The sequence below is a fragment of the Ornithodoros turicata genome, chromosome 1 (genome assembly GCF_037126465.1).
Source record: "Ornithodoros turicata isolate Travis chromosome 1, ASM3712646v1, whole genome shotgun sequence".
Lineage (NCBI taxonomy): Eukaryota > Metazoa > Arthropoda > Arachnida > Ixodida > Argasidae > Ornithodoros > Ornithodoros turicata.
The window spans coordinates 160,239,493-160,372,852 of record NC_088201.1 but is presented as its reverse complement, the minus strand read 5'-3'; the positions used below and the strand labels follow the sequence as shown (position 1 = coordinate 160,372,852).

Genomic DNA, 133,360 nt, shown 5'->3' with positions numbered 1-133,360 from the left:
GTTCAAATGACTCAGAGAAAATAAAAATGAATAAGAACCACACATAGTCAAAATATCACAGATTGCACAAAACGACGCGGCTCGACGCCGCTGCTGCGAAACTATTTGCAAGCTTGAAACTCGTTACGAAACAAGTTTCGCTGGGATGAAGACCTGTTTGTTGCTCAGGACATATGATGACCATATTTCAGCGGCTCTACATCTCTTTGTGGGGGATGTTGATATGGCATTTGTCACCCGTTGTGCAGCGTTTCCTCCATGCTTCCCATCCTGGCCTCGAATCGGAATTCTTCTTCAAGGCATAACTGTGAAAAAGTAAACGACGACAAAGACGCATTACAAAGTGGATAGGAACAACATTAAGTGTAATAAAAGTCACTATCGACAACAGTGAAAGGGTACGAACTATAGCTTATACTAAAACGATGATAGGTGATGCAGCGAGGAGAGAAAAATGGTACATTGGTACCACAGCAGTACCAAGTATGTAGGAGGAGAGATCAAAGAGGTATCTTACTGAATGCGGCTGAGATCAACACGCCAGTCAGGCCGAGCTATCCGTGACGAACGAATAACTACAATCAACTCGTCTCGCATGCAAGGAGAACGACACGGCCACTTGTATTACCTTGCACATGCTCGACAGGTGAGTGTCAGCATTGCACGCATGTTCCGGGTAACACTTGTGCCGTGTACCGGCTAATATCTGTCAGTCTTCGGTATGAATCCCGCGCACTTTTCCTCCAGCCGGCACGTTGAACACCAGTGAAGTCTTCGTTGGTGACGTCCATACCCACTGCGGCCAGCTGAGACAGAGAATGGTTATTCAAACCACGGTCCTAACGAGCCCCTGAAAGACAGACATCCTGCGCCATACACAAACGTTGGCGCTCGTGAAGTCCACGTTTAGAGGCAATTCTAACAGAGCTACAAACCAGATACAGCTGATAACACATTAGCGTCTCTCGAATACCTTCACTACTTAACTTCTCAAGCATCACCACATAACTTTCGTTGACGTTCTGTCACGACCGCCATGACACTTGCCCATTCGCACTTGCACCTTCCAAATGCTCGTTAGAAGCGTAGTCGGGGAAGTAACAGGTAGCCACTACAATAGTAGCGAAAAAATATGGCGAATCGGCCACGTATTGCAATCTCTAAACAGCCTTAGTCGCTGGGCGAGAGTTGGTTTTCAGAATGGTGTTCGAGTCTGTTTGAGATGTTACAGGAAGCCGGCCCCTGTGACGGGCTTTCCATTTGATGCCAATACACTCTAGTCTTCGTGTGACTTTTGATTACACTGGCATATCTTGCGTAAATTGGCCACGACTCTTGGCCACGAATTGGCCACGAGCACCTCAACAAAGTGTACCCAACCATCGACAATACCCGACGATCCTGACCTCACTTGACTGACTACCTATTATTTGTATGTTTATGTTCTTATGATCTCCTATTTGTGTCCTTGCTTCGTATCGCTACCTTATTAAATGTGCGCGGGGTCTGCGAGCAGATCGAACGACTGGAACCTGTCAACTGGGCCAAATTGGCCCACGTCCATATCCCACTGCTGCAAGGAAGAGCGAGGAAGATAAATCATTATCCGGAAGACCCATTCAAAATGTAGAAACCTCACACGGGGCCAAAGCTTTCTCCAGCTGTGGCTCGCCTGAGCGAGCTGGCAGCGGCATTTCAATTTTTGCGTCACTTCAGGATACCACCTGGTGGTTTGGCAACGATACGGATGGGGGAGCAGCAGCTTTGAGCTTCAGCTTAACGACAAATCATTTCGCATTGCGCATGTTTACGCGCCGCTACGTCGTATTGAGCGATCGGACTTCTTCTGTCGATTAGACACCTTTCTTTCTGGGAACCAAAACATGATACCTGCGGGTCATTCTAATTGCATGGTAGGGGGGGGGGGGGGGTACAGAGAACTCGAACGCCTTGTAGACGCCATTGGCTTAACCGATATCTGGTCTCATGTTCATGACGACAGATACGAAATCACTTCGTTCAACTCCCGTCGCCATCACAGTCGCCTGTATCGTTTCTGTATGTTGTATCCCCAATTCTCCGGAGAGACTGTCAAAACTGGTCTCGGCGGCAAAGGGAGAGGACGCTGACGTCCACTACTATACTTACTACGCGTGCATTGAATGACAGCAGTCGGTACATCGACACACTCATTAAGTATGAACACAATGCACTCACAGCAAGAGAGTCATAATTACCGCGGAAATTGAATGTATACAGTACGCCGCAAGAAGTGACGGAACGGCTTAGGGGAAACACTACTCCTGGCTCGGCCATTCCTTGTATCCCCAATTCTCCGGAGGGACTGGCAAAACTGGTTTCCGTGGCAAAGGGAGAGGACGCTGACCTCCACTACTATCGTTACCGCGCGTGCATTGGAATGACAGCAGTCGGTCCACACACAGCGACACACGCATTAAATATGAACACAATGCACTCGCAGCAAGAGAGTCATAATTACCGCGGAAATTGAATGTATACAGTACGCCGAAAGAAGTGACGGAACGGCTTAGGGGAAACATTGCTAAGGCTCGGCCATTCCTTGTATCCCCAATTCTCCGGAGGGACTGACAAAACTAGTTTCGGCGGCAAAGGGAGAGGACGCTGACCTCCACTACTATACTTACTACGCGTGCATTGGAAAGGCAGCAGTCGGTCCGCACACGTCGACACACACGTTAAGTATGAACACAATGCACTCACAGCAAGAGAGTCATAATTACTGCGGAAATTGAATGTATACAGTACGCCGCAAGAAGTGATGGAACGGCTTAGGGGAAACATTGCTCCGGCTCGGCCATTCCTTGTATCCCCAATTCTCCGGAGGGACTGACAAAACTAGTTTCGGCGGCAAAGGGAGAGGACGCTGACCTCCACTACTATACTTACTACGCGTGCATTGGAAAGGCAGCAGTCGGTCCGCACACGTCGACACACACGTTAAGTATGAACACAATGCACTCACAGCAAGAGAGTCATAATTACTGCGGAAATTGAATGTATACAGTACGCCGCAAGAAGTGATGGAACGGCTTAGGGGAAACATTGCTCCGGCTCGGCCATTCCTTGTATCCCCAATTCTCCAGAGGGACTGGCAAAACTAGTTTCGGCGGCAAAGGGAGAGGACGCTGACCTCCACTACTATAGTTACTACGCGTGCACTGGAATGACGGCAGTCGGTCCGCACACGTCGACACATGCATTAAGTATGAACACAATGCACTCACAGCAAGAGAGTCATAATTACCGCGGAAATTGAATGTATACAGTACGCCGCAAGAAGTGATGGAACGGCTTAGGGGAAACATTGCTCCGGCTCGGCCATTCCTTGTGTGGCGGCCCGTGGAAGACGACGACGACGCGCCTCTGCTGCCACGCGCTACGGCGCTGGCACGGCAGTTCTAGCGGCACCGTCCTAGCGTGAGGCCACGACCATCTGCCCGCTGGGACATTCCATGACCGCCGGTCAGGACTCATGTAGAGGGACACCACCTCCTGTACACTTGTATCCCCAATTCTCCGGAGGGACTGGCAAAACTAGTTTCGGCGGCAAAGGGAGAGGACGCTGACCTCCACTACTATAGTTACTACGCGTGCACTGGAATGACGGCAGTCGGTCCGCACACAGCGACACACGCATTAAATATGAACACAATGCACTCACAGCAAGATAGTCATAATTAACATGGAAATTGAATGTATACAGTACGCCGCAAGAAGTGACGGAACGGCTTAGGGGAAGCACTGCTCCTGGCTCGGCCATTCCTAGTATCCCTGATTCTCCGCAGGGACTGGCAAAACTTGTTTTGGCACCAAAGGGAGAGGACGCTGACCTCCACTACTATCGTTACTGCGCGTGCATTGGAATGACAGCAGTCGGTCCGCACACAGCGACACACGCATTAAATATGAACACAATGCACTCACAGCAAGAGAGTCATAATTAACATGGAAATTGAGTGTATACAGTACGCCGCAAGAAGTGACGAAACGGCTTAGGAGAAGTACTGCTCCTGGCTCAGCCATTCCTAGTATCCCCAATTCTCCGCAGGGACTGGCAAAACTTGTTTTGGCGCCAAAGGGAGAGGACGCTGACCTCCACTACTATCGTTACTGCGCATGCATTGGAATGACAGCAGTCGGTCCGCACACAGCGACACACGCATGAACACAATGCACTCACAGCAAGAGAGTCATAATTAACATGGAAATTGAATGTATACAGTACGCCGCAAGAAGTGACGAAACGGCTTAGGGGAAGCACTGCTCCTGGCTCGGCCATTCCTAGTATCCCCAATTATCCGCAGGGACTGGCAAAACTTGTTTTGGCGCCAAAGGGAGAGGACGCTGACCTCCACTACTATAGTTACTGCGCGTGCATTGGAATGACAGCAGTCGGTCCGCACACAGCGACACACGCATTAAATATGAACACAATGCACTCACAGCAAGAGAGTCATAATTAACATGGAAATTGAATGTATACAGTACGCCGCAAGAAGTGACGGAACTGGCTTAGGGGAAGCACTGTTCCTGGCTCGGCCATTCCTAGTATCCCCAATTCTCCGCAGGGACTGGCAAAACTTGTTTTGGTGCCAAAGGGAGAGGACGCTGACCACCACTACTATCGTTACTGCGCGTGCATTGGAATGACAGCAGTCGGTCCGCACACAGCGACACACGCATTAAATATGAACACATTGCACTCAGAGCAAGAGAGTCATAATTAACATGTAAATTGAATGTATACAGTACGCCGCAAGAAGTGACGGAACGGCTTAGGGGAAGCACTGTTCCTGGCTCGGCCATTCCTAGTATCCCCAATTCTCCGCAGGGAGTGGCAAAACTTGTTTTGGCGCCAAAGCGAGAGGACGCTGACCTCCACTACTATCGTTACTGCGCGTGCATTGGAATGACAGCAGTCGGTCCGCACACAGCGACACACGCATTAAATATGAACACAATGCACTCACAGCAAGAGAGTCATAATTAACATGGAAATTGAATGTATACAGTACGCCGCAAGAAGTGACGGAACGGCTTAGGGGAAGCACTGTTCCTGGCTCGGCCATTCCTAGTATCCCCAATTCTCCGCAGGGAGTGGCAAAACTTGTTTTGGCGCCAAAGCGAGAGGACACTGACCTCCACTACTATCGTTACTGCGCGTGCATTGGAATGACAGCAGTCGGTCCGCACACAGCGACACACGCATTAAATATGAACACAATGCACTCACAGCAAGAGAGTCATAATTAACATGGAAATTGAATGTATACAGTACGCCGCAAGAAGTGACGAAACGGCTTAGGGGAAGCACTGCTCCTGGCTCGGCCATTCCTAGTATCCCCAATTCTCCGCAGGGAGTGGCAAAACTTGTTTTGGCGCCAAAGCGAGGGGACGCTGACCTCCACTACTATCGTTACTGCGCGTGCATTGGAATGACAGCAGTCGGTCCGCACACAGCGACACACGCATTAAATATGAACACAATGCACTCACAGCAAGAGAGTCATAATTAACATGTAAATTGAATGTATACAGTACGCCGCAAGAAGTGACGGAACGGCTTAGGGGAAGCACTGTTCCTGGCTCGGCCATTCCTAGTATCCCCAATTCTCCGCAGGGAGTGGCAAAACTTGTTTTGGCGCCAAAGCGAGAGGACACTGACCTCCACTACTATCGTTACTGCGCGTGCATTGGAATGACAGCAGTCGGTCCGCACACAGCGACACACGCATTAAATATGAACACAATGCACTCACAGCAAGAAAGTCATAATTAACATGGAAATTGAATGTATACAGTACGCCGCAAGAAGTGACGGAACGGCTCAGGGGAAGCACTGCTCCTGGCTCGGCCATTCCTAGTATCCCCAATTCTCCGCAGGGACTGGCAAAACTTGTTTTGGCGCCAAAGGGAGAGGACGCTGACCTCCACTACTATCGTTACTGCGCGTGCATTGGAATGACAAGAGTCGGTCCGCACACAGCGACACACGCATTAAATATGAACACAATGCACTCACAGCAAGAGAGTCATAATTAACATGGAAATTGAATGTATACAGTACGCCGCAAGAAGTGACGGAACGGCTTAGGGGAAGCACTGCTCCTGGCTCAGCCATTCCTACTATCCCCAATTCTCCGTAGGGACTGGCAAAACTTGTTTTGGCGCCAAAGGGAGAGGACACTGACATCCACTACTATCGTTACTGCGCGTGCATTGGAATGACAGCAGTCGGTCCGCACACAGCGACAAACGCATTAAATATGAACACAATGCACTCACAGCAAGAGAGTCATAATTAAGATGGAAATTGAATGTATACAGTACGCCGCAAGAAATGACGGAACGGCTTAGGGGAAACACTGCTCCTGGCTCGGCCATTCCTACTATCCCCAATTCTCCCCAGGGACTGGCAAAACTTGTTTTGGCGCCAAAGGGAGAGGACACTGACCTCCACTACTATCGTTACTGCGCGTGCATTGGAATGACAGCAGTCGGTCCGCACACAGCGACACACGCATTAAATATGAACACAATGCACTCACAGCAAGAGAGTCATAATTAACATGGAAATTAAATGTATACAGTACGCCGCGAGAAGTGACGGAACGGCTTAGGGGAAGCACTGCTCTTGGCTCGGCCATTCCTAGTATCCCCAATTCTCCGCAGGGACTGGCAAAACTTGTTTTGGCGCCAATTGAGAGGACGCTGACCTCCACTACTATCGTTACTGCGCGTGCATTGGAATGACAGCAGTCGGTTCGCACACAGCGACACATGCATTAAATATGAACACAATGCACTCACAGCAAGAGAGTCATAATTAACATGGAAATTGAATGTATACAGTACGCCGCAAGAAGTGACGGAACGGCTTAGGGGAAACACTGCTCCTGGCTCGGCCATTCCTAGTATCCCCAATTCTCCGGAGGGACTGGCAAAACTTGTTTTGGCGCCAAAGAGAGAGGACGCTGACCTCCACTACTATCGTTACTGCGCGTGCATTGGAATGACAGCAGTCGGTCCGCACACAGCGACACACGCATTAAATATGAACACAATGCACTCACAGTAAGAGAGTCATAATTAACATGGAAATTAAATGTATACAGTACGCCGCAAGAAGTGACGGAACGGCTTAGGGGAAGCACTGCTCCTGGCTCGGCCATTCCTAGTATCCCCAATTCTCCGGAGGGACTGGCAAAACTTGTTTTGGCGCCAAAGAGAGAGGACGCTGACCTCCACTACTATCGTTACTGCGCGTGCATTGGAATGACAGCAGTCGGTCCGCACACAGCGACACACGCATTAAATATGAACACAATGCACTCACAGCAAGAGAGTCATAATTAACATGGAAATTGAATGTATACAGTACGCCGCAAGAAGTGACGGAACGGCTTAGGGGAAACACTGCTCCTGGCTCGGCCATTCCTAGTATCCCCAATTCTCCGGAGGGACTGGCAAAACTTGTTTTGGCGCCAAAGAGAGAGGACGCTGACCTCCACTACTATCGTTACTGCGCGTGCATTGGAGTGACAGCAGTCGGTCCGCACACAGCGACACACGCATTAAATATGAACACAATGCACTCACAGCAAGAGAGTCATAATTAACATGGAAATTGAATGTATACAGTACGCCGCGAGAAGTGACGGAACGGCTTAGGGGAAGCACTGCTCCTGGCTCGGCCATTCCTAGTATCCCCAATTCTCCGGAGGGACTGGCAAAACTTGTTTTGGCGCCAAAGAGAGAGGACGCTGACCTCCACTACTATCGTTACTGCGCGTGCATTGGAATGACAGCAGTCGGTCCGCACACAGCGACACACGCATTAAATATGAACACAATGCACTCACAGCAAGAGAGTCATAATTAACATGGAAATTGAATGTATACAGTACGCCGCAAGAAGTGACGGAACGGCTTAGGGGAAACACTGCTCCTGGCTCGGCCATTCCTAGTATCCCCAATTCTCCGGAGGGACTGGCAAAACTTGTTTTGGCGCCAAAGGGAGAGGACGCTGACCTCCACTACTATCGTTACTGCGCGTGCATTGGAGTGACAGCAGTCGGTCCGCACACAGCAACACACGCATTAAATATGAACACAATGCACTCACAGCAAGAGAGTCATAATTAACATGGAAATTGAATGTATACAGTACGCCGCGAGAAGTGACGGAACGGCTTAGGGGAAGCACTGCTCCTGGCTCGGCCATTCCTAGTATCCCCAATTCTCCGGAGGGACTGGCAAAACTTGTTTTGGCGCCAAAGAGAGAGGACGCTGACCTCCAGTACTATCGTTACTGCGCGTGCATTGGAATGACAGCAGTCGGTCCGCACACAGCGACACACGCATTAAATATGAACACAATGCACTCACAGCAAGAGAGTCATAATTAACATGGAAATTGAATGTATACAGTACGCCGCAAGAAGTGACGGAACGGCTTAGGGGAAACACTGCTCCTGGCTCGGCCATTCCTAGTATCCCCAATTCTCCGGAGGGACTGGCAAAACTTGTTTTGGCGCCAAAGGGAGAGGACGCTGACCTCCACTACTATCGTTACTGCGCGTGCATTGGAGTGACAGCAGTCGGTCCGCACACAGCAACACACGCATTAAATATGAACACAATGCACTCACAGCAAGAGAGTCAAAATTACCTCGGATATTGAATATATACAGCACGCCGCAAGAAGTGACCACTGATCTCTATGTACGAGGGGGGACCCAAAAGAAACCGGAATTATTTTCTAAAAAAATTGTGTTTTTATTCTTGCATGCTTTAACTTCAAACACCTTCAAAGTGATCTCCCTTTGATGCAATGCACCTGTTCAGACGTTTTTTTCCACTGCTCAAAACAGTTTTGGAACTCGTCGACGTTGATGCTTTTTAGTGCTTGTGCCGTTTTCTGTTTCACTTCTTCGATATCGGCAAAATGTTTCCCTTTGAAGACTTTCTTCATCCAGAGGAACAGAAAAAGGTCACAGGGGGCGAGATCAGATGAGTAGGCTGGGTCGTGCACAGGGGTCATTCCATTTTTGGTCAAAAACTGCTGAACACTCAGCGTGGTGTGGGCAGGTGCGTTGTCATGGTGAAAGAACCAGTCACCTGAATGCCACAACTGGGGACGTTTCTTCCGTAGATCTTGGCGCAACCTTCTTAAAACTTCCAAATAAGAGCTTTGGTTGACCGTTTCACCCGGCGGAACAAATTCCAAGTGCACAAGCCCCTCACATCAAAGAAACAGATCACCATTGTCCTGACGTGCGACTTCACTGGTCGTGCTTTCTTGGGACGTGGTGAACTGGCTGTTTTCCATTGACTAGAATGCTGTTTCGTTTCGGGTTCGTAACTGTAGCACCAAGATTCGTCTCCTGTTATGATTTTAGAAAGAAAGTCCGAGTCCGTCTCCAACTGGTCCTTTAACGCACGGCACGCAGCCATGTTCAGCTCTCTCTGTTCGGACGTGAGCAGTCGAGGCCAAATTTCGCTGCAGCTCGTTTCACGTGCAAATCGTTCGATAAAATTCGCTGACATGAGCTCTACAACATCCCTGCCAACTCCACAAGCTCATCAATGGTCCGACTGCGGTCTTGCAAGAGGGCTTGACGAATTCTGTCGACATTTAATTCAGTGTGGCTGGTCGAAGTCCGTCTGGAACGAGGTTGATCGTCAATCGACATTTCGCTTCGTTTAAATCGAGAAATCAATTCCTACACTTGCGTTTTGCTCAAAGCAGCCTCCTTGTAAGCCGTCTGTCGCATAACTGCCGTTTCTGATGCGTTTTTGCCCAGCAGGAAACAAAATTTCACTGCCGCACGTTGTTCGTGCAAATCAGCCATCGCGAAATAGGCAAACGCATTGAAGGGGTCTACCAATAGAACTCACTGAAGCCGAACGCAGCGTTGCACAACGACGCCATCTTGTGCACTGATGCAAAACAGTTCGTAAAACTCTCACCTAGTGGTGGAAGCCTGTATTACAAGGGATCCGCCCTCATGAGGACAATTCCGGTTTCTTTTGGGTCCCCCCTCGTATAAAGGCTGGATCGCGTATGGGAGAGGGGCTCGTGGGAGAGAGGTACGCATTCGGGCCGCCATGTTGGTGGGCCCTAAAACGCTGTGTGTGCCCATTGGAAACAATGGGAGGCAACAGAGATTGTGAGTATTTATTGCGCTACAGGCGTTGATCATCGTTTGTCGTCACGCGATTTTGTAAGGTGCCAGTATACTGATGTATCCTAACAGTGTTTCGCAGGTGCCCTGCTTTTCGATTCTTAATAACGTTATGTTTTGCATTCCGAAACTAGACTGTCACAGCAGTGCAGCGCTGGGAATTGTACTACAGCACGTTTCCCAGACAATATTTCAATAAGAAACGATGTGAGGTTAACAACAACCATGTATATAATATCCTGTGCTGCGTTCTGGACAAAAATTTTTCCGTCACGAACGGTCCGGGAAAAGATATACTCGCATGACAGAAATATACCGTTCTGTAGACTCTCAGCCGTTGTTTCAGCCGTGTATGCGTTTAGTATGATTTATATCAAGCACCGCCTTAGAAAGAGTCTTTTAGTAAACAACAGCGGTGCTTTGCCTCGCAAATATGGACACACCGAAGCAGCCCAAATAATTACTTCACGCAATTAGATCACACTCGTTAGGACAGTTAATCAGGTAGTGATGTAAGCTTAATCAATTAAGTTACTTAGAAAGTGGTAACACCTCCTTGAGACACAGGACTTATGTCTTTTTGAAGTACAGCCCTTCCATGTTTGTTTGTTCCTTCCTTTATTTGTTCTGATTATTTGCAGGCGCGGTTGTGCCAAACTGAATGTCCTTCTCCAGCACTCACATGCTTTTGTTGAATACAACTGTAGCGTGAGAAAAGCTGCTTGGGGACGGGGTCCTGCTATCCAGTGCTGACTTTGTCATGCTTATTATGTGGAGCTTGTTCCAAAAAATGCAGCTCCACGTATGGTCTTCAAATTGCAACAGGACTATTTGGAGCTTGAAACAGTTGTGATTTTGTCATTTTGGCCCTCCTGTACCCAGTCTGTGAAACGCAAACAAAAAAAGTCTAACACGATATGCTTTTGTAATGAAGATCACTGATGATGAGTAAAGAATATACGAGTTCAAGTTTATTCAATATTTTATATCATTCATTATATTATTCAACATTTTATGTCAAGTTTATTCAAGTTCAAGATTTATTTCGTGCACTTATGCGTTTCACGATACAATGAACGTGCAGGGAGGTCACAAAAGACTACATTTACTGTTTTGTGACCTTGCTACAATGGCAATATATATTTTAGGAATGACAATGGTCAGGTACGCTCTCTCAATTTTAGGTTGGAATGAGCAATGAATAGCAACTTCCCTCCTGATATTTTCTCATATATGCTAAATTTTAAATTTAATGTGATCCAATATGTGATAATAATGATAATATATAAGAATATAATATGTGATCAATGAATGTGATCAACAATAGATGTAAACAACATGAGTAGCCAGAGAAGTGCATTCTCAATAAATAACTTTCTTCTTATCGCGTATATGTGCATGCCTATTAAATGAAACAATTATCACAGTTCCCTGACAAGTTTTAATTTCTGAGAGTGTACTGTAGAGGCTGCTTAGATCTACAACAGTTCATACAAGGTATTATATACTGTGAATGCCTTTAAAAATCTCATGTGACACATATGCCTTTACTTTCTGGAGGTGCTGTGGTAGTCAAGGTTTGTGGGCATTACGCAGGTTCTGCACCCATTTCTTGAGTATGTCGAGGCAGCTGTGAAGTAACCTGCATTGATGATGATTATTCCAATTTTTATGGTGCATCGACAACAAAGGAAATAATACATCAGAACATTGGTTTGGGTGCAACCAGTTAAAAATGAATATGTTGTTTAATAAATGCATTGGACAAATGTTAAAACATCAGTTTAAAACATGGTTTACAATCCCTGTATCTTCTAAAAATTAAAAATATTAAAAACTATTCTGTAAAGAATATGGGGAACTCTTCTAAAAAGAATTATAATCTCTAATTATTATATTGCTGGGTGAAGGAGCCTAAAGTGTAAGGTGTGATTCTGATGTGAACATGTAAGAAAATATGCAAAACTGAGAGAGGCTAACCACAGTGCGTGCACTGAGGTTGTTCCTTACTGTAAAGTAGAAACCAGTGGATGAGGAACGTGATACTTACCTGTACACCCAGCCGTATCACACTGCACAGATTATTCTCCGGGTAGCCCTCATGACGAAACCTGTATTGAGAGACCACTTTTGCCTTAAAAACTGCTACAAATAGCACGACACGCTACAGATTATTACTATCGTAACAAGCTGACGATACAGCTCAGACACAAAGGCGTTATTCAAGTCGCGCCACACCACCGTTACGTAGGATTCTTTGTCACAAACCAAACCAAGGCACAAAACAATACCAATACATGAAAAAAGGTGACAATCGTGGTCTCATTATGACGTAATACCGAACTTGTGCGCGAAGGTAATTCAAAGAAATGAATGTGGCACTTGCTTCCGCAGAGAATACCGTGTACCATGCTAGCAATGCATGCAAAAAAGCGCTCGAGTGCTTGCACATATATTGATGACAACACTACCTGTGCAGTGTAACATGTTCTTTCAAGCATATTATGCACTCAAACTGTATTTGCCTCCGGGTAAAATGCAAGTGTGCTCGATTGAACGTCGGAAGAGCGATCAAGCAACCTGCATCCAGTGCTCGTTTTGGGCAAAAAACACTTCATAATGGTCAACTAAATATACAGAATGGACGCCTATTTATTCCTTGATGAAGAGTGACTCATCTGTATAAATTTAGGCCCTGTAACCTTGCCAGTACGGTTGGTACGACCGTAATTGCAAGAAGTTGCCATGATCGCAGCGGCGACTGTTGTTGGTACAGTAAGATGGCGGCCGGTTTCTTCACGCTCGCGCTCCCTATCCGCGATCCAGCCTTTTACAATCGAGATCAGTGGAAGTGACGGAACGGCTTAGGGGAAACATTGATTGTGACTCGGCCATTCCTTGTATCCGCTATTCTCCAGGGGGACTGGCAAAACTGGTTTCGGCGGCAAACGGAGAGGGCGATGAACTTCACTGCTATCGTTACCGCGCGTACATTGGAATGCAGAGGTCGCCATTTCTGCCCAAAAGAACACACGATCACGATCATCTGATAAGGCGAGCGTGAGGCTGAAGCCGACCCACGCCCAAACAGCACAATGTACTGAAAGTCGAGTGCAATAGGGGTGGACAGGTGGGTGAAAGGCCTTGAACAAACTAGTGAAACTAAAGAACATTGATAAGACACATACCGGCCACCCCTATTGCACTCGACTTTCAGTACATTGTGCTGATTGGGCGCTCACGCTCAGGCTGATATGGTGCGTGATCGCTGTGCACCATGGGCGCGATACTGGATCGCACTCATCCTGTCGCCACTGTTGATCGCAATCAGAACGTCGAACGAATGAGTTGATCACGCACGTGTAATTTCGAGAACTGCTGTGAAAAAGGTGTAGTGGCCATGAAATTTATAATGCTTCGCTACGACAGGTCTGGCAACAGTGGGTTGTTTACTCTGTGTTCTCCTACTATGGCGGTTGGAGTTGGTTGTGGTAGTTTTCGTGTTCTTTGTGGAGGTCGTTTGGTGAAGTACAGGTCAATTGACCATCTGAGTTTAGTATGCACTGCAAGGTTTATGGTTCCGGGTCTGGAACGGATGGAAGCAACAGATGCGCCGTGCCCATCAGATCGAGTAGCGTGTCCTAGCGTCTCGCTGCAGCGTGCTGTTTGGTAAGTGCTGTCGGTGTATTTTGTCTTGTCTGCTTGTTTGGTTGATTGAGGTGCCTTTGAAGCGTGTATTTTGAGATTGTGTTTGACCCTTAAGTGGAATGCACGGATTAAATCAGAGAACAGTGTGCGTCGCGTTGTAACGGTCACATGTGGCGTTAGGCAAAGTCAACGTAACAAACGAAGTTGGTGCAATTTGTGGTAGTAAGTAAAGCAGCTGGCAGGATTCAACAACTCAAGAGGCAACAGATAGCGGGCAATGAAACCACAAGGCCACAACCCTCTGATTTCCGGTCAGATGTGCTGAGTCAATGGCTGTACGCGTCTTCTGAACCAGGCCCTGGCAAGTTTGTGTGTTGGCGATGTCAGAATGGTGTAATTGGTAATACACTTGACCAGAAATCAGAGAGGTATGGGTTCGGGTCTCGCTGCCGACACTTCGCTGACCCTTTACCAATTGCAGCTTTATGGGACATTGGTCTTTTAACTACACTATGATTGTGTGCTTCTTAATTTCTACGTTATTTTAGTATAATCGTCTGATTTTCAACTAGTCACAATATTACCATGGGTTTGGCGTATTATAGCTTGAGTTGCTTTTGCGCCAATAAAATTCACTCATCATCATCATTTATCGATTGCCTTACTTTCTATCTTGAGCTGCTTGCATGTTGGCGAGGGCTGTGTTTGTGTATACTCGTAATTCTTCTCTAGCCTCAGCCATCTGCGTAACTATCATGTCATTTGTAGTTCGCCCTTAATTTGATTAAGGCATTTCACAGTTCATTTTTTCTATTACTACAGATGCAGGACTTCTCTTGGCCTCACCGTAATACCTTCATCTTGGTCGACAAGTTGGTGGACACTTTTATGTTTTGTATTGTGCGGTGACTATGTAATTCTGATTGCAGTGCATGCAGTGTATTATAGGTAATCCAAATAAAGAATATGCTTGTTATTTTAACCGTTGTGTTTCTGTTGCCCTCGGTATAACACCCTTACTAAACGGTGTTGTCTTGCCTGGGGGTGTAGACATACACCAAAAAGGGAGTCAGTTAGGGTACCGCTAGATTACACCAAAAGAGGTGTTCAGAGAACACCCTTTCTGAGGGGAGTAGTTTTGCCAGACGACGTATATATACACCAAAAAGGGAGTCAGTTAGGGTATCGTCAAATTACACCCAAAAAGGAGTTATATTTTTTAGAGTGTACATGCCTGTACGCTTTTCTGTTTTATCCGTTTGAAGTCGTTGATCTGTGCCCTTGTACAGGTTCTTTTAGACTTCTGCAAGTGTGCGCTCTGCGTGAACACTGCCCGGTTTCACAAATGCTGGTAAACTTTGAACCGAGATCAAGGGTTGCTGAAATTTGAACTTAACACTCAATTATTTTTTTAACAAACGTTAGTTGGTGCCAATTACTGAAAAAGCCGTTCATCTCGGTTTAAATGTTAATTGACGTTGGTGAAACCGGGCCCATAGAGAAACAAAAAACAGTTTGTTGACGCTCGTTTGGACAAATTAAATCACGGTGAGAATACTGCTGATATTTATCCTCACCACACAACTGCTGTGTAACTGCAGAATGAACTGGAAACATATAATGTAACACGGAGCAATGTGTTTTTGATTTGTTTTTGTGCTGATAGAACTCGACGAAACCGCCGCCTTCGGTTCACCGTGCTTCGGTTATTCACACCGCTATTCATGGATTTGCTGCAATAGTGATAACGAGTGTGATGACCAACATGTCGCATAAGATCATGGAGCGAGGACAGCGGCATTGGAAGTCCACCGGAATGCACACATAACATGCAAACAGTCAATATATAACCATATATATTGACTGATATCCATTCAACATGATATCCATGTTGAAAACGAACTCTCAAAACTACGAACTACTGGATATCGACAGCACACGCCGGCTCAAAGTAGAAATGGTAGCAAAGTTTATTGTGCGTCGGAACAGACAGAAAAGTCGAAGTGTTCTGTCAACAAAGCAGACGACTCACTGGTCTCCAGCAACCACTCTACACATATACACACCTGCTTTCCCCCTGTTCAAGGCAAACAACAGAGCACAAAAGTGGCGTATAACTAATCTACGGTGTAGAAAATACCTGCACATGAACTTCGACATCTTTTAGCAAGAGCTAAACATTTTTAAGGTTAATTGAGCTATGATTAAGGTTAATTGAGGCACTCAATGGCTCAAGGGAAACGGCGTGCTAGTGTGGTGTAGCGGTTAGCATATCTGACCGGAGATCAGAAGACCCAGGTTCGATTCCTGGCGTCAGCACCTCTTTTTCCCTGAGTTGTTTGAAGGCTCACTGTCACACGCATGTGCTCCGCACATTTCCCTTACGACGCGTATAATGGGGTCAGAGATGTTCTGCAAGCTCGATTTAGGATGGCGCCGAAGGCAGCTCAAAGTAGGAGTCGTCCCCGCGGTCTTTAGAGCAACTGCTAGCGATAAAATGCCCAATTGCACGATGGCTACTGAGATATTGTGCATCAGAAAACATCTTCCCCAGAGCTGCCATTACCTGTTATTGACACTGGCATCCCAATTGCAAGGAATACGTGTTGCAATCAATTGCCGCGTGCAAGAGGCAGGGAAAAGTCCATTGGATACCGGGTTTGAAGAGCTATGTATCAATCCGTAATCGGTTGGTTACTGATAGCCAGGTACAACCAGCCTCTCGCTTATCATGTAGTCCTGCTCATACACAGTACTTTCGCAACGCGTGAGCAACACTTTTCAAGCGCCAGAAGAGCCAGACGTTCCTTGTCTGAGACGCTATCGAAAATAATGGTGCTCTTATGTTACAGGTAAAGTTTGTCGGCCTGTTGAGACACTGTCAAACAAACAAGTATGCCATGGATCTTGATAAGCAGGGTTATGAAGGCTCGCAGGTTTCAATCAACTTTGCTACGACTTATGTACTATTATGTTTTTGAAGCCTGAAGCCTGTGTAATTGACGGCTGAATATGTGGTAAAAAGCAATATTTCCGAAATTCATGATTTTTTTCTGCGTCCTCCTCCAAGTCTGCGCACCTCAAGATATTTTTCACACGTTCTATGCCTCATACACAGCAGCGCTAAACAGTTGCTATGATAAATTGCTATGAAAAAATGGCAGAGTTACGTAAAAAATTCCAAAAGGTTCCGAAATTTTACCGTTTTTTTGGGGGGCATAAACTCTTGATAAAAAGTGTCGATCAACCTTCAACGGTCTTGGCACGAAAGTATTATGCTTTGCTTTCCCCCAGAAGAGATTTGGTTGGAATTTGCGCAAAAGCTATTTTGTTAAAATAATTGATGCCCCCCTCCCTTGGATCCCCCACTGACCAAACCTAGAGGTGAAACTACAGGGTTTCCCGTCGTATTTAATCCTTATACCGCGGGGTTTTATCCTTATACCGTGGAATTTAATTATCATGCCGAAATTTTAATCATTGTTTCGCTGGATTTAATCCTACTGCCGTAACTTTTAATCCTACACCTTGGGATTTAATCATTCTTCTGTTGTATTTAGTCCTTGTGCTACCAATTTTAATCATTATGCCGTGGAATTTAACCCTGGACTCTCTTTTCACAACAATGCGACAGTGTGGGACTACCTGTGTGATTCATGACCTGCTTTGACTATCTCCTCGTTTACAGCTATACACTGACTTTTTGTGACTATCACTAGACTACCGCATGATTTATGACCTGATATGGCTATTTCTTTGTTTACCGCCATAGATTGAATTTTTGTGACTATGTCTACACTATGCACTACTATAGGATGGTATGGGACTACCTGCATGATTTGTGACCTGCTTTGACTACTTCCTCGTTCACAGCCGTAAGTTGACTTTTTGTGACTATGCCACCGCTATGCACCACTATGGGATGGTATGGGACTACCTGCGTGATTTATGACCTGTTTTGACTGTTTTCTCGTTTACAGGCGTGTATTGACTTTTTTGTGACTATGCCTCCTCAATGCACTACTATGGGATGCTATGGGACTACCTGTTTGATTTATGACCTGTTTTGACCATTTCCTCGTTCACAGCCATTCGTTGACTTTTTTGTGACTATGCCTACTCTATGCACTACTGTGGGATGGTATGGGACTACCTGCATGATTTATGACCTGTTTTGACTATTTCCTCGTTCACAGCCATAAGCGGACTTTTGTGACTATGCCTACTCTATGCACTACTATAGGATGGTATGGGACTACCTGCATGATTTATGGCGTGTTATGACTAGTTCCTTCTTTACGGCTATAATTTGACTTTTTATGTCTAGGAGTACTCTATGCACTACAATGGGTATTATGGGACTACCTGCATCATATATGCCACGTTATGAGTATTTCCTTGTTTACGCCAATTACATTGACTTTTAGTGACTATGACTACTAAATGCACTACTATGGGATGGTATGCGACTAGCTGGAAAGCAATTGCTCTGAAGCTGGAACATACAAACAAACACAACCCAGGCTTCAAGTTGCTTCGGAACAAGAACAATTGAAATATGACATTTATAATAGTCTTATAATATACCGTTGTTGTGCAAAGAATAGTCGTAGTCATAAAAATCAATTTGTAGCTACGAACCAGGAAATAGTCATAACAGGTCATAAACCATTCATTAAGGGAGTTGCCTCAGGACGAGAGCCGTCGATATCTCAAACAGAGACTGTTCTTCTTCTGGGCACCGTCCTCATCATTGGCATGGTATTTAAAGGGTTAGGTATGACGTGTTAAAGTGCCACTACGGGCTAAATCTCGTGCCTTCCTAATCCTACCATAGTTGTGCTACTGAGATATTCTTGTCTCACTTTACATTCTTGCAAAATATTTTGGCTCTACGTAATGCGAAAGCTAGAGTAAATTAATTTTTATTTTTGAGTACTGTGACGTCATGTTATGCTCCAACGGAGTGCCCGGCTTTCATCTGGCAACGTTGTTGCCCTTAGCGTTTTGCGGAGGCGCTGACATTTTGCACTCCGTTAGCGAAGCCCCACGTGACACACCCAACCGACCACTCCGACCTTGGGGGAAAACACAAGGAGGGAGAAGCCATCTCTCTCATTTTCCTCTCTTTCGATCAGCGTCACGTGACATCTCCACCACGTGATCCTCACGGTCGCCGGCGTCGTTGCTAGGAGTCGAGTGCCCTCTCCAGAACATGATATCATTGCAATCTGTGGGCTTATGATACTTCACCCGCTCCCTGCGTCATCGAAACTTGTGGAGGCTCAGCAGATCTTGAAAAATTGACAGAAATGCACAGCTTTCGTAAACAGGATTGAAATTTCGCGCATGGAATCCTTGAGGCACATTCGTTTTATGGACTACATAAAATAAACGCTGTTTGCCGAGTCCGGAGTGGCACTTTAAAGGTTCTTGCGAATTGTGAGGCCAGAGCCAGGGGGAAGAAAGGGTCCGTACAGGCTTTTACGGCCAGAGTGAATGGCCGCTTTGTTAGAGCACGGTACTTTGATAATCTCGCTGGTCACGAAACTCCGCCGGAGAACAATACGTGAGGTTTGCCTAGGGTGAACCGCCGCCGCGCGAAGGTGCGGGCGTCTCTACTGTACTTGGGGAGAGAACGACGCCTCATACGGCGCAGCGCCTCTGCTTCTGCCTGTATTTTGACTAGATGCTTCTTTCTGAAATTCACGTGCATCCTTGGACTGTGAATACATTTTGGCTGTATCTCTGCATGCCGCAGACGTGTTGTATCCCGGCGTGCCGCTCGGGATATGATAATTCTCGTGAAAAGTTGTCGTTTTTCGCGTTGCCGACGAATGCCATCGGGCGGGAGAAGTTCAGAAAACAGCTGAAGTGCTTTTTGTTAGATGTCGGTGCGCATGAGCTGCCCTGGAACATTGCTTTTGCTGATTGACATAATTGGTGATGTGAAGCGGAGTCCTCATTGCCACGGCCATTGATTGTGATCACCCGAGCGCGGATAAATATGCACTACCGCAATATGCATGCAACTCTGCACTGAAAATCTTCGAAATATAAAGTGAAAATCCTCAATATATGCTGTGTTTCTCATTGTTGCTGGTATGAAAGCAGCGCACCAATTTAAAAAATTATAATGTGGTGAACGCGAAGGCCTGTCACGTGTGAAAATGACGAAAAAGAAGTAACGTTAGCCATTTGTACACTGAGGAGACAGAAGCTCCCGATTTGACTTGAACACCCCTCGTACATTTACGTTTCAAACCCCGACCAATCAGACAGGCACCGTTCTTCGTACGCTCCTACTCCCCCCGACAACACGTATCGTTTTGGGGATGTCCCAAACAGAGCCCAACGTCACATGCTCGATTGAGGAATCCGTGGGGATGCCTTCAGAACTTATACTTGCTACGTCGAGCAACGAGGTCCGAAAAACGTCCCCAAGCATGTCAGAGACCTCTGTACGAGTGGAGGGGGAACTGATTCACGGCAATGAGAGGAGGAGGGCGAGACTGCTGACTGTGCGGTTCAATTTTAAACGGTCTTCTTGCGATCGCATGTGCTCCAGCGAGGCCTTGTCAATGTCGCTGCCAACGACGTTATGTCAATGAATTGTAAGTATACTTTTGATGTGTTATTCGGAATCGAGAGTGAAGCTTGCTGTTAGTTTGAAAGCATGCAAAGCGTTGTAATGCTCAAACGCGTTTTTCTTCGTTTAGCTTCGGTTTAGGAACATCGTGAGCTACTCCTCGATCAAAGTGTGTTCATCATGAGACGCTGCAAACGAACATCAAGGCGAACAATTCATCGTCATGTGAGCCAAGCTGTAGCGGGAACCTTTTGCGTGATCAACTGAGAGCATCATATGACTGTCGCAACGATGGTGACGCCGGCGGTGAAACGCGTTCGATGTTTGTGGGCCAGTCAAGCGAACCGCTTTCGATGTTGGTGAACACTCCGAGTGATCATGAGCCACGTCCCGTGTTGGTAGATCAAAGTCTTGGCGATCACGGGAGCAGTGATGTGGATGAGTTTCGTGACATTGACGGTGCGAACTTGACTGAATCACGGCCTTCCCACCTGGAGGAAGCACTTCCAAAACTGACTGCAATTTTCGTACCTGAAGCATCATGTGTGCTTCAATATGTGGCTACCTACACTTTTTACGTTTCACAAGTCAGTATTTTTTCACCTTTCATGTGTTGTACATGCAGATAAGTGCACAGTGCCTGGAACTTTGATACATTTGAGATGATCTCATTGTCTTATTGGAACCTGCCATCGCCTAACTACCATCATTTATTCGCACTCACACACTGTTGCGAGAAGAACGATACCTGGTCGCCGCATCTCATCAACATGCTCAGGCGAAGTCAGAGTCTTTTTCATTGGAGTTTTTCTTAGTGTTTGAATGCCAGGGTATTATGAAAGGTCGTATTTTCTGTTTGTTTTTACAGATTGTTTTGTGGGTACCTTGTAGTGTGTTGCAGTCTTTGGTACCATGATATTTTTATGGTCATTTTTCATTTTTATTCAACACGGATATCACAAAGTTCATGTGACATAGAGAAAGGAACACTCTCTAGCCAGTTCTTTCATAAGGTGATATGCCCAGCGATAAATTTTTAGGTAATTAGGTTATGTTTTAAGCTTTCTCTTTTGACTGTGCTGCATGTTTGATAAACATTTTGGAGCATCTCCCTTCCAGCAGTGCAATCTGTTATTGTAAGGCTGACAAGAGCAGAATTCAGGGACACCCCCTCTGAAACCCGGCTTGACCTGATAGCAGAGGACTACGCAAGGAAGCTAAGTTTACAGGGTGGTGCGTGAGTACGTGAGGAGGAACAGATCTGGGCAGGGAGAGGAGGACATATCTGAGGCGAACAATTCCCTTTTCGCGCCCCGACCTGATAACAACACCGATAACACGCCCGGGAGCATTCGCGTAAGATAAAGAATAAGACGTGATGTATAACTGTGGGAACGAGCATGAGACTTTCCAGATATCGGGAGATTGCCGGATGAAATTGGCAGGTTGGCGCCTGTGATAGCCTTCTGGACGACATATTCACTAAATGCGAGTTCTAAGAGTGCAGCAAGGACAGCAGCTACGGTCCGCAGATGATACACAGACTACGTAATTTTATGATGATACCGTCAGTATCAAATTGGTATCAAGAGTTATTACGAGCTAAAATAGAGGAAACTGACAAATTGGTGCCAGTGAGTGCTACTTGGGCGACGATTTGGCAAAATGTCTGAAGTATATAGATTGGGCTGGTTGGTGTAAATCCGCAAGCGACCAAAGAACAAACACGAAACAACAACAGAGCGACTTGTGTCTGATCTTGTCTCCTGTTTGTTCTTTGGTCGCTTGAAAATGAATGATTTGACCAAACGCTACTTCGCAGGCTCCTGCAAGGGAACCAGGTATGGGCCGCGGACTCATAGCTATTAAGCATGGATATACAGACTACGTAATTAAGTGATGACATCTTCGATATCACGTTTATATCCAGAGTTATTACTAAATGAAATGGAAGATACGGACAGTTTGGCGTCTGCGAGTGCTGTGGCGATGCGAGTGGCAATGATTTGATCAAACGCGACTACTTTGGACCACATATTTTGGAGCAGAACTAAATACCAGATTTGGAGATAACGCTAAACAAGTGCTACGCGCCCTCGAGTACATTATTTATTTCTCGCTTAAGATGAAGTAATGCTTAGATCAGGGCAATCAGGGTTCTCACACACGCGGGCCGCATGTGCATGGCTTGCAGTCAGCTATTCTGTGTCCCGAGGGCTCTTGACCACTAAATAGAATAAAGCTGCCCCTCCCCACACACACACACGCACGCGCGCACACCAATAATGAAGAATTCGGAATGAAACCAGGTTTTCAGGCATTGTTTTTACCCTTGCTCGGTGTATAGTGCTGCTCATATCGACGTTAGGAAGGACATTCACATTCGAGCAGTTTTTGTGACTCATGAACCTCAACTAGTAGTTAGAGCGATTAGCGATGTGGTCTGAACGTGCATTTTGATGAACTACACTGTAAGTTATATGATAATTGAGAAGTAATAGTGGAGACAAGTGCAGAGAATGACATCATCTTAATTATTACACCAAGTTTATGGGCTTACAGCATAGCAGCAGCCTCTCCGGATCACATGCGCGAAAAACTGTATACTGAGCACAGAGAGGCGCAGTGAAAAAAAAAAGTAGTTATGTTCGAGGGTCATTGTGTGAATATTTTTAATTATTTCTCTTTCCCTGATTTTCTTTTTCTTTTTCACGTTGAAAATGCAAGCAAAATCAGCAATACAGTGTGTAAACCGTCAATTTCAGTGCTCCTGAACGTTGGGATAATCGTTCGTGCAGAACTATGTACGAAGAACTTGCAACGCCTTTCAAATTTTCAATGTCTCATTTGGAAAAGAAGCTCATTTGTCTCTGCTGGTGTGTCAAGTGAAGTTTTTCATTGACGAATTGTATATGCGAATGCCTAATAACTATACCGCTGTTTACGCTAAGGTACTTTGCTATAATTGCGGTCCTTTCCAGGGTCATTACCCCCACCCCCTAGGGAGGTGTACACTCCCCCTGAATTTTTCCAACCACTCCCCTGTAATTCATGAGATTTCCCGATACACCTTGGCCACCAATGCATATACGCATAGATATGTATCCATATAGATATACCACCCTATGGTTCTCTCCACTCGAAATCACGCAGACATCTTATCACGCCGGGTACCGCATCTTGGCTTCTATGCGTATTGATGATAGTGCCAGCCGCAACAACAATGACAAAGAAGAAATTGTCGTTCCTCTTCGCTGCTGATACGAGTTGCGCAACGGACCAAACGCTGATACCTTCCGTTTGAATTCAGCGTGAGAGAACCGCGGCGATATGGCAAGGAAAAAAACTTGCCGATACGGGGCACAAAAGTGAACTTGCACAGCAAATCGCCGGCAGTCCGAACATTTACACGGCAACAGACACCTACGAGCACTGGTGCTAAAGTTTGAGGAAAAAAACCTCCTAGATGAAAATACATATCCGTTACAACAACAACAACAAATAAATCATGACTATGGCCTGGGGTGGTTCACCGCTTGAGAGCATATCCGTTACGAAGCCGTTTGAATTTCACTGTTCATGGTAATCAACCAATTTTTCTCGAAGTGCAGCACGCATAAACAAGTTCATGATTCGCTTACACCTCGACCTGCAAGAAATGACCCACAGTGACCCTAGAAGTCGGCCCAGGACGCACATTTCTCCAGGGCGTCAGTCGTGACGTTGCCCATATACGTGAGGCCGACAACGGCAAGCCCTTTCACCATCACCACCACAGTGTCCTTCTGAAACATCGCATCACTTGCCAACTTCTTTGAGAAAAGTAAAAAGTAACCTTTCTGCAACCCCGATGATAGCAGGGACAACCAAGGCATACACCACAAAGAGTCACTGGTGTATTTTGCATAGCGAAGCCATTATCAACGACTTATACTAGGCCCTTGTACTGGGATTTTAACAGTGGTGACCGCAAAATTTGGAGGAGGCGCCGGCAGAGCCCTCTAAAACGGGCAAAACCCTTTGTATCATGGTGTCAAAGGCATATTCGAGACGGCTTATGCTATTGCCCTTCCCACTGGGATTGTAACGCAGGCGACCGCAAAATCCGTAAAAGACCGCAGCAGAGCCCTTTAGAACGGGCAAAACCTCTTTAATCATGGTTCCAAACAGATATTATCAACGGCTTATGATGCTCTTCTACACGGATCGCAACAGAAGCGACCACCAAATGCGGGAAAGGCAGCAACAGAGTCCTTTAAAACGTACGAAACCCCTTGTATCATGGTACCAAAGGCATATTAATGACGGCTTATGCTATGCCTTTCTACCGGGATTGCGCAAGAGGAGACCGCATAATTTGGATACGGCGGCAGCAAGGCCTTTTAAAACGGGCGAAACTCCCTGTATCATGGAGCGAAAGAAAGAAAGTTATCAGTGTCTTGTGCAATCCTATTCTGGTGGAGTTATAACACAGGCGATCGCCAAATTCGGAAAACGTGGCAGCATAGCCCTTTTAAACGAGCAAAACCCCTTGTGTCATGCTGTCAAAGACATATTATCAACAACTTATACTATGTCATTCTACCGAGATCATAACACAGGCGACCGCAAATATCGGGAAAAGGATGCAGCATAGCCCTTCAGAACGGGCGAGACCCCTTGTATCATGCTGCCGATGACATGTCATCAATGGCTTGTGCAATGCCGTTCTACTGGGATTGTAACAGAGACTACCGCAAAATACGGAAAATGCAGCAGCAGAGCCCTTTAAAACGGTCGATACCCCTTGTATCATAGTTCCAAAGTCATATAAGTATACGCAACGGCTTATGCTATTGCCATTCTACTGGAATTATAACGGATGCGGCCGCAAACTCCATAAAAGGCTACATGTGAGAAGGATTTCAGACCCATCGTTCCCATCCTCATCGTCATCATAATAAAGGCTCGTTTTTCGAACCGCAACAATTTGGTGGAGGTGCGCTCGATTTCCTTCCTCCTAAGCCAGTAAATCTGGAACTCAGAAGCCGTCGCATTGTACTTATGGCTAATGCACCCCCATCCGCACCCGGCAACGGTTCTGCCTCGGGAGGACAAGCGACCGCGTCGACTAACCCCGCACCAGTACTGCGGCAACGTGACCCGCCCACATTCAACGGCATCGACGGCCAGGATGTTGATGATTGGCTCGACGAATTCGACCGCGTCTGCCGTCACAACAGGTGGGATGACAACAGCAAGCTCAATAACGTCGCCTTCTATCTGTCCGGAGTCGCCAAGACTTGGTTCCTGAACCATGAGGCAGAATTCCAAGCCTGGGAACGATTTTCGTCTCGGCTACGGGATTTATTTGGCAGGCCCGCCTTTCGGAAGTCAGATGCTGAGCAGAAGCTGTCCTCGCGAGCCCAACATCCCGATGAGTCGTACACGTCATACGTCGAAGAGATTCTCTCTTTGTGCAAGCGTCTCAATCCTGAGATGCCTGGCGATGAAAAAATTCGCTACATACTCAAGGGAATACGGGAGGATGCCTTCCAACTTATCATGGCAAAGGACATCACTACTGTTGCCGAAATTCTTGAATTATGTAAGAAACTACAGGACGCAAGAAACCGGCGCACGAAGGAAGCCCATCTCCAGTACGGCGCCTCTGAAATCGTGTCCCTCGATAATCTGCGTCTCTTGATCCAAGAGATAATGAGGGAAGAACTTTCCAGGCTTTCATCACCTACGGGTCAACTACTGAGTCAACCTACAGAGACAACTGCGCTTGTACAGTCGGTAGTACGGGAAGAACTCGCGAGCGCAATTGGACAGCGCACCACAGCCCAGCTTCAGTCCTCGTACGCTGACGTTGTTCGGTCAAATATCCACCCGAGTCCGGCGACAGCTGCAGTCTCAGAAGCCCGAGAGCAGTCCATGATGTACTCCCCGTCGATGCTTCCAGGTTCTCAACTTCCTCTCGGTATGTCCCTGGACCGGCCCCGTCGTCGCCCAACATGCTACTACTGCGGCATTACCGGTCATACAATAAGGTTCTGCAGGAAACGTCAACGGGAGGCTTTCTGGGGTGGCCGCCCACAATTTACGTCCTCGGCGCCCTACACTGATGCTTGTCCCTCAGACCGCCCATTTCGTTATGCCCGGTGATCGCTATTATTACTCTGCGCCTCCCACCGCAACATCTGGTGACAGACTCCGGAATGACGATTACGCCGGTTCGCGTCGCTCCCGGTCTCCAGCCGGTCGCCGCAGGTCACTGTCAAGTAGCCCCATACGCCTTACATCCCCTCCTCCCCAGCGGGGAAACATGTAGTTGCAGTTCCTGGGGGTCGTCCTGCATCGACTGCACCGTTTTCAAATGTCCCCCCACCGCACTCTCGAAACTGCATCGACGTTTCCATTGATGGCCATTCTTCATCAGCACTTATTGACACCGGCTCCTGTGTTTGTATTTTGTCTGCTAAGATGTGCAAGAAGCTGCGCAAAGTAACGTTCAAAGATGGATCCTTTCTCAAGTCGGCGTTTAACCACATTTCTCACACGACTGGTTCCTGCACCGCCCGTATAGCGGTATCCGATGTATGCTTCCCTGTGGAATTCCGAGTCCTCCCTGTTACCTCGCATGACATTATACTGGGCTGCGATTACCTTCAAGATCATCACGCCATTATCGATCACTCTCGCGGTGAGATCACTCTGCCTACTGGGCCGGTCTACGCCAGTGAGGCCGACTGCGGCGTCCTTAAACTGCACGTTGAGCACGATACCGTGCTTCCCCCCCGTACTACCATATTCATAGATGCCGTCTCCTCTGAAGCATCGTCTACTCCTGAGGTGATACTGTCTCCTCACCATACTCCGCTCGCACGCAAGGGTCTCGTTGCTCCGTTCTCCCTCTCACGAATTGACGGCGGAAAGACGTTTCTCCCTGTCAGCAACACTTTATGGGAGCCTGTCCTGTTGCCATGCGGATTTGTCGTTGCCACCTTGGAACCCGTGAAGCTCGGCGCCGTGCATGCTCTCGGAAATTCCGCCGAAGCCGCGTTCACTCTCCCTCATCCAGTGCACGACTCGGCCCTATGTCAAACTGTTTCTCCCTCGCTTGATGATCGGAGTAGAGGCATGCTTCTGTCCTTATTACGAAATTATGCACATTTATTTGACCTTGACAAATCACCTCTTGGGGTTGCACGCGACGTGGAACACTCAGTTGACACTGGCTCTGAAAGGCCTCTTCGACAGAGACCGTATCGTGTTTCCCCCGCCGAACGGCAACAAATTGATAAAGAGGTCGACCAAATGCTGTCCAGAGGAATAATCCGTCCTTCCTCGAAACCCTTGGTCCTCACCTGTCGTCCTGGTTCCTAAGAAGGATGGCTCTATACGTTTTTGCATTGATTACCGACGTCTCAACAAAATAACCCGGAAGGACGTGTACCCCATGCCCCGGATTGACGACGCTCTAGACTCCATGCAAGGCGCCAAGTATTTCTCCTCTCTTGACCTCCGTCCTGGGTACTGGCAGATCCCTATGGCTGAGCAGGATAAACCGAAGACCGCTTTTGTTACACCGGACGGGCTATTCGAGTTCAATGTGATGCCGTTCGGCCTCTGTAACGCTCCAGCTACATTCGAGCGGATGATGGACACTGTGCTTCGGGGGCTCCGCTGGCGTACGTGCCTATATTACTTGGACGACGTTGTCGTTTTCTCGGAAACATTTGAAGACCACCTACTTCGCCTTGAACCTGTATTCTCCGCATTCCAGTCTGCGGGTCTCCAACTCAACGGGGAAAAGTGCCATTTCGGCTTCGAGAAGATTAAAATACTGGGTCACGTTGTCTCTGCAAACGGTGTTTCTCCAGATCCTGATAAAATCAAAGCCGTCTCCGATATTCCGAAGCCAACCTGTGTCAAGGAGCTGCGCAGTTTCATTGGGTTGGCATCGTATTTCCGTCGATTCATCAAGGGGTTCGCCCATATCGCAGCCCCTCTCACGGCTCTCCTCTCCTGCGAATCCAACTTCCACTGGGACTCCCACTGCGAGCTTGCTTTTGAGCGGCTCAAAGCTTTGCTTACCGCCGCCCCTATTCTCAGGCATTTCGATCCTTCCCTTCCCGTTGAAGTGCATACCGACGCCACTGGGGCAGGACTGGGTGCAGTTTTAGCACAGCGCCACCCGGATGCGCCAATGGAGCAAGCAGTTGCCTTCGTCAGTCGCACATTGACTAAAGCAGAAAAAAACTACTCAGCCACCGAAAAAGAGTGTCTCGCCGTCATCTGGGCCATTGGCAAATTTCGCCCTTACCTATACGGTCGTCATTTCTCGGTCGTGACCGATCACCACGCTCTTTGCTGGCTTGCGTCCTTGAAAGATCCGTCTGGACGTCTTCGGCGCTGGGCACTAAGACTCCAGGAATTCGATTTCGCTGTGCATTATAAGTCTGGATGCAAGCACCAAGACTCTGATGGCCTTTCCCGATCTCCACTGCAAGACGAGACCTCCGCCCCGGTACTTTCTTATGAGGATGTCATGTGCCTTTCCGAGCTGGACCCAAGCACTTTCCCCTCAGAACAGCTTCACGACGAAGCCGCCCAGAAGCTCATTCGTCATCTTGACGGCACGGCACCTTCTACAGACAAGAAATTTATACGTAAAGCAAAACACTTCGTGTTACAAGAAGGCACGCTGTACAAACGCAATTACAGCCCCGACAGCTCTCGACTTCTCTTGGTCGTTCCGTCTGAATTGCGCAACGCGATCTTGCGCCATTCTCACGACGACCCTACAGCGGGACATCTTGGCTTTTTCAAGACCTACGAGAGGATCCATCGCAAGTTTTTTTGGCCGGGCATGTACAGGAACATCCATCGCTATGTGTCGTCATGCCAACTGTGCCAACAACGCAAGTCTACCGCCACATCCGTTGGTCGCCTACATCCTCTACCACCCCCACTCCATCCCTTCGAACGAGTCGGAGTTGACCTCTTCGGCCCCCTCCCCCTGTCCACTTCTGGAAACCGCTGGGTTGTAACGGCAATTGACTATTCTACCAGATACGTCGTTGCTTCCGCCCTGCCTTCCGCAACAGCTGCTGATATTGCCCAGTTTTTTATTCAACGTATCCTCCTCCAGCACAGCGCTCCCAGAGTCCTGTTGAGCGACAGAGGCTGCCAGTTTGTGGCTGAGATTGTCAAGGAGGTCCTCTCCAGCTGCTCTGTCACTCACCACTTTACGTCTCCTTACCATCCACAAACAAACGGACTCGTGGAACGTTTCAACCACACCTTCGCCGACATGCTGTCTTTCTATATCTCGTCTCGTCAAGACAACTGGGATGACCTCCTTCCCTACCTCATTTACGCGTACAACACTGCCACACAATCGACAACTCGCTTCAGCCCCTTCTTCCTACTTTACGGCCGTGATCCAGTCCATACTATTGATACCTTGTTCCGCTACGTGCCTGATATCTCCAACCCTGTACTTGCAAGCGCCACCTGCCGTGCAGAAGAATGCCGACAGATTGCCCGCTGCCGAACCTTCGACACGCAAGCGTCTGCCAAACAGCGTTACGACGCGTCCCACGCTAACGTTGTTTATCGTCCTGCGGACCTCGTTTGGCTTTGGGTGCCTCTGCGGAAGCCTGGCCTTTCGTCCAAATTCCTCTACCACTAGGTTGGCCCCTACAAGGTGCTCCGAGCGCTCAATGATGTAGCGTACCTCATCCAACCACTGGACAATCCCGTTGACCGGCGCCGTCGGTCCACTGAGTCTGCGCACGTCTCTCGCCTCAAACCATACATCCCACGACCTCTCGACACTTCTCGCCTGCCACAAGAAGATCGCCCGGAGGGCTCCTCTCCGGAGGGGGGGCAGTTGTGAGAAGGATTTCAGACCCATCGTTCCCATCCTCATCGTCATCATAATAAAGGCTCGTTTTTCGAACCGCAACATACAGCAGAGCCCTTTAAAACGGACAAAAACCCCTTTAATCATGGTGGCAGACATTTTACACACCTATAAAGACGCGACGGCTTATGTTATGCTCCTCTCCTGTGATTGCATCGAAAACCACCGCAAAATTTGGAAAAGGCGGCAGCAGGGCCCTTTACAATGACTCAAATGATATGTATCGTGGTGCCAAAAAGGTAGTATGAATGGCTTGTACTGGGATTGTAACAGAGGCTACCGCAACGTTCGGCAGCAGATCGAGCCCTTTAAAACATGCGAAGCCCCTTTAATCCTGGTGCCAGGCCGTACATGGAGAGGTCGCGTTTGAAGAAACTGCTTCCGAAACGACACTCCCTAAGCAAAAAGCGTCCTAAGCTGATTTTGCAGTATGTATATGAGAAAGTAAGATCACGGGGTTTGAACCCCGTATCTTGTTCCCCTGTTGCACCCTGAGAGGGCGCGTTTTAAAAATCGCTTCCAAAATGGCACTCGAAATGGCCAAATGGCCTATTTCATCAACTTCGGGGCTTAATATATTTTGATATAACAATAATATTAAAGATGTCCTAAGCTGATTTTGTAGTATATATATGTGAAAATAAGACCACGGGGTTTGAACCCCGTACCTTGTTCCCCTGTTGCTCCCTGAGAGGTCGCGTTTGACAAAATCGCTTCCAAAACGGCACTCGAAATGGCCAAGTGGCAAATTTCGTCAACTTCGGGGCTTAATATATTTTGATATAACAATAATATTAAAGATGTCCTAAGCTGATTTTGTAGTATATATATGTGAAAATAAGACCACGGGGTTTGAACCCCGTACCTTGTTCCCCTGTTGCTCCCTGAGAGGTCGCGTTTGACAAAATCGCTTCCAAAACGGCACTCGAAATGGCCAAGTGGCAAATTTCGTCAACTTCGGGGCTTAATATTATTTGATATAAAAATAATATTAAAGATGTCCTAAGCTAATTTCGTAATACGTATATGTGAAAGTAACATCACGGTGTTTAAACCCCGTAGGTTGTTCCCCTGTTGCACCCTGAGAGGTCGCGTTTGTCAAAATCGCTTCCAAAACGGCACTCGAAATGGCCAAGTGGCGAATTTCGTCAACTTCGGGGCTTAATATCATTTGATATAAAAATAATATTAAATATGTCCTAAGCTGATTCTGTAGTATGTATATGTGAAAGTAAGATGAGGGGGTTGAACCCCGTATCTTGTTCCCCTGTTGCACCCTGAGAGGTCGGGTTTGACAAAATGGCTTCCAAACCGGCACTCGAAATGGCCAAATGGCCAATTTCGTCAACTTCGGGGCTTAATATCATTTGATATAAAAATTATATTAAAGATGTCCTAATCTAATTTTGTAATATGTATATGTGAAAGTAAGATCACGGTGTTTAAACCCCGTACGTTGTTCCCCTGTTGCACCCTGAGAGGTCGCGTTTGATAAAATCGCTTCCAAAACGGCACTCGAAATGGCCAAGTGGCGAATTTCGTCAACTTCGGGGCTTAATATCATTTGATATAAAAATAATATTAAATATGTCCTAAGCTGATTCTGTAGTATGTATATGTGAAAGTAAGATGAGGGGGTTGAACCCCGTATCTTGTTCCCCTGTTGCACCCTGAGAGGTCGGGTTTGACAAAATGGCTTCCAAACCGGCACTCGAAATGGCCAAATGGCCAATTTCGTCAACTTCGGGGCTTAATATCATTTGATATAAAAATTATATTAAAGATGTCCTAATCTAATTTTGTAATATGTATATGTGAAAGTAAGATCACGGTGTTTAAACCCCGTACGTTGTTCCCCTGTTGCACCCTGAGAGGTCGCGTTTGATAAAATCGCTTCCAAAACGGCACTCGAAATGGCCAAGTGGCGAATTTCGTCAACTTCGGGGCTTAATATCATTTGATATAAAAATAATATTAAATATGTCCTAAGCTGATTCTGTAGTATGTATATGTGAAAGTAAGATGAGGGGGTTGAACCCCGTATCTTGTTCCCCTGTTGCACCCTGAGAGGTCGGGTTTGACAAAATGGCTTCCAAACCGGCACTCGAAATGGCCAAATGGCCAATTTCGTCAACTTCGGGGCTTAATATCATTTGATATAAAAATTATATTAAAGATGTCCTAATCTAATTTTGTAATATGTATATGTGAAAGTAAGATCACGGTGTTTAAACCCCGTACGTTGTTCCCCTGTTGCACCCTGAGAGGTCGCGTTTGATAAAATCGCTTCCAAAACGGCACTCGAAATGGCCAAGTGGCGAATTTCGTCAACTTCGGGGCTTAATATCATTTGATATAAAATTAATATTAAAGATGTCCTAAGCTGATTTTATAATATGTATATGTGAAAGTAAGATCACGGGGTTAGGACCCTGTATCTTCCCCTGTTGCTCCCTGAGAGGTCGCTTTTGACAAAATCGCTTCCAAAACGCTTCCAACATCAAGTTCGGGGCTTAATATCATTTTATATAACGATGATAATAAAGATATCCTAAGCTGATTATGTAATGTAATGTATATGTGTATGTTTATGTGAAAGTGAGATCACGGAGTTTGAACCCCGTACCTTGTTCTCCTGTTGCACCCTGAAAGTCCGCGTTTGACAAAATCACTTCCAAAACGGCACTCGAAATGGACACTTTTATCAAGTTGTATAGTTTAATATAAAAGCGATATAAAATACAAAATACTGGGACTTAGTCCGTCGAGCGCCTAGGAGGGGAACCCTGTCTGAGTCGCAATTTTGAAGGCCCTGGGTGCATCAGGATTAACACTCACACATCGTGCCGTGGTTGGTATGTGGCCTGGAGGACGTACTGAACGAAAATATGCGATGACATTTCCAGAATTTGACTGCCTTTGTCGAAAAATCGTAGTCTAAACATGGGCGATGTGCAAAAATCGACGGAATCCCCATAGGCGCAATGCATTAAAATTCATTTGGCCAGGGTGCACTAGGCTTATATTCTGCTGGTGCCTTTCATGTCTCCAGGAGTTCTTTACATGGTGTTCTTCTCTATTAGACGATGACATCTTAAAAATTCTATTCTGTTTTGCTCTTAATTGGCATAAACGCTGTCTCCTATTGAATTAACATCCTGTAAGGCAGCTTCCCGCATAGCGACCGAGTATAGTGACGGAATGCGCCGGCGGGGGGTGACCGCGAATTTTGGGATTGGTTGGGTAAGGTAAGTTGAGACTTGACTGAGAAAGTACTTGTACAACACGACAAGACAAAAGTACAACAACAGGAAGGCCACAACAAAGCTGATTCCATGACAGGCAAGCCTGAGCGATGCCATCGCTCAGGCTTGCCTATCATGGAATTTATCCACCAGCTAGCCTGCATTTACGCCATTCTGTCAACAAAGCTGATCTGTGATATACAGTTTATTACTGTGGATTGCTCTTGATGCTGTGATAATGTGATTTACTGTTATGCCAAGTGCTTCAATTCCACATGCAAATGATGGATGTAGAATTACACTTGCGAGTCTCAATAGTAAGAATAAACTAGTTGTTTTCTGAACTCTCTGCTTCAAATTTTCAATCGTCGTTGTGCAAGCGCATTTAGTACTGAGTGCGCATTTTTTTGTAACGGGGTCAAGCAACGCAGAAAAAGGGAGGGGGTAGGAGAGGAGGAGCAGCCTACGGGCACATCCCATTTGCGTACCACTCTCATCCCAAAGAAAGCCCCATGGGACCTGCCAGATACGTCCCAGAGGCATATCTGGGTGTGCCATTGTTACGTGACAGGGATCATTTTGGGCTGTATTTCAGATGTTTTAGAAATATCATCGTCTTCCCCAAGTGACGTCTTAGAGATGTTTCTCGGACCTGCTTGTGTTGTCGGGGACTTCTCATGTTTGTGACTTGTTTAATTTTTACTACCTACTCACGTGTAAAGGGAAATGTCGGGCGCTTGCTTAATCACATATTCGTCCAATAGGGCTACACAACTGGCCTACTTCATTTCTGCTACATTCGTCCGCGTTTCGCCTCCTGTGTGAACAGCAGACGCCACAGCGCGCGTGGGACGATTGCCGCGGCGCTCACAAGGACAACTGCATTTGAACGTGTTAGAAAAGACTCTACATAGACATACACTCTACATAGACACACGAGACATACATATAATACATAGCCTTTCTGCACTAGAAAAGAAAACGTAGCAGCAGCACATACACAGAAAGAAACATGGCAGCCATGACAGTCCATTAGGGGTTCAGTGATGACAAATGCAAAACCCCAAATGTAAGCTACATCGTAGCGCTGTCCTCTGCGTTGAGGTACAAAAGTATTTTTCGGCTGTCGTATTTGACTACAGGATATATTTTGAAACCGTTTATTTTTAACGATATATTTTTGATTGGCGGTTCTTGAGCGATTGTTTTCTGGGCGGGGATTTTTGCGCGGTTGATTCCTTGTCGTGGAATTTTACGCAGTTTATTGTGAAACAATGTTTTTGAAAGAGTTTTTCTTAATTATTTGTTAGTGTAACCCCTCCCCCTCCATTCAACGGATGCTACATTTGTGTGTGGGTTGGTTACCGGAATTGAAAACCGCACTTCGCGCTTCCTCGCCTGCCTGCTACGTACTCTCTCGGCGGTTTCATTTCAAATTTCAGAGCTGAACGCCGGGTCGGCGGCATTCTTCGTTGGGAGACAAGTGCGTTCGCCGTTCGCCGTCTTATCCGTGTATTGTGGTGATTTTGATCGCGCTGTGCTGTTTCTCGACACAAGCGTCGGTATACGGACAGCCACCCGGATTTCAAACTGAAGTGTTGTCGTGAATTCTGGCTCGATGAACACGTTCCAGCGCTGTCAGATTTGCATAGCGGTGACAAGAAAATAGGATTCTTGAAGTAGCATCATTTTATGTTTGACGTACAGCAGGCAAGGGCATGATGATCAAGAGATTGTGTGGCAGTATGTGACGGTGGTGACATTGGTGGGATAAAACAGTGAGCTCTACTTGGCAAATTTCCGAGTTCAGTTCCCAAAAAATTACATAATTAAACTTAGGTTTAATTAATAGTTAAAAACCTAGTAAGAACAAATACCGTTGACCGCATGATTCTATGTGACGTAGTTTTTAAAAATTAAAATTCAATGACACGTTTTCTGGGACACCCTGTAGACACAATTAATTGACGTAGATCAGCTGGGAACATGTGTAGCTTTCTCCTTCAATAAAGTGTCCACGTATAGGGGGTACCAATCGTATTACTGAAGCATAAACATAACAGTGCCAACGAAGGAATCACGGATTGTCAGTCGTCGGTATGACTGCTTTCGCACTACGAAATGTGAAAATCTTTGTGAAAATGAAAAAATGACCCCTGGTGGGATGAGGAAACGTGGCGTAGCGAATGCCAGCTGTCGGCGTGGAACGCGGGCGGTGAAGGGCGAAGATTATATCGGACTCTAAACCAGCCTAGACTAACGTTCGCCCGTGTCCGCACGCAATGAAGCGCAGTAGTGTGAAGCATCCTTAACAATTGATGTGAACACACAGTCTACCGCTGTGCCGTAAAACCGTGGTTATTGCATTTGAAGGGAAAATTTCCATCACAAAAATTGTATGTTAGGAAAGTTTTTACTTTTCAGCATGTAAACATGCTCAGGAAGCTATGTCATTCAGAGTTGTCCAACGGTTAAAGGCACAGTAGATAAAGGCAGAGCAATGCAAGCGACGGCGCAGTTTTGACACCATTTTGGATTCACGGCGTCTCAGTTATGCTTTCCCCTTGTTGGATGTCGACCGGGACTCTATTCTCTATCTACTAATCTCTAATCTATTCTCTAATCTCTACACACTCATCTCTATTTAGCCATAAAATGCGATTATACGCTTGCATTTATATTGCCTTATAGCTCATCTTTGGAAGCAACTGAACAAGAATTTGTTGATTGGTGGTTTATTGAAAGGTGGTTTGAACCAATCATAACTGTGCACCACGAAATGCACAACGAAAATGGCTTAGAGTGTTACGAAGCGCATACGACTGGTAAGGGGCAACAACCCTTTTCTTTCATGCCATCCTTATAGGGCTCTTCTTCTGTCGTGCAGTTCAGGTTCTTGTAGTTCTGCTCCCAGTCTGCCAAAGTATCATTTGCGAACTCTACTGGCGTCCACATCATGCACTCTGAAAATACATTCGCATGCATTCCTATATCAGTAAGGTCATACGAGCGACAAGCAAAGCGAAAGTAAAGAGAAATAACATAGTTGTGGTATTCCCTCAGGGTGTAATCAGTTTCTCTGAAACACGTTATCTATCACGAAGAGTTTTTGCACCATCACTGAGTCACACCATGAAAACGTTGACACTGGCACCAGTATAGGTATATCACGCTCGCTATCCAGCGACGAACTATAAATCATCTCTAAGGGACTAACACTCAATTCTGTTAACGAATACGGAATCCACAAGAACATATCAGACTTTGCGAAATGACTGCACCTCAGAGAATTCTTCGCTGACAGAAAAGAAGAAAACAACAGCAACCTCCGACTACCGTCAACTTGGACACTAAATCACGGCGGAGATCCCGCACTAGGCCTGTATAACAAACAGCGTTATACGCATTCGGCCTAAACCCAGCTTCCGGTTGTCTAGTGCCGGTCGAAACCCCACTTCCGGTTCTTCAGTTGCAGTCTAACCTCACTTCCAGCTGTCCACCTCCGGTCAATACTTTACTTACGGTTCGACGGTTTCAATCGTAGCCTGTAAGTTCAACTCATTAACCTATAAATTTCCTCAATTACTTTAAACTAGCCTGTAATTACAATTTAATCACCTGAGGTAATCTTGTATTTCATTTAATTTCCTTCGATTACGTGTACTTGCTTGAATTCCTTGCAGTTCCCTTGTAATTGATGTTAATTACCATGATTTATATTTTGTTATCTCTTGCAACCTGTGGTTACCATCGGTAATCTATAATTTTATTTAAAGGGACTCTGACCAGAAACTGTGGGAGCTCTTTCGTACTTGCAGTCGATAAAGCGCCCAACAATGAGTCTCCATGCGAAAATTCATGCATTAAAACCCCACGGTTTCTCTAAGCTCGAATTTTAAACATACGACTTCATCCGAGTGCAGCACGCCTAGCGTCAAACCGAGAAAACATACGTTTATATAGAATATCCACCCCGGCCCACCATCAAGATGACGTCAACACGAGGGCCACTACCAACACCCATAATTGGCTCAAACGCGCCACGTGGTCACGCAATACCTGTCAGTTTCCTTCATGAAATGGGACTTATATGTTAATGTTTTTGATACAGAGCCTCAAAAAGAAAAATATACCCTACATTTATCACCTGCAATAGGTTCTACGATTTTCTTTTCAATCTGTGCACGGCGTTCCATATGCTTCCATATCCGGTCAGCTGTAATGGATGTCGTATGACGACGAGCTTGCGAAATGCGAACTGCGAGCTTGTGTGACTCTCGGCTGATGCTGCTTTTTTCGGGTCATTGGGTTGGTGTTGGGGTTGTTCGCCATAATCTGAACATTTCACCTATCATTGCGGTGTACTGTTCTTGATCTGCTGCGAAGCAACGAATCGCAACTGCAGTCACTCGCCTCAGCGAAATTCTGTCTGCTGAATCTCAAAGGAGCATCGGGACCTCACGATACCGTCACCTAAACCTTCATTTAAAGAAACCAAGTGTGCTCTCGTGTGGTCCTGACGGAAAAGTAGTTTCCACAAGGTTAGCACATTTATTTTTCAGTTCCAAGTCTACGCACTGAAAACCATGCAAGTGATTCTCGTAGCTGTTGTGTAACGCGTATGCTTTCTTACGCACCCCACAGAACCCTCCGCTTTTTCAACCGCCGCTATGCTGCTCTGAAGCATTGAGATGACGAAGCGTCGTGGTGGCTGCACCTCTGCTTTCGAAAGATGAAACAGTCATTCCACACTGCAGTGCTTACTGGCTTTGTATCGAGTCTGACAAGTCCAACAGACTTGGACTGCCTTTTTCAAGAAAGATTGAAATGTAAGTATAGGTATATTGGTTTCACATATTGAGTGTGTGTGTCATTATACTTTATATGCTACAGCATATTAGCGTACGTTATTATACAACACGTGGTGTGGCAAACTCGACATCAGTCACACAATGCCAACAATTGTCTCTGCCTTTTCTTCGACTGCTTATTTTTATCATATCATGTTTTTGTCTATATCTCAATTTTAGCAACCAACCAAGTATAATATTTTAGTATAGTAGTCTGATTTTTAACTAGTCAGTTTCACCATGGTTTTGGCGCGCCATAGCCCGAGTTGCTTACGCACCATTAAATTGAATCATCATCATCATCTTCAACTGCCATTATTGAATTGCCAGGTCTCAGTTGGATAGAATGATATGGTGAGATATATCTTTTGCTTTCATTGTGGAATAGCTCATTTCAGAAGAATAGTCACTGTGAAGTTTGTTTTCGTTTTCGGAAACATTAAGAGGACTCAAACCAACCACTTTTCTTTCAGAGCATCCCTTATGCACCTGCATTTCAATTCCAATCTACATTACAAGAATGACAGACCACTCAACAGCGATGAACATTTGAAGGTGAAAGAGCAGGAACGAAGATGCGTTAATCTGTGTGAAAGGTGCTTTGTATGTGTCTGAGTCGAGGACATAGGTCTCAAGCTAATTCCTGTCTTCAGAAAAGGTGACAACTATGCTCCTTCTATCTACCAACCAGCTCCACTTTTTAGGGTTCCCTGTAAACTAATGGAACACATCATATACTGTCATGTTGTCAACCATGTTGAGTCTATCATTTTTTTTAAATTCTAGCATGGTTTTAGAAAAGGGTATTCATGCAAAACTAACGTAGTGGAATTCGCTCACAGCATTTTAAACTGTCTTGATTTCTCGGTCCACGTAGATGCAGTATTTTTTTATTTTGTAAGGGATTTCGACACTGTGCTTTATGCTCGCGTGTTGGCCAAACTAGCCTAATTAAAATTTGATCCTGCTGCCATTAACTGGATATGCAGTTTCTCAACTAACCGCAACCATGGCAACAACTCGTGAGGAGAACCTATCATATCGCCACCATGCAGCACTTGTTATGTTACAATCGCTTCACATTTTAATCTAGTCAAAAGCAAGGCCTTTTGGTGATCGGTCTTGTATAATTACATCCCCCTCCTTTATGTAACACCACACTGGGTTCTTCAACCTATGAGAGATAAATAAATATATTGCCAATATCCTTATCCTTTACCGATATATAAATATATATATGTTGAGTTACAAACATATATATATATATATATATATATATATATATGTTTGTAACTCAAACGTCGCCATGCCAGCACTGGGCTTTCAGTGAGTGAGTGAGTTATCTCACCCTGACGGGAGAAATCACGTGTTACGTGACCTTCTGACGCCAACCACTCAAACGTTGCCTGCCTGCGTACTGTTGATGAGGCCCAACAAGGCCGAAACAGCTGTCCAGTACTGGCATGGCGACGTTTGAGTTACAAACATATGCTATACGTGCAGCCAAAGAGCTCCGGCTATTTTTTCATTTTATATATATATATATATATATATAGGGTGAGGTAAAATGATTATCAAACGGCCACGAAGTTTTACAGAAGTTCAAAAAAAGACGCGGAAACAGATTTTAGGGAAGTTAAAAACACTAGTTTATTACATGGGGAGACGTTAAAAAGTAAAATGGGCAAGGGGTCGACGTTTCGACAGTGGCACTGTCTTCGTCAGGACAAAAGATGCGTAGCTGATTACACATTTCTTAAATAGGTTTGCTACATGACGTCATAATCGGTACGGGCACGCCACAGGCGTTTGTCAGTGAGTCAGATTCGGGAATATTCCAGAAGGTCAAGTCCGGGTGGTGATGTCATTCGCCGTAGGTCACTGTCCGCTTTGGGGAAAATTCCGGGCAGGGTGAGCCCTGCTTCAAACTTTGCTGAAAAAGAAAAAAAAAAGAAAGAAAGAAAAACAGAAGGGAAACGAAAAGGAGGAAAGTGTAGCTCATCTAGGCGACCAAATTTCTTACCGTTGAAAGTGCTCCCAGATCTTCGTTAATGGTTGATTGGAATTTGTAAATGAGATAAGATTCGCGTTGTTCCTTGCACCGATCTGAGCTAAAATTTGACTGGAGAATAAAAAGTGACACGTTATTTAGTGAATGACCTGGTTGTTTGAAATGGCGAGAGACCGGGAGGTTTGGCTTTTTGGTAACGTCAGATCGGTGGTTGTTGAACCTGATCCGAAATGATGTTTTAGCCTGACCTACGTATTGTGCTTGGCACATGCCGCACTGAATGACATAAATGACGTTAGATGAATTACAGTCGAAGTCACCATTAATTTTGACGGAAAAATTGGAATTAGTACTTTTAAGTACTTGGGTGCTTTGCATTAATTTGCATATTTGACACCTTCGACCATCGCACGGGTGACAGCCGTTTCCTGGATGCGCTGCTTTGCTAACTTTAGAGCTAACTAGATTATCGCGCAGGTTGCGCCCGCGCCTGTAGGTTACCCGCGGTGGCTGAGGGAAAATTTGTCCCATGCGCTCTGATTGGAGAAGGATACTATGATGACGGTTTAATATATTGTTAACGCTTGGAATATTGCTGCTAAATGTTAAGATGAGGTTTACGGAACCATTATCTAACACGCGTTTGTGGTTTTCGAACAGGGATTTGCGATCTGCTTTGCGGGCTTTGTTTAGAGCGTCGTCAACTAAGCTAGGTGGAAATTGACGACCGATGAATGTTGACCTAAGTTGAGCTAGATTTCTGTCCAAGTCATCGTCAGTGGAACAGATTCGCCTGTATCGAAGTGCTTGGCTGTAAGGGATGGCAAGTTTAGTACGACGCGGGTGACAACTGTTAAATGCTAGATACTGTTGAGAGTCCGTAGGTTTACGGAACAGGTTTGTGGACAAGGCCCCGTTGGTTAACTTTACTTGGACATCGAGAAAGGTAACAGTTAAAGGGGAATAAGAATGGGTGAACTTGATGGCCGGATGTGCTTTGTTAAAGTCACTGATAAATGTGATTAGGTCATCTTCTGAGTGTGGCCACACCATGAAGATGTCGTCGAGGAACCGCTTGTAAAGCGTGGGCTTCTTCAGGCGCTTAGACAGAAATTCTTCCTCTAGAGCTCCCATAAATATATTTGCATAGTTAGGTGCCATTTTTGTACCCATAGCCGTGCCATGAACTTGCAAGTAGTGCTTACCGTCAAATTCGAAGTTGTTATTTTTCAGAATAAGATTGAGAAATGTGCATAGGACACAAGGATCGTATGAGGTATCAGAATATTTTGAAAATGCCCTTTCAGCTGCAGCAATGCCATCCTCGTGGGGGATGTTAGTATATAGAGAGGAAACGTCTAGCGTGACTAGCAAACTGGAAGAAGGAGGCTGACATTCACTTAGAACTTTAAGAAAGTGATTGGTGTCCTTAATGTAGGATGGTAGTTTAGGAGGTATATCTTTAAGAAGGTGGTCAACAAAGCTTGAAATGTTCTCGGTAGCTGTACCGTTGCATGAAACTATTGGGCGCCCTGGATTTCCAGGTTTATGGATTTTAGGGAGCATATAAAACCTGCCCGCTGCGGGGTCTTTGGGGAGTAGATAATCGAATAGGGTGGAATCTATCTTTTTACTTGCTTTTAGATCTTTTAGACTGCGGATAATATAAGCCGTAATTTCCTCTGTAGGGTCAGCCTCGAGGAGTTTGTAGAACGATGCGCACGATAATTGCCGGATACCTTCGTTAATGTAGTTTTCTTTGTCCATTACTACGATTGCACCACCTTTATCAGCTTTTTTAATGACTATGTCACTGCGGTCCCGAAGTTCAGAAAGGCTGCGCTGCTCAGCCGGTGTTAGAGTTGGCTTCGATTTGCTGTTGTATGATTTATTGTAAGCGTTAATGATATCTTTTTGAACTGCACGGATGTACATGTCCAGAGCCTTTTCACGGTTAGCCTCTGGCGTAAAGTTGGAAAGCGGTTTAAATGGGTTGGAATCTGACTTAGGTTTGTCATGAAAGTATTCCTTCAGGCGTAGACGGCGGGCGAAATTATCTAAGTCCAGATAAAGTTGGTATTCATCTAGCTTGTTGTTACTGGGGCAGAATGAGAGGCCACGGCTGAGTAGTGATATTTCCGAATCGGTAAGTTCGTGGGACGATAAATTAACGACGTTATGGGACTTCTGAGGTAGCATCTCTGCAGATGAGGCTGCTGGGGTGGGACCTGTTTTTCTAGCAAGCGGTTGACGATTTTGCGACGGCGTATTGGTTGTACCTGCATTACTTATATGATCACAGTCCTGAGCTGACACACTGGGTTCAAGCGTAGCTGGAGTATTAACGTTGTCCCTGACTAGCTTCCTCGGCTTAGCATTGCGAATTGCCTCTTCCCTTTCTTTTGCGTATTGTGCTAATTCTAACTGGTGGTTGTCTGTTAAAACAGATTTACAGTCTATAGTTTTCGCCTGCTGGGATGATTGGGCTATGGCGTCCTCACAATGGGATATAAGCACTTCGATTAACGCGGCAAAAGCATTGTTGAGGATCTCATTCCACTTATTCTGATGTGCAGATTTTAGGGGAAAGGTGGGTTTAAGGTTAATGGCGAGACCCTTGGGAATTTTGTCCTGATCTTTGTAGAGTTGTAAAGTGGTGCGATGGGAATTATAGCGTGCTGATTTATCGGCTAGCTTACGAAGTTTAAAGAAAGCTTGCGTACTTGGGGGAGGTTCACTTTCAGAAGGAGAAGAGGCACGCTTACCGGCGGTTAGTCAGTCCAGCGTCGATGGTCTTGTATTCTGCCGACTGGTCCAGCTTTGCCGGAACTCAACCGACCTCTGCTACCTGGACCACGGATTCCACCGACGACGACCAACCCAGGTCCTTGCAGCTGACGGCCACCATCCAAACTTCGAGGGAGTTCGGATGATCAGCCGACACCTGCTGGACCTGCTTCCACGACTTCGACGGGTCCTACCATCACGCCGACCCAACGTGACTGCTGTTCCGGATCCAGTGTGGCCTACCCCTCAGGAGGCAGCCGCCCTGGAACGACGACGGCAGAATACAAGACCATCGACGCTGGACTGACTAACCACCGGTAAGCGTGCCTCTTCTCCTTCTGAAAGTGAACCTCCCCCAAGTACGCAAGCTTTCTTTAAACTTCGTAAGCTAGCCGATAAATCAGCACGCTATAATTCCCATCGCACCACTTTACAACTCTACAAAGATCAGGAAAAAATTCCCAAGGGTCTCGCCATTAACCTTAAACCCACCTTTCCCCTAAAATCTGCACATCAGAATAAGTGGAATGAGATCCTCAACAATGCTTCGGCCGCGTTAATCGAAGTGCTTATATCCCATTGTGAGGACGCCATAGCCCAATCATCCCAGCAGGCGAAAACTATAGACTGTAAATCTGTTTTAACAGACAACCACTAGTTAGAATTAGCACAATACGCAAAAGAAAGGGAAGAGGCAATTCGCAATGCTAAGCGGAGGAAGCTAGTCAGGGACAACGTTAATACTCCAGCTACGCTTGAACCCAGTGTGTCAGCTCAGGACTGTGATCATATAAGTAATGCAGGCACAACCAATACGCCGTCGCAAAATCGTCAACCACTTGCTAGAAAAACAGGTCCCACCCCAGCAGCCTCATCTGCAGAGATGCTACCTCAGAAGTCCCATAACGTCGTTAATTTATCGTCCCACGAACTTACCGATTCGGAAATATCACTACTCAGCCGTGGCCTCTCATTCTGCCCCAGTAACAACAAGCTAGATGAATACCAACTTTATCTGGACTTAGATAATTTCGCCCGCCGTCTACGCCTGAAGGAATACTTTCATGACAAACCTAAGTCAGATTCCAACCCATTTAAACCGCTTTCCAACTTTACGCCAGAGGCTAACCGTGAAAAGGCTCTGGACATGTACATCCGTGCAGTTTAAAAAGATATCATTAACGCTTACAATAAATCATACAACAGCAAATCGAAGCCAACTCTAACACCGGCTGAGCAGCGCAGCCTTTCTGAACTTCGGGACCGCAGTGACATAGTCATTAAAAAAGCTGATAAAGGTGGTGCAATCGTAGTAATGGACAAAGAAAACTACATTAACGAAGGTATCCGGCAATTATCGTGCGCATCGTTCTACAAACTCCTCGAGGCTGACCCTACAGAGGAAATTACGGCTTATATTATCCGCAGTCTAGAAGATCTAAAAGCAAGTAAAAAGATAGATTCCACCCTATACGATTATCTACTCCCCAAAGACCCCGCAGCGGGCAGGTTTTATATGCTGCCTAAAATTTATAAACCTGGAAATCCAGGGCGCCCAATAGTTTCATGCAACGGTACAGCTACCGAGAACATTTCAAGCTTTGTTGACCACCTTCTTAAAGATATACCTCCTAAACTACCATCCTACATTAAGGACACCAATCACTTTCTTCAAGTTCTAAGTGAATGTCAGCCTCCTTCTTCCAGTTTGCTAGTCACGCTAGACGTTTCCTCTCTATATACTAACATCCCCCACGAGGATGGCATTGCTGCAGCTGAAAGGGCATTTTCAAAATATTCTGATACCTCATACGATCCTTGTGTCCTATGCACATTTCTCAATCTTATTCTGAAAAATAACAACTTCGAATTTGACGGTAAGCACTACTTGCAAGTTCATGGCACGGCTATGGGTACAAAAATGGCACCTAACTATGCAAATATATTTATGGGAGCTCTAGAGGAAGAATTTCTGTCTAAGCGCCTGAAGAAGCCCACGCTTTACAAGCGATTCCTCGACGACATCTTCATGGTGTGGCCACACTCAGAAGATGACCTAATCACATTTATCAGCGACTTTAACAAAGCACATCCGGCCATCAAGTTCACCCAGTCTTATTCCCCTTTAACTGTTAACTTTCTCGATGTCCAAGTAAAGTTAACCAACGGGGCCTTGTCCACAAACCTGTTCCGTAAACCTACGGACTCTCAACAGTATCTAGCATTTAACAGTTGTCACCCGCGTCATACTAAACTTGCCATCCCTTACAGCCAAGCACTTCGATACAGGCGAATCTGTTCCAGTGACGATGACTTGGACAGAAATCTAGCTCAACTTAGGTCAACATTCATTGGTCGTCAATTTCCACCTAGCTTAGTTGACGACGCTCTAAACAAAGCCCGCAAAGCAGATCGCAAATCCCTGTTCGAAAACCACAAACGCGTGTTAGATAATGGTTCCGTAAACCTCATCTTAACATTTAGCAGCAATATTCCAAGCGTTAACAATATACTAAACCGTCATCATAGTATCCTTCTCCAATCAGAGCGCATGGGACAAATTTTCCCTCAGCCACCGCGGGTAACGTACAGGCGCGGGCGCAACCTGCACGATAATCTAGTTAGCTCAAAAGTTAGCAAAGCAGCGCATCCAGGAAACGGCTGTCACCCGTGCGATGGTCGAAGGTGTCAAATATGCAAATTAATGCAAAGCACCCAAGTACTTAAAAGTACTAATTCCAATTTTTCCGTCAAAATTAATGGTGACTTCGACTGTAATTCATCTAACGTAATTTATGTCATTCAGTGCGGCATGTGCCAAGCACAATACGTAGGTCAGACTAAAACACCATTTCGGATCAGGTTCAACAACCACCGATCTGACGTTACCAAAAAGCCAAACCTCCCGGTCTCTAACCATTTCAAACAACCAGGTCATTCACTAAATAACGTGTCACTTTTTATTCTCCAGTCAAATTTTAGCTCAGATCGGTGCAGGGAACAACGCGAATCTTATCTCATTTACAAATTCCAATCAACCATTAACGAAGATCTGGGAGCACTTTCAACGGTAAGAAATTTGGTCGCCTAGATGAGCTACACTTTCCTCCTTTTCGTTTCCCTTCTGTTTTTCTTTCTTTCTTTTTTTTTTCTTTTTCAGCAAAGTTTGAAGCAGCGCTCACCCTGCCCGGAATTTTCCTCAAAGCGGACAGTGAGCTACGGCGAATGACGTCACCACCCGGACTTGACCTTCTGGAATATTCCCGAATCTGACTCACTGACACACGCCTGTGGCGTGCCCGTACCGATTATGACGTCATGTAGCAAACCTATTTAAGAAATGTGTAATCAGCTACACATCTTTTGTCCTGACGAAGACAGTGCCACTGTCGAAACGTCGACCCCTTGCCCATTTTACTTTTTAACGTCTCCCCATGTAATAAACTAGTGTTTTTAACTTCCCTAAAATCTGTTTCCGCGTCTTTTTTTGAACTTATATATATATATATATATATGTGTGTGTTTATAAGTCCCAAACGTCACCACACCAGCATTGGACAGCTGTTTCGGCCTTATTGGGCCTTCATCAGCAATGCGTAGGTGGGCGACGTTTGAGCGAGTGGCGTCGGAAGGTCACGTGGAACGTGATGTCCTCCCGTCAGGGTGAGTGACTCACCTCTGAAAGCCCGGTGCGAAGCCAGTAAAGTATTAAATGAAGAAAAATAGCATACGCTCTTTGGCTGCACGTTGAACATATGTTTATAAGTCCCAAACGTCGCCACACCAGCATTGGACAGCTGTTTCGGCCTTATTGGGCCTTCATCAGCAATGCGTAGGTGGGCGACGTTTGAGCGAGTGGCGTCGGAAGGTCACCTGGAACGTGATGTCCTCCCGTCATGGTGAGTGACTCACCTCTGAAAGCCCGGTGCGAAGCCAGTAAAGTATTAAATGAAGAAAAATAGCATACGCTCTGGCTGCACGTTGAACATATGTTTATAAGTCCCAAACGTCGCCACACCAGCATTGGACAGCTGTTTCGGCCTTATTGGGCCTTCATCAGCAATGCGTAGGTGGGCGACGTTTGAGCGAGTGGCGTCGGAAGGTCACGTGGAACGTGATGTCCTCCCGTCAGGGTGAGTTACTCACCTCTGAAAGCCCGGTAAGAAGCCAGTAAAGTATTAAATGAAGAAAAATAGCATACGCTCTTTGGCTGCACGTTGAACATATGTTTATAAGTCCCAAACGTCGCCACACCAGCATTGGACAGCTGTTTCGGCCTTATTGGGCCTTCATCAGCAATGCGTAGGTGGGCGACGTTTGAGCGAGTGGCGTCGGAAGGTCACGTGGAACGTGATGTCCTCCCGTCAGGGTGAGTGACTCACCTCTGAAAGCCCGGTGCGAAGCCAGTAAAGTATTAAATGAAGAAAAATCGCATACGCTCTTTGGCAGCACGTTGAACATATGTTTATAAGTCCCAAACGTCGCCACACCAGCATTGGACAGCTGTTTCGGCCTTATTGGGCCTTCATCAGCAATGCGTAGGTGGGCGACGTTTGAGCGAGTGGCGTCGGAAGGTCACGTGGAACGTGATGTCCTCCCGTCAGGGTGAGTGACTCACCTCTGAAAGCCCGGTGCGAAGCCAGTAAAGTATTAAATGAAGAAAAATCGCATACGCTCTTTGGCTGCACGTTGAACATATGTTTATAAGTCCCAAACGTCGCCACACCAGCATTGGACAGCTGTTTCGGCCTTATTGGGCCTTCATCAGCAATGCGTAGGTGGGCGACGTTTGAGCGAGTGGCGTCGGAAGGTCACGTGGAACGTGATGTCCTCCCGTCAGGGTGAGTGACTCACCTCTGAAAGCCTGGTAAGAAGCCAGTAAAGTATTAAATGAAGAAAAATAGCATACGCTCTTTGGCTGCACGTTAAACATATGTTTATAAGTCCCAAACGTCGCCACACCAGCATTGGACAGCTGTTTCGGCCTTATTGGGCCTTCATCAGCAATGCGTAGGTGGGCGACGTTTGAGCGAGTGGCGTCGGAAGGTCACGTGGAACGTGATGTCCTCCCCTCAGGGTGAGTGACTCACCTCTGAAAGCCCGGTGCAAAGCCAGTAAAGTATTAAATGAAGAAAAATAGCATACGCTCTTTGGCTGCACGTTGAACATATGTTTGTAAGTTCCAAACGTCGCCACACCAGCATCGGACAGCTGTTTCGGCCTTATTGGGCCTTCATCAGCAATGCGTAGGTGGGCGACGTTTGAGCGAGTGGCGTCGGAAGGTCACGTGGAACGTGATGTCCTCCCGTCAGGGTGAGTGACACACCTCTGAAAGCCCGGTGCGAAGCCAGTAAAGTATTAAATGAAGAAAAATAGCATACGCTCTTTGGCTGCACGTTGAACATATGTTTATAAGTCCCAAACGTCGCCACACCAGCATTGAACAGCCTACGCATTGCTGATGAAGGCCCAATAAGGCCGAAACAGCTGTCCAATGCTGGTGTGGCGACGTTTGGGACTTATAAACATATGTTCAATGTGCAGCCAAAGAGCGTATGCTATTTTTCTTCATTATATATATATATATATATATAAGTAGTATAGAGCCGTTACGTACAACAGCCACTTTTTGCTAATCCAGTTCTAGGAATTTCTAATCCAGGTGAAGCCAGGTCTAATCCAGGCTCCACCACTTCATGGTGATCCATCCAATTTCTATGAGATTGGCTACCCTTCATTGCCGCATTTGTTCATTCGCTCATAGACACCAAAATTATCTATTCTATTCAATTCTAAGTTGGCTCATAGGCTTCCAAATCGCTCTTTTTTTCTAATCCATTTCTAGGAATTTCTAATCCACCAGCTAATTCTAATCCAGGTCAAACCACTTCTAAGTCCTCTGGTTGGTTGGTCACAGCTCCACCCCTTCATCCATCAAATTTCTATGTGATTGGCTACCATTAATTGCCACAACATCTGCTCACTCGCTCGTAGACACCAAACTGATCTATTCTATTCAATTCTAAGTCGGCTCATAGGCTTCCAAAATCGCTCACCTGTCTATTGGTCCGGGGGTGGTCACTTCCATCCATTTCTAAAACCTAGTGATTGGCTTGTTGGCTTCCTGTCATACATGCTCGATAGACTCATTTGTCATTTCCACTCTCTAGTTACTCGGTCACACGCTTTCAACTGCATATTGCTTCATAATTCCAGCTGCAACATAGACAACCGCTCGTGGGTCAATCCCATTCATTTCTAGGCCAGCTCACAATTTCCTCCAAATTGCTTATTGGTCCGTGGCGGCATTCTTTTTTAGCCTGCGTCGACTCTCAGCAATGGTTGGCACACAAAAACATGGTAAATAGTTTTCAATGTTTATTGAGTACATCATGGCAGTCTCGGAGATATTGTAGTTCTCCCTGGGGACACATCCATGTACGCTGTATATCTCCGCTAACATCCATAGTGTTCTTCACATAGGTACTATGTGGATCACTCAGGCACTCATCCCTCTCTGTCCATGACCCAGAGGCAAACCGCAGGAGAAAACAGCATGTGACAGAAGCATTAATTCTCTTCCTGCACATCTTCTGAAGCAAAAAATAACATTATGAGCTTCACTAGTTATATCACCCACTTAAACTTACCATATTCATAGCTTCCATAAGGATAGGAGTCGATGTCATTGCACAGGTATCTCTTGTCGTCGTATGCCATCAGACTTCTTTTGACATTTCTGATGGTGTACATACACTGCTTCTTTCCAACGATCGATACTTGTTCGTTCGATACGCTCGTGTGATTGAACAAGGTATTGCAGTACGTCTCATGGAGGAGGTGCTTGCGTACAATATTCTTTTTGACCCCTTTAGCTCTTGCAATTTGCCTTCCTCCAGCTAATTTGATGGAGTACATTTTAGCTTTCAAACAAACTACTTCCTCAATAGGTACACTACCAGTTTCGCTTTTGAATGCCCCATGCCTTCCACGATTCTTTTCACTGTACAGTGGATGATCCTGATCGAAGGAAGACAGATCTAAGTGGTCGTCGGCGATCGCTCGTAACTGATCTTCGTAGTCCTTGCAGAATAGGCCGAGGATCAAAGAATCCGTGTCAAAGTAGCAGGTAATCACCGGACAAGTGAGCTTGCTCAAGAAGGTTTCGTAGTAGAATGAGTACATGGTTAATTTACTGAGTTCTAAAATCGTAAACCCAATTTGGAGCGGGAAATCGCATCGCACTTTTCTTTTGCGCATTTCGTACATGACACAATCTGGGGACAAAATTTCCATCCGCACGCATTCTGCCCGACTCCCGAGGCGACTCGCCGTCTCCTCATCGAAGGCTACTCGAATATCACGCATGTTAAATTTATTTAAAAGTGTTCTCCCAAAGACTGCATTATTTGAGAGTTTGTAGAAGTTTTTTTCGAAAGTCGTACACGAGGCAACGCGTCTGGCAACATTGTCCTCGATGTAGGGACGCAGGAATGGTGCTTGACGAAATTTTAGAATTCGGTGAATTTTCGTCACCCTCATGCCCAATCTGCAATAGAGTGCGAGCAACGCGTAATGAACGACGTACTCGACCTTGTCCTTGCACGTGAGCAACAGCTTTTTGCTGTTAGCAGGCTGATACATTAATTGTTAGAGAAGCCCTCGCTGGAATGGCGAGAGCCATTCCTTTGGGATGACTGCCTTCTCGGGAGCCAGGGGGAAGTACCTCGTTAGAGTGTGGATAGATTTTGGATACTCCAAGTCACATACGTACACATACCCCACCTCCGATTCCGTGGGGTGACGCATAAAATCCACGGAGCTAAAATCCTCGACCCATTCGAAATCACTGACAGGGAGGTGCTTTATCATACTAAATCCGTAAAGATTGTTGCAATCTATGTATGATATGTACACCTCCTCTTTATCAGGATCATAGCCGCTATACAGAGGGTTATTGGCACGCAAATGACGCCTGCTCGCCTGACAGAGCCCGCCTCTAACGCCCGATTCGATGGTTCTGTACATTTCCTCATCGGTAATCAATTCCAATTTTGCATTCGTATAATTTAACGCGCATTGCCACGAATAGGATGCCAGAGAAACGCAATGAAGCAATTCCAATCCGCGTGTGCTGTAGCACAGGCGTCGGAAGTGCTGCATTATGTCTGCATGGAAGAGGGCATCCGTCTTCAGGTACAACGTGTTATAATCCCGTAAACTCGAGCACCCAAAATGCTCAAATACATGCACAGCGTACTGGTAGTCCTCGTCGCTTACATCTTCCCCAGTTAGATCATTTCGAAAAGCGGATTTTTCTGGGAGACTCAACTCGTCGTACACTGCAAAAGAACTAAGGTAACTGTAAGGGAACACACCTTTACGAAGCAAAATTTTGTAGTCGTCTCCAAATACCTGCTTCAAGCATTGAAACGCCTCTGCACCCCCCATGGATTTGACGGTTTCCACAAGCTCCCCAAGTGATGAATTTAGGTACTGCATGGTATCTCTGAAGAGGAAGGTACCAATTTCAAACGAACGGATTTTTTCCATGGAGCTGGCCACAATGAAGGGAGGTCGCTTCCACCCGAGAACGTGAAATTCCCGTAACAGTCCAGCCAAATCATAAGACAAATTGTGGACCATGATCGGCAATTTTTCTCTGGTAGTGCACGCGACGTTACAGGGGTTGCACAGTGTTGCGATATAATTTGTCTCACCCGCAGTATAATGCTTCGAATGATCATGATGCCGGACACTAGGTAGGTCTTTCGCGAATTCCCGTTTACAGTATGCACAGTGGGTGGCAGCTCTGTGCTTGGCTTGTTGTTCGTCGCTCAGCACCATTACAGCGGGGCAGGCGTTCAAGGCAATCATTTCATCACGCATTTCCATGAGCGCCTTCACACACTGCTTTGCCGCATCTTCCCCATGGTGTGTTCTAATGCGCATCACCTTTGAGTCGTGGGTACGCACGAGCACAGCACAGAAGCTAGAGGTAATGTGACGTTGCATGCCAACACCACTGGGTGCGAGTACGCTCTCAGTGTCCAACGCAACGACGTAGTTGTACTGCTGCATGTACTGTATTTTAGTAAACTCTACAAATTTTTTTCCCGGCTCGCAAAATTCCAACAGGATTTCGTTCACATCCGTGCAAAGGCGTCGATGTTTCGCCATGCTCTCTTCCTTCACGAAAGAGCGTGTACAGCGTTCGCATACGAAATGGTTACTTCTTGTTGTCAACAAGCGTTCGAGGGACTTAATTCCAAAAAAATGCTCATCTACTTCCAACAAGTGAATTTTCTTTTCCCATTCTAGTTTTGGGGGTCGCGACACATGTACTCCCTGATCGACGTACGCGTACACGTAGACGGAAATCTTGTTTTGGTTTTCAAATTCGTCAAGATCAGAGAAGGATACAGGGAAGTGACTAGGCCACCAGTACTCTGTTGCATAATTTTCATATTTTTTCCATCGGTTCCTTTCCTGCGGGTGCAAGAGGGCGAGCGTATTGTATTTAAAGCACTCGCCCTCCTTACGCTCTGGTAAAGGGACATTCGTTAACACGTTTCTGCGTTTAGCCAAATTTGTGGGAAGTACCCCATTGCACCCGAATTTTTTAGTTTTCACAGCGGAAATACACATTTGAACTTTTTGGACGTCAGTGGATACAAACCCACTACCCTCGCGCTGGTAATTTTCAACGCGCCCAGTGGACTCCTGAATCACATCCATCAAAGTATTTACGATAGCTCCATAGCTGTGGACTTCGCGAGCAAGCGCCATAAAATGAGCTATGTGTGCGGTTACATCCCCTCGATTTTCTTTCATCATTAGAACGTCAGAACAAATGCAAAACCTAAAGGGTATTCTTTGCGCTCGCAAAATAGCAATTATATTGTGGAGGTGGTTCATTAAATATTGTCGCAAGTCCTCTACTCCCTGATCGTGAACAGATGCCAATAGCACAAACGCTTTGACGATACCTCGAAATGCGCTATCAGTTTGAAAGAAAGGCAGGAAGGAAATGTCCACATAGGGATGTGATCGCTCAACGTGAGCATGCAATGTGCCAGGTGAAATGTCTGGAGAAGATGGTGAATTCTCTTCCAATGGCTCATCATCCCCGATATCATGAGGATCAAAAAAGCAGAACACGCATCTAGGCACTGAAAAAAAAAGAAGAAACACTAAGAAAACGTGCACCACAGAGCGTGGATGAAAAATACTTACTTTTGAAGCGAGCTCCGCACACTCCCGAAGCGATGCGAAGACTGCTGCTTCTTTACACATCCTCCCCACTTATATAGCGGCGACCTCGCTGCTTGCCCCAACATGCATGGGCGCGAGGAGTCCTCATAGCCTAAAAATAAACTTGCTCTGCATGTTCAAGGTCGCAGCTTGCCCTTGGCTTCACGTAATGCTCCGTCCGCCTACACCATTGCCGCACCTGAGCGCAAAGTTCGCTCTCATCACATGTCATTCTGATATGCAAGTTGCTTCCATGAGCAGGCACACAACCATCCCTTTTTATTCACAGTGGCTGTGGAATTTCAATAATATTACTTAAATGAAACAAATTGCAGTGAAATGCAGATTCATCTCAGACAGGAATTTCTACCCGCAGCATTAAGCCCTCAGATACCAGCATTTCTGCTCAAATAGCAAAATGGCTGTGACTTCAAAAAATAAACACATGCTAAACAAACTACCATCATCTGCTATCAGATAATTATTGCATAATGCGACATACAGTCGCATTGTCCCTGCGTAAAGAAACCACAGGACAAGGGTACACAAATTCACTTAAGCGATGAGGGAAAAGGCTTAAGACCTCAGGTCACCACACAACGCTACGCGGCTAACACAAGATAACAACAAGATACTAGCGGCGGGTAAAATCGTAACACTGCTAAACAAGCCCCAACATGCCGTGATGACGTCACAAACCACGAAAAAAGAAGCACGCGCGCACACACGGCAGCTCAGGAATGCACAAGGATAGGTGCTTTATTGGAATTTCTACTCCTGGCTCAGACACCAACATTTCTGCTCAAATACCCATAACTGCAAGATTAAGTACTGCTTACTTCATTGAGCACCCAACAAAATCAAACAAACAAACAAAAACAAACAAACCCACTTTCCGTGATAGAACACTATTCAGCTTTACCAAGTGATTTTCTTCTGCTTTAGCAGTGAAAGAAAAAAAGAGCCATGAAAAATTACACGTACTTTTGTTTGAATAGCTATAACTGAAAAAAAAAGAAAAGAAAGAAACCGAAGCACATGCTAATAAACGGAGAAAAAGGCACTCATGTCTGGTATCTGATAGTGCCACATACACAGACGCATTGTCGCAAAGAAAGCACAGGACAGGGATACACAAATTTCCTTAGGTGAGCAGGGAAAAGGCTTAAGACCTCAGGAATAATAGCAGAGTCACCGGACATCGCTACGCGGCTAACACAAGATAACAACAACAAGATAATAGCGGCGGGTAAAATTGCAACACTGCTAAACACGCCCCAACATGCCATGATGACGTCACAAACCAGGAAAAAAGCACACACGCGCGCGCACAGCAGCTCAGGAATGCACAAGGAGAGGTGCTTTATTGGAATTTCTACTCCTGGCTCAGACACCTACATTTCTGCTCAAATATCCATAACTGCAAGATTAAGCACTGCTTACTTCATCGAGCACCCAACAAAATCTATCAAACAAACAAAAAACAAACAATCTCACTTTCCGTGATAGAACACTATTCAGCTTTACCAAGTGATTTTCTTCTGCTTTAGCAGTGAAAGAAAAAAAGAGCCATGAAAAATTACACGTACTTTTGCTTGAATAGCTATAAAAGAAACCGAAGCACATGCTAATAAACGGAGAAAAAGGCACCCATTTCTGCTATCAGATAATTATTGCATAATGCTACATACGCAGTCGCGTTGTCCCTGTGTAAAGAAAGCACAGGACAAGGGTACACAAATCGAATTGGGAAAATCACTTCTACTCGCGCAGCATAATACGATATACGCTGTTTTTTTTTTTTTTTACGGGCGAAAATTGCAATAAGAAGCCACTGCTATGCAAGTGCAACAACCCTTATTTTTAAACCAACATTTCATGCAATACCACATAAATTTATCACTCGAGTCACACGAAAAGGCATACACAATGTACTTACTGGTTAAGTGGGGTCACAGTTGCACACACACACACACAACACAGACACAACGAGCGACAGTGAAAAATAAGAAATTACACACACTTCTGCTCGAATAGCAAAGTGTCAAGCATGACAAAACACATTTTCTACCACCAGAAAATTATTAAACAGAATAATACAATATTCGCAAAAATTAAGCTTGTGTGGCAAACACACAACCTGAGGAACACACCCATTCACATCTGCTTCCTGAATTTGTTATACAGGCGTGAGCGATTCGATAAGAATATAAAGCACGCTGCTTGGAGAAAGCATATATCATGTGCAGCGCGGTCTACTCTATTGAAAATACGATAAACCCCATTTTTCAAAAAAAAAAAAAAAATCACAGTCTGCATAATATACGGCAATATCGGCAATATCACTGAAGTCAAACACATTGAACTTACTTGTCAAGTGGGGTCCCAGCTGCACAAACGCGCACGCACACTCACACATTTTTAGTGTCTCACAACGAGTAAAAACCCAAGGTCTATTCACAGCCACATAAATTCATATTATTCCTCACGTCAATAAACGCCATCGTCAAAACGGGGAACACGCATATGCCAATGCGAAACAATAGGCCTTCGCGCCGGATGTAATACGATATCGCCAGTCGACCGTCCCAAAGCAAAAAAGAAACAGCATCTCAGGAATGCATGTTGCCTATACATCAAGGAACAGCGTGCAGCAATTATAACACAGAATGAGATTCATTTCTTTGTACTTTTGTTTGCTTGCATATAAATATTTCACAAGAAATATTACAGAGTGTAAAAGGAGAACAGCATTCGCTACACCCTGTAGCTCTTATCATTTTTAAACAAACCAGTTTTCATAACCACACTACCATTCACTAAATAGGGGAGTCACTAATGATTCAAATAAGATAAAATATCATTCCATCATCATTGATTGCAAACTTCACGCAAGAATAAGCAAGTGCTGTGCGTCGTATTTTTCTTATAAGAAACACCAAATCTCGCCGCGTTAAACACAAACAGCAACGATTTTTTTGTATTTTGTATTTATTTTTGTCGTTTCCAGCAGCTCATTACTTTGTGCGAGTCATCAAAAATTAAAAATTTCTGATCTGCTGCTGTTAAAGTAACAAAAAGAAATACAAAATAAAAAAAAATCGTTGCTGTTTGTGTTTAACGCAGCGAGATTTGGTGTTTCTTATAAGAAAAATACGACGCACAGCACTTGCTTATTCTTGCGTGAAGTTTGCAATCAATGATGATGGAATGATATTTTATCTTATTTGAATCATTAGTGACTCCCCTATTTAGTGAATGGTAGTGTGGTTATGAAAACTGGTTTGTTTAAAAATGATAAGAGCTACAGGGTGTAGCGAATGCTGTTCTCCTTTTACACTCTGTAATATTTCTTGTGAAATATTTATATGTAAGCAAACAAAAGTACAAAGAAATGAATCTCATTCTGTGTTATAATTGCTGCACGCTGTTCCTTGATGTATAGGCAACGTGCATTCCTGAGATGCTGTTTCTTTTTTGCTTTGGGACGGTCGACTGGCGATATCGTATTACATCCGGCGCGAAGGCCTATTGTTTCGCATTGGCATATGCGTGTTCCCCGTTTTGATGATGGCGTTTATTGACGTGAGGAATAATATGAATTTATGTGGCTGTGAATAGACCTTGGGTTTTTACTCGTTGTGAGACACTAAAAATGTGTGATTGTGCGTGCGCGTTTGTGCAGCTGGGACCCCACTTGACAAGTAAGTTCAATGTGTTTGACTTCAGTGATATTGCCGATATTGCCGTATATTATGCAGACTGTGATTTTTTTTTTTGAAAAATGAGGTTTATCGTATTTTCAATAGAGTAGACCGCGCTGCACATGATATATGCTTTCTCCAAGCAGCGTGCTTTATATTCTTATCGAATCGCTCACGCCTGTATAACAAATTCAGGAAGCAGATGTGAATGGGTGTGTTCCTCAGGTTGTGCGTTTCCCACACAAGCTTAATTTTTGCGAATATTGTATTATTCTGTTTAATAATTTTCTGGTGGTAGAAAATGTGTTTTGTCATGCTTGACACTTTGCTATTCGAACAGAAGTGTGTGTAATTTCTTATTTTTCACTGTCGCTCGTTGTGTCTGTGTTGTGTGTGTGTGTGTGTGTGCAACTGTGACCCCACTTAACCAGTAAGTACATTGTGTATGCCTTTACGTGTGACTCGAGTGATAAATTTATGTGGTATTGCATGAAATGTTGGTTTAAAAATAAGGGTTGTTGCACTTGCATAGCAGTGGCTTCTTATTGCAATTTTCGCCCGTAAAAAAAACAAAAAAAAACAGCGTATATCGTATTATGCTGCGCGAGTAGAAGTGATTTTCCCAATTCGATTTGTGTACCCTTGTCCTGTGCTTTCTTTACACAGGGACAACGCGACTGCGTATGTAGCATTATGCAATAATTATCTGATAGCAGAAATGGGTGCCTTTTTCTTCGTTTATTAGCATGTGCTTCGGTTTCTTTTTTTTTCTTTTTTTGTAGTTACAGCTATTCAAGCAAAAGTACGTGTAATTTTTCATGGCTCTTTTTTTCTTTCACTGCTAAAGCAGAAGAAAATCACTTGGTAAAGCTGAATAGTGTTCTATCACGGAAAGTGGGTTTGTTTGTTTTTTGTTTGTTTGTTAGATTTTGTTGGGTGCTCGATGAAGTAAGCAGTGCTTAATCTTGCAGTTATGGGTATTTGAGCAGAAATGTTGGTGTCTGAGCCAGGAGTAGAAATTCCAATAAAGCACCTCTCCTTGTGCATTCCTGAGCTGCTGTGCGCGCGCGTGTGTGCTTTTTTCCTGGTTTGTGACGTCATCATGGCATGTTGGGGCTTGTTTAGCAGTGTTGCAATTTTACCGGCCGCTATTATCTTGTTGTTGTTATCTTGTGTTAGCCGCGTAGCGATGTCCGGTGACTCTGCTATTATTCCTGAGGTCTTAAGCCTTTTCCCTGCTCACCTAAGGAAATTTGTGTATCCCTGTCCTGTGCTTTCTTTGCGACAATGCGTCTGTGTATGTGGCACTATCAGATACCAGACATGAGTGCCTTTTTCTCCGTTTATTAGCATGTGCTTCGGTTTCTTTCTTTTCTTTTTTTTTCAGTTATAGCTATTCAAACAAAAGTACGTGTAATTTTTCATGGCTCTTTTTTTCTTTCACTGCTAAAGCAGAAGAAAATCACTTGGTAAAGCTGAATAGTGTTCTATCACGGAAAGTGGGTTTGTTTGTTTTTGTTTGTTTGTTTGATTTTGTTGGGTGCTCAATGAAGTAAGCAGTACTTAATCTTGCAGTTATGGGTATTTGAGCAGAAATGTTGGTGTCTGAGCCAGGAGTAGAAATTCCAATAAAGCACCTCTCCTTGTGCATTCCTGAGCTGCCGTGTGTGCGCGCGTGCTTCTTTTTTCGTGGTTTGTGACGTCATCACGGCATGTTGGGACTTGTTTAGCAGTGTTACGATTTTACCCGCCGCTAGTATCTTGTTGTTATCTTGTGTTAGCCGCGTAGCGTTGTGTGGTGACCTGAGGTCTTAAGCCTTTTCCCTCATCGCTTAAGTGAATTTGTGTACCCTTGTCCTGTGGTTTCTTTACGCAGGGACAATGCGACTGTATGTAGCATTATGCAATAATTATCTGATAGCAGTTGATGGTAGTTTGTTTAGCATGTGTTTAATTTTTGAAGTCATAGCCATTTTGCTATTTGAGCAGAAATGCTGGTATCTGAGGGCTTAATGCTGCGGGTAGAAATTCCTGTCTGAGATGAATCTGCATTTCACTGCAATTTGTTTCATTTAAGTAATATTATTGAAATTCCACAGCCACTGTGAATAAAAAGGGATGGTTGTGTGCCTGCTCATGGAAGCAACTTGCATATCAGAATGACATGTGATGAGAGCGAACTTTGCGCTCAGGTGCGGCAATGGTGTAGGCGGACGGAGCATTACGTGAAGCCAAGGGCAAGCTGCGACCTTGAACATGCAGAGCAAGTTTATTTTTAGGCTATGAGGACTCCTCGCGCCCATGCATGTTGGGGCATGCAGCGAGGTCGCCGCTATATAAGTGGGGAGGATGTGTAAAGAAGCAGCAGTCTTCGCATCGCTTCGGGAGTGTGCGGAGCTCGCTTCAAAAGTAAGTATTTTTCATCCACGCTCTGTGGTGCACGTTTTCTTAGTGTTTCTTCTTTTTTTTTTTCAGTGCCTAGATGCGTGTTCTGCTTTTTTGATCCTCATGATATCGGGGATGATGAGCCATTGGAAGAGAATTCACCATCTTCTCCAGACATTTCACCTGGCACATTGCATGCTCACGTTGAGTGATCACATCCCTATGTGGACATTTCCTTCCTGCCTTTCTTTCAAACTGATAGCGCATTTCGAGGTATCGTCAAAGCGTTTGTGCTATTGGCATCTGTTCACGATCAGGGAGTAGAGGACTTGCGACAATATTTAATGAACCACCTCCACAATATAATTGCTATTTTGCGAGCGCAAAGAATACCCTTTAGGTTTTGCATTTGTTCTGACGTTCTAATGATGAAAGAAAATCGAGGGGATGTAACCGCACACATAGCTCATTTTATGGCGCTTGCTCGCGAAGTCCACAGCGATGGAGCTATCGTAAATACTTTGATGGATGTGATTCAGGAGTCCACTGGGCGCGTTGAAAATTACCAGCGCGAGGGTAGTGGGTTTGTATCCACTGACGTCCAAAAAGTTCAAATGTGTATTTCCGCTGTGAAAACTAAAAAATTCGGGTGCAATGGGGTACTTCCCACAAATTTGGCTAAACGCAGAAACGTGTTAACGAATGTCCCTTTACCAGAGCGTAAGGAGGGCGAGTGCTTTAAATACAATACGCTCGCCCTCTTGCACCCGCAGGAAAGGAACCGATGGAAAAAATATGAAAATTATGCAACAGAGTACTGGTGGCCTAGTCACTTCCCTGTATCCTTCTCTGATCTTGACGAATTTGAAAAAAAAAACAAGATTTCCGTCTACGTGTACGCGTACGTCGATCAGGGAGTACATGTGTCGCGACCCCCAAAACTAGAATGGGAAAAGAAAATTCACTTGTTGGAAGTAGATGAGCATTTTTTTTGGAATTAAGTCCCTCGAACGCTTGTTGACAACAAGAAGTAACCATTTCGTATGCGAACGCTGTACACGCTCTTTCGTGAAGGAAGAGAGCATGGCGAAACATCGACGCCTTTGCACGGATGTGAACGAAATCCTGTTGGAATTTTGCGAGCCGGGAAAAAAATTTGTAGAGTTTACTAAAATACAGTACATGCAGCAGTACAACTACGTCGTTGCGTTGGACACTGAGAGCGTACTCGCACCCAGTGGTGTTGGCATGCAACGTCACATTACCTCTAGCTTCTGTGCTGTGCTCGTGCGTACCCACGACTCAAAGGTGATGCGCATTAGAACACACCATGGGGAAGATGCGGCAAAGCAGTGTGTGAAGGCGCTCATGGAAATGCGTGATGAAATGATTGCCTTGAACGCCTGCCCCGCTGTAATGGTGCTGAGCGACGAACAACAATCCAAGCACAGAGCTGCCACCCACTGTGCATACTGTAAACGGGAATTCGCGAAAGACCTACCTAGTGTCCGGCATCATGATCATTCGAAGCATTGTACTGCGGGTGAGACAAATTATATCGCGACACTGTGCAACCCCTGTAACGTCGCGTGCACTACCAGAGAAAAATTGCCGATCATGGTCCACAATTTGTCTTATGATTTGGCTGGACTGTTACGGGAATTTCACGTTCTCGGGTGGAAGCGACCTCCCTTCATTGTGGTCAGCTCCATGGAAAAAATCCGTTTGTTTGAAATTGGTACCTTCCTCTTCAGAGATACCATGCAGTACCTAAATTCATCACTTGGGGAGCTTGTAGAAACCGTCAAATCCATGGGGGGTGCAGAGGCGTTTCAATGCTTGAAGCAGGTATTTGGAGACGACTACAAAATTTTGCTTCGTAAAGGTGTGTTCCCTTACAGTTACCTTAGTTCTTTTGCAGTGTACGACGAGTTGAGTCTCCCAGAAAAATCCGCTTTTTGAAATGATCTAACTGGGGAAGATGTAAGCGACGAGGACTACCAGTACGCTGTGCATGTATTTGAGCATTTTGGGTGCTCGAGTTTACGGGATTATAACACGTTGTACCTGAAGACGGATGCCCTCTTCCATGCAGACATAATGCAGCACTTCCGACGCTTGTGCTACAGCGCACGCGGATTGGAATTGCTTCATTGCGTTTCTCTGGCATCCTATTCGTGGCAATGCGCGTTAAATTATACGAATGCAAAATTGGAATTGATTACCGATGAGGAAATGTACAGAACCATCGAATCGGGCGTTAGAGGCGGGCTCTGTCAGGCGAGCAGGCGTCATTTGCGTGCCAATAACCCTCTGTGTAGCGGCTATGATCCTGATAAAGAGGAGGTGTACATATCATACATAGATTGCAACAATCTTTACAGATTTAGTATGATAAAGCACCTCCCTGTCGGTGATTTCGAATGGGTCGAGGATTTTAGCTCCGTGGATTTTATGCGTCACCCCACGGATTCGGAGGTGGGGTATGTGTACGTATGTGACTTGGAGTATCCAAAATCTATCCACGCTCTAACGAGGTACTTCCCCCTGGCTCCCGAGAAGGCAGTCGTCCCAAAGGAATGGCTCTCGCCATTCCAGCGAGGGCTTCTCTAACAATTAATGTATCAGCCTGCTAACAGCAAAAAGCTGTTGCTCACGTGCAAGGACAAGGTCGAGTACGTCGTTCATTACGCGTTGCTCGCACTCTATTGTAGATTGGGCATGAGGGTGACGAAAATTCACCGAATTCTAAAATTTCGTCAAGCACCATTCCTGCGTCCCTACATCGAGGACAATGTTGCCAGGCGCGTTGCCTCGTGTACGACTTTCGAAAAAAACTTCTACAAACTCTCAAATAATGCAGTCTTTGGGAGAACACTTTTAAATAAATTTAACATGCGTAATATTCGAGTAGCCTTCGATGAGGAGACGGCGAGTCGCCTCGGGAGTCGGGCAGAATGCGTGCGGATGGAAATTTTGTCCCCAGATTGTGTCATGTACGAAATGCACAAAAGAAAAGTGCGATGCGATTTCCCGCTCCAAATTGGGTTTACGATTTTAGAACTCAGTAAATTAACCATGTACTCATTCTGCTACGAAACCCTCTTGAGCAAGCTCACTTGTCCGGTGATTACCTGCTACTTTGACACGGATTCTTTGATCCTCGGCCTATTCTGCAAGGACTACGAAGATCAGTTACGAGCGATCGCCGACGACCACTTAGATCTGTCTTCCTTCGATCAGGATCATCCACTGTACAGTGAAAAGAATCGTGGAAGGCTTGGGGCATTCAAAAGCGAAACTGGTAGTGTACCTATTGAGGAAGTAGTTTGTTTGAAAGCTAAAATGTACTCCATCAAATTAGCTGGAGGAAGGCAAATTGCAAGAGCTAAAGGGGTCAAAAAGAATATTGTACGCAAGCACCTCCTCCATGAGACGTACTGCAATACCTTGTTCAATCACACGAGCGTATCGAACGAACAAGTATCGATCGTTGGAAAGAAGCAGTGTATGTACACCATCAGAAATGTCAAAAGAAGTCTGATGGCATACGACGACAAGAGATACCTGTGCAATGACATCGACTCCTATCCTTATGGAAGCTATGAATATGGTAAGTTTAAGTGGGTGATATTACTAGTGAAGCTCATAATGTTATTTTTTGCTTCAGAAGATGTGCAGGAAGAGAATTAATGCTTCTGTCACATGCTGTTTTCTCCTGCGGTTTGCCTCTGGGTCATGGACAGAGAGGGATGAGTGCCTGGGTGATCCACATAGTACCTATGTGAAGAACACTATGGATGTTAGCGGAGATATACAGCGTACATGGATGTGTCCCCAGGGAGAACTACAATATCTCCGAGACTGCCATGATGTACTCAATAAACATTGAAAACTATTTGCCATGTTTTTGTGTGCCAACCATTGCTGAGAGTCGACGCAGGCTAAAAAAGAATGCCGCCACGGACCACTAAGCAATTTGGAGGGAATTGTGAGCTGGCCTAGAAATGAATGGGATTGACCCACGAGCGGTTTTCTATGTTGCAGCTGGAATTATGAAGCAATATTTATTTATTTGAAAGATACTGCCGGCCATCTCTTGATGGCCATGGCAGAGGAGGCGAGTACACTACATACATACAACACATACAACATACAGCTATACACAGTGCAAAATGTCAAGCGTTAAACATCTGAAGGCAAGAAAGAAAGTTAGTCTACAAGACCTTGTAAAAACTGGGTTGGTGATGAAATTTGTGTAACACAAGAGGGCAATTTGTTCCATTCTCGTACAGTGCGAGGAAAAAAAGAAAATTTAAACACATCTTTATTGCAACGAAACTCACGGATTAATTTACTATGTTTCAGTCTTGTGGATCGGCTCGAATTGTAAGTTAAGTAATCGCAGAACTTGAGCCCATTAGTACTGCTGACTATATCGTGCAAAAACTTGAGACGCCGAATTTTCCTTCGTTGAGCCAAGGTTGGCAAACCAGATTTAGCATAGAGTGAAGTCGAAGATGTGTGCTGACCATATGCATTATATATAAATCGAAGGGCTTTTTTCTGCACAGATTCTAGCATGTTAGTATGCGTCTGTACGTAGGGATCCCAAAGAATATCCGCGTACTCTAAAATTGGCCGCACTAACGTAGTGTAAGCCGTCAGCTTCGTTGCAGACGTACAGTGGCGCATCGTCCAATATGCAGTTGAAAGCGTGTGACCGAGTAACTAGAGAGTGGAAATGACAAATGAGTCTATCGAGGATTTATGACAGGAAGCCAACAAGCCAATCACTAGGTTTTAGAAATGGATGGAAGTGACCACCCCCGGACCAATAGACAGGTGACCGATTTTGGAAGCCTATGAGCCAACTTAGAATTGAATAGAATAGATCAGTTTGGTGTCTACGAGCGAGTGAGCAGATGTTGTGGCAATTAATGGTAGCCAATTACATATAAATTTGATGGATGAAGGGGTGGAGCTGTGACCAACCAACCAGAGGACTTAGAAGTGGCTTGACCGTGATTAGAATTAGTTGGTGGATTAGAAATTCCTAGAAATGGATTAGAAAAAAAGAGCGATTTGGAAGCCTATGAGCCAACTTAGAATTGAATAGAATAGATAATTTTGGTGTCTATGAGCGAATGAACAAATGCGGCAATGAAGGGTAGCCAATCTCATAGAAATTGGATGGATCACCATGAAGTGGTGGAGCCTGGATTAGACCTGGCTTCACCTGGATTAGAAATGGGTGGTGGATTAGAAATTCCTAGAACTGGATTAGAAAAAAGTGGCTGTTGTACGTAACAGCTCTATACTACTTATATATATATTAAATAAATATAATAAATATATATATAAATATAAAAGTAAATTGTTTACAAGGCTCGTTATTCCATTTCGCCACACTACCACAAGCAATTGTTAGAGTAGTGGCCGAGGGTATGAAGCTCGCCACTAATCATAGGTTCACGCTGCTCACGAAGTTCAAAATATGCCACCTTCAGGACAGTCATATTGAAGCATAGAAGTTGGAACTCTTCGTGGGTTGTAATGCACTCATACTGCAGTCATTCGGCAGTGTTTTCGAGCTCCTTCCAGCACAAGCATTCGATCTCCTTCGGCATTATGACACACGAGCCGCACCGGCACCATAAACAGCAAGTGCGCATTGAATATCAGGACAGGAAATTTCAGGGAACGTTTACATGTTCGATCACAGTGTGCGTTCAAAAGCTGATCGCGTACCTGTCTGTCGAAGACAGGCAACTGATGCTCTTTGCTTCATCTGTGATCGATGCTCGTAGAGCTCTAACTTCGTCTCGCATTCGCGGCATCGGCGACGTTTCGAAAGCAAGGCTACCGAGCTCTTCAGCAAGCAGAATTTCCTTCTCAATCGCAGAAAGGCCAGAGAAAAGTTCCGGGCTCGAAGTCTCCGCATCTCTTGTTTGGACGTCCATATTGAAGATCGCTTTCCGGACGGATGCCGCCGCTCTCACAAACTCCCTAACAACAGAACTTCCGGTCCGGGTGCCCAATGAAACATGGACCTCGTGCTTTCGTCACGCACACGGAAATTGGAGGATGTCCACTACAAAGAGGCTATATTTCGGCGCCGATTGTGCGAGTTGAGGAGGAAAAGCGAAGCCGGTTTTCAGCTCCCCGGCGAACTTTGCTGCCGCGCACAGCCAAAATATTTCGCGTGTGGCTTGGAGGCATATTATACCTTCGTAATAGAGTCCCTTTAATCTTTCTTTTAATTACATATATCTTACATTCATTACCTTTTTACTCAACTTTCTCGTTTTAATCGCCTTTAATTACGTTAAATTACTCTTACCTCTTACCGTTACTTACGTTTGAGTACTTCAATTACAATAATCTGCCTCCATTTACATTTACCATTTTATATCCCCTTTACATGTCCACTTGTACCTCTGCTGAGTGAGACTTCATGATCCCATTTTGACACTTTTTCTTTTTGACACCCCTAATGCTAACGCAATAAAGAGACTTGTAGCGTGACTCTGTAGGAGCCGCAGAAGCTTCTTCTGAGTATAGCCCGAGTCCAGTCGTCACGAATCAAACTTGCTCAAAAGTTACTTCTGTTCTCGTTCTGACCACACATTCAAAGCCCGTGTTTCGGATCAGTGTGCGTTCCCTCATTGTGTCTCTGTTTCTGTATAAACAACATATCATGCCACGAATTATGAATGATGCACTATATTGAAGGGGTTGCGACATGCCATCCCGGCTGAGAACTTATAAACGTAGAATACGTTCGTTGCATCGAAGTGCGCCTGCACCAAAAGTTTCACAACGAAGAGGGCAATAGAAGCGGAAAAACTATGAAAAAAAATGAAGCTCTGCATGTAGTAATCGGTATGCACGCCTCTAGATGGATTACGTATGCTTTAGCTATATGTTGCAAAATGTTTGTGTTATAAACTGATGACAGCTTATATTCAACATCTTTTAGTGTGTAGCACCCGTGAAGAGGCAGGTGTCAATATCTAGAACCAACCACGCCTGTCCAAACGGCAACGTTTACTGAAAGACTTGAGACGCTGGGGTTCTAGTACTGAGCGGGAATCTCAAAGGTGGTGGGGGTGGCGGCGTAAACCGTCTTGCCGTTGTTGGCCTCACGAATGTGGGCTTCGTCGCGACTGTAGCCAGGATGAGATGAGATGATGTGATAACAGATGAAGGAATGATGACTGCCGGAAACTCAAAGCGAAAATGCACAGGGACAGGAACGCGATCCAATAAGACATCTGCTTTCATGAAGGCAGATGCAGTGGTTCAGTTGTGCAGTACAGGCAGTCGGTTCATGTTCCTATGTATTTGCTGCTTTGATATGTCTGCTCTGTAACATTTACGTCTGTGTGAAGGGTCGGAGACAATAACCTCTTTGAACGGATGTCCTGGTAACGTTTATAAAAGGTGATGCTTAAAAGTTACTTTGTATCTTCTGGAATAGAAGATAAAATACTGCGGTTGTTTATCCGTTACCAAAGGTTATTAGATTACGAATGTTCTCGGTCGTTGATACCATTGTTATAAAGAAATTAATGCGTAAGAGCTGCACATCTTCTCCCAGGTTGTACTGGGAATAGCAACAACAACTGCACGATTAACGACGTCAGCGTTGGCGGAAGAAACGGAAAAAAGGTTTGCAATTATGTTGAGATGTCTAGTGGTGATGACAATCGAAACGTATAGGGCAGGTTGCGATAATCCATTACCACCCAACTTCAAAGGCAAATGGGAAGGACGGTCAGCGCTAAGTATAGACAACGGTTCCACTCAAAGCGTGGAAAACTGAGACGACGAGTAACGGGCACGCACGTAATGATCAGTGTTGTGCGTCCGTGACCCCAAACAGCGGTTTGCGTGTACGCTCACCTATCCCATTGGTCTATTCAGTAAAACGTAAACGAAATAATCATCCCGAAATAAAGTTATTGTTTTTTCCTGTTTTTCTAAAGGTGATCCGTTCAACACCCTCAGCATTCGGCACAGAGCACATTTAAACGTACTGGCAGCGCACTAAAAACGAGGACACAACAAAAGGTAACATCAAAGGCAGCGGGGCGTATGTCAGCTGTACCCCAGCTTATCCTATACCAGAATATTCGGAGTAACTCGTTACTGTAACTATGTTCCTTTTTTGGTAACTAACTTAAATGGGTACTTTTGTGCTGGGGTAACTTTCGGAGGAACTCGTTTCTTTTTCAGATAACTTCGCCGAGGCAACTCGGGCGAAGTTACAAGTTACTTACTTTTAATTACTTCGCTTTTCACTTCTTCTTTTCGGTTCTTTCATGACATTTTATGCCAAAAAAATGATAGTACATTAGCAATAGCGACAATTCACCGGCTTTCCCTCTCAATTTAGCGACATTTTAGCAATCTAATTGTCCGGTGGTGGCGGCGTTGATTCGCTTGCCTTAGTCGGCCTTATCAATTTTCCTGACAGTCGCTAGCGGGCAGCGGCTTCCGTCTTGGCGAAAGTGGGATGAGTGAGAGAGTGGTTGGTTTGTCCCTTCAGATGACGCACCCTTGGAAGTCGCTGGGGAGGCGTGTTAGCTTAGCGAAATTGGTAGATCCCCGGGCCGATAATCGAGAAGATGTGGGTTCAAGTCCTACAGTTGGCTAACCTTTTCAGTGACTTCATTCTTCCGTAATTAATTTCTTAGGCCCTTGACGCTTTGTATGCATTTGGCCTTTCTGCGTATTGCACTCCTTCGAAAGGAACTCAAAGTCGAATTGAACTGTTTACGCGCACTACTCATGTGTACAGCTATTTTGTATCCGAAGTAACTTTGAAGTAACTCGTTCTATTTTTCCAGTAACTGCGTAACTGCGGGTTACATTTCAGACTTTTATTTCGTTATTAACTTACATTTTCGTTACATTTTTCACACGGTAACTTAACCCGTAAAGTGTTATTTTCGACGGGTAATTTCTCGATCTATGTTCTATACCATTATACCAGCCAATATCATATTGACGTAGATTTCTGGCGCAACGCAATAGAACCCGATGTGGCTTAGTAACCCTGTCACACGGACTAATTTAATGTCATTTTTGTAAAGTGCACTCCAGGCCAGGGAATGTGACTTTGGCTCCACGTGTGCATGTCCCCAGGGCGTCCTCACAGTGTCATTGTCTCCTCGTCCTTCGATATGCCTGATAACGCCCTGAGGATGTCGCTCGCGGATTGACTGTGAAGAGTCGTTCAGGTACGTCCTGCGGCAGTCCCGGTAGGTAGCTATCGAAGTTAGAAAAACTACCTTGTTCAATTTACCTGATAAGGCTCTCCAAATATTGAGTGACACGTTTGTTTTGCTTTCTGGACCGATCCCAGTAGCTGAATGACGTTCGTCAAAAGAAAGGGCAGTCCTACATAAAATTTCTTTCTCACCAAAAAGGTGTCTGCCCAAGATACCTGGAGTATTTACCGCGGAAAAGACAGAAAAGGGCGATTCTGTAGCACTGCTTTTGACTTTCAAAGGTCCTACCCGGATGTCTCAAAGCAAACCCAGTAAGAAACATAGACTCCATATAGACTCCAGAGAGTTAACACATCAAGCAATTCGTCGCTTGAGTGTTGTCTGTTTCCGAAATTTATTTAATTAAACTTCGATAGCTCATCCTTCGTTTGGTGTCGGAGGCGAGCAGGACTCTCGAACATACGGAGGATCGCAAAACAAGCAAGAAATAGTGTCTGATTTTTCTTTGGAAGGGAATTTCAGTGCTATATGGCCGATACGCTGTGGCACATCGTTGATGTCATGTTCGGCGTGCCCCGGATTCGGTGGAGTGTCTTTCAAATGCTCTTCCAGCCTCCCGTCCCGCATCGCGATCAGAAACAGTTCCTTCTTCTGGCAGTTGAGATCAATTACGAGGTGTGGATTTCTCGCTGCATTGCAGCACATGGTGGGCGCGTCCGTACTGTAGCAGAAGTGCTTGAAGCCTTGTTCGAGCAGGGGTTCGTCGAGAGAGAGCTCTGCTGGGAGCTGTGCACTTCACACGGCGATGGCAGACATCTTCGATCCTCTTTGAAGATGAGAGAGGTACGTATGTGCTTCACTTTTAGGTGGCCATGTAGAGTGTGCGATTGCCACGTACGCGACTTTCCTCAGGGCTTCGTTCGTTGCATGGTGACGTTCAGCACACATATTATTCTAGAGCTCATATTGCTCTATAGAGTTATCATCTAGTCCGTATGAAACGTTAGAGGGAACCAGCCTGTGTGGCTGGTCTTCCGCTCCGATGCCAATACAGGGTACTTTTCGGAGTCGGTTCCTCGGCCTTTGTGCTCTGGGCACGACTTCTTTTTCACCTTCTAGATTTCTGTCTTCTTTTTAAATCTTGGCGCTCATTTCCGTTATGGAAAGTACTAGACTTTACCCGGCAGTTTGTCAATATGAATTGACAGTAATCAATCTATGAAACAGAAGGTGTCAAGACTGCCTGTGGTTTCTAAAAAGAAAACAAATAAGCTACAATAAAACGATCCTAGATTATGTCTCACCACACTGTCCTACATCGGCCCTTGATGACCTCCTAGGGGCAATCATAAGGATATCGTAAGGAGATGCATGAGTCCCATTTTAACAAAAGGGGGATACCCCGAGGACCGATTTCGCCCTCTGGCGGACGTCCTGACTGGCCCTGTATGATAACCGTCAGATATCCCAGGGAGAGACTGTACTCTTAGGGGTTACACGGCTGAAGTAAGTGGCACTTAAGCACTGATGGTAATTACGTTAGAAAACAACAAACGACGGCAAAATTTTTAAGCGTGCGCCGCAATACCTTCCTCATAATGTCCTTCTGTAATCTAGAAATATCTCATGCAAACTTTCCTCTGGAACATTAAACAAACTGACCTCAAACATGTGCCCCTACCAAAAATGGCCACCACTAAATCGTGCAGACTGGGAAGTTCTCACAGGCTGTTAACGAGTGTAAGGACATGATTTTTCAGCACATCGTCACACTGCACTAAAATAAATGAACACGCGATTGAAAATGCTTGTTTAAAACTATTGTAGTGTCGGGGCCCCTCGCTGTTCTCAATATTCTTACCTATACCACATACCCTGCCGTCGAAGCTACACAGTTGGTCAGCCGAAAGAGTAGTGAAGTGGACAACTTATTATATCGTTAGCACACTTTCTGACGAATGTCACTAAAAGACGTCGTGTGACAGCAGACAAATCACACTGAGTGCAAGTGTCACTCGTGGAAACTTCAAAGTGATACTAATGTGACAAAGTGACGTCTGACAGGGGTATAACTTATCCCTATACCCTACAAGACGTTAACCGTGTCTCCACACTAATAGGCGGACGGACCTTACGTGTAAATACACTCTAATTACCTAAAACTTTTAGTTCGCCCCATTACTAACCTAAAGACCTAAAAATATGTGTCTTGCCGTTGTTAAAGGGAGACGTCGGAAGCAAATCGTTTGCAGGCTGCTGTTACTTTTCCGATTATTGATATGTTTCCGACGTAGTACGCAATATCTCGGCTGCAAACGGCGCAGACGTTTCAAAAACGGTTGGTCGAACTGTGAGGAGCGGCGGCACTGAGCCACCTCTGGAAGAACGTGTTGAAGGTAACACTCGGCCGCCTTCCTGCGTGAATGGGTGCATCTGCTTGTGTGCATGAAAGACCTTGTAGTTTTCTTGTTGTTTTGTGCAACAACAAGTAATGAGAGGGGTGGTGCAAGATGCTGCATCAGAACTTTCGGCAACAAGTCAACTTCTAGGTCTAGGTCGTTTTTTTTTTTTTTTTGCTTCCGGGAGTTGGAAAGCGTGTCGCCGCGAGTGGAAGGCAGCGCTCCGATACAAGCGGAACAGAGCGGAATTATTCGACATAGAATATAATATGTTCCGACCATTTCGACATCTTGACATCTGAGCAAGTCTCCAGGAACGAAAAGTGTTGCAGAGCCACGTTGTTCCTACGCTCTCCCCGTGTGTATATGCTAACTCAATGGATCGCGTACGCAAAAAGGAGACTCAAAGAGCGAACTGCTCCCTGGAACGTTTTCAAATGGCCTATATATACTAAAAGCGTCGTGCAACTTTTTTTTTTCGCAGATCGTCCGGAGTCTCCGTTTAAACTTGCCTGTTGATTCAATACTTCATCCTAACATCTCGTCTGGTCAAATGGGGACGCCAGCAGGGCCACCACATTTGCCATCACAGACCATCGACGACCAACGAATCCGCATCCTTTTCCCATTTATGCAGGACAGGGTGTTGGTTAAGTGCATGCAAACGGACTCCGTTCCCAGACCAAACAAAGGCACAAAGAAGTTTGTTTTACGACGGAATAGCAACAGGAAGGCTCGCGCACTCCAACATCATCGGCGCGATCAAAACAAGAAAGTCGAACAGAAGCAACGGGAAAATGAAACCAAAATCCCGTGACCCATCTATGGCAGTGTGCTGCATACTAATAGTCCCACTGAAAACTCGGGCGTCACTTCAGTCAGTATCTTGACGCCCAAGCATTCGGAATGTGCAAGAGTTTTCAAACCACTTAGTGCCTTTGTAAACAAATCTGGAGAATTCTTAGATGACTGGATGTACTGTAAGGTCAACTTCCCCTCTTCAATCTTTTCGTTGAGGAAGAAGTACCTGAGATCGATGTGCTTGTTTCTTTCTGACGTTTTTCCTTAAGGGAAATTATTGCTCCCTGGTTGTCAACCTGCAAAACTTGTAGTTACTTCTAGAACTCTTGTACTCCGAGTTGCTCAATAAATTGTTGAAGCCAGAACACCTCTTTTGCAGCGTGACCTATAGCCAAGTATTCTCCTTCAACACATGAGGACGCAGTTGCCTGTTGTCTCTTGCTGGTTCACGAGATAGCTGCGTTAGCAAGCGTAACGACGTATCCACTCAAAAACTTTCTGCCAAACGTGTCACTTGTCTAATCTGCGTCGCAGAAAACTTGAATACAGCTCCCACTTCTCTGGTAGGTCAGCGCATAGTCCTTCGTTCACTTTAAGTAACACAGAATATGCCTTAGCGCATTCCTCTGTTCTTCAGTGGGGCATTCGCCGAACTGAGTTTCCTAAGAGGTGACGAGGGCCAAGTCGGGTCTGGTTCCTTCAACTAGGTATAGGAGTACCCCAACTGCCTGCCTGTATCTGTGCTCCATACCGCCTCGTGTTTTTCAGGCGTTCTGGCGTTTTTGGTCATTAAGCTCACGGCTCAACGGAGGCGGGGTAACCCTTGGCATCCGTCATTCCCAAAGTCTCCAAAACGTCGTAGATGTTAGTGATGTGGTCGAGCGGTGATGTACAAACGTGATGTACTCACGCGTATGGAAATGATGTGATGTGTTTGTCCCAGGTCCCCCCGTCACACTTTTGCCACAAGCAACCAGTGAACATAGTGAGTTCCTCTTCGTTTCTTGCAATGATCAGCAAGTCAACAAATATGGACAGCTACAATTAGATCTTGACTGGCTGATGTAAATACACCGACCTCCTTTGAATCTTTTCTCACCTACTCGTTTGGTGACGTCGTCCTCTGACGGACTCTCCGGCTTAGTGACCCATCACTGGGCTTTAGAGACCCCTTCGCAGTAAGGCGGGAATCCATCTGCGAGGTAAGTGCACACTCTTCCGACCTCAAAAGCTTCCCTGGTACGACGCGGAGAGAGAAAAAAAAAGAAAAACTTGGTCCGTACACATCTCGGACCTGAAGGTTTGCCAATCCCTTCTGCTGACAACAAAAGAGTACTCATGTAAAGTCCTGCAGATAATTTTTCAACAGTCTTTGAACTGCTCCCAGTTGCCTTCCGATTGGAAGTATGCAATAGTTACACCAATTCCTAAAACCGAAAAACCTCACGCTCCTTCTGACTTCAGGCCGATATCCTTAACTTGTATCTGTTGTAAGGTTATGGAACATAATATATATTCCCATATTATGAACTTTTTGGATAATAACAACATGCTTTTCAAGAACCAACATGGTTTCCGAAAAAAGTATTCATGAGAGACGCAACTTTTTGAATTTGTTTCTGACGTCTATGAAAGCATGAATCCTGGTAGGCAAGTCGATGCAGTTTTTATCGACTTTCGGAAAGCCTTCGACCAAGTGCCGCACAAGCGCCTTCTTTGTAAGCTCGAATCATTACGCATTAAAAATAACATAGTAAACTGGATACGTGCTTTCTTGTCTGCGAGAACACAGTGTGTTAGGTGGGGTAGTGTCAGGCGTGCCTCAAGGGTCTGTGACCGGTCCCCTTCTCTTCCTTATCTACACAATTGTTCTTCACTTACGTGTAGATTGTTCTGTACGTCTTCATGTCGATGATGGTGTTGTGTACAGAGAAATCAGTGGTGTAGAGGACTGCGTTGCTTTACAGAACGATTTGGTCTCTCTTTCTGAATGGTGCAGCCAATGGTTAATGGAATTTAATGTCTCGAAGACAAAATGTATGACTTTTTCCAGACGAAATATTAACATACCCAGCGATTATACTCTGAATGACGAAATTCTTGACAAAGTGACCATGTTTAAGTATCTTGGAGTTCTGATTTCCTGTGACCTTTCTTGGAGTGACCTTTCGTCCCTCACAGAGGACAAAAAGACACAGGGCCCTATGTTCCTGATGCTCTTGGCCTCCTCTCCCGCAAGTAATTCAATTGGCCAGGAAAGAACATTTTGCGTGGGACTGGCCGCTGTGACATACGGTGGTTAGGTTTGAACTCTCGTAGTGGTGTGACTCATTTGCAATAAGGGGCATTTACTTGTGGTGTAGTGATACATATCGCTTAATCATTCTGCGTTTAATAAATATGCGAAAAGGATCTATAACTGATTAGAGTAAGAGCGACGATAGCGAAGAAGTCATTTCTTTCTAGCTAACTCTAACATCAGCTGTATTCGTTGCCAAAAAAAGCTTTCAAGAAATCGCACAGAGAAATCGCACAAACAAGAAATTGCACAGATAACTCACGTCCAGAAACCTTCCTGTCGATTCCCACCAAAACCAAGCATCAAGACATCTGATGGAAACACTTGACGTCGAAGGTAAGCACTATGGGAGTGATACGCGTGCATTGTTCGGCTACATGTTGTACAGCAGATCTTAGATATTTTAAGTACATACCTCATTCTAGAGAAGAACTGCTATTTCACTAAATTATTCCTACAGTTATAAATGCATTACTACAAATGAGAGTGTAGGACTCTCTCCAATTGCCAAGGTCCACTGGCTTTGGCTGCACAATGATGATAGATCTATAATTCATATTGACAGCACTCAAAAGGTGCCGTGCTGCGAAGCATTGAGTTGCTAGTTTCTTTCACTCTCATTAGGACCACGTCAGATGTGGATGCCTTTGCATCGTTTAAAGGTGAAGAGATGGTGGTTTCATTTATAATCGACCAAGGGGGCGCCGGTGATATTTTTATGTTCTTAGGAAAAAATAAATGTTATTCCTAATCCAAAAAGAAGCAAAACAAGCCTCGCAGGTCTCTGCAATATTTTGTTCTCGGTCGGCGAGGCTCCAAGTAAATGAGTGCGATTAGGGCAGTTCCAGCTGTTCCAAATTTGGCGCGCTGGATCCTCCGAACGGCTGCTTAATTTTTTTTTACTGACAGAATGCGTGGTGAAGGTTTTCTAAAGCCAATGAAATTCAATGGCAACGCCCGGAAAATTTTCGAAAAAAAAATCGCGGAAACGCCTCCTGGGACATTCGTAGCGCAACTTTGCCAATTTTTCATGTGGTCCCGTAGTTCAAATATCGCGAAAATATATGAGATGAAAGAGCTTCTTTTACACTTTCGTTTCCTATATAGCGCGTTATCATATCTTCAGGCATCCGTCCACAATGACGCCGTAATCACGAAGGGGTGCCAGAAAATCGCTGTTTTCAAGACCGTTTTTCTCAAGAAGGCCATCTTCAATTTTGTTTATATTTTGTGGACATACGCCTTGGACACCGCTCTTTGATATTGTAAAGTAAAGTTTCTGCTTATTTTATTTCTCCAGGGCGCGCAAATTCTTTTCCCGCACCCTTGTCGCTTTCAATTCTAAGCGCCGGAGAATGGTATTCACAATGTGTGCTCTTTTTCTTTTTTCCTTGCTGAACAGTATGACATTACGGGCTCATCAGACTGACTGACGTGCACCCAAGGATCGATCAAGGATATACTTACTGTAAACATATATTTATTGTTGCCGTACTACAGTGGAAGCCCAAGCACCAATCGCGTACGATAAACACCAGTTCCAGGCGGCACTGAATATGTTTTTTATTGAATATGCCCAAAAAGCCCAATATGCCCAAACAATTAGAGCTGTTCGTAAATACGACACCCCCAACTCTTGTCCAGGTGTATGAAGATCGCAGCACAGGACGCACAGCGGACCTCGCGCTCTCCTTTTTCGCTACTCCGAACGCTTCGGCATCCTCACGTGGCGCATGCAACAGCGTAACGTTCGGTAACCTCACGCGTTAGTTTGCGCACAAGATCTTCTGCCTCTGAATGGCTTCTTCTAGGGGCGAGCGGATATGGTGCAGTGATGCATGATTACTACTCTGCCGACCCCGTCGCAGGCATTCTTCCCGTGGCCATGCTCGCTGAACAGCCATTTGGTGATATTGGAGCTTCTCTGCAGTTCATGAAACTGGTATCTATTTTTAAAGTGTGCTGCAGCTCCCACATACGTACATACACCGTACAAAGATCCGACTTCAATGTGTTCATCAATAGTTTTGATGGTGAGAAGCGTCAGTGCAGTGCCATGACCCACTTCATCCGATAAAACTGCGTGGCATCGGGTACCGGACAAATGATTCACCGCGCAAGTGAATATTGTTTATTTTGTCTTTCTTCCAATGGTAACCCTGTAATGCAGAAGGAAGAACGACCGTCCAATTTTCCGCATAGTCAAAGCGGAGGGCAACACTTTCAGAATCTGAGAATGTCTTCTCACTACGTATCGCATTCCGTTGAATGTTGCGCACGTAGTCATGAGTTACGTAGCGGGCTAGCCACTTTTTCAGAAGATAGATAAATTGATCAATGTTGAGGGCTAACTTCTTAAGTGTGCTTGATTCCCATATGACGAACTCTATCTCCTCGGCATCGGCGCACATCTCCAAAGATTCTGCCGTCAATGCACTCCCACCTGGACATGATATGCACCTATACACAGTTTGCACTCTCTTGTTTGCGTTGGGCACAAGCACAATGATTTGAGGTCCTCAAGTGCAAAACACTTGTCTGAGAAAAGACTCAGTGCATTCAGACACAAGTCGTAGTTGGCAGAGTAGGTGCAAACGCACTCTTCCCTGTAGCGGCTGTGACGGGCGAAGGGAATAAAACATTGTCAGCCTCATTTTGACTTCGGGATGCGCCTCCAGAAACTTGTGGTATGTCTCCCGAAGTTTTCGTGACATATAGCGCTTTGCCACTAAGTTGTCGGCATCTGCTCCGAGAATCTTCACAACATCTCGAGGCCTTGGGCTCTGAATTGTACAGTCAAATTCATCGTTCAGTTAATATTCGACGGCCAACTTCACATTCTCGGGGTCGATAACATTCATACCAGAGTATCGGTCAGGCGTTGCCCATACTCCGCAGGTTTCCCGAAGCCTTTGACTCTTCTTGATCATGTAGGTTGTAGCTTCGGGAATAGCTGGATGTATTTCAGCCTGGATGAGTGACAAAGGGAGTAAAGTCAAGAGCCGACATCTTTCCTGAACATACGGCTTCCGCGAGTTTTCAAGCAATTCGTCGCTTTGTCTCTTTTCCACAGTTTCTTCCTCCACAGGAAAGTCCACACTGTAAGCGGTACTCAGCCGGCGACGAGATGACTTTGACACGGCACTTGCAATTTTTCTTTCTGCTTTCGTTTTACGTACGGCACGGCGCGTCTAAGTTCCGTCGGCGGCTTTAGTGGGCTGACCCCAGTTCACAAATTACCTTGTTCATACTTTGCACGATTTCAGTTGGATCGCAGAATTCTGGATCTTCGGAGCTAGGAGGTGAAGGATTTTGTTGGCTTGAGGGTCCAGACTCACCGAGCTGCAATCGGAATGCGTTAAAGCAGTTCACACATATTTCATCCGTATCATCAACACGATCGGCTTGAGACGCAGGCAAAACAGCCTTTAACAAAGTCGCACCGATCAGATACACGGCCCTGAAGTTCTTGTTCCACAGTATCTTCTTCGTGTGTTGCCCATTGTAATCCGGGCAGAACAACCCCTTCTTGCTGTAGAGACTCGTTGCCATTGACGTGCTAGAACAGCACGCTATGGCGGCAGCCAAAGGTACTAAACGCGTAACTGCAATACAAGCGTGCAAAACACCGAGTGTGGAGAGGGAGAGCAATGAGTGTGGAGAGCTGAAGTCACTAAAACCGTTTGACTCGCTATTCCCACGAAAATAAAGTGGTTTCCTTGGCGAAGGACTTTATGAAATGAACAGTTGAGTAATAAAGAACCTCCCGTGCACCCACAACCCGTGAGGACGAAACAGAATTACGTGCTTTTGTGTGTTGGCAGTAGTCGTGCCCCTGGTATTCCTAGTTTTCAATGCTTCGACACTGCACTTATTTCGAACATGAAAGCCGATAGTAGCCAAGTAGCCGATAAAGCTTCCCAGACTTGCTTACATAAAGCACCGACCTCGGAAACAAATGGACGCCTCAAAGCGCACGTGAAGAGACTTCCAAGCGAGACTTCCTGTTCTCACGTACAGCTTCACCTTGACGTGGCTTATCTACAAAGGATATTACTCCTATGGGGACAGGTGGGTGGGCTGCAGAGTGCACTTTTGTTTTTAAGTTAGTCATAATAGTCGAGCTTCGTCTTGGTTTCGTCAACCTGTAATGACGTAGACTTCAGCAGGAGGTTAATGGGTAAAAAACGCGATTCTCTGACTCATAGGATCTAAAAGCGACCAAGACGCGGGAAAACAATTTGCGCGCCCTGAAGAAATAAAATAAACAGAAATTTTATTTGATAATGTCAAAGAGCGGTGTCCAAGCTATGTCTCCACAAAATATAAACAAAATTGAAGATGGCTTTTTTGAGAAAAACGGTCCTGAAAACAGCGATTTTCTGGCACTCCTTCGCGATTACGGCGTCACTGTAGACGGAGGCCTGAAGGTATGATAGCACCCTATACACTAAACGAAAGAGTAAAAAAAGCTCTTTCGTGTCATATAAGTTTCGTCATATTCAGACATCGTGGGACCACGTAAGAAATTGGCAAAGTTGCGCTACGAACGTCCTCGAAGGCGTTCTCGCGATTTTTTTCCGAAAATTTTCTAGGCTTTGCCACCGAATTTAATTGTCTTAAGCAAATCTTCACCACCCATTCTGCCAGTGAAAAAAAAAAAACTGATTTCAGAAGAAGGAAACCGTTCGTAGGGTCCAGCGCGATAAATTTTGAAAAGCTGGAACTGCCCAAATCGCGCCCGTTTACTTGGAGCCTCGCCGACCCAGAACGAAATATCGCAGAGACCTGAGACTAGGCTTGTTTTGCTTCTTTTTGGATTAGGAATAACATTTATTTTTTCCTGAAGAACATAAAAGTATCACCGGCGCTCCTTGGTCGATTATAAATGAAACTACCCAGGAGTCCTATTTTATAGGAGGTACAGTAAGCCTGATATGCTTTGAATTAACGGCTGGGCACGACATTGGGGAGGTGTGTTGCGAGGCTGTAGGAAAATAAAGGCAATTATACGGGACGAAGCTTCCACTGAGTCCGCAGTAACTTATTGGTCGCCCGCTCTGTGCGCCCATTACGTTGACAATGTTTCTGCCACCGGTGTGAAAGGAAGAGACTCCGATGAGTAAGGAGGGGTTTATCCTCCCTCTAAACACTTAGGCAGTACCACAGAATATCCGACCTCAGATAACACAAGAGCCTTCATCCTCCCTGCACGAAGGTAACCGCCAAGATGACTGACGTAGTTACGCGTGGCAAGACAGAAAATATTATCATGTCAGTGGCAAGTTTGAGAAAGTAATCAGGTACGTTACAGAATAGGCTGAGTGTTTGATGAATTGAAACCGTGTGAGAAACCGATAAAATTTAGGTAATACATGGAACAACGGACAGCGGAGCTGTTTGCTAAATTGATCAGAATGACTGAATTGGTGCAAAAATATTCCAGAAGCAAGGTGAGGTCATGATGAGAAAACAACGAAGTTGCACACCGGCTTGACACAACAAATAACAATTTAGTGCAGACGTTCCGTCTCCCATGCGGGGGACATCATCAGCGAAAGCAAAATGCAACCGCAACCAGCGGATTACTTAACCAGGTCGGCGAACACGTGGGGGAGGGGGCCGCGATTGGTATTACAAACTGAAGGTTCTCCTCGCTGGTGCCATGACTCAACCAGTTTCCTGGGACGCCACCTTTGTTCCCTCGCTAAGGTCACAGCATTGGCGTTGTCAAAAGAGTGGTCTGTTTTCCAACAATGCTCGGTGAACTCAGCCTTAAATCGCGTTGCGTTTGTTGAGTTACGTACGTCGCGTCAATGCTCTTTTAGTGTTGCGCTGCGCTCTCTGCCCATCTCACCAATGTAGGACAACTCGCAACCGAGACATACTTTATACACAACAGCTGTCTGGGACTGTGGGGAATAGGGTCTTTTGGCTTGGAAATGCGTGAACGAAGTTTTAGGCAGGGCTTGAATGCAGTCTTCATTTTTAACGGGAGGAGGGCTCGCGGAATGGACTCTCCAAACGCATGGCGCGCTAGTATACGTCTAAAAGACATCTAAATGTGGACTTTGTGAATGTCTATTAAACGTCTAACAAAGTAGCTCTATTGCTCCGTATCCATCCCCTAGCCTTTCCCTAGCACGTTACGCTAAATTACGGCTACTAGCCGGATAAGTATAGCATCGATTTAGACCTTTTTAGACCAAATGTCTAAAATGGGACAACACTTATTTATCCACTGAGCCGTCATATAGACATGTGTATCAGCTTATACACCTTTAACGTATGGGATGGTGACGATGCCGTGTCGGAAATCGTCTTTCCTTCGGGTCCTTGGCTCGTGCATTCGCTTTAGTGTGTTCTCAACGAAACGTAGGGGGTATCCTCGTTTCATGAGTGATTCCTTGATTGACAGCTCCTCGGACGCACGTTGTTCCGGGCATGAGGCGAAATCTTCAGAGCGGTGAAGCAGGGTTCTCACTACATGGCGTTTGTGTTAAATCAGATGGTAGGATTCCAAATTTAAGAAGTTGCCAGTATCACAGGTCTAACGGTAGACGGAAGTTTGAATCTGGCCGGTGGTGACCCTGCGTACGGACACGTCCAGGAAGGGGAGCCACTTCTCCTGTTCAAGTTCGTAAGTGAACTGAATGGACGGTTCAATGCTGTTCAGGGCCGAGTGGAATTCATCTAGGAGGTTGCAATTCAGGATACGAACGTGTCGTCTACATACCGTCGGTAAAACTTGATGGTGTGGGTAAATCTTTGGAAGGCAGATCTTCAACATATTCCATGACGGGATTCGCCATTGTCACGGACACCGGGCTGCCCATCGAACAACCTTCAATCTGGAGGTATATGTGCCCCCGGAACGAAAAGTAGGATTGGTTCCGGCAGAAACGTAGTGGGATGATGATGTCATCCACCGTGAGGGACGTACGCGTAGAAAGGGTGCTGTCGTCACGCAGTCGTGCTTCAGCCACTTTCACTACTACCACTATGGGGACGTTAGTGAAAAGGGAGACGACATGAAAAGAGACCATGATGTCGTTGTCATTGACGACTAGATCTTGAATCAAACAGACGAATCCCTAGGAGTTTGACAGTGTCAGACCATTCTGTCCGTTGACTGGGGTGATTAAATCCAAAAGGGGCTTCGACAGGTTACATGTTGGTGATCCAATAAAGGAAACGATGGGACGCAAGGGGCAATCAGGCTTGTGAATTTTGGGAGGCCATACAGTCTAGTGTTGAGCCATCCGACGAGAACAGACGTCGATAGGTCACGTCCTCGAGGCGTTCCATTTTCTTGAGGTCGAGGAGGTGATCGACAGCATAGCGTTCAGATTTCGCAGCACAAGACTAAAAGAGCATGAACGCGACGTACGTAACTCAACAAACGCATCGCGATGCAAGACAGAGCTCACCAAGCATTGTTGGAAAACAGACAACTCTTTTGATTACGCCAATGCTGTGACCTTAGCGAGGGAACAAATGTGGCGTCCCAGGAAACTGTTTGAGTCATGGCACATGCGAGGAGAACCTTCAGTGTGCAACACCAATCGCGGCGCCCTCCCCCAAATGTTCGCCGACTTGGTTAAGTAATCCGCTAGTTGCGGTCGTCTCTCATTCTGCTTTCACTGATGATGTCCCCGCATGGGAGACGAAACGTCTGCATTAAATTGTTATTTGTTGTGTCAAGCCGGTGTGCAACTTCGTTGTTTTCTCCACTGAATTGGTGGACAACATTGGTTTCTAATTGGTATGCGTACTCGATATCGTATTCTTACCTTCCCCGCCAAGTATGGGTGATGAAACGTACACAACAGTTCCATTGCCCCCAGGAGGGGCTTGCATGACGCAGGGCTCTTCTGAGCTGTGACGGAGGATGTGCGATTATGTTAGGACAGCATCGAACATGCAAGTAAAAGAAGGAACATCGGCTACTTACTAGTGGTCTCCGTTCCAGAAACCGTAATGCGCTTCAATCTTTTGTCTGTGGCTTATTATGCGTCTCTTGATCAGGTAGACACATTTATTTTCATCCTTGTAAAAGACAGATCGTTTCATGAGGAAGAAACCCTTGTCCCTTTGTGATGCCTGTAAAAGACAGGGGCAGTTTGAACGTGACGCAAATTAAATAAAATATGCCAATGAATAATAACGAACGTATACACTATTTGAAGGCTACTCGGACACCTCCACAAGGTTGGTATCGTGGAAACTTTACATATGTATACACCAGTCTTAGACAAAGTGCTTGTGAGAATTGCAAAAAAAGTAAGATTGATGCATTCTCTCATTTTGTAGTCATAAGTGGTGTCTAAATGCATGTGCCGTGGGTAATAACAGCATGCACGGAAACATCCACACAGACGACTCAGCATACATGTAGGGTCACATATGGATGTCACCTTCAATGATGTTCAGTACCTCTTTTGGCCTTAACATATATTACAGATGCGCCGTAACCGCCACATCGGAACTCTGCAGTTTCAAGAGGGCGCCGCCTGATTAAACAATAATCGTCGATCCATCGGCTCACCGGTGGATTTTGTGCCACACACAACTGTATCCGTCGAGAAGCGTCCCTTCTACACCAACCATGTCTTAATGTTGCCAGAACCCATCTAAGTCTTCTCCTCTAGCCCAAGTGCCCTACGTTCACATTACACGGTTAACACGGTTAAACTGCCAGAGATTCGACACTTCTCGAACCACGCTCAGACAACGACTACTCGAGCTGCAGCGTACAGCTTTTTCTCTGGCCAATTTACACAACAACGTACATCATACACACCCGTCAGTGTCCAAAGCATATTTGGCATTCTTCAGCGACACAGATCTGATACACAGCATGTGAATCCAGTTCTTGTCACCTAATTCGTCAGTGCCCACCCTCTCCTCTCACCCTCATACACATTACTCTCATGCTTCAAAGAAAACGCCATTTGTCCTTTGATCTATATCATCCATCTTTCACCTTTTCTGAGTGTATCTTTGATTTCCTAATGCTTCTTAATAGCAAGCAGGAATACTCTTTGCCACATATTTTCTTCCCTTTTTCTCTGTTCTAACAAATCTACGCTTCCTTCTCGGGTCGTGCCAGTGAGATACTTTCTAATGGGCTGTCGTCAGCTGTTTCGAATGGTAAGAAGGAAACATGGCACCAGCAGTTTGCAATAGCTGCCTGGCTTAGTAGTATCAGCAGCAGTTGGCAGGGCGGCGACGGTGGCGGTACCACTACTACTCTTAAGTAGTAGTTACTGACCGCCAGATCAGTTAAAATGGTGGGTTTACTGACCACCCGTTAGGCTCATTTAAATTTGCAGTAATTGGAGTCATCCAATGAGTGTGATCGGTACCCACAGCCATGATAAGCTCGTTCAGCAGTCATAGAAAAAAAAGGAAAGGAGTGGACAGGGATAATTCATTTATTTGAAAATCAACAATGTGATCTTGAACAAAGCTGTCCAGAATTGCCACTCACCACCGTTGCTTCTCAGCCAGCCATCGTCGCTGTGATGGTTGCACATGTTCACGAGAGATGACACGACATCTCATCATGATGGTTTTCCAGGTAGATAAAAACATGCTAGTGGTCCGACAAGAATTTGAATATGACCAGTCATTGCTAATCACATACATACACTTCTAAAAGTATACTTCTAATCGCAGGCAAGCTAAACCACAAAAAGGCCCTGCTACTACTATTCGCGGTTAATAATGCTGCTCATCATAAAAAGGCCTAACATCAAGCAAGTGTGTAGCAACTCCAGATATGGCTAATCGTGCACAGACACTTGGAAAGCTAATCGCGGACACTGCTTAACATGAAAATGACCTAACGACTTGTAATGACATATGTACACTGCAACAAAAGCGTCTAATCACGAAAATGTTTGGGAACGCATGGCCAAGTCCAGATATGGCTAATCGCGAACACTTCTAAGCAGGCACGTATAGCATGCATAAGCATGCATAGCTACAAAACTCAATGGGCAATAACCAGAAGTAGGTTAATAAGCAGCTGACCAACCTGTCAATCACAGTGGAGTGGACAAAGCACTAAAACTCGTCAGTTTTTTTCCCCGTAGTCATTCGTGCAAGTACCACCCTACACATTGTTTAAAGAGTTCAGCATCACAGCAACGGAACGACGCGACATACGTCCCCACTCATCGAGAGTGAGACAGAGTGAGGGACGTGCTAAGTGTGTATCATCATTCTGACCAGTAGGTGAAAATGTGCAGCTATCACGCTTGACAAATTTGTCCATGCGTACATGCTTCTTACGGGAAATGAAGTCGAACTGTTTCAGCAAAGAAAAGTCCACCAATAAGCTAATGATTTCAGCATTTTGCTATGTTATAGACTTGATGGCCCTCTTCAATAAAGGAGATATCTCTCCAGGGTTGCTATGGGAGATGGCACGCCAGATGTACACCCGTTACAAGAACATCTCCATGACCATTATGGATGAACTTTTGGGAATGATTGGACTCAACGATTCAATTGAATTCAACGATTCAATTCAAAGCATTGAATTCAACTACATCAATGCAAAGATTGCGGACATTGTGGATGTGAAGTACAGGCTGGAGCGAAAGTTTATGGAACACAGGAGCGACATACTTTTTCTTCAGTGCGACACCCTAGAATTAAGCTCAGACACACCACCCTTCATTCGACTCAGAGGCAAGCAAAACTCTTAAATGTGTGGAAGGCCACGAAGCAGGTACACGGTATCGGTTTTCTCATAGGAAGGAACTGCAACTGCAGCATGTGCCTTTCTAATTACACATGCTGTGTGCTCAGAGGTGGTGGTCTTGAAAACACTGACAAATTACATGTGTACCCATAGGTCGGCGAATTCACTCATGATGACCATCACCGACATTATTCACCATCACACCACTCAGAATGATGTGATGTTGAGTGATGGGCAAAGATGTTATGTGATGTTGAGTTTGATGTTGAATGATTCAATGATGTGATGTAATTATAAGTTTGATGTTCCATGATGGGCCATGATGTGACCTGATGTTGAGTTTGATGTTGAATGGCAGGTAATGATGTGATGTGAATTTTATGTTGCATTATGAGCAATGATGTGATGGTGACATTAATATTGTGCGACGGGGAAATGATCTGATGCTGAGTTTGATTTTGACTTATGCGTGAAGAAGAGATGTTGAACTTGAAGACCCTGCGATGGGTTTGTCAAGTTGAAGTCGGCGTGTTAGAGTGTGGGGTTGACATTAGTCGTGGGTGTGGTGCACACAACTGCCCATAGAAGTATGAATTGACTAGACATGAATATGATACCCCATTTTCAGTGTACCTGTTCTTGTGTCCTGTGATAATATGAGCTTGTAATATGAGGGGTCTCGGTTGTTTGGGCGGAGGTGCACTTGGATTAATGACAAGGAGCAGAGGAGGTGGTCTGACCTTGGCACGCTCGAGCTATTAGTTTTGCGTCTCCTCAGAGCAAGTGTGGTGTCGTGCGCTTGGCGCCAGCATTAAGGAGCGGCGTGCTGTTATATCGCATATATCAGGTATAGGAGGGGAAGGGCTTGCCGTTCGGCTTTCATGTGGAGTTGGGGACTCTATGACGCTGAACTTCAATGGCATCCGTAAGGGACAGAAAATGAGGATTGACATTGGCACTCTCACGCTGTTTGCTTTGCATCGCTTCAGAGCAGGTGCGTTGTGGAAGTTGGCTTATAAATCAGTTATGAAAGTCAGTCTTTTGGCAATCGTTTCTTGTGTGTTTGTTACAGTTGGCAGAGAAACATACCTTATGCCTGGGTGAATAAGCTAGTGCATGAAAAGATGGGAGATATATTTATGTACTGATTCAAAACTGAAAACGTTGGCTAGAGCTGACTCGAGTGGGCGGGACCCCGTCAAGCACCGGCCACCATAGCGATACCACAAACAATACGCGATTAATTTACAAACGCCACTGTAAACGGCCCCCATCCAAAAGATGACATCTGCCGAGGAGCCTAGACGCACGGTTGCCGAAGCCCCGAAGCACGTCGTCGCCGAAACGCAACCATGCACAGTATACAATGTATTCTGTCTCGAAACTGGTCTCTGGAGATCAGATTCAAAATCCATCATACACCATGAAGTTGAACTCAGAACGAATTATGAAGTTGAATTCTGAACAGTGATATGATGGACTGTGATGTCAAGTGATAAGTAACGATGGTATGGGCTGTGATGTCAAATGATGAGTAATAATGTGACGAGTTGGCATGTTAAATGGCGGACAATGATGTGATGAGCTGTGATGAGCTGTGATGTTGACGCTGAATGAATGATTATGATTTGATGAGCTGTGATAGTGATGCTGAATGATGGGTGATGATGTGATGGGCTATTATGGTGATGACGAATGATGGCTTATGATGTGATGGGCTGTAAGCAAGGCCGTGTATGATGTGATGTTGAATGAATATTTCGAAAAATGACGAACAATGCCTGTACACCTAGGGAACGAGCGTTGTCACGGTAGCACCTCGGTACGGGTACTCTCGACGTCTCCAAGGTACGCAGTCATCAATTAGGTTAATGGAGTAATGGTGTATGATATGCACTCCCTATCGTATGCACCAACAACAGCGCGTTTTAGGAAAGCAGACGTTTCATGATAACCGTTCCGCAAAAATAAACCAGTTGCACGATTCCTTTGGAGTGACGGAGAACACGTTGCTGATATCTGATTGAATGACAGCTATACTGAGTCGACATCGAAGGTGCCTACGACTTCCTAAAATTCTGTAATATCTCCAGAGAGGTGCTGTCAGCACAACGTAGTGATATATTAGGTATCTGTCGCGTTGCTGTACGCTTCATTGTTCATTCTGGCCTCTCAGATGCATTTAGCATGAGCTACACACTGGTTGTACACACTTGTGGTACACAAAGCTACACGCTGCATTCGTTTCTTCCATGACGCCAAATACGTGGTGTTCTTTCAACCAGTCGGTGACGCTTCTGGAACACTGTACCACACACACGAAAAAAAAAGGCACAGCTTTTATTTTCTGCAAGACTACTTTCCTCACAACCGCCGTTTCCGCATCGGACATAATCGAGGTGCTAGTGTTTCCTACGCTTCAAACCACGCGCGCTATGTAAGCATGAGTATCACTCCTAACATCTAATTTCACCTTTCAAGTTTCACAGTACCGCAAACGACTTGGCTCGACTTGGCTTTGCCTCGTGTATCCAGTAGACCAGTATCTAAACATTCCTGATAACACACCTCAGGGGCCAGCACTATGACATCTATCAAGGAAGTTATACTCTTTTTCCATTAAGACGAGGCACTGACGTAGCAGTCATGGCCGTGTCCGTGTTGTTTTTCCTTTGAAAGGCTTCCATCAACTCACGTTGACCCTTAGACGTGCTCCTCCCGACCGGCACACAATCGAACGATGGATAGGAACCTCACGCCTTACAATGCAAAGGTATGTTAGTACTGCCATCAGACCTGATAGAATATTCATGTTCTTCGAACCTGACATTTACACAGTGTCCGCTCTGATCAATGTAAGCTTTCCACATGGTAAGGGTGTACGGTAGAACATGTGTTTGACATGCTCAACATTTCTGCACCTCTGGTTGCCTGGACGCATAACCCCAACAACTTACAAGGTGCATGTAATGTCTCAGCGTAGTCTGAGATGTGTTCATATGCCATCTTTATTCAGAGTGAACCTGTAAATACACTGTTGCTAACTTATAGTCTGGGTACAGGTTGCTGTTCACGGAACATCTAGAATACTACAGGACAAAGAGTAGAACTTGTACCCCATTCCTGTTGGCCACTTCCTTGATGACACAAGAAAGCTTATGGTGATAAGGAATGACTTCCAATCTACCTCGCTCCAACCCATCACAATCTACATCCCTTTCTAATCCCTTAGTTAAGCGCTTGAGTCTCGTCTTGGACCTCCCTTTCTCTCTTTTTCTCTCTTTCGTCTTTCTCTTTCCTTATTAAATATATCCCCCTCGTCACGTCAACCGCTATCAACACAGGTTCTGCAAACCCAGCACCCTCATGCGTCATCCGCTCGAAACTCGACTGAATTAAATGCGAACAATTTTTCTTTAGAGCATTGCCGATACATAAGACAGAAAACCCCCGCTTAAGAAGCTTCGAATGCCATGACTCAAAATGTGGGAGACACTTTTTGGTTCGGGGAGAGTAGTGCCAACAAACATTATGTGGATACATAGAAACAACTGCAAATCCAAAAGAATCATTGCTATAGGAGATGACAGTTTTTTGTAAACGTTAGCCTCGTGTGCGAAAATGTATTTAAAATAGCTTTTGAGTCAGTGAAGCCTGCCGACTCCCCACTACTATTATCTGATCGATTTCGCCATGAAAATAAAGTCTTTGCTATTCGTACTAACATAGTAATGTCCCGAAATTGTCAGTTGAGTCGTTACTTGCGCACAAAAACAGGTCTCGTTACTCACATTCCAGGCAATCTGATCGTTCTGGCTTCTAACACATTCCCAAGTGAAGAGGCAAGCTAGAAGTAGCGGGATCTGCATCAACATCGTGGCCCCCGTGATGCCCAAGTGACAGCTGTAACGCCTTGGCACAAATATCACGTGACCTGCGAGTGTGGCGAAAATCATATTCGAGAGAAGCGGTCAGAGAGGACGTTTTCATGTGCATCAATGACAGTTGTGGCATTATTGTTTTCCTATTACTTCCTAACATTATGATATCGGAGGGGAAGATCCTTTGCAGGAGGATTGCGGTCTATTATTATATATTTTTTTGTAAAAATTGTGCATCTGAGATGAGGAAAGCAGACATTCTATGTAAAGTAACGTTGACACGATACTACCCAACTACTCTCGTCCGCTGTCAACACGGACGCCATGCTCAGCGCTATGGCGGACATCATGGCAGGAGTTTCGCCTACAGCCACTGCAGTTCCATCCGTATCAGCTGTTGCGCGTGGGGAAAGAGAACGGCCCCAGTGGCCAGATCACGAGACAGATCAGCTGTTGCGCGTGGCATTGTTCATCGCCGGCCGCAAAATCGTTCTCGGCGCGACCAGCCATCTTGTTTGGTTACCTCCTCCGTCCAGATGCGTACTCGACATAGCTTCGGCCTTGTACGACATGCAAAGCACGGGCTCAAAGCAAAGCGCAGGTTCCAAAGCGCGATGTTGAACGCAGTTTTCAGAAGCACGCAAAAGTATATAAAGATTGAGTGCATGCACAGTCGTATGAAGCTGTCCAACTATTTCACGAATCGCCATTATCATCAGCACGGAATGTCATTTCTCTTTGCCGTGTAGCTACGCCTAGCCTTTGCGAATGACATTCATACGAATGTCGTTCGTTGGGAATGGCATTCAGTTTCCCCGTGTGACAGGGGTACCAGTTGTATTCTGGTCAGAATATGTTTAATAAACCTATGACATGAACATAAACAGTTCGATGCGACAAGTTGTCTTCTACGCGCATTCGTAGAACCACGCCAAGTTTTCGTCTTGGGATACAATACAGGCTGTTATTACCAAAACACAGCTCGTCCCTATGATGAACGTCAACTGAGTCCCCAAATTTACGGCCAAAACATACATACATGCACACTGAAGCCTTGGTAAAGAAGTACAGAGGGCTGTTCAAAATATTTACAGTTGAAGATGCCTAATGAAAGTATATGCGTCAGTTCGTCGAGCCGAACAAAATATTTAGACACATGCAGTTCCCCCCCCCCCCCCAAAAAAAAATACACAAACACAGGCGCGCTTATTCACTCTCGACTCGCCCCCAGGGCGTAACGAGTTAGGAGAGGGACGAAGTATGACATCACAGCGTCTGCGCGGTCAATCGAGGTCAGTGCGTCATTGTTTTGCCCGTGAGGGCTTTTTTCTTTTCTAGTCAGTAAACTTTTCCCTTGGGGGAGATTAGCAATTGAAAGGGTGACCGTGGGCATGGATGAATTTCTTGTCCCGCATCGTATACGCTGTGTGCAATTCTTCTTAAGAGCCATGAGGGGGTGTCGAGGGAGCTTGCCGTTGTTGGTCGCACTCAAGTGGGCATCATCACGACTATAGCAAAACAAAACAAAAAAGAAGAGAAAAAAGAAAGGAAAGTGAGAGAGGGGAGTTGAGGACTTCAAAGTGATGCATAGGGCAGGATGACCGATACTGATGGGACGGAGGCACACTGTAGGTGAGAGGTGCACTATAGTGGTCTTTCCGCTAGGCCCGTTTCTTGAAGAAAGCGCGCGAGGCCGCGAGTTTTTGAAAGTCGTTCTGCACAAGAAACTTCGGGGAAGAGGACGTCCGTCAGTATGCCAGGCCTGGCGTGGGGAAGATGAGTTTCCCGCGTAGTATGGTATGCACGGCATTCTGTCAGGATATGTGCGATAGTGTCCAGATGATTACAGTGTCCGCAACTGGAGTCCTCCCTGGAGTCGATCTTGAACAATTGCGAGTTCGTGAACGCAGATCCCATGCGTAGTCGATGGAGCATTGACTGCATACCACGGGGAAGGTTTTTCGTGGGAAGAGAGGGTCGGTGATTCTGCATGATGTCCTGCATGCCAGGATGACGCACCTCAACTAGCTGTTTGACGACCATGTGCCTGTCAGTGTCGGCCCGGACTGGTAAGGATGGGCTGCAGCTGTGGTGTGCTGAGGATGCTAGCTCGTCCACTCGTTCGTTGCCTCTGATGCCGCCAGGAGACGGGATCCATTGGAGTGTAAGCTGACCTCCGGTTAGCCTATGCTGGACACACGACCTCCTTATATATCGGGCTAGGATGCTACCACACATGGGGTTCATCACGTTGTTGAGGGCACTTCTGGAGTTCCGTAAGCAAAACGGCCTTAGTTATTCCGGTGACTTGAACCGCAGCAGCTGCGTGTAACGAGGCCAGGAGTTCGGCCGTCGTAGATGAGATTGGGTAACGAACTGATTTCCCTTGCCAGGCCATGTTCATTGACGGGATGTAGTACGCGCTGGTAAAGCTCTCGGAACGGTGGTCAATGGAGCCATCCGTGAACATCAGAGTATGTGTGTGATAGACGTCGCTTATCAGGTTCTCAGCAGCCATCCTGGCCACCAGGGGGCTGGACTCGCTCTTCTTCTGTAGACCCGGGTTGTAAGGCGTTGTTGCGGGCACGAACTCGCGCCATGGCGGCGTAGGTGGACTAGCTGGGAGCCGAGGAAGAGCCCCCCTGTTGGCTAGAGAGCTGGTGGCACTAGCCAGGCGTCCTAGGGATGTGTGTGTCCTTTGTTCGAGGTTGGTGAAGAGGGAATGCTTGTTGATAGATGTTGATGCATTGTCCAGAAACTGGAGTCCTAAGAGCCATGAACAGCTGACTAGCAGGTGATACTCTAAACCAATCAGCGAGCGCGGACTGTGTAGAGTCAGCGCAAGGACACAGGCTGTTATTGCGCGGCGTACTTTAAATTCAATTGCTGCGATAATTATAACACTGTGGGGTGAATTACTTCTCATGGTGCACTTTGCTGGCCTTCTTAACAGTTTTAAAGAAAGAGAACAGGGTGTTAAAATTTACATCTGTTCTACTTTAAGTCTATGTCAGGAGCAGTCTTGCATGGCAACGAAAATCATTCGTGTGAATAGTCCTGTTAGCAGAAGGAACCGAATTCCAGCAGCAACAACTTTATTCGATGATGATGATTGGGAAGTTTCATCGCCATGGACGATAATCTGCCCCTTTGCTGGTGGCAATGTGGCGAAAGGGAATAATGAATTCCAGAAACAGATTGTGCGTAGGAAAAATAAGAGTGAAGCACGTCTATGTGCGGGCTGAAGGGCACAATGCTCAGAAAGTGCCCACTTCGTGGTGGAGAATACCCGCCAAATTACAGTATAACCAGGAGTTTAAATAAAGGTACTTCAGCCTTTCAAAAGCTCGCTGCTTACTAGGCGGCATTAAATTTGCAACGTGCAGCCACAGGGAAGCGGAGCCAAACGCGCCGCGCACGTGGCTGTCGTCTCATTGAGAGGGTGGGTGCAGATTGCGATATTTGTATACCAGAATCGAACGAAAGGAACTTACCACAGGTAACTTTGACACACTACCAAAAAGAGGAACGAGTTCCCCAGGAAGTTACTGGAGCTCAAAAGCAACGAGTTAAGTTAAAAGTTACCGCACGAAGTAGCTTAGTCACAGTAACGAGCTACCTCAGCTCTGGTAAGGACTACTGATAAAGGTTACTGTTCCGTTCAATAAGTTTCAGGCGTGTTGTGGTTCGAAAGAGCCTAACGTTTCAAATTATCTAAAAGTGGTCTAGAGAACGGAAACTGAGATGTTACGTGATGAATAGACAGAGACGGCGTACAACAGCAAGGCAATTATATGAAATGACGCTTCGGTGTTCATGGGGCCCATCATCTAAAGTACAGTGATAACAATATCGCTGGTCAGCTGCTTTTTAAATAAGGTGGCGTAGCAATCTGGGGGCGTGCCGGGATGTGCATTCATACATCCTCGATGTGAAAATAAATAACTAAATAACAGTAAATGACTACTTCTCAGGCGTCGGGAAAGTGGCGCCCCCATTGCCGGGTAGCAGCCGCAGTAGCCCTCTCCTGCACTCACGGCTGGGTCGCCACAGGAAGGAGACCCCGCGTATAGCTGTGCGTGGCTGTCCCGTGTCTGGGGAAAGGAGGATCCTGCTGGTTGAGTGGACCCAAATGTTGTTTTGGACCCTTTCGGGCCCCTCTTGGAAAGCAATACACCACTTTGGCCCCTGCTTCCCATAGACACGTGGTCCTGGAAGGCCCGGTCAGGACTACTCAGCTAGTCGCCATCTCGTTTTTCCTTACTTTGTCTTTTCATCTCCTCCCCCTCCTCTGTTTTTCTTTTTCACCTTCTTTCGCGGCAATGGTCAACCTTGGGCAGTTCTTTCAATATTTCGTTGAAGCTGCACTTGGGTATTGTGTACGGGAAGTGTTAACGTGCAGACCGTACGCTACCCTGGTTGGGCTCGCTGGTGAGCGGCACCCTACTGCACTGAATGACATACATCTCTTCATGGATTCAGCCAGCACAAAAAATCGTGATCGGCCCTTGAAAAGTCATCGCACCGATAGACAGGGGCTTGATGTCGTAGGTTTGAACCCGGAACCCTGGTTCCCAAAAGTACTTGTGATAAAATCTGACAATTAATCCAGACCTCTTGCGAAAGTATCACCATTTCTTCTAGCAAAGGAGCTTCAGAAACTTCTGGGCAAGTCTTACAATGCTAAAAAAATTAAACACTGGGAATCTTCAGGTTGAAGTCCGCACAAAACAACAGAGCACTGCACTTCAAGCAGCGAAACAGGTTTGTGACATCAAAGTCACGGTCACAACATACCGCACCTTAAATATAGTGAAAGGCGTGATCTCCGAGGAAGAACTCTTTTCATGCTCTGAAGCGGAGGTCGAGGAAGGATTGAAGGATCAAGGGGTTGTATGTGCAAAGCGCATTGTGATGAGAAGGGATGGTAAGGAAGTCCAAAAAACGCATGTATAATACTCTCTTTTCAGTTGCACACACTCCCATTCGAGACCAAGGCCGGCTACATTAACTCTCATGTATGACCATCCATTCCAAACCCCGGACGATGCTTTAAATGCCAACGCTTCGGCCACAGCTCCCAGATGTGTCGAGGACAACAAGTTTGCCCAAAGTGTGCCGGTAATGACCACACACCGGAGTCATGTAGCAAAGAATTTCACTGTGTCAATTGTTAAGGCAGCCATCCAGCATATCCGAGGCCATGCCCACGCTGGAAAGACGAAAAAGATACACTTAGAATCAGGACCGAACAAAAAATGACATATAACGCAGCAAAAGCACAGCTGGACTTACAAAAGAAAGGAATGTTTTCTGAGGTGTGCGTAGGGGAGTGGCACCACACAGAGTGTCCGTGAAGACCCACATAAGCGTAGAAAACGGGGGGGGGGGCAGTGGGGCTCGTGCCCCCCCCCCCCCAGGCTGTGAGTTCAAGAAGCCTCCACCTTTCCTTCGCCAGCGGCGTGAGCTTAACCTAAACGCTTCTGAGGTTCCAGAGCCGGGAGCCACCCCGCCGCTGCCATGCGAGCAACCAGTGAAGGCAAGCGCCGCGTCTGCTAGTGACCTTGCATGCTCGCGCGACGCTGCCCTGCAGACGCGACGACCATTTCTGTTCGACACGTTGTTCTAGGAGACGGGTCCGTCAACACGACATGCAGAATGGACAAGTATGTCATTAGAAAGCCTAGATTGTCTACTGATGCGCCCGAAACCGCCAGCTCGCAAGATCCACACACCGTCAGTATTTCACCACTCGATAGTGACGTGAACACCCAGTTTGCTGCTGGTAAGTCCACTGGTGCAAGCTCAGCAGATGTTGCAGGAGACGGGCCATCCCCGCCATCTGAAAAACTTACCATTGGAAGAAGTCATGAGAAGAACGAGCCATCATCCAGCAAAGGCAGCGGCGGGCGGGGCTACCTTAAGAGTTGGGAATCCACCTACGGATGGCTTTCCTACAACGCTGAAATTGGTAAGGTGTACTGTTTCATTTGGTCACTGCCAGGGACAAAAAAATCCCGCTTCCATGCACATCGCGGGACGAAGACTCATACGCTGCATTCGTTGAACAAGGTTTCGAGAATTGGAAGAAAGCTCTTCAACGATTCCGGAGTCATGAGAAGTCAGCGCTTCATCGTGAAGCTTCCACTGGCGCTGAGAACTGCAAGCACAGGAGCTAACGTAGCGATAGCGCTCTCTGAATCGAAGCTCAGCCAAATGAAGCAAAGTCGTCAAGCTCTGTTGGCAGTTCTGTCGTGTGTTCGCTTTCTGGCATGTCAAGGGCTCTCACTTCGCGGTCACGATGAGGACGAAGGTAACTTGAGGCAGCTTCTTACGTTGCGGGAAGCGGATGTGCCAGGTCTCGGTTCATGGCTCAACAAAAGTAGGTGTAAGTGGATTTCGCCGGACTTGCAAAATGAGATGCTTGAACTCATTACCCACAGCATGCTCCGTTCCCTAATCAGAGAAGTGCAGGACGCGTTGTTTTACGCGGTGATTGCTGAGGAGACCTCTGATATTAGCACGCAGGAGCAGATATCATTTTGCCTCAGGTACGTCAAAGAGGGTCTTGAAGTGGAAGAAGTCTTTATTGGATTTTACGTGACGGCCGATACGAGAGCAAGCACCCTCTTCTCAATTCTGAAAGACGTGTTGTGTCGACTGAACCTTCAAATTGAGAACTGCCGCGGACAATGCTACGACGGGGCTGCAAATGTGTCCGGCAAAAGCGGTGGACTTCAAGCCCTAGTTCAGGATATTCAACCAAGGGCGATGTATGTGTACTGCCTTGCGCACACTCTCAACCTAGTGTTTCAAGACTTGTGTAAGCAAATTGATGTGTGTCGAGACTTTGTCAGCTTGTTCGCCGACTTGGTAAATTTTGTGGAAACATCTCCAAAGCGCCTCAGCTGGTTCGAACAGTTCCAGAAGGAGGAGACACCGGCCCTCAGACAATTCTGTAAAACGCCGTGGACGCTAAAGGCATCCTCAATGCGGTCAGTGTCAAGTAACTACTCTTGAGTTGGTGCAGTTCCTTTTCGCTCTGTCATCGGATGAAAAGAATGACACAGGAGCAAGAGCCAGTGGCTATGCAAAAGCGCTCGGAAAATTTGATTCATATTTCATGCTCAGGCTGATGATCCTGGTGTTCGAGAGATTGGAGAGCGCAAATTGTGCTCTGCAGAAGAAGAGCTTGCAGTTTGGGCATGCAGAGCAAATAGTGAAGGCCGTTAAAGAATGTGTTGCTGAACTCCGCGACAAATTCCTTGGCTTTTGGAGCACGGTGAAAGCCACGGCTGAGGAGCTCAAAACTGGGAGCCCCAGCCTTCCGATAAGCAGCGACAAGCACCACGTCGTTACGACGAAGGATCTCAAGCACACGAGTTTAGATCCTCGGAAGCCTATTCTCGACAGAGGTTCTACATGGTAATTGACACGGTTCATGCGTCTCTGTGCACTCGGTTTCCTGCCGGAATGTGGGACCACGTGACGAAAGTCGAATAGTTCTTGATGGGAGAAACTGACAGCGCTTATCTGTGCGAATTCTATAAAGGAGATCTTGATGCAGGTCGCCTTCAGCTTCATCGAGATATGCTGTTGGACATTGCAAAGCAGCGTTCCGTAAGCCTTACTTCGTTTCAGGACGTAAAATAGATGCTCTCAGGAAAGGAAGGTGAACCACTGAGGACGATACTTCCAGAAGTTGTTCAACTTCTTCGAATTGTATTGACCATACCTGTGACGTCTTGCACATCACAAAGGTCCTTCTCGTGCCCTACGGCGGCTCAAAACTTACTTGCGTTCCACAATGGGACAAGCCGGTTAAATCATATTGCCTTGCTTCATTGCCACAATGAGCTAGCTCGCGATGTCGACTTGAGCGCTGTAGCAAACGAGTTTATCAAACGAACAACTCCTAGGGAAAACACGTTTCAAATTGTTGGCTCGAAGAATGCTATTTTTTCGTGGCTTCTAAAGACATGTCGTCGTTCGCTGATACTCGTGTCTGCTTCCTACCATCCAATGTGCCGCTACGCACCTGCCATCATGTACCAGCCGAGAATTTGGCAACCACATAATAAATATTACACGTTGCACATGGTCGTCACTGCGTTTCCGGCTCGGGCACCGCTGGACTCCTCCCGTCCCCGCCCGGGTGGCCAGGCTCGCCCCCCCTCCCCCGGGAAAATTGGCGTGCTACGCCTATGAAGACCCACAGTCCTGGGTCTCCACTCCACACTCCCTAACCAGAACAGAGAGACACAAGTGTCCTCTGTGGATGCTCCGGGCTGGCCTAAAAGCCAGCCCTTATAATGCAGCCGCAACCTCTTCGGAGGCTGGTGGCTCCCTTTCAGTCTGGGATGTGGTTACCAAGGGTCCCTCCCAGACAAATACACTAAACGTGGAAGTCGATGATGACGACTGCGCATGAAACTGCGCGTCGCAGAAGTCGTCATCGAGTCTTCCAAGCAGTTTCTCTCCAGTAAACGAGAAACGTGAGAGGACAAGTGGCAGAGGCAGGGGAAACAAAGGTGCGGAAAAACAGGTACGGAACAACAGGGTACGGTGTGCCCCTAGCGTCATTCTGTTATTTCTGACAACGAGAATTCTGCAATGGATTGTAGAGGTCTCTTGTCAAAGTTGGAGGACATTAACGACGTTATGACACAGTATGGGGCGTCGTGCTTCTGCTTACAGAAAACATACCTGCAGGAACACAATTGTAATCCTTTTCGCATGCATAACATCTTCAGGAAGGACCGCGCAGACGCCACACGCGCATCAGGGGGGCGTTGCTGTGATCCTCCCCACAGTCCATTCCTGCAAAACACCTTCCACTCGTCACCAACTTGGAGGCTGTTGCCGTCCAAGTGAGCTTCCATAGGGTCATTACAGTATGTTCCTAGTACCTTCCCCCTTCAGCAGCTATAGAACAGAGGGAGTAGGAGGTATTATGTGACCAGCTTCCTCGACCTTTCATTATCCTAATTATTTCCCTGTGCAGCCCATCCATCTTCCAGAGTTTCCGCTGGACAGTTCAGCAAAATCCTTTGGGGAGTTGACCACTTCCCGATTATCATCAAATTCCGTGATACAACAAGTGCCATCCTAACACGGCCGCCACGGTGGAAACTAGGTGAGGCTCACTGGGATACTTTTTTAACTGGGGTGACTATGTTGGTTTCTCAATCCCACTTTTGCAAGTAAATAGAAGACTATGTGAGAATATGAATGAACAGGCAGATGCCCTCTGTGAAGACTTTCAGAACATATCAAGCTCGTCACACTACTGAAGAGAATTCACACACATAACAGAAAAGGCAGAGAAAACAGTAATACCAAGCGGAGGTAGCGACAGGTTCCCTTATAATATGGCTTTCACCATCATAGAAATATCAGGGTTTTGGCAACAACAAAAGTGACGGCAACTCGGTCCGACCGCATCACATATTCCATGCTTCAACGTTTGTCCAGAAACTCTCAAGAAACGCTGCTCCATTTTTTTTTCAATAGAGTTTGGCAGGAAGGACATCTGCCTTCCAGTTGGAAGATGGCAACCATTATTCCATTTCTAAAGCCGTAGAAAGAAGTTTCCAATCCTTCAAGCTACAGGCCTGTAACACTCACAAGCTGCTTAGGCAAGACATTTGAACGGATTATTAATAACCGCCTTGTATATGACTTGGAAGAAAATAAGTGCCTTGAAAAATATCAACGTGGATTCTCAGGGGGGTGTTCAACAACTGATCATCTTGTCCGCTTAGAGACCACCATCCGTGAAGCCTTCGTACGAACAACAACAACTTTATATTGAGGGGAAGAGTGGGGAGGTTCATCGCCAGAGGCGATACTGTACCCCATTGCTGGTGGGGATGTGGGGAATAAAATAATGAGCCCCTTCACAATGACGATCGAAGTCCGATGGTGTCCAGAAATGTCAAAAGAGTTTTGAGCGCAGATCGTTGCTGGGCTGGATTGGGCCAGGGACCAAGCAATTTCGATAGGGAGAAGGGGCGAGAGTCCAGCTGAGTAAGAGACTCAGAGAGTGCGGTTCGGGAAGGTTGGTAGTGGGGGCAATGAAGAAGAATTTGCTCCAGATCCTCAAGAGCACTACAGTGGCAGCAGGTGGGAGAGTCAACTTGTCTCAAGCGGTAACGCCACAGGGCTGTAAAGGCCACATCGAGGCTCCGTATTCTTCACATATAGGGTCTGTATGCTTCGACCTTGAGAAGGCCTATGACAGGGCATGGCGGTACGGCATTTTAGGAGACCTTCACTTTTGCGGAATACGTGGTCGGCTTTACAAATGTATTCTAGAATTCCTTCGCGGAAGTATGTTTGGAGTTGCGACTGGGAACTACATTCTCGCGTCCTTCCATACAGGAAAATGGTGTTCCTCAGGGATATCTACTGAGTGTTACCCTGTTCATTCTTAAGATGAATTCAGTTACACAATCACTTCCCCCGTCGGTCACGTATTCAGTCTATGTGGACGATGTGCAAATATCCTTTGCAACGTCCAATCTTGCCATGTGCGAGAGACAGCTGCAGCTTGCAATTAATAGACTGACTAGGTGGTCAGTTAAGAATGGTTTTATGTTTTCACCAGAAAAGACGGTTTGTGTGCCTTTTCACGGGTAAGAGGGCTGTTTCCGGAACCATCTCTGAATATAAATGGTCAACCTCTTATTGTACAATCGGAATACAAATTTTGGGGGCTTACTTTTGACAAGAAGCTCGCGTTACATTACATTAAGGTAAAATGCACCAAATCATTAAATCTGCTGAAAGTTTTGTCTCACAGATCTCGGAGAGCATATCAACAGACTTCACACGGGGCGTACACTGCTGTGGTCCGGTCTAGGCTGGATTACGGGTGTATTGTTTATGGGTCAGCACGTTTTCTGTCTTAAAACGCATAGACACTGTACATCATTACGGACTACGGTTGGTTCTTGGTGCTTTCCGCACCTTGCCAGTGGAAAGCTTATATGTTGAAAGCAGCAAGTGGCCATTGAAAAGACGACGAGCCTATCTTTCTATCCTTTATGCGTTCAGGGTGAGAAGTTACTCACAGCACGCTGCTCGTTCGAGTGTTGGGGACACACGTTTTCAACGGCTGTTCTTGAACAAGCCTCACTTGTTCCTCCTCTTTCTATGCGTATCTCACAACAGGTTGAACAGTACCACTTTTATCCTTTCAACTGTCTTCTATCAGAAACCACTAGACGTTAACCTTGATGGACCTCACCCACAAGGTCTAACAGTTTCTTAGCAAGATACAACAAAAATGATACCAACATGGTCGTTTTACAACAGGAGTTTTGAACATTAAGAGAAAGTTTGAGAGAGCACACAGGATTCTATACAGATGGGTCCAAAATCAACACAGGTGTATCATGTGCCATGGTGATTGAGAGATGCACCAGGGCAATTCGTTTGAACCAGTACATGACCATTTTTAGTACCGAGGTCTACGGAATAATTGTTGCACTGAATTACATTTTGCAGCACAACATCATATCATCACTCGTTTATACAGACTCTCTTGGTGCTATGCAGGCAATATGCAGCCCACATAAGACAAAAAAACTCCCTTGTCCACAGGGCACGGTATCTTGCATCAGATATCACAAACAAAAAATACAGGTTGATATTTTGCTGGGTACACAGCCATGTCGGGATACCGGGAAACGAGTATGCCGACAGTGCATCAACCGAAGCCATGGACAGCGACGTCACACCGTTTGATATTCCTGCTCAGGACATGATTCGAGCCCTGCGAAAATGTATAAACTCCGCGTTGCAGGAGTTTTGGAATACATAGGAAAACAATATGCTCCACCTTATCGAAAGGTACATTGAAAGTCACGGGTATCCTCTGAGAAACAGAATGCATGAGACCCTGCGATGCAGACTGAGAATAGGGCACACTTATGTTACTCATGGGTTTTTATTTCGAGGAGGGAAGCCTCCTCAATGCACACACTGTGGTGAGCAGCTCTCTGTTGTTCATGTCATCATCTCATGTCCTCTCATTAAAAGTCAACGTCAACGTTATTTTAGCATGTTTTACAAGCACTTCACACCTCTTCACCCAGCCCTCTTACTGGGTGATGAGCCGCTCGTTCAGTTTGATACTGTTTTTAACTTCCTCCAGGATACTGGCCTCACTGGTAAGTTGTAAAATTCGTACTTCTTGGTATTTCAGTTTTAGTTTTTTTATGATGCGCAATGGTTTGTTTTTTAAGGTCATTATTTTACTTTTACTTTAATTTTACTCTCATATTCACTTCTTCGCATACCCACTGTTATGGCCTTCGTCGTCTTTGCGCCAAAAAAATCACAATCACTACCTCTACTATTTGCGGAAAAGAAAAGAAAAGTGACAAGGCATTTAAATTAGGTTGCAATGTTTCGTAACTACGTTGATGTGCCTCTTATATTTGTAAGGTAATTATTAAAAGCGTCAGCAAGATCTTTACCAGACACCTGGTCATTTTCTATACACGCTATACGTTCTTTCGCTCTGGCTGCTTTTCCGTTGCTCCGGAATATAGTCCAAATTTATAGGCTTAGGCTTTTTTGGAGCCACCGGCTCGTTGAAAGGAGGAATTCACAGACCTCGGGAGGTTCAACGTCTGTATGATACTTCCTACCGGTCAACAGGTTCCCGCCAGCCCTGCCAAACGACAACGGGTTGAGAGCCCTTCCTCGGGTGACGCCGACAATCCACAAGACGTGAATGTTCCCGATAACACCATGGACGCTTCGGAACCGGCAACTCCCCAGCAGACAGATGAGATGAACAATGCTAGCACTGCCACTTTTCTTCATGACCCGTTCACGACTGGACCAACAGGAAGAACCAAGCTGGTGGTATTTCCGTACTGTTTCGACCAACAACTAGTGACTACTCCTTCTAGAAGGTCAACCCTAATGTTGTAGCCAGCGAAATACGCTGCTAGCCCAACAACAGGTTACGGACCACCGTTTCCATCGTGATGGTTCTCTCTTCGTCTCCGCGTTGTTTGAAGCGGCTGCCCGCAAGCTGTTGTCAGCTCAGTGTTTAGCGGAAATCCCTGTGTTACCTTCTGCACCTCAATCGTACGCCAGAACTACGGGCAGGATTTATGATGTACCTACAGAGTACTCCAATGACGATCTCTTGCTCTACTTGAATGACGCCGGGGTTATATCTGCAAGGCGACAGGTTCGGCACTCTATGACAGAAGATGGCAGAGATGTGTTCACCCGTTAAGCAGCGTCATCCTAACTTTTCAACCCACAATCCCTCTTCCACACCGAATTGCCCTCGGATTTCAAACCTTAATCGTTCACGAAAACATAGAAGGCTCCATGCAGTGCTATAACTGTCAACGATTTGGCCGTACTGCTCGAAATGGCAGAGGCGCTGCTAGCTGTGGCATATGCGCTGGACCTAACCGCCGATCACACTGCAACAATAAGAGAGAGCCAAATTGTGGTAACTCTAAATCCGGCCATTCTACATCGTCCTCTTTAGACCGCCGCTACGAAAAGACATCAAGACTGAATATTACGACTTCCTTCTGTCGATCCCAACGGCAGTAATGCCACCGCCACGCCTCGTACGAATGAACACGGCTTTCCTACACTCCCACCTCGGTCTGGACAATGCGAACGAAGGTTGCAGGGCAACACCGCGACGAAGCCCATCAGAACCAGCCACCCGACACATCCTGGTGCATCAAGGCAGATTACACGCACTTACACCGGTGTAACAGATTCATCAGGCATGAGAAGACAGTTACCACTATCAACCACCGAAGCTGTCCCTTCTCTGACACTCTTCTCTTCGGTGCTCACGGCAGTCAAGGCAATTGTCTCTGCATTTCCTGCCGCGTCGCAGGTGCCCAAGGTTCAAGCGCTTCTGCCATTGGAGGCATTATCTTTACCTCCGCATGATGGAATTGTATAGAAAGGCCATCGTGATGAAGTGGAATCCTCGCAGCCTACGTAACAAGCTCCCTCATTTTAAATCTCATCTCCATCAATACAAGTTCCCTTTCATAGCTGTGTGCGACCATGACAAGAATGCTGCGCATCCCGTTAATGGTTATACAATGTATCGGTCTCATCAATCCTCTGAGAGCAGAACAGCGGTATACGTTCGTATTGACTTCGTGGCTGCACCCATAGGGACAGTTTGTAATCGCCCTTATGATTATGTCACCTGCAAGAGCCGCCTTGGGCACATGCTGTTAACAGTCGTCAGCATCTATCTACGTCGTGCTGCACAGGTTCCGTGGACTGACCTCGAACGCTTATTCAATTCACTGGAATCCCCAGCTCTCGTACTGGGTGATTTCAATGCTCTTCGTACGGCCTGGGGAAGCCGTAGAACGGACGGACGGGGAAGGAGGTTGTTGGAAGCAATGGAGACTCCTCATATGTGCCTACTTCACAACCGACAGCCAACTTACGTGCGATCATCAACGTCACTCGATGTCCTGGATCTTTCGTGGTGTTCAGCAGACATAGTTCGCCACTTGTCGTGCGCTACCGATGTCGACACGCGAGGTAGTGACCACTTTCCCCTCTATATTTCGCACGATAGACTGCCTGTGTCACCCACTAATTTACTGATCTCTTTCACGAACTGGAGACTCTTTCGTTCCGCCCTCCGCATATCTGTGCACAACGGTATGTCCTCAGAGGCCCTCTCGCAAGGCATTCATTGCGCCATGCAGTACGCGGTGGTCCTGTTTAAAAGGCCAACAGGTCACGTCAGTTATTCTCCAGCAGTTAGCCACCTTAGAGCATAACGTCGCCGAGCAGAGAGAACGCCTCGCCGAACTGGGCAGCTTCCTGACATTGTGGCCGGATAAAAGCTGAGGTAACACGAGAACTTAAGAAAGGGGACCGGAAGCGTTGGCGTAAGTTTTGTCAACGCCTTTCACCGTTTGACCCGGCCACAAAGGTCTGGAGGAAAATTCGAGCTCTGAAGGATACGCCACCACAAAAGAATCCTCTCCCGGCATTGACTATCGTTAAGGGCGTAGATGAAACCACGTTAGCAACAGATTTCTCCGTCGTCCTAACCACAACGGCGGCTTCCCCAACGTCTGCGGTACATAACACTTTTGCCCGGACCTTGACAACAGCAGTTCACCAACACTCGCACCGTCCACCGGAGGTTTTGGACCACGACTTTACTTTAATCGAGCTGAAGACTGCGTTGACATTTGTGAATGTGCGACCGTCCCCAGGACCCAAAAGAATCACCAACGCCGCACTGCGAAACCTTGACGAGCGGTCACTCCAAGCTCTTCTTTATGTTTCTAATACGTCATGGCGACAGGGATCCGTACCATCTACCTGGAAGTAGACATTAGTTGTTCCTATCCTCAAACCAGACAAGCAACTGTCCTAACCTCCTTCGCCCTGTGAGCCTGACAAGCTGTATGGGAAAAGTGATGGAGAGAATGGTTTTGCGTCGCTTCGACGGGTGGCTCGAAAAACAATGTGCGTTCACTCAAGAAATGGCTGGATTTCGTCGCCACCGAAGCTCCATGGATCCACTTCCCGACATAGTCTCTCCAGTCCAAGAGGCTCGTGCTCATCGGCGCCTCGTTGTATCGGACTTCCTGCACATTAAGCGCGCATGTGATATCGCCTCGCCTATATGTTGTCATATCTGTTACCGCATCTGATACCGTCCCTGTTCATCAAGGCGTAGCCCAAGGAAGCATGCTCAGTCCTACACTCTTTAATGTGGTACCGGCAGGACGCGACTAAAATCGATAGTTCCTCGCAAAGTAGCACTCCGTGTATGTCGATGACGTTGGACTTTGGACAGTAGGCAAGTCACGACTAGCCATCCAGCGTCGTTTGCAACAAGCCTATCCATATGTCCATCTCTACCTTTCGCGACTTGGAATGGACCTTTCACCCGAAAAGTGTGTCGAGCACCCTTTCACCCATAAGGCTATGATTAAATTCCCTCTTTGGGCGGGTGCAAAGAAGTTCGAGCCTGTGCATTCCCATCGCTTCCTTGGTGTAGTCCGGGACTCGAACCTGCGCTGGGCTCGCCTAATTAGGCACCTTGAAACCAAAGTGCAGCGATGGCTTCCTGCAATTCAGCATCTTTCTGGCTGGGGCTGGGGCTGTGATCATCGCTCCCTTCTAGCCGCTCACGCGGCTTTGGTGAGGGCAACTGTGCTTTACAGCCTTCCAGTCTTGCACAGGGTTTCTACAACATATTTAAGTACCCTTTGGACTCTGTTCGCCCGAGACCTTCGTCGCTGCCCTGGAGTTCCAAGAGTGGCTGAAACAGGGCATGTCTTAGCTGAACATGGGGAGCTCCCGGTGGACGTCCTCCGTCGAGCGGGCAACTGCTCGACACTTCCTACGTTTGCGCGCACACATTCCCCGCCACCCACTCCTCAGGAAAATTCGACATATTCCTGAAAGTGATTTCAATCGCGTCGCGCAGAGGACGTTCCAGGCTCTCACTGGCTTCATACCTAAGGACGTCACACGGACGAACGCCCCTGCGCTGCCTGTGCCATCCACCTTCGCACGCCTTCCGGACCTTCAGGACCGCAAAGATCAGGTTCCCCTTCAAGTCCTTCGAGCCGATTTTATGCTCTCGTAGACGCGATGTTTTCTACCTCTGCCGCCGCATACACCGATGGCGCATCTCGAAATGGCAAGCCCGCGTCGGCATTCGTCATCCTACCCGAAGGCGTAGTCGACGGACGTCGCCTTTGGCATCAACCCTCACAATAGCTGCGGAATTCTGTGCCATGCTTTTCTTTCTGCAACACATTGTTCACTTTACCCCACAGGATTGGGTGGTATTCACTGACTCAACATCTGCGCTGCAAGCAATTAAGAATTCTGGTATCCGAGTGTCCTCCGGACCTTTGGTTATGGATGTGTTAATGCCTTACAAACTTGTCTACCAAGCGGGCCACAGGCTCATTCTCCAATGGGTTCCAGCCCATTGCGGTGTCGACGGCAATGAACAGGCTGACAGCGCCACCGAAGGAGCTCTCTCGTCTCGGAGGCGGACGCGTATTGCACTGCTGAGAGGAGATCGTCGGTCCGTACTTCGACGCCTCGTGACACCTCTGGCCAACAGACGGCTGGCATCCTCCCCCCCCCCCGCCATGCTATGCTGGGTAGAGTTGATCAAGCGCTCGCTTTCCGTATGCCTACACGTATATATCTCGTCATGATGCCACATTTGTTCATCGAATGTGCCTCGATGTAGCCTTCACAGTACAGTGGCGCTACAGCTTCAGACAATTTGCCTCTCCCCCTGCAGCCATTGCAGTGCTGTTGAAGATCTAGAGCACATTCTTCTCTGTTACCCACACTACCGGCCTTCCCGAACAGTAGTCTCCGGATCCCTCACCGAGCTAGACTTCCGCCCCCCTCTCTCACAAAATCCCCCTTCTGGTCCCTGGCCGTATCCAGCACGCCAACGCTCTGCCCTCAACGCTCCCTTCACCTCTATGGACACTGCAGGACTTCGATCCATATTGTGAAGGGGCTCATTATTTCATTCCCCGCATCACCACCAGCTATGGGGTAGAGTATCGCCCCCGGCGATGAAACTCCCCAGTCATCATTCCGTAATAAAGTTGTAGTTGTTTTCGCTCTGCCGGTACCAGTTGTGCTATTCATATTTTTCCATACTGCATGACGCTTTGTAGATAGTAAATCACGAAAAAGCCAGCTATAGTACCCTGCTTTTGCTTTGCGCAGAACTGACTTCAGATTATTCCTCTACTGGTTAAATATTTGAAGCTCCTATTAACCCTTGCCGTTAGAAATGCTTGATATAATTTCCGTTTGTGACGAATCATGCGGATTAATTTTTTGGTCGCCCAATGTTTCCGCGCTTTGCGAGCCAATGTATATTCTACCAGCAGAAAATATATATGATAAACTGTAGTATACTGTCTTATGAATATGTGAAAACCAATGTTTGCCTTATTTACTTCGTAGATAAATGACCAATTTGTTTGCTATATTTCAGTTGAGTTGAGTTGATATGAAAAGAAAAAAATTGAGAAATAGGCACTCATTTCGAGAGCCAGCTAGTCCAGATCACTTAAGAAAACACAAATGACTATTTACAATAAAACCAGTGAGTGACAAAGACTCTGGGTCAGTCACTCACATACACTATCCACACACATTGTGCACACACACTGTCAGTCATACTGTGTCCACCAACTTGGAGTCTGCGCAAAATCGCACAAACGCCTCTATGGCGTGAAACTGATGGTCGGGTGTGCAATCACCCAGAACAAATGGTCTGCCATTCAAATGGTCTGCCATCCAGCCGAGCTAAGGATGCTTGTAGATATTGTTTGTGCTGCTGATACCGTGGACACGATAATAAGATATGTTCAGTGTCCTCAACAGTCCCACGGGTGCCACAGTTGGGTGAATGCGCCTTTCCAAGCTTGTGAAGAAGACGTCGGCTGTAGGGCACGTTGAGGTGGAGCCGGTGGTAAAGTGACGCAAACGGCATAGGGAACGATGTCGGGAAAGTAGAGGCAAGCTCCGGGTCAACGCGGTGTAGCAGCGAGGTGCGAGCCCCTCGCGGTATGGCCCTAGCGTCGGAATTGGTGAAATATATGAGTGATGTGCTCTGCGTGCCGCAGCATCAGCTGCGTAATGCCCAGGTATGCCGCAGTGTACTGGGATCCACTGAAAGAACATGTCGTGTCCAGCAGCCACCGCCTCTGCGTGTAGTTTTACAACATCAGCAACCACAGGGTTGCCAGCACTGGTAGTTCTTGGTTCTTGCTATATTTCCGTTCGAAATCTCTCGACTGAAATAGTGTTTACGTTTTGAAAGTACTAGCTTTTGCTTTTTTTTCTTTCAAACTTTCGAGGCATGCATGCCTATGAAAGCAAATACTGGTAAGTGGTCGCTGGCGTCCGCAACAACAGCACCAGCCATTAATTGTGATTCTTCACACCTTGTAACTGTTAGACCAATAAGAGTGGACGTCTGTGCGTTACACATGGGGGGTTCGGTCATAATTTTTCACACGGCATGAGATTGTAACAACGTGGAAAACTAATTATATCCCTCTGAGTGCTCTAAGATATTTATAATGATGTCACCTCCAAGACATAGAACATATCCATCTGAATTTATAAAATGCAAAACTTGGTCTACGTATACCAGGAAACCAGTAACGCAACCACTAGGTGGTACATACAATGGGGCAAAAATATTTTCGCGTTTTTTAAACTAGAATTTTAAAGGTCCTGTGTATACATGTAGTAAAATGTGACGCAGTTTTATAGGATAACAAGTTGCTTGAATTCACGGGTAATGTTCCTTTGAACATAAACTGCGACGCATCCTCCCCGTTTCCCAGCAGATATATTTGGTTCTTCGTGAGGGTCACACATCCGCCCAGCTCCAGCCATGACGTCAACAAAATAGAACAAAAAAGAAGAAACATGTGCAAAGGTCACCACTTTGTCTCGCGAGTGACGTGATGGTCTTCGAACCTTCTTGTGTTCAATACGAAGTGGAAGATACGACGGAGGAGACGTGGAGGAGAATGAGACCGTTTTCCCAATAAACCATACGCTGAGCGGTTCATCTTCAAGAGGATCATCGTTTATGTGAACAACAAGCTCGTCAGCTCCAACGAGATGTACGCCTACAGGAGTATTTTGGATGTCGTGCTTCATTCCACGCGCGGGGCTCAAGAGACCGTTCCGTGAACGGTCAGGGCTTTGTCGGGTTTGTGGAAGACGATGTAGCTTTAAGAAACGACTACCACATCACGTCTCGCGGTCCGAAACAGCGCTTCGAAGCGACGAAGGGTGGGAAATATTTTATCCTGGTCAGCCAGATCAATACCGACCAGTTCCGAGAGCCGCGCCTGGTAGTACATGCCGTCGAAATTCGTGTCATTTTTCTGTTAAATAACGATGATTTTAGGTGGATATCGGCCCCCAACGGTAAGAAAACGTACAATTACGAGGTGGACATTAAATCGATGAGCTTGCACTTGAAAAACTGATGCTGGCGCCTTCCCTGTTTTTGGAATACGAGCGAATCTTGGCTTCTGCCCCAGAAACATTGGCGATCTCCATTTCCGCGATACCATACAGTTTTTCAACCTCTCCTTGTCTAACCTAATGGAAACGCTGCTCGCCAGCGGTGGCAGAGCGTGTTTCATTGTACCGTCAAATATTTGGTGATCGTTCCCACCGGCTCCTCAGGAGAGACATTTATCCGTACAACTTCGTCGACAGTTTAGAAGGGTACAATCTGCCCACGCTACCGTCAAAGGAACCTTTCAAAAGTGACCTGAACGACCAAGAGATCATGGATGAGAACTATCACTACGCTCTGGCATTTTTCGAATTGTTCCAATGTAAGGACCTTGGCTGTTACACGCATCTCAACGTCACGTTCGACGCATGTCAGCTGAACTTTTATCGGATCACTGTTGATCATTGACGTCTAGTTTTACTCACGTAATCCAGTTCAAAAGAACGTGTCAAGAATGGTGTTGTTTTACATGTGGTGAATCAATGCAATTTCCGCGAGTACGCGTTGCATGTGAAATCCTGAAATAAGACTTGCGCACACATAACATTACTAATTTTACGTTGGCGTGTCATCGCTGTCATAATGCGAGCCGTTCCACTGCCGGTATATGAGTGTTAAGTGTGCGTTACATTCTTGTATTTCAGTTCGCATATTGAAATTGGACGTACAGCCTGCGTATAATCAATGTCCGTACTTCGCGTTTCACATACTTCAATGATATTCGATGTGAGGTTTACATTCTATCAACCATCTCTGCTGTATGAGGGCCGTCAATATGTCATGTGTGTGTCAGCGTCGTTATGGCGTTGTGAGGCTTCTGTTGTGTTTGTCTTTCTATGTTTAATTGCACAGTCCGCAACAACGACACACGTAGTTAATGCCATGATAAGACCGCGATGATACGGTTGAACTCAGAGATAATGGAGTGCTGTGGTGATCGACGTCGATCTACTCAGCTATTTTGGTGTACACGTCTAGTTACACGTAACAGGCAGCTTTCTATTGGATCTTCCACTGTTGTGGCAATTCTCAGCAGAAATAAACCAATAGCAATATGTGGGCGCAGTCCCCTAGCATTTTGATATATAAGAACTAATCATAGGCCTGTGTAAAAAGAAAGTAGAACGACGGGACAAACGAGCAGACCAAGAAAGATTTTCTCGAACAGCGATCTTCTGCATGGCGTCGATATTGTGTTTGACACCTGCACTAGCTTAATCCACATCTATGTAATCTATCTAGAACTCAAAGTTCTCACCAGTACGTAATGGTTAGTGTGGTACAAAGCAAAACGCTTTAGAAACACTTGGTACTTACCGAAGTCAACACATGCGAGGAAGGCAACGGAGTACCAGAAGGCAATCATTTTCTTCGGGTGTAGTTGCGACACAACACAGACTATTAGGTATTTCCATGACTGTGCTGGTTCCCCGGAAAATATCGATTGGTTTCAGGGTATACACACAGAAAAAGAAGAAAAAAATATATGACATGTCAATCAATGTACAGAGCACCTGCATACGAGAATAAAATGGACAAAATGGAATTAAATATCAGAGTTTGCTCTAGTGAGATGTTTACCATTACACACAATAGAGTATGCCGATGCTTATAGGTCACTATACGGCTCTAGAGAACATATTTTTTTTTGTCGTAATAAGATTGCTTGGAAGGCCAGAGATTTCACATGAAGGACAGAAACTCTAAGAGGGCCGTTACGTGCAGCATTAGTATAATGTCAACATACACGCACTGAGCTACACTGCACCAAAACGACATCTAAATGGTAGACAGACGAGACAGCACTTGAACAATAAAGAACTGGATATACAACTACCCACGCAGTGATGAATTACCCATATGCACTCTTATTAGATTTCCAGTTCATTTACAGAGCAACAAATACCAACGGCGCGCCTAAGTGGATACCAACGGCGTCTGCTCGTGGATAGTACCCAAGTTCGTGCTGAAGACCGGAACATGACGGGTTCGAATGCCACCACCTGCTGTGCCGTCTTACGTTCTTCTTTGACTTTCAGGCAGGCTTTCCAGTGGAATGTTGGCACAGCTGGCCCTGAAGTCGGCGCAGGACGCAAACAATACCCCTGACCACCACTGCTTTCTGCTGCCCTCTCTCCGCCTTTCCATGTCTATACAACAATACCTGCTTTATTTTAAGGTTTCGCATACGTAGCTCATGCCCACTGTTGCTTGCGGCGCCAACACGGAATGAAAACACAAAGCAATATAGCATACTCAACGGCCATATTTCTTTTTCCTTCGATCCATGGTTATGCGTAGATTGCATAAGGAACTCTTCCAATATTTGGTTTGCGACGTATAAAAAAGAAGAAAAAGAAAACTCGTCGGAAAACACGAAGCGGAATTCGAAAGTTTGTGTGATTCGAAAGACGGTGTTCTCAAAGACACGGAAAAGAGTAGATTTCCTGGAATCTGAACACATCCAAAGATTCGAAGTCTCAGGAATAAAGGTACGGTTTGTACTAATGCGAATAATATATTGCCTTTATTAACATGTCAGGCGTCCTCTACGCGCTCTTTCATGTGAGTCAACTTTAAACTGCACATGCATCTTCTTGCATGTTTCGTTGATGTGCACGTGTTCCTATGCAAACATAGGAATTGGCCTTCGATTCATTTCATAACGACACTTTGGTGTGATTGATATTTTGAGCGTGTAATTCGGTACTGGATGCCACATCCACAGCCTGTAGGGTAAGGTGGGCGAAGATGAGCCAGAGATTTGCAATTCAATATCAACTTTTTTATTTTTCGTGTAAAAAGAAGAAAACTTGCCATTGGCACATTCACAGGGGTCCAAAGCGTCTGACCTAAAATAAGCACCACAACAAGAAATTTAAAAAAATTCAAGTTCTCTCATCTTGCTCCAACCCTCAGGGCAAGAAGAGACACGCCGTGGCAATGAACTTTACAAATTAGTTTTTGTAATCCAAGCAGACAATGGTATAGCCTGCAGGGCCCCAACGCAACCACCTAGAGCCCAGTGCCCACACGATGTGCAGGAAAACCGCACAGAACCCGGTGCTATTATGCTCCACCGTCCTTTGCAAACAAGGCACCGCCAGTCTGTTGTGTCGCTGGTCGCTCGCTTTTCCGTGCACTTCTGCTTTGCTGGAAATACCCTAGGGAACAGGAAAATTTGCTGGAAAATCCTAAGCAATATGCAACAAAGAAATCTGTGGAGAACAAGCATAAAGCCACCTAATAGTTCACTTATGCGTTTCTAAATTACATTACATTTAACTTTAAATTTAAATTTAACATTAATTTAACACTTAGTTGTCGCGTATTGCCCAGTGCATATCATCAGATGCATTAAGTTTTCTGTTCAATACCGGTTAACGAAGTGGGCGCTTATTTTGCATATATCTAGATGAATGAATAAAGAAATAAGGTGTGAACATACATTGATAGAAGTCTTCGAAATGGTGCATACATGACAAACGCACCCTCTTGGCGTGTCTTTATTGATTCCAGGCAGAAGTAACCAATTTTTGTTTCTCTTCTCCGGATACATCAATCCCGACAAAGCTCACTTGCAATAAGGCGGATATGCAGAGCCGCCTATGAATGAAGTTTCAAGCGCGTGGAACAACGTGTCTATGAGACAGGCGGCGTCGAACAAAATATATCGCGCCTTGCCCCATCTTACCCTAAGTTGCGTTGATCAGAACATCAGACGTAATGGATTGGTGAGGACGTCTAGTGGTTTGACGGTCTGATGGTAATTTGAAACACTTGATGAGTCTACAGAACCATCAATCTAAATGTATGGTCTAGTGTTGCATGTCCAGTGTCGTGCTCTTTCTATCTGCATGTTGAGTGCTGCTTTGAAGTGCTATGATCAACTACCAACTACACCAAATAAGGACCTTAGTTCATAATGAAATACTAGTTTCTAACAACGTGATAAAACATGTATTTTGAGCATACATCGGCGTGCACAGCATAATCTTTTAAAGGAACTGTAAAGTGAAATTTGACCCCCCTGTTTCTGTGTGCGACCTGGTAGTGTTTGCCTGTGTGATGCCTCACATAGAGCCTAAGCACTCAAAGCGGGTTAATTATTACACAATATAAATTAGAAAAATTAAATCGGACGGTAGGCTGCGCCCCGTAACAGCTAAAAAAGTCATGATGGGAGTACTCCTGTCACGTGATACCTAAGTAATACACAATGAACTTACGACCCGCTACTAATCTCCAATAAACACTACTTTTAGAATCAGAAGAATTACTGAGACAATTCTTCAAAATATCCAAGAAACAGTATACCAAAATACTGTCAGCGCGGTCCGCGTCCTCTCTTGGCTCTTCTCCCAACCATATTGCACGGCGACGGCGTTTATTGCGGCCTTGCGAGGTTTGTGTACGCAAAAAAGTTCATTTCCTGCCGAAATTGAACAAAGCTTCACCGGATAGCTATGCCAAGTCTCTACTGTAATGTTCGGGGATGCACCAAGTGTGCTCTTTCGACAAGGGGCGTTGTGTGCCACAAGATTCCAATGGAAAATGCACGGAAACGAAAGTTGTTGCAAGCGCTTGGTCAAGACATTCGTGAGCCACGCCGTATTTGCTCAACCCATTTCTCTGACGAGTTGTACGAAATCCCAGGCGAAAAAATGAACTGGGAAGTCAACTGGTACCAGTTTGTTCCCAGTTGCCTCCAACTGGTCATGAACTGGAACCAAGTGGGATCAAACTGGCGGCAACTGGAAACTAAAGTGGTACCAGTTCAAGCTGGGGTTGGTGGCAACTGGAAAGTGAAGTGGTACCAGTTCAAGCTGGGCTGGTGGCAACTGGACATGAACTGGTACCAGTTCAAGCTGGGTTGGTGGTAAGTGGACATGAGCTGGTACCAGTTCAAGCTGGGCAGGTGGCAACTGGAAAGTGAAGTGGTACCAGTTCAAACTGGGCTGGTGGCAAGTGGGCACTGTGTGCAACCAGTCCAAGCTGGGATGGCGGCAACTGGAAAGTGAGCTGGTACCAGTTCAAGCTGGACTGGTAGCAACTGGAAGTGAGGTGGTGCCAGTTCGAACTGGACCAGTTGCGGGAGTTTGGGGGAAGTTTCGGTTTCAGTGCCAGGACAGGTTAATATGAAGATTGTAAGATGAAGTTATAAAAACGATCAGAAAGTAACTTTATTAGTAGAAATAACCATATTTCAATTTTTGGTAAAGTTCGTTAGTGTTAACGAAAGTTATTTTGGAACGCTTATAGTTGTATTTTGTGCGTTCCTGCTCCCGCGATGAATCATGCGTTTACTGTGCAACGGTCGCTTGCTTAGCAGCATGCTTGTACAGCGATTTTTGCCCGTTATGTTCTTAGCGTGATGTGTGACATAGGCGTTGCCCAGTCGAAAATAATGAACTGGTCCAATTCGAAAAATACCAATTGGAACCAATGCGTCATTCCAGTTGTGTTTTCGCCACCCATTGGAACTGGACCACTTCAAGTGAACTGGTCATGTAGTTGTAATGAACTGGGAGACCAGTTGGGCTGAAGGGGTCACCAATTCAGAAACCAACTGGGACCAGCTGTAATGAACTGGGAGACCAGTTTGGCTGAAGGGGTCACCAATTCAGCAACCAACTGGGACCAGTTGCAGTGAATGGTCCACCAAATGAGAAACCAGTAAGGTTCAAAGGGTCACCCAGTTGGGCTTCCAAGTGAAATCAAATGGTTACCACTGTGGGTACCAATTGAGCTCAGATGGTTGCCAGTACTGCTGCCAATTGGTTTTAATCATTACCAATTACAATGAACGGGTGACCCTCTGGGATACCAATTCAGTTCAAAGGGACCCCAGCTTGACCACCAATTACCTTGAAATGGCTTTTAATGAGTTTCCGTTATGTTGCTATTTGTAATATGCTCACATTGTATAGCGTGAGTACACTACAAATGCACATTGTATAATGTGAGTTCGAATAGGTTTTGGATTGTCCATTATGGACAGATGTCTTACTGAAATATGTTCAAGGTAGCGTGGTTCGCCCTGCACTGTCGACCCACCAAAAACATCAGTCAGCATGTGAAGAGTCACTGGCATGAAAGGGATCACGCAAATTTATTAGTAGTGTAAACATTCAAATATAACAAAGTGACTAGATAATGACTAGGTAAAAAACAGCTGAAAGTACTGGTTGCAGTCCACCTGACACCAATAGAAAACTAGCATAAAGAGGCTGTAGATAGCTCGGTAAGAAGACAGCTGTAGCTTTGTATTCTGGCAAAACTGCGCAAAAAAATCTTTAAAAATGGCAGCTTAAATCACTAATTACAAAATGTGCAACACAAACAAGGCTACAGTGTTGCTTTCCACGACGTGACTGAGGAGTGCATGAACAGCACTGCTGACATCACCCTCATTACAGGCAAGTCCAGACGGTGCACAGAACGCATTACTCTCTGGTCACTGTGATACCCCACAGCTGAGAGGATCAGCTGACTAGAGAACAGAATATGCTGCTCCCTGCTGTTTTCAGACGACCTTGTGCTCTTTACCAAGCTGCACACGTCAGCACAACTGACTCAAAGACACTATCTACAGGGTGTCCAAGCAAATACGGGCCAGCACGCTTCACGAAGAGAGCGACAAAAGTAAACTCGAGGCTATCTTTACGCTACTTTAATAAAAGACAGGTGCTACGTAATTGGTAGCACCTGCTTCTTATTCAAGTAATATAAAGATAGCCTCTAGTTTTCTTTCATCACTCTCTTTGTGAAGCGTGCTGGACTGCTTTCGCTGGAACACCCTGTATAATGTCACATCATAAACTGCATGGTACTATGGTAGCCCTGTACGACCAACAACTGAAAGGCACTAAGAATACTGTAAATATAAATGTTGCAGACAGTCCTGCACTCAGCAAAAACAAGGTATGCTAACCTAAAAACAGGTATCCTAAAATAATGGCAAGTCTTTCACAAAACTTTACCGAATCAGCTGTTCGGCATTCACGCACACAAATCAGGAGCTTCACCAAGTGCAAAATGCCGATGTGTCACACCACGTGTACCCACACAACCTGCTGGGCACCGCCACATGACACACTGTTGGAGCTCCTCTTTGGGGTCAGCTTGGTGTCAGCTTGGCATCAGTAAGCAGCACTGTCTTTCGCAGCACTGAAATAATGTAGGAAAGTAGAGTGTTGAAATGGTGTGGATGCACACAAACACATTTTTCAACATGCCGAGCAATGGGAGAACACTTTCACAGTTTTGCTCGCATTCAACAAAGAAACATTTAATGCCATGTGCAGTAAATATTTTTGTTTAACGGGACTGCTTCACACCCCCAAGCTCTCTCGAAAATGTCATTTGAATGGCTAGCTCAGAGAAATAACACCCTATGCACCTGCTTGGTCCAAAATATGAATAAGGTTGATCAAATGAACTACAGTCATAGGGCCTGACTTTTTTGGGTTTAACTCGAATCTGCCCAATATTTACCCCACCGAATCCAATTCGCAAAATTCGGTTCACGAATTTATTCAAAAACCAATTTCAAAATCAATCCCGTAAACTTAGCCCGAATACACCCGAACTTTGACCTGAAAATATCACCTGATATTTGCCCCCCAAATTTGGGCAGCTATAAAGCACATACCTTTATTCCCCAGCTAAAAGCTGCATTTTTGTCGGGTGTATAATTTGCTCTTATTTGTATTGGAGTCGATGGTCTCCAATATCTGACTCACATTCAACTAGAACTTAAAATCGCTATTCATGCAAGCATACCTATGACTGATAACAAATGGAATATTTGTGCCACAGCAGTCTCTCACGCCATGTCGGCCTGAAAACATAAGACAGCTGCATCCTCAACTACATCATATGGGACAGGATGGATAACCCGCATATTCTGCTATTTATTCGAAAACTATGTGGATTTGATTCGATAAGAAAATTCGCAAAGGTCTGCACTTACCGTTTCACAACTTTCTCCAGGTCAGCGAGCTTCTCTACAATGAAATGGTTGAGATTCTTCACGGCAGCAGGAAGCAAAGACTTTGGAACACCACTGCGCTCAAGACGAGCCTTGTAACATTCTGAAACAGTGACAGAACAATCACATTGAGCACAACAGCTGCGGACGTATTCAAAATGCATAAAAGCACTATAAGTGAACTCCCTTTAAGTCAAAATCTGACAAGTTGATATTTACGCTTAACTCAAACACACCATGATTTCCCTGGTATATTTGCTGTGTTGTAAAATACATTCAATAACTCAAATTATTCCTTAACTCAAATACACAGTGGTGGATTCTGGGGGGTTGAGTTATTGAGAGTTCACTGTACTAGTTCAAATACTGTATGACAGGGGTTCTCAAACTCTGTGGACCCAGGGACCCACGTACATTTGCGGGCAAACTGGAGAAACCGCCCCCAACCCACAAACAATGAAGAACACACAAGGACACACAATGGAATTTTTGTACTGTTAAGCAAGAAAACTTGTAAGTTTGCAAGCACAAAACTATTTTTGGTGGGCCAACGCATGCAGTGTGCCTGTCGCACATTATGTGAAGCCTGCTTTACAGGCTGAGCAACCACGAAAGTAATTTGAATAATTTTGGAATATTCGTACAGGACTTGTGGTATCGCTTTGCTGCCCGCGGAGCCCCTGGCGTGGGTTGACGAAACCGAATTTGAGAACCCCTGCTGTATTATATTTTACAATCTTTAGATGCACAATAGTGTACCTCGCATCACGTTAACTTTCCAAGGTGTGAGGGGTGTCTTGGGAGCCCTGTCAGGGAAGCGAGGGCATTGCTTGCCTGCAGAAGAGGAAATTGTTTTTAAAAATCAGCATGCTGAGGCTTCAGTGATATGTTAAGTGCAGATTGAAACACTGCGCTGCAGCAATGAACAGCCCTTCCATTACAGCGGACAGCTCTGCTTACAGCACCCCTGTTAGAGGTTAACCTGTCTCACATTTTAGACAACTGGTGCAGCCACCTCGCGTGTGCCTGTCGAGGTTGTCCTTACTTTGAGTGTTATCTGATCAAACAGGAGCTGCCCTCAGCAGCTCTCATGGCCCCAAGCGTAGAACAGCATCACATAAGCATATGGCACACGTGAACAGGACACAAACATTGTGGATGGTGTTTGATGGCAGCAACACAGCTGAAACACTTGTTTACATGCAAGTCAGACACAGAGGCACTAAAAATTGTTTGAGCAACAGCTAATCGTCTGACCAAGGGTGCCGCCAGGATATTTTCTGGGGGGGGGGGGGGGGGGGGGGTCAAGCACTGTTGCCACCTGAGTGAACACCGCCAATGACCCATTCTTGGTGGATGGTGATGTAGTTTTACACAACAGGACTGATCCGCATTTTTAATCAACTTTCCATAAGGCTCGTCAATTCGGATTTCAAGGGACCGTAAAAAAACTGAATTTTCCGTACTGTTGCCGAATTAGCGTATATCAGCCAAAAATATGAAAATGGAGATAGGAACGCATACCACACATGCAGGCTCATTGCCTTGGAACCAGAGGTGGGTATCCTTGGGCCCTCGAAACAGTATTTTGAAAATCAAGGGTGTTCCAGGATTTCAAGGGTCTGTGCAAACCATGTGATGATTGGTATTCCACCCGAGTTTGCATGAATTTTCAACATAAAGCTCTTGGGCAGACTTTTACCCATAAATATTAATAAATACATAAAACTCAGGACACCTTCAGGGTCTCTTTCATATCACCACACACATCTGCTGCAGAGCCAATTTTGTAGAGACTTCCGCAGCAAGCTAAACTATACCCTCTATCCACTGGTCCAACAACTTTTTCTCCAGAGTCTCCTCTTTGTATGCAGTCATGTTTTGTTAATATGGATGTTTCGAATTATGGACAGTTTTTCCAGCGACAAAAAAAAAAAAACTACTAGCCATCTTTACCGACTAGTCCTTATGGGAGACTCATTTTATGGACAATTTTCAGGGAGGACAGAACTGTACGTATTAGCAAGGGACGACTGTTGATGTTCCGCTCAATTATGTCACTTGGTTCTTGGGGTTCTGTAGTGCTCAGCAGCTAAGTTTCCGTGATGATCAACTCATTCTGTATAAAAAGATTGTGTAATGGGGCTTTGCGACTGACTTGTTAATACAGCAAAACCCTCGCATATCGATATATCCCGCATAATGATTGTCTCTCATGGGCGTCAAATTTTGCGTTGGTTCTATGGAAAAAGAACCCACACATAATGAATTCTATCGCACTCTGTACCCGAACAACGATGGTGGCGCGCGTGCCTCCCATTGTCATGTTGCACTGTATGCGTCCACGAGCGTTACGAGGAGGAAAACTTCACATGCCTCTCCTTGCCCTGACTAGGCCATTGGCACCGATAGCTCACAAGTCGAGCTCGTTAATGGCTCTGGTGGTCTCACCCATTCCCCCTTCCTGTTTCGGGTTTGTTCTGTTTGCGTTTTGGGGGTCATTCTTTTTCTGCTACACGGATCTGTTCACGCCTGACAAGGTCGCAGATCAGCATGTTCCCTGCTAATTGATATGCCAGAAAAGCACACAACAATATCGTTGGAAAGAAAACTCCAAGTCATTGAGGAATGAGGAGCACTGACATGTCACTAAGGCCACAGTCACACTGGTTATACATTATACACGAACATCCCGTCATACATGCATGACGAACATGTATAACAAACATCCCTTAAACATGTATGACCATACACTGTTGGTCACACTGCTTATACACCGGCAAAACATGTTTTAAAACACGCGTGTATAACCAGTGTGACTGTGCCGTCATACAAGCAAGCGCTCTGACTATGTTTGACAACATGTTGTCAAACACACGACGATGTATTTTGGGCACTGCCGAAAAATGGTGATGGACAAGTTGGATAAACGGGCGTATTCGCCACGACAGTTTTCGTTCCCACGAGTCAGTGTCAACATCATGATGCGCGTGAGTTATTTTACACGAGTAAGTTGTAAGTCAGTGTTCGCGACATTGTGTTGCAGGTACGTTCAAAATGGCAACCTCTTTGCCTGCGCACATGGAGCATGAAACAATCGAAAATCAGAAAGTGCAGCCCAGTCTTCGTCGTCCTCGTACATTTTGAATAGTCCGCGAATGGAAGCTATATAAACTCCTCGGTTGGTTACTGTGACACTGACGTGTACCATACATCATAGTTTTAGCCACTCCCACTGTTCCTCCAGTCAAGTTGTGTAACCAGGGTGACCGATGTTTGAGTAACACATGTTCGAGACCTTGTATAATACAAGCGCTTGGACCAAACCATGTTGTCAAACAAGAATTGTATAACCACTGTGACCGAGCATTATACATGCTCCCTACATGTTTGGAGCACGTGTATAACCAGTGTGACTCCGGCCTAAAGTTGCATTCGTCGTGCACAGGTATACATAGTATATACCTAGTCACGACTAGGTGAAAGTGCAAAAAGAAAGAGGATCCGAGATCGCGTGCAGACGAGGTCGAGGAGACGACCGCACCTACACGACAGTATGGTGCATGCGTGCTTTGAAGATAAGTTACTACTGATGTTTATAATACTAGCTATGGACTAGATGACGCCATTCTTGATGAGGTTCGTGAATTGCATAACGGGACTGTTCACCTGACAAACACAACGACGATGTACTAACCACATTCCCACAGCGCCATTGCACTGCGGCAAAGGGCATCGACTAAACCTGATGCCTGCGGAGTTGTAATGACCACAAACACTCAGAGGCAAGCTAAAAATTACGATCCCCAGTAAACGCCCATTTCCGTTGTAGGCCTTCAATAAACGTGAGATAGTAAAGCACAACATCGCTTCCTTTTTTACCCGCTGATAGCAATTTAACTCCTATAATGATAAAATCTGTGACACCCGTCAGCTCCATTATATGCAGGTTTTACTCTAGTTAATCAAGATACTCAAAGACCCGTGACAAACCCTTCTTCAGGAGCAACATACCCTGCAAAGACCTCTCCCTCAGATCCTCCTTGTCCCAAATGCACATGAGGAGCTCTTTCATGAACAAGGAGTCCTTCTGCTGGGCACTCACACGTTCCCACATGTCCTGTCGTATGTACAGGCCGCTGCCGATGTCTACCTGAAAAGAAGCCGTCGGTAACAGCAGCGTTGTCAGTTTCTCCATGTGTTTGGTGCTTTGCTGACCGTCAGAGCATAATATAACATTGTTTTGAACGTTTCTTGACAATAACACTGCAATCATTCTAAGGAAACATTAATGGAACAAGCGCGTCCGACACTCCGTCCCACAAACTGAACCAGAATTACTCAAATAATGCAGAGCTCTGGGCCAGTTGGTATTCTGTGGCAAAGATGCAAGAAACGCTGCAAAGTGTTACAAAACAGATAGTGGGAGACAAACAGGAACGAGTGGAAGGCGCTCGTTCCTGTTTGTCTTCCACTGTCTGTAGGCAGACGGTAAATTCCAGGTACATCAGTTAAGCTTTCCAGTTTGTCCACATCAGCAGGTGATGTAACTGGTGACTTTGGCACGCACTAAACTTGAGAAAGCTCTTACCATATCTTCAAGTGGAGGTGTGTCAGGCACTAAATCTAGGACATCCTTGGGGTCAGCAGCACGGGCAAGGCGAGACTGTAGCTTTGGGGCCAAAGGGGTGTGGCATGTAGTACTTGCAGCAGTGTTTTTTGTGAGGCTTCCAGGTGACATGACACCTGCATTTTGTTAGCAACATAAGCATACAAGATGTACAAAGAAGTGAGCAGAGCATAATGCCGGACATGCACAATTTGTAAAGGCTGCATATGTTCAAGAGATTTAAAGGAAATCTCCAGGGCTTCCAATGGCTTGTAAAGTTTAGGTCCCAAGGTATGCAAGGGCTTCAAGGTGAACTCAGAATTATGTCAATGACATAGCTTTCATTTAAGTGTACTTCAGTTATGAAAATAGCTTTAAGATTGCCCAATATGGTGCGAGAGCACAATACTTCACTCAGGGCAACAGAACTAGAAATATGCTGAATTGTGCCCAGGGTCGTAGTGTTGCCAAATTTCAAGTGGCTTGCACATGTCAGAAGACGGAACTGCTGAAGTACCATACCGGGACGACTGTCCTTCGCAAAAAGTTTTTCTTGCAGAGCAATGTTGAGTCTTCGTAGCTGCCTTATTTCGTCTTCTTTTTCCGGCAATTTACCTTCCAGGCTTCGCAAGGCATTTTCTTTTTCCTTGAGTAGGTCCTCATAGCAACGAGCTGACTCTGGCTCGACGGTGACGTTCCGCGAAATATTTTCTTTTTCCTGGACTACATCATCATAACAGTGAGCTGGCTTTGGTTTCACCATGCTGCATTGTGTCGCATTTTCCTTTGCCTTCATTACGTCGTCGTAGTAGTGAACTGGCTTCGGTTTGACTGTATTGTTTCCACGATGACTGCCTTGACAATGTTGCTCATAGCCGATCTTTTTTTTTTTTTTTTTTGTTCTCAAGAATACGCAAGAGTTCCTTCCGAGGCTCAGTCTTCTTCTTTTGTGGTGGCTGCACAGAAAACAGAACTAAGCAGCTCATTTCATTCTCTAGAAGCCTTACATGAAAAATGCACACAGATTATTAGTACGCAGAAGCAATCCTGTGTACCTCATTTTCCAACTCGTCCTCACTCTCACTCGTGTCAGTAATACGCTGAATCCTCACTCTTTTGGAGTTCACCTTGGCCGCAATCTCTTCCTCAGATTCTGAACAGCACAGTCAATAGAAAGAACAAATTAAGACGGATAGCAAGACTACTCGCAGCAAACCCAAATTAGGACAGGATGTTGCAACACACAAACATTTGCGGGATGCAACACCTGTTCGTCTTAAGGAGGAACGACATGTGCACAAAACTATGGGAGTCATTTGTTCACACAGGCCTCACAAACGGAAAAAAGCAAAATGATTGTCCCTGTTGGCATTTTTGGGAAGTCGCGGATTATCTCTTCATGAGCAATAACCCCGAATTCGCAAAGAATTTTAGTGTGCCACATTTATACACTGCTCAGTGACAAGTGACAACTAGACATTAACAAACCCACCCATTCACTTAACAGTGACCCGAAACCTCCAAACCCACCATACGCGTTAGGCCTAATGAGAAAAGCGCGCCAAGACCGGAACGCATGCAATTGCCGAACTAAAAGCAGCTCACCCCCCAACAACAGAACTCTTGCGCGATAGAAGCTGTGGGAGCCGTCGCTGTCCGTCCACTGAATTCACTGAATAGAAGTCCTTTCTCAGCTTTGGGTCAAAATCCAGGATGTCGTCCACCTTCACCACAGCGAACTTTTTATCATCCTCTACCTCACGTAAGCATGGGTAATCATCGCGGAAATTAATGGCGTCACTGTCGCACGGTTACCTTAGTGCCTACTGCAACTGGATTGCCAATTATGAGTTTCATTTGCAGGTAGTACCTGTATCGCCGTCGCAAAAAGCAGAGTCACAGTCATATGATCCAGTCCACATGACGCACAGTTGCACACGGCGTATACCCGCTCACCGATCAAACGCGTTCAAAAACTTCAAATGAGAGTATGTACAATGACAATGTACAACAACCCCGCAGCACAGCAATTTTCTTCATGCTAATTTGCAGTGACTGAAAAAAATTTGCACTCATTAAATCCTCATACTTATTTGACGCGTTTTTGTGTTCTTATTGTGGTTCAATATACAAATCGTTTGACGTGCAATCAAAGCCGTGACTGCGGGTGTATCAACCTTACTGGAACATGGCGGCCATCGTCTGTGTCATGGTCTGTGTGCGACTATATGCCCTTGCGAGGTTCTTTTGTTGTATGGCTTACAGCTGAACAGTGTGGAAGGTTGGCGCCAGAATAGAATTAGATGGATTCTGCAGAGGAAAAAAAGAAACGAGGACCTTACAAGAGGTACCTCAGTCCAGGTTCAAAACTTCAGTACCCGAGGTCCACCGCGCGAGCGCGTCTTGAAATTACCGTAAGTTGGCTTTATTTCGCATGTGTTTGCATTTCCTCCCCTTTTGCTGTGATTTGTCATATCTAGAGTCACTAAACCGGATATTACCCACGCATGTTGCTCTCAGGGCACCGCTTCTAGCGCAGACGTCAATACTGAGGCTATCGTTTCGGAGGTAGTTCAAGAAGGCTTCCAGGAGCAAACTCTGGGACCCTCTCTCCCCGTTGCGGGGAGCTCTGACGTTGAAATGCAACAGCAAGTAGGGATGGAAGCTACTGGTGATCGCAGCAGACAAGTAAATAGTACAGGGTAGTTTGTAATCGAGATAAAAGGAAATAGAATATTGTACAGGCCTCGAACAACATGTTAGGAGACGTATTACCGGCTGAAATTTCACGTGGAAGTCGCCCATCTAATTAATCCTAAATGAGCCGCGAAAATTGAAAACTCTCCGCTCCCTTAACATTTCCAATGGCTATACCATGCGTTTCTGGATCCACATCTACCAGGCGGCGACATGTCGACCGCTGCCTTTGAGACGATTCGGAAACCAAGAGGTGTGTTTTAACACTCAATAAACTCTTTTCAAGTGTCAGCTCATCCGTTTAACCCATCTCTGTGTCGTATTTAACACAATTTTCAGCTACTCGCCAGGTTGTGAATAGAGCACCAGACGCTCGTATGGCCATTGGAAATGTTAAAAGAGCCGTGGTTTTTCAATTTCCACGGTTTAGACGCAATTACTAGGGAAATTTGTGAGCGTCAGATGAAATTTTGGAGAAAAATACGTACTCTGAACCGTGCTATTTGAAGCTGCCTCATTTCATGAATGCTGTTATTGTTTTTCATTGTGTTTCTCAGCTACCTGCTGCTTTCATTGCGTCAGTGTCATTTCAGTGGCACTGGGGTGAGGCTTTGTCGCCGTGAGACATTTCAGATCACAATATTTTTTTTTTTTTTGCTGCAGGGACATCCTCAAAGTTGAGTCGTATGTGGCGATGCCAGTGATACACCACCTGAAATGTGGGCGCAGTCACCAGCAAGCCAGCATGAAGACACGGGAGATCTGACAGCACTACCAGAGCACTCTGGGGCTGTGCAGCCAGAAGGGGAAGCCAGTGAGTCTCTCACTGGAGATGAGGATAATGAGCAGGTACATACAAAGCCCCACAGATGATGTCTTGCATGAAGGGACATGATGCCAAAAGAAGGGAGTTGCTGCAGGGGGGGCACATCATCAGAACAAATGCATGTGACAGCGGGCCTTATGTCCTTTACGTTCTAACAATTTCATTTTCCTTACTTATTTTCACAGCAAGTTTTGGAACCACTAGAAGAAGAGTCCCCAGCTCATGGTGAATCACCATTCTCGAGCTTCTTTGAAGAAGTCATCAGCGAGAAGATTACTGTGACCAAGGGTGACATCCTTCTTATGGTATTTAAGTACGCTTTGAAACATAGACTCTCATTCACAGCACTCACAAACCTTTTAGACATGGTCAACTTATTCTTTGAACAGCCAGTATTACCACAGTCCCGTTACGGAATCACTAAAATACTTCAACAAACGGGTGTCTCCATGACCTTTTGTTTCTATTGTCCCAAATGTCTGTCGCACATAAGCCACATGGAGACAAGCACATCCATAAATTGCAAAAATTGTGGCAACGTGGCAAATTTTGCAACAGTGTCAGATGCACCATTATTTGTTCTTCTCAACATTGAACCACAGCTGCAAAAACTGCTGAAGGATTGCGATCTCTTGGACCTGACTGAGCCACTACCACCTACTGCCAAATTCTCCGATATATGGGATGGAGAGCTGTACCACGATTTTGTTCAGAAAACTGAAGGGTGTGGCCCACGGATTAGTTTTTCGTTGAACGCAGATGGGACGCCCCTGTTCAAGTCAAGTGGCAGTGCCATTTGGCCTATTCAGCTTACCATCAATGAGTTGCCACCTGAACAAAGGATGTCGAAGTTGGTGCTCGCTGCACTGTGGTTTGGCAAAGAGAAGCCAGATATGGGACTCTTCCAGGGTGCCTTTGTTGACTCAATGACCAAGCTTAGCGCTGACGGTTTTATTTTGGAACGTCATGGGAAAGCTGAGAAGGTCAGGGCATTTTGTCTGTGCAGTGCTGTGGACTCTGTTGCCCGTGCACCCATGCAGGGCATCACTCAGTTCAACGGGTACTTTGGGTGCAATTGGTGCCTGCAAAAAGGGGAGTGGGTCGGCGGGTCGATGAAGTATCCCGTTCAGAATGTTGATCCTCCCGAGCGTACAGAAGAGCAGATGGTGCAAGACATGGAAGCTGCGATCAAAGGAACTCAAAGTGTTCATGGTGTGAAAACTGTCTCTCCCTTGGTGAGCTTGCCATACTTCCATATAGTCTGGAGCTTTGTCCCAGACTATATATGCATTGCATCCTTCTAGGTCTTGCACGTCAGTTTTTAGACACGTGGCTCAGCTCGCATGGTTTGCCATATTCACTTGGCCACAAACAAGACATAATTGACGAGCGACTCATGGCAATACAGCCTCCAAGAGAAGTGCGGAGAATGCAGCGGCCCACAAAGGAAAGGAGATGGTGGAAGGCGAAAGAGCTCGAGAGCTGGTTGCTCTTCTATAGTATTCCTGTGCTCCATGGGGTTCTTAGCAAGTCGTGCTTTGAGCACTGGGCATGTTTGGTCGAAGCCCTCCATATCCTGCTGGGGAGGGAGATTACTTCTTCAGACATCTGATCAGAGAGACTTCTGGTGGAGTTTCATGTTCGTTCCGAAATTATCTATGGAAAATCATTTATGACTTTCAACATGCACCAAGTCACACATATTGTAAAGAGCGCACGTCACTGGGGACCCCTGTGGGCCCATTCAGCCTTCCCATTTGAGTCGGGGAACGGCAGTCTCAAACAGGCCGTGAAAGCAGCAAATGGGATTCCTAACCAATTGTGCAGGGTTCTGCAGATGCAATATGTCGCGCAAGAGTTGAGTGAACTCCCAAGTGACCCCAGAGTTGTTCATTACTGTAAGTCCCTTGAGAGCCCAGTCACCCAGAAGACCACTTGCTCCAGTGACGGTATTCGGTTTTTTGGAAAGGGCATAACATTTGCTCAGCTGAGCTCTTCAGATGGAAGAGGAGGCGACCTACCGCAAAATTGTAAGCAGTACAGGAGAATGCTACTCCGTGGGACGATCTACACCGACAGACAGTATGCGATAAACAAGAGGACAGATTGCTCAGTAGTCCGGTTTTCCAACAGCTCATTCGGCTCTCTTGAGGCGCTTGTTTGTGGTGGCGACAAAAAGGGCTATGTCCTAGTGAAAAATATTAGGTGCAGCCCAATCAAGACTTCTCTCACCACTGTCACGCATGTGCTGAGGGTCATAGGGGAATATCCCAACATTATCGTAATGCCAGCATCAGACATACAAAGCATCTGCGTGATGATGAAAATCAAGAATGGTGAGGCATATGTTGCCGCATCCCGAAATGCATTCATGTTATAGCCTGAAGCACAGCTTGGTGGCACCTTTGCACCATAAACACAATCACTCTGCTGGCAGTTGTCATACAAGGGCTGCTGAAGGCTGACATGGAGTGATGTGTACGGAAAATGACAAGAAACAACACAGTAAAACGAGACCACCTGTGTCTGGTTGCAGATGTTTTCATGTTTGTTTTGTCCATTTGTATTTGTCCTTTTTCCGTTCAAATATATTCAAAGCAATCCATTTTTGATGCCTGCGTGTGACGTATATACTCAAATTTCTTTCAGATGATCAGATCATAACAACTAAAATTCTGAGGTGGCGACAGGACAACATGGAGAACAAAGAATGTTGCTAGCGGCAATTCAAAGCAGGAGGATTGTTGGAGAAAGGTGTCCTGCGATGTCGTCTACTTTTGTACATAGCAAGGAACCAGAGTGAGATGCAAAGTAGGACCTCACATAGTGATACCTAAGCTTTCGTGCATGCATCCATTCTACTTCACAGCAAGGCAAGATACAACACAGTCACAATAGTTTCGAGATGTGTGCTGTCACTCTACAGCTCGAACTTGTATTCGATGGAGCATTACTTAGTTGTTGGCTTTCCATTTTGTGCAAAATGGCACACCAGAGTACAAAACTTTTGATACACATGGACACCATCCTTAACAACGAAAGGAAATAGCCATCACTTCTCTGTACTGCGGCTCGAGTACAAGTCAGTAAAACTACGGTGTTGACAGAGGATCACTGCAAAAGATTCCCCCTTCTAAACTGAGGCGTTTTGTGGCTGATGGTGCGAGCTAAATGCATTTTATCCAGTGTATGCACAACCTGCCCAGTGTACCTGTGTATGGATGAATATGTATGTAGATGTAGATAACGAGAGGATAGAGAGGTAGCAAGCGAACTGGTGGTATAGATCCATAACTTAAAAACCCGAGACTAGGGGACAAAAAAAAACGACAAACACAGACAAGGTCTCAATGAGACCTTGTCTGTGTTTGTCGTTTTTTTGTCCCCTAGTCTCGGGTTTTTAAGTTATAGATGTAGATATTATGTGTGCACAGTCTCTCATTTAAGGTTTACTCAGCTACTACATGTACGAAGACCCTCAAGATGACAGTCTCGTACAAACTGCCCCAACAAAAACAATACCATTCGATTGACCGTGTCTGACAATGCAATACTGCAAATGAGCATGATGAAGGGGGAGACAGTTATTAAATAAACCACTCAAAAATAATACAAGTGATGCAGCTACCCTCTTCTACTACGTCGCTTCGATGGGGTGTGTGTCTTTGGGATGACCTAATAGCAGATTATGTCGAAAGATGCTTCAACAATGAGGACGTTCTTTTCTTTTGGCCCCCCACGTTATTTGAAGCGGCTTTGTAAATCCTGGGCTTGTTTTCTCAACGCCTTGTACCTTTGTTCATTCTGGTTAGTTCCAAGTGATGTAAAAAGAGGGGGCTATAGTCAAGCATCGTGACGTTTAGCATCTATATTTCTTAGTTCTGTGCCAATAGTGAATTTTCTTATCGAATTGAATCTGAATCGAATACAGCCAATGTCGAACCGAATATGAACCGTGCCCGAATAGTTTGTGAATGAAAAACCTGTTCCATGATGTAGTTGAGGATGCGGTTGTCCCATGTTCTCAGCCCACATGGCATGAGACATTGCCATGGTACAAATATATTCCATTCATTGTCAGGTTGGTAGGCCCGTGCAAATAGTGATTTTTTTAGTTGTATCCAAATTGAATATTGACGACCAGTAATTTCAATATGAATACAAGCAAACAGTACAGCAGGCATTAAAAAAATGCAGTTTGCCTAATGCCTAATTTCTTCAAATTCCTGGAGTAATACTTAGATGGGTAGAAATCCAGCGAACCGGTAGAATGTAGGAAGGGAGTTGCCTCAGGACAGAAGCCGCCGATATTTCGAACAGAGACTGTTCTTCTTCTGGGCACCGTCCTCATCATTGGCATGGTATTTAAAGGGTTAGGTGTGACGTGTTTAAAGGTTCATGCGAATTGTGGGTCAACAGCCCGGAGGGAAGAAAGGTTCCGTACGGGTTTTTACGGCCGGAGTGAATGGCTGCTTTGTTAGAGTGTGGAGGGGATTATGTGAACGTAGTGATCTAGGCTACAGACCGGTTACAGAAAAATGGAAGGTTCACGAACACGTGAACGAAACGGGACAACAGGCAAGAATTGGCAAGCATAGCGAAAGATAAGGAGGTTAGTGGTTACGTGGGGAAAATTCCAGAACCAGCAAAGGGTTTTTTTTTTTTTTTTAATATTCGTAATGCAAAGTTGTGGCATGCAATAAAGAAAGTAGAAAGCAGTGGCCATGCATAACATAACAGATGATAATGGAGGTAGAAGGGAAAAGCATATTTTATTTGTGAAGTGTTTCTAGGGTGCCTTGTGATTTGTTGATACCGGACGGGTGAAGAGCGTTGAACTTGTATATGAGATAGGACTCCCTATCACGTCTGTCACGTGTGGATCTAAACCCGGTTTCTAGAATATATAGTTTAATGTTGTCAAAATTGTGACCAGGAACGTTAAAGTGTTCGGCGACTGCTTTGGGGAGTTTGTTGGACGTGTCGGTTCTGTGTCCGGTAAGGCGGTTGTTCATTTGTTGGCCGGTTTCACCAATGTATTGCATAGAGCAGTTGCCGCATTCAATGCAGTATATGACATTGGAGCTTGTGCATGTGAATGCGTGGTTAACGGGGTGGGTGTAATTGCTCGCAGTGCTTTTGATGGAGTTAGCGTGTTGAACGTGCTTGCATGTTTTGCAGCGCGGGAGGTTGCAGGGTCGTGTTCCCGTGTACGGGGTGCTTGTTTTGCTGATTTTGGCATTGACCAAGGAGTCTGCCAGGTTTTTTGCACGTCGGTATGTCACCTGTATAGGATTTGTGAATATATTGCTAAGTCGGTCACTGCTTTGGAGGAGGGGCTCGTGCTTCTGTAGAATGGCTTTGATGTTTGGAAGTGCGTTGGAATATCTTGTGATGAAGCTTATTTGGCACGCGTCAGGATTTTTTCGGTTTTCCAGAACCTCGTCTCGATCGAGTGTAAGTGCCTTGCGACGGAATTCGGTTAGGAGGGAGTCTGGATAGTCCCTTTGGGCAAGTGTACTGCAGAGTTCGTCAAGCTTCTCAGCGTAATCTGTGTCGTTTGAACAAATTCTGCGTAGTCTTACACTCTGCCCATTAGGAATTCCAACCTTACAGTGACGCGGGTGGTGACTCTTGAAGTGAAGGTATTGTTGTTTGTCAGTTGGCTTTTTGTACAGGGTTGTGATGAGGTTGCCGTTGTCTAGTGATATTGTGGTGTCGAGGAAGTTAATTAAGTGAGTTGACTGTTGTGATGTGAACTTTATGTTGCTATGCGCGGTGTTCAGTAGATCTATGAACTTTTGAAATTCATGTTCCCCGTGTTCCCATATTATCAGTATATCATCGATGTATCGAAGGTACACCGTGGGTTTCAATGAGAGGGCGCTGAGAACTTTGTTTTCTAAGAACCCCATGAAGATATTTGCGTATGTGGGTGCAACAGGTGTGCCCATACTTGTACCGTGTACTTGTAGGTAGTGTTCGCCATTGAACTCGAAGTAGTTCAGTTTAAGGACCAAGTCCATTAGAGCGAGTATGGTTTCCGTGTCTTTTCTGGTGTTTGTTGTAGAAAGGGTATTGCAGAGGGCTGTGATTCCGTCGTTGTGTGGGATGTTAGTATACAGTGATGTCACATCCAGCGTGGCTAGTATTGTGCCCCTACCAAATGTACGAGTGTTGTTTATATCTCTGATTATTCTGAGGAGGTGGGGTGTGTCTTGTACATGCGATGGCAGTGTTGTCGGAATATGGTTTAAATAGTGGTCCAGGAATTTCGAGAGTCTTTCTGTTGGTGTGTTGTTATTAGATACAATTGGCCTGCCGGGGATGTCAGCCGTATAGAGCTCGTTGGCGTGTACCTTGTGGATTTTGGGCAGTAAATAGAAACGACCTGCGCCTGTGTTTGATGGGGTGAGATATCTGAGGTCATCACGTGTGATGAGCTTTCGTTCGTGGAGGTCCTGTATGGTATGGGTTATTAGCGCCGTGTACTCCTTTGTTGGGTCATGGTCCAGTTTGAGGTAGTGTTGCGTATTGTTGAGTTGCCTCTGAGCTTCAGAAACATATTTATCTGTGGGCCAGATGACGATACTCCCACCCTTATCTGCGGGCTTGATAATGATATCATCTCTGTCAGCTAGCGCTTTGATGATGTCACGCTGTGTTTTAGTGAGGTTGTGACCACGCGAGCTTTGGGAAATACCGCGAAGGATGTCGTTGCTTACTTGTTTAATGTACAGGTCTAATGCGGGTTCTCGGCCGTGATTTGGTGTCCAGGTTGATGGTAGTCGGAGGTCGTTGTTGTTTTCTTGTGTTGTATGAGCGAAGAATTCTCTAAGGCGTAGCCGTCTCGCAAAGTCTGATATGTCTTTGTGGATTTCGTATTCGTTAACAGAATTGAGTGTAGGGCAGAATGTTAACCCCCTAGAGAGGACTTGTAGTTCGTCGCTGGTTAGTGAGCGTGATATATCTATTACGGTGCTTGCGTCAGCGTTTTCTCGGGGTGACTCAGCGATGTTGCGGAGAGTTGTGGTTGTGGTGCTGGAAATTATTTGTTCGGCTGCTGCGTGTGTCGTGTTAGTGGGTCCGGTATCCGTGTCGTTGTTGGAATTAGGTTTTCCGAGTTTTGAGTGTTCCTTGTTAGCTAGCTCGCGGTTGAGTTGTTGAATGTGTAGTTCGAGAGTGTTGGCCTCCGCGTCGGTGAGACTGATATTGTTCATATGGGCCTGGATCGTAGCGAGTTGCGCGTGGCACTGTTTCTTTAATATTTCTAGAAACGTACGGGCTGTGTTGTTAAGGGCTGATGCCCACTCTAGCTCTAGTTCAGGTGTCAGTTTTCCTAATGCAGGAACTGTTTTAGGGGTGAGGCCTTTAGGTACTGTGTTGTGAGCCAGGTAGTGGGTGTAGATCCGTAGATGATGTAGGTATCGGCTACGTTTCTCCATGAGTTTTCGCATTCGTAGAAAGTTCGTTGACTGCATGGTAGGCTGGTGGTTAGATAGTCAACGGTGTTTTCTGCGTGATGTGCGCGTGCGTCGTGTCTGTGGGGTCGGTGGCTGTGGGGTCAGTGGCTGTGGAGACTCGCTGTGTTCCTCGATGTCATCTGTCTGTGTTTGCGTGCTTGTGGTTTTCCGTGTCACAGTTTGCGTGAACTTTGTGTGTGTGCGGGTTGTGTTCGGAGTGTTGTCGTTTGCCGCGTGTGTATGCGTGGGTGCAGTGGTCGTTGTGGTCCCCTTTGATGCCATCGTGTGTTCTGGCGTGTTTGCGGTGCTGGCACTTAAAGTGTAAGCTGGTTGATGATGTTGTGTTTGAGCGTTTGTCAGTCCTGATCCTCAGTCCAGTCAAAATCCTGACGCGTGCCAAATAAGCTTCATCACAAGATATTCCAACGCACTTCCAAACATCAAAGCCATTCTACAGAAGCAGGAGCCCCTCCTCCAAAGCAGTGACCGACTTAGCAATATATTCACAAATCCTATACAGGTGACATACCGACGTGCAAAAAACCTGGCAGACTCCTTGGTCAATGCCAAAATCAGCAAAACAAGCACCCCGTACACGGGAACACGACCCTGCAACCTCCCGCGCTGCAAAACATGCAAGCACGTTCAACACGCTAACTCCATCAAAAGCACTGCGAGCAATTACACCCACCCCGTTAACCACGCATTCACATGCACAAGCTCCAATGTCATATA

The 133,360-nt window shown here is 45.7% G+C and overlaps 3 protein-coding genes and 1 non-coding gene across 4 annotated transcripts; 2 read left to right on the top strand and 2 right to left on the bottom strand.

Moving 5' to 3' along the window:
* Window positions 1-16,124: 16,124 nt before the first annotated feature.
* Trnas-gga (transfer RNA serine (anticodon GGA)) lies at window positions 16,125-16,196 on the top strand. The gene has a single exon. It is a non-coding gene; the product is annotated as a tRNA-Ser (tRNA).
* Window positions 16,197-26,934: 10,738 nt separating this feature from the next.
* Window positions 26,935-27,837, top strand: LOC135388371 (uncharacterized). Its single transcript, XM_064617900.1, has one exon. It carries the CDS (start codon window positions 26,935-26,937, stop codon window positions 27,835-27,837), a length of 903 nt encoding a protein of 300 aa, XP_064473970.1.
* An 8,595-nt stretch (window positions 27,838-36,432) lies between these two features.
* Window positions 36,433-110,454, bottom strand: LOC135388359 (uncharacterized). The gene is made up of 5 exons (XM_064617876.1): window positions 110,355-110,454; window positions 88,862-89,004; window positions 82,311-82,459; window positions 82,150-82,235; window positions 36,433-36,590 (listed from the first exon to the last, which is right to left on the bottom strand). Exons 1-5 carry the CDS (start codon window positions 110,401-110,403, stop codon window positions 36,433-36,435), a joined length of 585 nt encoding a protein of 194 aa, XP_064473946.1. The 5' UTR covers window positions 110,404-110,454.
* Window positions 110,455-116,151: 5,697 nt separating this feature from the next.
* LOC135372046 (BEN domain-containing protein 5-like) lies at window positions 116,152-121,171 on the bottom strand. The gene is made up of 4 exons (XM_064605772.1): window positions 121,045-121,171; window positions 117,790-117,864; window positions 117,013-117,133; window positions 116,152-116,207 (listed from the first exon to the last, which is right to left on the bottom strand). Exons 1-4 carry the CDS (start codon window positions 121,145-121,147, stop codon window positions 116,180-116,182), a joined length of 327 nt encoding a protein of 108 aa, XP_064461842.1. The 5' UTR covers window positions 121,148-121,171; the 3' UTR covers window positions 116,152-116,179.
* Window positions 121,172-133,360: the final 12,189 nt, after the last annotated feature.

Coding starts and splice junctions, on each gene's coding strand:
- LOC135372046 (XM_064605772.1), bottom strand. CDS start 121,147: ATGTGGGAACGTGTGAGTGCCCAGCAGAAGGACTCCTTGTTCATGAAA. Junction 117,865..121,044: donor GAGGGAGAGGTCTTTGCAGG/GTATGTTGCTCC, acceptor CCTCTTCTGCAG/GCAAGCAATGCCCTCGCTTC. Junction 116,208..117,012: donor CTGGAGAAAGTTGTGAAACG/GTAAGTGCAGAC, acceptor ACATTATTTCAG/TGCTGCGAAAGACAGTGCTG.
- LOC135388359 (XM_064617876.1), bottom strand. CDS start 110,403: ATGATTGCCTTCTGGTACTCCGTTGCCTTCCTCGCATGTGTTGACTTC. Junction 82,236..82,310: donor TTCTGGAACGGAGACCACTA/GTAAGTAGCCGA, acceptor CCTCCGTCACAG/CTCAGAAGAGCCCTGCGTCA. Junction 36,591..82,149: donor ACCCATACTTGGCGGGGAAG/GTAAGAATACGA, acceptor ATGTATTTTCAG/AGTGCATGATGTGGACGCCA.
- LOC135388371 (XM_064617900.1), top strand. CDS start 26,935: ATGTGCAAGAAGCTGCGCAAAGTAACGTTCAAAGATGGATCCTTTCTC.